The 130,673-nt window shown below is 36.0% G+C and overlaps 2 protein-coding genes and 1 long non-coding RNA gene across 6 annotated transcripts; 2 read left to right on the top strand and 1 right to left on the bottom strand.

Moving 5' to 3' along the window:
• Positions 1-22,866: 22,866 nt before the first annotated feature.
• Positions 22,867-54,506, bottom strand: LOC123540444 (phospholipase ABHD3-like). The gene is made up of 10 exons (XM_045325480.2): positions 54,348-54,506; positions 45,366-45,529; positions 39,825-39,946; positions 37,286-37,346; positions 36,052-36,094; positions 35,400-35,512; positions 33,939-34,115; positions 33,206-33,257; positions 28,789-28,954; positions 22,867-26,547 (listed from the first exon to the last, which is right to left on the bottom strand). Exons 1-10 carry the CDS (start codon positions 54,456-54,458, stop codon positions 26,363-26,365), a joined length of 1,194 nt encoding a protein of 397 aa, XP_045181415.2. The 5' UTR covers positions 54,459-54,506; the 3' UTR covers positions 22,867-26,362.
• A 10,453-nt stretch (positions 54,507-64,959) lies between these two features.
• On the top strand, positions 64,960-100,464 carry LOC128549706 (uncharacterized). 4 transcript variants are annotated; one of them, XM_053527059.1, is made up of 4 exons: positions 64,983-65,108; positions 83,988-84,157; positions 91,640-92,447; positions 97,995-100,464. In XM_053527059.1, exons 3-4 carry the CDS (start codon positions 91,668-91,670, stop codon positions 99,231-99,233), a joined length of 2,019 nt encoding a protein of 672 aa, XP_053383034.1. In that variant the 5' UTR covers positions 64,983-65,108; positions 83,988-84,157; positions 91,640-91,667; the 3' UTR covers positions 99,234-100,464. The 4 variants fall into 4 exon arrangements, with proteins under 4 accessions (XP_053383036.1, XP_053383034.1, XP_053383037.1 ...); XM_053527062.1 differs by lacking the exon at positions 64,983-65,108 and adding an exon at positions 72,398-72,525; XM_053527061.1 differs by lacking the exon at positions 83,988-84,157 and having other exon boundaries at positions 64,960-65,108.
• A 10,798-nt stretch (positions 100,465-111,262) lies between these two features.
• LOC123540710 (uncharacterized) lies at positions 111,263-115,849 on the top strand. The gene is made up of 2 exons (XR_008367524.1): positions 111,263-111,523; positions 115,371-115,849. It is a non-coding gene; the product is annotated as an uncharacterized LOC123540710 (long non-coding RNA).
• Positions 115,850-130,673: the final 14,824 nt, after the last annotated feature.

Raw genomic sequence — 130,673 nt, forward strand, 5'->3', positions numbered from 1 at the left:
AATGCATCCTGTAGTTGTAGAGGTTCAAAGTGATACAAATAATGACTCCATCCCTTATGGAGCAGGGGAGAGAGGTATTACAAATGATGGCTCCATCTCTATGGGACAGGGAGAGTGATGGTACAATAATGGCTCCATCCCCTATGGAGCAACGGATAGTTGTCTGTTTTGCGATGCAAACAATAACTCCATCCCCTGTGGGTCAAGGGAGAGCGGCCCATAAGATTATACAAATAATTGCTCCATTCCCTGTGGTGAGAGACTTTACCATGTGATGATACAAATGGTGGCTCCACCTCCTTTGGAAGAAGAGACAGTAGCCACTGCGGTAATAAAAATGATGTCTCTATCTGTGGAGCAAGGGAAAATTAACCATGTGGCGATAGGAATGATGGCTCCCTCTTCTTTGGAGCAAGGGAGAGTTGCCCATGTAATGATAAAAACGATTGCTTCATTCCGTATGGAGCAAGAGAGACTTGCTCATGTAGTGTATCAAGTCTTTTTTTTTAACTTGCAAATTGTTACTCTCAGTTTTGTTGCTTTATACATTCTCACGACATTTCAAATGAGAAAATGAACAGAGGAGTGCCAAAGGTCCACTGGTCCTTCTGATATTTTTTAGAAACAGAATAGAATGTTTCATACACTTAATCTATCTATAGAACTGTTAGTAGTTTAGGTATGTAGATCCTTTTGTTGTTTTATATATTAATTGTTTGCTATATCTTGTGCGTTTAAATGCTATTTATTTATAGGTATTTGTTCTTTCTTTCTTTCCAAACCTATTGCATATTGTTTTATAAACCTGTCGGTATTGTAGCTATCCAGTAGGCTAAAATATATCCCAAAGAGTTATTTGTCTTTGAATAAAATCATTGTTTGGGGTCTAGATGCGAAGGAATTATATAATGAGGGTGCAGTCTGAGTGATCTAATAATGCGTATCTAAACGACAAACAGAGATTTTATTCAAGAGCAGATCACTGTTTGAGATAAATTATTTCAATTCTAACACATTTTCAAGGATTATTATGTACATCCTTGACGACATCCATCAAATATTTGCCTGTTTTCTGTCGGTTTCTTTTCCTTTAATGCAGTTTGACGTCATGAGGTAATAATCGTGACCTAGAAAAATGAACAGTGGCATGATAACACATAGTTTTCAGCCTTCTTTGCATGAGTTCTTATCATGACATGAAACCTTGCATGATGTGACATTGCACAATTGGCATTCTTCTCGACTGTTTAGCTCTAATTACAGAGTTACGGGCCTTGAAATAGCCAAAATAGTGTTTGGGTTTTTTTGTGATACTCATAGCTCAAAAAGTATATGACATAGAATAATGAATCCTTTATATAAAATATTTGGTGAAGTCACTGTTGTCTTTGATAAGAATAGTGTCAGTGTGAAAAGTCTTGACTCCAGAATTTTCAAATTTGTCTATAAAAGACAGGAGTAAGTAAATATTAAGTAAGTAATAAAATATGAAAGTAAAGTTTAACGAATAAAGCTGACGCTAATCTTCCATGAGTTTCTTTTGTAGTACAAATACATACAAATAAAGACAAAACTGACAAAAATAACGCTGTAAGTAAGACTTTAGAACATAGAATACAAATGTACAACAAAAGTACATCATCGCACTTCCGCAATCAATATAACACAGTTATTTCAAGGCTTATATTTTCATAATCTCCTGTTGCTACGCACTGTAGAGGCCATAGGGCTCCCTTTAACCGTACCTTTTTTCTGGCGATAATTTTCCCATCAAGTTGTAAGCAATTTTGTAAAAGTATATTAATAACATGATGTCTGTCGTGATTCTCTATGACTTACTTTATTTTTCAACGAAAAAGGAATACAAGAAAAAATGTTAAGTTTTTGTAAGCTTTTAAGCAACATTTAAATGGATACACAGGGAAACGAAGCATTGTTATTATAGTAACAATGTTTTTTTCACATTTTGTTGACATACCTGCTAGAAAAAACGATAGACTAATATTTTGACGTCGTGATTCGCTAACCTGACCTACGTAAGCTTGATTGGGATATCACCCAATATGAAATTCTACATTTCCTTTTCACATTCATTTATCTTTACAATAAATAGACAATTACCTCGAGATTGATGGTCAAGCCCCGTGTTCACAAAACAACCAGTCTCAGCTGAGTTTGATAATGAAACATTATTTGTCATTTATATCAAAATTGCATGCCTATGATTAAATGTTAAATTAATTACTGTTTTCAAGTGACTATCCAGTCTTGATTTTAAGTTTCAATTGGAATTTAATCTTGAAGCTATAATAAAATTTGCTATCGAAATTTCAAACTCAAACTCAGAGTCCGAAATATGTTTTGTCAACACCGGGCCAGATTCTTGGACGATTTGTGACATGGTTTCGCACAATCAACTACAGCTATAAAGCGGTGATTTTAGCAAGATTTAATTCGATACAACACCCTCTGCTGCCTTTAATAGACCGAGTAACACATATTAATATATCTTGTAATTATTTCATACATATTTTATACACATTTAAGGGTCATCTTTGTACTCACAACATGAATGACTGCAGAAACATGCGATATATTATCATGTGCATCATAAATAATCTAGCAATGACATGATATGATTTGACCATATACACATTTTATAATAAACATTTCTACGATAAGGAACGCCCCTTTGGCTACTATTGGTTTATTTCACAAGCTTGTTCATCATCGACCGGTACATGATACATGGTGAACGTTGAAACACTTATTCAAGATTTATATACATGTATACAAAATTGTCTATGTAAAGCAATTCTATGACTATTCGAGCTCTGTATGATTCTACCGTTGTGACGACTAGTACTAAATTAACGTAATTAATCGACATTCATTTTTCCTCTGGAATTTTGATAAGCAGACATAGAAATGGAAAATAATACATTTTTAAACAACTCAGATATACAAGATTTGAATGATGATGGGATTTTAGATTGGATTAGATATACACTAATAGGCTTTATGGTTCTGGTGACAATCATTGGAATTCCAGGAAATATTATTGTAATTGCTGTACTTACAAAGTTTCGTATGAATACAAGCACGGATTACTTCATTCTTACGATGGCTTGCATTGACTTATTCTCGGCAGCTGTCAATACTTCATGTTTCATTGTTCGCTACGAACCAACTGCTTGGAAAATTTTAGCTTCTGTTATAATTTGCCGTCTACACATATTCTCAATTTTCATGACAAACATTTCTACAACCTTACTTTTGGCGGCAACTGCTTTCGACCGTTACAGAAAAACGAAAAGTTCTTCGACTGCAGACACACCATCTGTAATCATAAAAGCAAGAAGAATGTGTGTTGGCATAATGATTTCAGGTTTTATATACGGCATAACATATACTTTCACTGTCATACTTGATACAACCTCTCGAAAATGTGTTCTTATGGATGGCTATAGGATTGTGGCAGTTATGTTCAGCAGTATATTGGCGCTTGTCTTTGTATTTATGTTTGTGATTGTGATCGTTTGTTATACACGAGTCACAATCATTCTACGGCGTCATCATCGGCAACTGTTTCAACAGAATACAGATAAAATAAATACTCCAATGAGCATTAAAATATGTAACAAGAAATCAAGAATTCAGCCAATCAATCAAGATATTAATTTGCCTAGCACATCAAAAGTAAATTCATCGTACAATGAGTTTGACTCGAAAGAAACTGTATTACAGAATGAACCGAACCGCACATTGATGAAAAGCCGCGCCACTACATCGAAAAATCACGGAGGAGAAAGGAAAAGCAATGATGTGATCGGACACCTGATCGTGGTTAAATCAGAAGACAGTGATCATGATTTAGAACATTCTCAAGGCAAAGAATCCGTCAACTGTGAGGTGGGGTCTGATAGGAATATTTGCTTTAAAACGAAACCGCCAAGTTACAATGCCTGTAGCATTAATGTTATTCAAAGAGTCACTCGAGACACTCGTAGAAAAATGATTAACATCACAACTCTGATGATGTTCCTCATAACTCTGATATATGTCACTACGTGGAGTGTGAACTGGTCAGTACAGATTAAAAAGACAGCTACAAAAACGCCATCACTGAATGCGAATTTTCTTATTGAGAGACTGTATATGATTAATTGTATCACTAATCCAATTTTATTTATAATATTAAGTTCCAAGTTCAGACAAAAAGCAAAAGAACTGTTTTGTAAATCGTAGTTTTTGCTACTGAAAATGTGTTACTGAAATATTTTAACCAGACAAAAAGCAAAAGAACTGTTTTGTAAATCGTAGTTTTCGCTACTGAAAATGTGTTACGCTAAGTTAGAAACAGTGCAAAGTTTGTACGTCTAGAAGTTAATCTGGAGTTAATAATGAATATAAGAACGTATAGCTTCACATATCTTGACATCGTGAACACTCCTCCAGCAAATACATGTCAACATAGAAATAACATTGACCATCAAGTACATTCTATAATATTTAGGGGGAAACAGAAATAATATAGTACAGTTTAACTTCCGAAAACCGGACCTTCTGAAAACCGGAAACCTTTAAAAACCGCACGAAACTCAAGGTCCCGACTTTTTCTGTTCTATTTCTATATATTTTTAACTTCTGAAAACCGGAACTTCAGAATTCTGAAAACTGGACGATTTTTGAAGGACCGTTTATATTTCAACACTAAAATTGACTTCCGAAAACCGAACAGCAAAATTTTTGCTGGGTTAAAACTGTCACCTGTTAATCAAAAAACGCTGTCAACATACTAGTACTCGTTTGCTTATCTATCAGCGGCCCGCGTTTGTTTTGACACGCTAGATAATCACAATGATCATTTGATGCAAAAGTAAGGAATTAATCAGAGATTACTCTCATTTGTATTCAATTTATGTAAACGTGATAAATTAAATGTCTTAGTGTGAAAAATTGTTTAATGTTTGAACGAAAGAAAGATAGGTGTTTTAGTTCGTTAAATTAAATCGATTAAACTATGCAGTGTCAACATTAATGAAATGTTGACGAACTCCGGAAGCGGAAAATATTTGCGTAAGTGCTGTTATTTAAGATATGTTGTTTCTTTTTAGATCTGTTATTTATGAATTTATTATCCTTAATGTTTGTAATTGATTAAGTAATTGATAAAGTAATTGATTAATAACGTTTAATAAAATTGTAAAATTGAAAAGGCTAATAATCTCCTTGACCCTATGTGTAAGTAAACATAGCTCTTGCATGTCTTGTGCACCAAGTCCACATTGCCTACAAACTTTTAAACTTCTGAATTCTGGAAACTTCCAAACACCGAACTTGGCTGGTCCGGAGGTCGTTCGTTTTTTGGAAGTTACACTGTACTACAAATGATAGGCAGTGAAACTGAAAATACAAAATTCAAGAAGGCAGTACCTACTTTATAGGTATGTGTAGTTAACGGCATGAAAGTGCACAGTCTGATAAAAATAGTGAGAATAACATTTTCTGAAAAAGAGTTATTTGAGCTAAAACAAAATAATCTGGATATTTTTTTTTGTAAAAATGGAGACAATTCCGCTAATACTTTATTTTGGGCATAGGTGACTAGGTATCTATTATCCACTGCAAACCATGCACTTTTACCCCCTAAGCATACATATAATTACTCCAGTGGTCAGTGATTCGAAAAGGAAATTTTGTACAGATTAAGCCCGCAGGGGAAAGTATGACATTTCTTATGTACATAAATTTGTCAACGAACTGATGCTTTTAAAAAATTAAAACCTAGACATTCACTGGGCAAAAGAAAGCTACTACTGGAAAAAAGAACTATCTCTGCTTTTCCTTTTCGTTGATTTACAGGATTAGGATTGACAAACGGTGAACACTGGACTGTTTCACTCTATAAACAGATTGTTTCCCTTATGTAAAGTAGGTTTAGTGTAAGTCTCTACACATAGTCTAGGCAGTGGAACTAAAAATACAAACTTCAAGTAGGAACTATCTATTTTAGATATATGTGTAGTTTACTGCATCAAAGTACATAGACTGAAAAAATGTATTAAAATATAAAAGTTATTTGACTGAAAAAAAAACAATGGAGACAACTCCGCTAAGATTTTATGGTAGGCTTAGGTGGCTATTGACCTAGTACCTCATGCAGACTATGCACTTTTTACATCTAGGCAGGAAAAAAGCATGCATAATTGCCACACAAGGATAAACAATCTGAATAGAAAAATATGTACAGATCAAATTAGTTAATGCCCTGGGAAAAGTGTGACATTTTTATGGTAAATTTTGTCAACAAACAGACGATTTTTTTTTAGAAGTAAAACCCCACAGAATTTCACAAGGTAAAATATGTTGAAAAGCGAACAATCTCTACTACCCATATATATGCGTCAAAGTATGGGAAAAATATCTATAAATATAAGAAAATATAAGAAAATAAGAAAAGTCAATTTTAGAACTGTTAGATGCATGACTGTCTTATCCTGCATAGTATTTAACATAGATAGGTTACTTTTGCATTACATTGATATAACATTGACAGGATTAGGATAAACAAACGGTATTCATTCAACAACTTCACTATATAAACAGATTGTTTCCCTTGTGCAAAGAGGGCTTAGGGTAAATCTCTACATAATCCGGTGTTCGTAAATTGATTTTTTCTTGTGCCATATTTGTGCATGGGTAAATGATGAGATCTCTACTACAGTTTAGTTAAACCGTGACAGACAATGTTTCATTTAAGATTTAGGTAACGGTATAGCTCCAAAATGAAAATTGCACAAAATGAAATTTTAACAGTTTTGGTTTCAAAATAGCTAATTATATGCTCAGCATTAAAATGATTGATATCATATGCAATGAAAAGTAATGACTTTGACAAGATTCTAAAAATAATTATATATAACATTAATAGACCTATATTATTTAGTACAAAAGTACATATAGCCCTAAACCGGATTTTGCTCCAAGTAATCTAAATGTCTTGTATTATTAATTTTAATAGTGTGAAAATGGGTTAAATGCACTAATTTTTGTTCAGTTATTAACAGTTTATGCAATATCTTTGACTCCGCTGAAGGGAAATTGATATTGAATGGATAGGAAGAGCAGAAACCCCATTATTTATCTGCAATATACATAAAACCTTAACTTTTAACATATTTTTACATTTTATATTTGAAGAAGACAAGTGATGCGATCTGTAAGGCTGAACACAAAAGGTACAACGAGCTACAATGAGTACCATTATAAAGTTGTCTGCTTTTAGTGGTAGAATGAATCCCTTGTAATGATAGCTCTAGTTTTACAGTTCTAGTTCATTCCTTAAATTTACGCTCCAAGAATGTACAGTTTACTAGTACATTGTATAAGAAAAGGCAACAAAGATCAACGGGAATCCAGATGAAAAATTGATACGAAATGCATAGTTACTTAAGATGTGTTAGAGTACATAATATTTAGGTGTAAAATATTTCCAAAATGAAAAATAATAATGACATTCCCTCATATACATTTCTTTAATATATATTTATATTTTCATACCTATATTGTTATGATAGAAGGAATATTTTTTGTTTCAGTGTAAGACTGAAATATCTTTTTCGATGCAATATTCGCAGGAGTGAAAATGTAAGATGTGGTGTTCATAAGTGAAAGATACTTTGACTTTACATGTAAAACAAACAAATTATCTGTTTGTTTAATGTTTTGACGTAATTTACTGACCTTATAGTTCTTCCCAGTGAGAAAAGGTTGATATTTTTCACTGTGAAACACCTGGGCCCGGTTGTTTGAAACTTTAGCAACGGTTGATTAACCTTTAGGGCTATGTAGGACCACATTCGTAACAGATCGCATTAGTAACAGGTGTTACAAATGCGATCGCATATGTAATAGGTGTTACAAATGAGATCGCATATGTAACAGAAATCAAGCACATATGTAACAATTTTTGAGACAAATGTGATCGATGCCGATTTTTGATGTGACATCTGATCACATTTGTCACATGTCATTTTCAATCGGAAAAATGAACAAAAATGTGCATTTTTACATCTGAAACACATTTGTAACATGTTTTAGCTCACTTGTACGAAGTGACAAAGTAAGCTATTGTGATCAATCTTTGTACGTCGTCCGACCGTCCGTAAGTTCACATTTTTTGTGAAACGGTATAGAGACGACATTTATTATTTGATTTTGACAAAACTTGCACAGAACTTATATATATCTATGAGATCTCAGTTCCTTTCGAAAACCAGCCATATCACATTATTCGTCTTGGAGTTATGGTCACGGAGATGGCAATAATAACTGATTTTAGCCTTGTGAACGCGATAGCGACCACATCGTTTTGTTTATTTTGACTAAACTTGTACACAACTTATATATCTATAAGATCTCGGAACATTTCAAAAACAACCGTATTGCACAATTTGAGTTGGAGTTACGGCCCCTTAATTAGCAAAAAAATGCTGATTTTATCCCTGTCAACACGATGGAGACTACATTTATTATTTGATTTTTATTAAGCTTATATAGAATCTCACTTCCTTTTAAAATTGCCATATCGCGCTATTTGTCTCGGAGTTATGGCTGAAATGGCAAAATTTGCTTATTTAGTCTTGTGAACACAATAGAGAATATATCTATTATTTCATTTTGACCAAACTTGTATAGAAGTTATATATCTATAACAGCTCGGTTCCTTGCGAAAACCAACTTTATAGCACCATTTGTCCTAGACTTATGGCCCTTTTTTGCTGATTTTAGCATTGTGAACATGACACAGATCAAATTTATTATTTGATTTTGACCAAACTTGCATTGAAATTATATATCATTAAGTTTTTGCTTTTTTTCCTCGAAGAGTAGCCACATCACGCTATTTGTCTTAGAGGTATGGCCCCTGAAATGGCAAAAATCGCAGATTTAATAACATGTATAGTTTAGTATTATTCCTGTGAGCGAAAGTGGACCATGACGGGCCTCTTGTTGATTAAAGGGATATTTCCAGTCAGCTTAATATCTTGGTACTGGTTTGTTATCCGGCAATTAAACTTGGCAAGAATACCATTATCATGACTGGCATGGTACTACATGTACATGTCACTTATAAATTTCACATATCGGTTTTGGTTTGTAAGATTTCATTTTTACTAAATGCATGAATATGTAAATATGTATGATTAAAGGGGAAGATGCACACCACATGCCATCCCTGTTCAACTTTTATAATCGGCAAATCGCTGGTTGTATCTCTTTAGCAACAAATAAAATGCACTAAAATCAAGATCAAGGCAATCTCAACTAACATAGAAAGTCTTGTAAAAGCTTTGTTCTGTAGAACACCGGGTATATATGCATTTATGTATACTTTAAAATAGTGACTAGCTTGACTATTCGAAGACTGCTCATAGCTATTGTTTGTTCTGATCCTGAGGTCGTCGGCGTCCGCGGGTCCGCTGCAAGATAGCTTTTTCGTTTTGTTTATCTTTGTCATTTCGCATTGCTTTAAACATCAAAAAACTTATGCTGACGACAATGGTTACATCAAATGAAATTTGTCCCATTTAAAACCCTGACGTGAACTTTATTGGATTATATTTACTAAGAGAGTTTTCTTGCCAGGCCTGGTGTCTGCATTCGGATGGAAACACTCTTATTTTGTATGGCACGAGTAACTCCATCGGTGAGGGTGGTGCAGTGGATAGTTTTGCAGATTACGAAACCGGCGTAGCGGGCTGAATTCCCAGTCAGGGCCGGAATTTCCGGTGATATTGTGTCTCTCATCCATCCAGTTAAGACCTTTCGTGTATCGGTGCGTTTTACCAGACCCGTAAACGAACGTATGAGTGTAAACTCGTATATGAGCCAGGGTATAATTTCAGCTGAAATTAATGGGAAGAACTAACCATAGACTAGAATGGCGAGAGACAAACGTTCGAGACCGGGTGAAAACTACTCGTATCTTGCGATTTTCGCCACTCGGTGCTGTCTCAAGCTTGGAAGTTGTCTGTTACTAACATATAGATACTGTTGTTATTGACATTTTTATTCTTATTATCATAATCATCATCTTGGACTGGTCCGTTGTAGGATCAGTGGTAAGATTAACCGCCCTAAACTGTATTACCTAAATACTGTTGAAAACAGGCGATCTGAATCCAACAAACAAACATAATATTCATCAAAACCATTCTACAGGGTGCCAAAATTTGAGACGTTTGCAGTAATAGGTGTAATATGATCACTACAGATTGTCAATAAATGGTGGTTATTTGTACCAAAGTATTTGGAAATCTGACTAAAGCGAGTTATGATTATGATCCGGGGACAAACATATTTCACAACAAAATAACAAAATAAATCTAAGTTCAAAGCTGTGACCTTGATCTTGGATATAGCGACATTGATCGTGATCGCAACAAACCTTCTATCCATGCTAATCATTTGTACCAAATAATTTAGAATTCTGACTATGCATTGGCAAGTTATATCAAGGACAAGAACTAATATTTCACGGTGGGATTATAATAAAAGAAGGCCTATTACCTTAGAGGCGGGCTCAGTGGGGTGAGGGTAATCAAAAAAGGTGTTTTTTTTTTTTTAAATCTCATAGACATTAGTTCGCAGCACAAGGTCGGGCCCTCCTAGACTTAAGGCTAACGACTCCGTCCATGACAAGTTGTAAATAATTTGGCCCAGGACATGGCAACTTCCTGTTTGTCAACCAACTTGAAACAGCTGTGGATGACGAAAGATAGCTACATATGTATGTCGCCACTGGGTTCGAACCAGTGACCTGAGTATGTTGGTCTACATTTCAGCTAGTCGAGGTAACAGTAGAAGTAGCTGAAGTTGTAATCATATAATAGTGGTAGTGACAGTTGATGCAGAAATTATAATAAAAATTGAGCCACGTCACGGGAAAATTGGCATTCGGACATTTTCGTGAATTTCCGGAAAGTCTATATTTTTAGACCTGTGCATTTATGCATCTGAATTAGGCTCAGAAAATTTCATATTCAGGTAGAATAAGCCTTCTTTGAAATAACAGCGAACAGTGTGGGCCATGATCAGACTGCGCGGAAGCGCAGGCTGATCTTGGCCCACACTGGTTGCAAAGTCTCGAAGATTCCCGAAGGCCAATTTTCTCATGATGCGGCTAAAATAATTTAATGACGTCATTGACGTCGACGACGACGACGCTAACTTGTGATGGTGCTTATGGCAGTCATTTAATGATGTTGCGATGATAACTAAGTGATTGAACATTTGCAGTATAAAACTCAACATGATACATATGTGCTTCTCATGTCAACCCCCATGTTGGACAAACACATTCGTAACACATTTTATCTGTTACGAATGCGATCGCATACGTACGAAATCTGTTACAAATACGAACTGTTACGAATGTGGTCCTACAGGGCTATATGTCGACATTTCAGAAGATGCAGAAAAACAAATCTATGAGTTTAGAATTATGAACACTGGAAAATCTTTACAATAAAATCAAAATATCATACTAGTGCTTCCCACCAAGAATAGTATTTTGAATCAAATTTTCATCGGCGGCTTGTTTAACAGCCGGTTCCGAACAACTGGACTCAGATATATTTCACTCTCATCGTTAAAAAAGCATGTAATAAAAAGAGCTAATCTTGTGAATATTTAAAAAAGTAGTTGTCGTATCTGTATTGATCACCCAATACTAGTGTTCAATTTACAGATGTTGTATAAATCAAAAATGGTACATACAGCCAAATTGTTTGAACAATGTTTTCTTTTACTTACAGTACGAGTTTTCAAGCTGCCGAGAACGGCCAAGGGTTATTTTCGGACAAGTGGAAAAAATGTCGAGGTTTCTCCTTTTGGGGCACAATCTAAGTTCTTTTAGGTTTTTGAGTGAATACTATCTTAAGTTCAAATAATTTTTGGATGTCGGAATTATGTAATAATTTTTCTCTATCAATAAAAGCGGAAACATATTTTTTATCAATTTGCGATTATTTGCATTCAAAATAAACGGTGTCAGTATTTAGTTGTGATAAAGCAATGTCAACACGATTTGGTACTAAATTTTATGTACATAAAACGACGCGGTTCTCAATTACTGCAGAAGCGACCTGTGCTTACTCCACTCCAGTATTGCATCACTGTAACAATGGTAGTACCATGGGAATTGGTACCAAATCTTTATTAGTTATTTGTTTGCATTTGCACCTCTAGACTTTTATATATTTCTGTATTGGATACAATATACTGCGATGATACAATATGTATACAATATGTATACAAAAATATTATACTTTCTAGGACGACAAGCTTGATCAAAACACACCTTTATCTTTCAATACGAGTGAACACTGTACGTTATGTCTGGAATGAGAATGAGCATGTGATATTGCTTCGTGTGTTTCAAATCTCCATATGTTTAAAATAACTCTTAATATCAATACTTTCCGATTACTTCCGATAACTGCAAGGGTCAAAATTGAAACTGTTCTTTTTGTCATTATTTGGTATAATTTAGACACTCTTTATTTTGAAAAAAAAAAGTTCTTGGGACGAGGTCATACCCAGAATGAGAAAGATTATGTTGATTCAGCAACTGAAAAGGAAGCCAAAACATTAAGTTGTGTACAATGTCCCACCGGTATACCGGCATAATATCATCAGTTATTGGCAGAACTTCCACGTGAACAATGAAATACTTTCAAAATGGTTTCAAAGTAGTGCGGTGTGATTCGATCTATTGTGTGTGTCATGTGTATTGTAGATTATTGTTTGTATTGTGTTATTTGTATTAGATATACCAGGAATCTGTACGATATTCTTTCATAATTACTTGCATAAAAAATGTAATTGATCACTAATTTATATTACTAGATTATTAATTCTAGCATAAAACTGCTGTACTTGTCCCTTTTAGGGGGTGTTTTAACAGGAGAGAAAACGTGTGTTAGCAGTGATTTTTATATATGCGCGTTCCGTGGCAAAGTGTGAATACATTACGGCCCCAAAACGGATAATTCAAAACGAAATGACGTTAACGCGAAAAAACAACGCTGACACTCACGCGCGTTTCATGGAGATTTAGGGAGAGGGATAATTTATTCGTTTATTAGTTTTCTACGTGTTTAATGCTAGAATAGAGTTAATGTTAATTTCGTGTTATTACAGATTCAGAATCCCTCGGGAAACGTTGGCACTCTCGCCCTACCGGGCTCGGGCACCAACAAATTCCTCGGGATTCTACACAAAGCATCGTTTTGTCGTGCATAAGATATTCAGTTATTAAGGCAGTAAGTATCATCTATTTATAGGCAGTACAATCAATCTAGGTTAATTGCTCAATTGTTTAGTTAAAATGAAATATCTATTTACCGCTTGGCTCACCTCACTAAGAGCGTGAACTTGAGTAACCTTTTATTAACAAATATTTCAATGGTCCCTAATAGGGGTGTAACGATACATCGAACTATCGATGCATTGCGATACTAAGTGTCCCGATAGCATGCATCGATAGAAAAGTCACGATCCAATAACAATCGCCGATAGTTCCTTCAACAATCGATAGGTTCGATAGTTTTGAAATTTTGGTAAATACAGAAATAATTTATAATTTATAAACCAAGAAACAGAGCCAGCTTTCATTTGCGCCTCGGAAAATGTTTACGTCTCCATTACAATAATTACCCTCATGGAATTAAACTACCATAAAGGACTGAGAAGTCTGGAAGATAATTAATAAATTTAGTTTCTTAGAAACTTTGATTAAATATATTTAAATGACCTGTTAATTTTAGATGAGAAAATGTACTATGGACATGGAGAAAGAAGGCTACTTGTATTATACAGCAAACTGTTCGGTAGGGCCCTTAATTTAGTGCTGGTACACCTTAATCCGATCCGTTAATTTTCGTCTTTTTCAATGCTTTGGGTTATTAAACATGTTGACATTCACAACAAAATGGCCGATTCGTTTGAGTATACCTTGCATAGGTTTATTGTTTTACTTATTGTTCCAAAGCCAAGGAAGGCAAGAAATATTTAATGTTAGAATTATTTCTGTCCGTTTCAGTTATACAAACATCTCAATGTGTGTTAACAGCAATTATAGACAGTGTCGTCTCTTACACTGTGTAACAATGCCAGTTGGTAGCTTTACTGTATAAAATATGATGGCCGATAACTATTGCAATAGTATCGCAATAGTAACCTGCAATAGAATAGTATCGCAATAGTTTTTAAGCAATATCAATAGTATTGCAATAGTCAAAATTGGCCTCAATAGTCACCCCTAGTCCCTAATGTCAAACTACTTTTTAAAGTACGATGCTACCTTATTACTGGGTCATTATCATAATCCTAGGTGGCCCGATGGTCTAGTGGTAACACGCTTGACGGTCAATCGAGAGGTCCGGGGTTCGACTCCCGGTCCAGGTACTGGAAATTTCTGAGATCTTCTTGTCAATGAGTGTTTCCCACCTAAGAGACCAGTACTAGTTCTTCCAAAACATTGACAGCTTCGCGTGTATCGGTGCTATACAACAGGTGCGCTAAAGAACCAGACTGTCTATTCGAAAAGAGCTGCGATAATTTAGCGGACAGTATCTAAAAATAATTTCTCTCTGTGTTCTGGGTGCTCTGTCTCACCCTGTCCCTCTGGCAGATAGCTCTGTGTCTGTACTAGTAGAGGATGAATTCGGCGCCCTGAGCGGCTGCCTTTGCGCTATGTAAAGCGCCTTTGAACGTGGGCGCTATATAAATCTGGTATAATATATATCAGCCGCACCATGAGAAAACCAACATAGTGTATTTGCGGCCAGCATGGATCCAGACCAGCCTGCGCATCCGCGCAGTCTGGTCAGGATCCGTGCTGTTCGCTATTAGTTTCTCTAATTGCAATAGGCTTTGAAAGCGAACAGCATAGATCCTGACCAGACTGCGCAGATGTGCAGGCTGGTCTGGATCCATGTTGGTCGCAAACGCACTATGTTGGTTTTCTCATGGTGCGGCTGATTATTATATTAATATAGCGGTCTTTACACTACGTGGCATTTCTATGCTTCATTGTCTGAAAGAACAGACTGACTATATTAAAATATATATATATCACAGAACTCAATTAGTGTTAACATTTAATAGCTCTCGTTATCGAGGTTTCTAATTGTCTGTCTCTTTTGTTATAGGGAAATATCTTTACTAAAGGCGACATTGTCAACATTTTATAGCTTACTGTTATCTCGCAACACAATTGAATAAATATTTTTGTAGCGAGTACGTGAAGAATTATGACTTTCCACATATTGAATCCATTTGATAGTTTCAGTAAAACTGCATTTACAACAAAATTGTAACTACATACTCATTCGAAGACGGGGGAAGTAAGAGAATGAAATTAGTTAAAGCATAATGTTCAATGTGTTTTTATAATCATTGACATTGGTGAAAATGAATCGATTTTTGTTTTAATTAAACATTACAACAGTATTTCTAAAGGAATTAAGAGCCCGAGAGACTTTTGAAATGATGGACAAAATCAGTTGCTTACAATATGTGCGCAGGCTTTCACGTTATAACCCTTACCTTGCTAAATTTCTAAAATGGACTGGTCCATCATTCAATTTATCTATCTATCTATTTTCCGTTAATGTCAAACCCCTCACGGGGACGTAGACATTTGGCACGTCAAACTAGTCAAAGGCTGAACTGTTAAAATATAGTTAAAAGCAAGGAAAAATAGCTTGGTTAAAAGTAAAAGTTTAAAAGCAGCTATCAGTCAGTTTAAAAATTTGGGCAATACCATTTATTATTCGAAGGGATGTTCACTGAAAATTTACTAACTGAATAGGGAACAGTGCAGGCTGATCTTGGTCTGCACTGGTCGCAAAGGCAGAACCACTTGCCGCTAAAGGTTAATCTGTCAATTTAAGGTATATAGGACCTGTAATGACAATAGGCAATTTTCGAGCAATTACGCATTCTAGCATACTATTTCGGCACTGTTCCATCATAAAAGATACTTGTTAGTTCGTAACAACCGGAAAATACATAGTTCACATACAGAGAAGACGAAAACAAACGGAAAATGCCGATGTCATTTACGTGTCTACTGCCGTAAGATAATCTTAATACACGTCGCACAATCATAAGGGACTGAATAAAAAATTTAAAAAGTAAATCAAGAGGTTCGCTACGGTTTTTTACTGTAGAATTAGAACATACAAGCAATTAGTAAACGTGTATATCTTAGGGTTTTTTTTAATTGAAACATTTTTAAGATGTTGTTTCAAATATGGTAAATACACTACATGAACAAGCAACTGAACAGATTTGCAATCCAGCCCACTATATTGCTCTCTTTGATACAACAATTTATTTTACTGCCAGATGAATTACATTGGCATCGAATGAAGATCGTTTTTGTTTTGAAGGTCGTCACAACTTTCAAACGTCATGTCACAGAAAAAAATGCATCGACTGCGGCGTGACCAAACGTAAGTATATACAATTGTCAAACAATTTGTGGACTATGCTGAACAAAGTACAAACAAGCAATTGAAAATAACAACAACAAAAAGAATCACGATGACAGTGATCGTTTCCCTGTGTATATATTCTATTATCCTATTTCACAAGCAGAAGCAATGAAGAGCTATAGAATATTTTCATTTAAAATGCTTCATTTTTGACGTCTGTATAATTCATCTTGAATTTTTCTGTCAAAGCGTAATTATGTAGACTCTCAATTGTCAGAATCGTCCGTGAGAGTTGATTTTATAAGGCAAACCTCGCTTAGCAGTTTCTTAGATGGGAACTGCTTATCCGATGGCTTATTATATCATAGACCGATTTCCGGTAAAATTACAAATGTAGTTAACAAATTATTAATTTTGTATGACAGTTGTGTGCAGGCATCGGTCTACAGTACTAGTGCCTATGTGGAGCTTCGCCAGTAGATCTACATGTCTGAATTTATTGATAATATTATTGTATAGAGATGTTAGTATGGATTCGTACTGAAACTTTCAATGATGTCCACCTCTGATTCAATGGTGAAAGCTTTCTCCAACCATTGTAGAACAAGTCTGTAATAGTACGGACTCTATGAACACTTGATATAACAGAAATGCAGTTGGAACCATTGACGATCATAGCAATATAAATGGTCTGTAGTTACCTCCCTGTGTGACCTTGACCTAAGACAGAGCGACTGAGTTGTGTACTCTGCACATCGTCTTGAAGAGGTTGATAGTTGATGCTTGTTTTGTAAAAGTCTTCCAAGCGGTTTCAAAGATACGGAGCGGGCATGAAGTATAGCTATTTGACATTTTACGTCAAGGTGTGACCTTGACCTTGGACCTAGTGACATTGGCTGTTCACTCTCTGCGTTGTCTTGATGCGAATAACTCATGCAAGTTTTATGACATTCTTCCCAAGGGTTTAGAAGCTACAGAACAGACAGACCAGTAGATGGCCAAACAATCCAATATAACGACAATATACTTTATATTTGAGGGTATAACTAACAGAACAGAATGAAGTATCACTGAGTATATTGCAATAAGTGCATACATGTACATATACACAGATTGATTTAGTATGGCTGTAATTATCTGGATCTAATACCGTGCCTAACCCTTACCCTGCTAAATTTCTATAAGGAACTTTTCCATCTTTCAATTTGGACAGTATCATTAACTGTTAAAAGGGGTGCATACCAAAAAGATACTGACTGAATGGCGAACAGTGCAACTCATGATCAAACTGCACGGACGTACAGAATGATCATGATCTGCAAAGTTCGCAAGGGCAGAATCAATCGCGTCCAGCAATGATCAGGGCTAAGGATATCTATGAATATCATTACAACACGGCACACCATCTCAGGTGCAAAAATTAGGTGATTCAATTCTTAAAGTTTTATTTTTTTATTTTGTTCAATTAATAAGCATTTATAAACAATGATATAAAGTGCAATAATTCATAATAATTTACTACAAAAGTAACAAAAAAAATGAATTATAATAATCAGTTATAAAAGTAACAAAACAATAGAAATAAAAATGTTATTAAACAATTCTAAAATATTCAACAATTTAACAAAGATGGAAAAAATCTGAATAGAACAGGACCCAGGTTGTCAGCACAAAACCTTGCTCATGGTAAAAGTGTTGACTATTGATTAATTTCGATACAAATCATGACCGCCAGAAAGACAAGTTTATAGAAGACAATAGAACATTTGCACAAACGTGTTCAATACTTTTCCATTTTTATAGTAGCAGTGGAAGCAGAGCTAGCGTGTACTGCATACAACCATAAATAAAATAAAATAAATACTTTGCCAGTTACAAAAAAAGAATCATAATAGGAGAATTGATAAGCAGCCTGCTAAATTTTTAAAATGAACTGGTCCATCATTCAATTTGGGCAGTACCATTTATTATTACAAGGGATGTTCACTGAAAATTTACTGACTGAATAGCGACCAGTGCAGACCATGATCAACCTGCACGGATGTGCAGGCTGATCTTGGTCTGCACTGGTCGCAAAGCCAAACCCACTTGCTGGCAGCAGGCTAAAGGTTAAGGTAGTTCTGCATATTTGGCTCATTAATTTTTCTACGAAGGAGAATTTGATTAAAACTTCAGAATATACTAAGAAAATATGGCAAATAAACGAAATAGGGTCAAGTGCATTATTTTTTGCTACACTGATTTAAAACATCTGACCTTAAACAAGCTTTCATAATGGGCATCTAAAATCACAATTTTGATAACATTTTTGCAAGTAAAATTTTTGTCAAATGTTTTAATATCATATTTTACCTTTAGAAAGATAGTAATGTTGTCGTTTTAATAAATTAACTCATGGGTTGCCATTAATTCATAAAAGGAGTTTCATTTCCATCGAGTCCTAGCTTTATTCTATGTAATCCAATTTATGACATTATGCCATCAAACGTTCAGAACTTCTTTAACCAAGTTTAAACAAATATTTTGAATACATACAGACTTATATATTCTAATATATTTGTGGGCAATAGCCGTCAGGTAAAAAGGGCAGGTGAGAATATATTTACTGTGAACTTTTTGCTTGTTACAAATATCAACTAAATACAAATTTGAATGACAAAAGATATAGAACAGAATGGAATAGCAGTTTCTAATCAATAAAAAGGCAATGAAACTGGGGTTTATTTGAAGATTCTGGAATACATGAAAAACCACCTTTCAGTTAATATAAACATTACCAATACTATCCACTAAAGCAATATACTATGACAAAGATTTCTGCAAAACTTATCACTTTAACCAAATTTGGGGAAAACTTGCACTGACTTTACAACATTTGATTGAATACAGTGTTAAGTGCAATATTTTAAGACATTTATTTTCTTGATAACAGGATGGTTCTGGGTGCTGCACAAGGCAATACTGTGATTAGCACTTATGCCAAGTTTGAATAATGAAGTGGGAATATTGACAAGTTGTCAGAACAAACAGATGGAAAGACCGACAGTGATTACTCTAGGACTTCTGAAAATGTGGGGCCCTACAAAATCAAAGAGGGAACTTTAATAAAATTAACAAATTCTATTTAAGGATTCAACTTAATATATTTACAAAACCTAAAACATTTCAGTAATATTATGTCAAGTTAAGGTGAATTTAAGAAATGAAAAATGAAATCATAGCTAAACATATCATATTTGTATTAAGATAGATTTTACAACAATAATCAAGAATTCACAGTTAGTAAAGGTTTAAAAAAAATGTGTGCTTTTATTTAGACAAAGCTCATTTTTACAATACTTATAACGACATCTAGTGCATTCTTTCTTTAGCAAACACAGCTGGGAAGAGTAAAATGTGCACAGTGCTTTTGATGGGTTGATTTACAGTGAAATTCATATAAAGGGGAAGGAACTATCTGCCTTTGTTGGATGTGATCGCTGTTTCGAAGTTTATTCTTCTAATGGAGAAGTCAGTATCTGCCTTTGTAGAATGTGTTTGCTGTTTCGAGATTAATTCATCTTAAGGTGAAGAAAGAATCTGCCTTTGCTGTTTCAAGGTTAATTTATCTGAAGGAGAAGAAAGTATCTGCCTTTGTAGGATGTGTTTGCTGTTTCGAGATTAATTCATCTTAAGGAGAAGAAAGTATCTGCCTTTGCTGTTTCAAGGTTAATTTATCTGAAGGAGAAGAAAGTATCTGCCTTTGTAGGATGTGTTTGCTGTTTCGAGATTGATTCATCTTAAGGAGAAGATAGTATCTGCCTTTGCTCAACAGTTTCAAGGTTAATATCGATATTGTAATTTGTAAAATGTAATATGCACATATGTTTGAAATAACAATGTTTAAACTAAGGAAAGGTAAAGTGTGTTTACATGCACATATCAGCAAGGAAAGGTAAAGTGTGTTTACATGCACGTATCAGCAAGGAAAGGTTAAGTGTGTTTACATGCACGTATCACCAAAGAAAGGTAAAGTGTGTTTACTCATATCATCAAAGAAAGGTAAAGTGTGTTTACTCATATCATCAAAGAAAGGTAAAGTGTGTCTACTCATATCATCAAAGAAAGGTAAAGTGTGTTTACATGCAAATGTGGTAAAAAGTGTTTACTCAAATCTTCAAATAAAAATCCTGATAGAGAATAACCTTTTATATACTGACATTTAAAACATAAATTAAATACCCTGTTTAGTCTTTACAAAAAAAATAAATAAATGAAAATAGCCATAAAATATCATCACAGCAATATCGAAAACTGAACAAAACTAAACACATAAAAAAAGTTTTAAAAATGTTTTTGATTCATTCACCTCGGGTGACATTATGCCTTCGGGCTGACAATATCAGTGTCATACACGCTGCCATATGATATTTATAAAATGATTTATTAATATCAGATATATTGGAACAGCTGAGACCAGAATTAAAGCTGGCAAGAAGTGGCATGGCCATTGTCTGACATAATTTCCCATGCATATTAGAAACAAGAGGGCCAAGATGGCCCTAGGCTGCTCACCTGAGAAACACACCATAACAGTGTAAACATGTTGGACCTAGTGCTTTCATGGAAAAAAATATTCTGACCAATTATCATTAGAAATTGGAGCAAAAATCTTGAGTATAAACAAATATTTTCTTTGATTTGATCTAGTGACCTAGTTTTTGATCCCAGATTATCCATATTTGAACTTGACCTAGATTTTATCAAGGTTATCATTCTGACCAAAATGAAGATCAATTGGAAAATACAGCCTCTATGCATACACAAGGTTTTTCTATGATTTGACCTAGTGACCTAGTTTTTGACCCGCAATGACCCATTTTCGAACTCGGCCTAGATTTCATCAAGGCCATAATTCTGACTTAATTTCAGAAAGATCAACTGAAAAATATAGCCTCTATCGCATATACAAGGTTTTTCTTTGATTTGACCTAGTGACCTAGTTTTTGACCCCAGATGACCCGTTTTTAGCTCACATGTCACAAAGTGACAGTGTGAGCTTTTGTGATCGCGCAGCGTCCGTCGTCCGTCGTCCGTGCGTCCGTCCGTGCGTCCGTGCGTAAACTTTTGCTTGTGACCTCTCTAGAGGTCACATTTTTCATGGGATCTTTATGAAAGTTGGTCAGAATGTTTATCTTGATGATATCTAGGTCAAGTTCGAAACTGGGTCATGTGCGGTCAAAAACTAGGTCAGTAGGTCTAAAAATAGAAAAACCTTGTGACCTCTCTAGAGGCCATATTTTTCAAAAGATCTTCATGAAAATTGGTCAAAATGTTTACCTTGATGATATCTAGGTCAAGTTCGAAACTGGGTCACGTGCCTTCAAAAACTAGGTCAGTAGGTCAAATAATAGAAAAACCTTGTGACCTCTCTAGAGGCCATATTTTTCATGGGATCTGTATGAAAGTTGGTCTGAATGTTTATCTTGATGATATCTAGGTCAAGTTCGAAACTGGGTCAGCTGCGGTCAAAAACTAGGTCATTAGGTCTAAAAATAGAAAAACCTTGTGACCTCTCTAGAGGCCATACTTTTGAATGGATCTTCATGAAAATTGGTCAGAATGTTCACCTTGATGATATCTAGGTCCGTTTTGAAACTGGGTCACGTGCCATCAGTAACTAGGTCAGTAGGTCAAATAATAAAAAAACCTTGTGACCTCTCTAGAGGCCATATTTTTCATGGGATCTGTATGAAGATTGGTCTGAATGTTCATCTTGATGATATTTAGGCCAAGTTTGAAACTGGGTCAACTGTGGTTAAAAACTAGGTCAGTAGGTCTAAAAATAGAAAAACCTTGTGACCTCTCTAGAGGCCATATTTTTCACAAGATCTTCATGAAAATTGGTCAGAATGTTCACCTTGATGTTATCTAGGTCAAGTTTGAAACTGGGTCATGTACCTTCAAAAACTAGGTCAGTAGGTCAAATAATAGAAAAACCTTGTGACCTCTCTAGAGGCCATATTTTTCATGGGATCTGTATGAAAGTTGGTCTGAATGTTCATCTTGATGATATCTAGGGCAAGTTTGAAACTGGGTCAGCTGCGGTCAAAAACTAGGTCATTAGGTCTAAAAATAGAAAAACCTTGTGACCTCTCTAGAGGCCATACTTTTGAATGGATCTTCATGAAAATTGGTCAGAATGTTCACATTGATGATATCTAGGTCAAGTTCGAAACTGGGTCACGTGCCGTCAATAACTAGGTCAGTAGGTCAAATAATGAAAAAACCTTGTGACCTCTCTAGAGGCCATATTTTTCATGGGATCTGTATGAAAGTTGGTCTGAATGTTCATCTTTATGATAGCTAGGTCAGGTTCAAAACTGGGTCACATGAGCTCAAAAACTAGGTCACTATGTCAAATAATAGAAAAAAAACGACGTCATACTCAGTTCAAAACTGGGTCATGTTGGGACAGGTGAGCGATTCAGGACCATCATGGTCCTCTTGTTTATCATTCTGACCAAAATTCAAGAAGATCAACTGAAAAATACAGCCTCTATCGCATACACAAGGTTTTTCTTTGATTTGACCTAGTGACCTAGTTTTTGAACCCAGATGACCCATTTTCGAACTTGGCGTAGATTTGATCAAGTTTATCATTCTGACCAAAATTCATGAAGATCAATTGAAAAATACAGCCTCTATCGCATACACAAGGTTTTTCTTTGATTTGACCTAGTGACCTAGTTTTTGACCCCAGATGACCCATTTTCAAAGCCTGCCTAGATTTCATCAAGATAATCATTCTGACCAAAATTCATGAAGATCAATTGAAAAATACAGCCTTTATCGCATACACAAGGTTTTTCTTTGATTTGACCTAGTTTTTGACCCCAGATGACCCATTTTCGAACTTGGCCTAGATTTCATCAAGGTAATCATTCTGACAAAATTTCATGAAGATCATTTGAAAAATACAGCCTCTATTGCATACACAAGCTAAATGTTGACAGACGACAGACAGACGCCGGACATCGAGCGATCGCAAAAACTCACCTGAGCATTGAGCTAAAAAAGAACACTTCAAACACAGCTGCACAACTTTCTAGATGTCTTAAGAGTATTATGGAAAAATACTAAGAGCTTTTATTTTTCTATGTAGAAACACTCAGAAAGCTTGGACATTGACTGTATTGTCCGAGCTGAATAGAAGCACCCAGTACATTTCCTTAGATATTAACTCGAACAAAAACTTTCAAAGAAAGTTTTATGCCAACAGTTTTTGGCAAAGTACTCAGTTTATTTTAGGTTTATACAATGTGTCTGAAATGATAACTTGGTCATTTTCACGTATTTGTTAATGCATCATATAACTGCTTCACTGAAGGTATGTTAAAAATTTTAATTTCCTATCCTGGTTGCCCATATTTTAGCATATGCTTACATTAAAAAAAAAAAATTGCCTCAGGAATGATATCAATATATTATATTTATTAAGAATTATTGTATTATATTTGTCTAAGATTACATTGACAAATATATATATTTAGCCCAAATTCATTAGTATGTTTGTAAAAATCATTGTTATCTCCCTTTAACTACTTTGTTTGTGCAACAAGTATAGATTTGAAATAAATTTTCAATTCTAAAACTTGCTTTTTGGTTCTTATTGATGCTATCTCCCTTTATCTATCAAATGTAAATTCAAAACTAGAAATTACATTGCAATCAAAATGAAAATTCCTTTTTTTGAAGACTTAAACACTGAACGGGCGATAATACCACAACAAAATTTCATAGAAAGTAATAAAAGGTACATTTCTAATTGGGATCTAACTCTGAGTAACAGATCTTTTTGTTTATTAAATATTTCTTTAACAGAATACACTAACAATGAAAAATGTCATGAAATGTTCACCATCTTTAACCCTTACCCTGTTAAATTTCTATAGTGAACTTGTCCATCTTTTAATTTTGACAGTACCATAAACTGTTAAAAGGGGTGATTACCAACAATATACTGACTGAATGGTGAACAGTGCACATCCGTGCAGTCTGATCATGATCTACACTGGTCGCAAAGGCAGAATCAATCGTGTCCAGCATGATAAGGGTTAAACTCAACTGCTTAAACTTGTATGTAACTCTAATGTTGTGTTAATTTTACAGCAAAACTGAAAGTAGACACTCAGGATCGTCTTATCTTGCAAAACAACAGGACAGCTTACATAAAAAAAAAATTTGGTCCACTGAAAAATTCTGTTTCTGCAGCTTGATCCTTAAATTCACAATACAAATATAACAAACTAGTCATAAACAATTAAACATACAAGATATGATATTTATGTGTGTTAAGAAAGATCGCAAGTTTTTCAATGGAAACATTTCAAGACTATAGAAGCACAAAATTTCTTCAAATAAGAAATAGCTTCTGGACACAAATATAATAATCTTTTACAACATTAATACACAATCAACAATGTCACACAGCTTGCATGAAATTTGACAAGTCTGTGCAGACAAAATATTGATGTCTCAGGTCCCATGTAAACAGAGATTGATATTTCAAAGCAATAGTCAATCAACAGATTAAAATTGTTCAAGATTTATACTGCTATATGGTCCAGTAATTCTGAATAGGTTATAGCAATCATTTCATATACAAAGGTGAAAACCTCATATATTATAACAAATATGCCAACAAACTTCCAAAATAAAGTCACAAATATAATCTTATAAAAATCTGATTGAAGACATTAACTACACATAAAAGCAATATTCTCCACCTTTACCATAAAGCAATACTCTTCATGTATACCATAAAGAAGAATCATATCTCCAGAAGGGCGACCTCCTGGTAAAACTAAACCCCATTTTGGCAATGTTTTCCTTGAATAACTAGACATGCAACATACATGTATACATAACACATACAGTGAATCTTTGGCAAGACAACACTTAAAAAGTTTTCAGTCAGGAATGAATGGTACAATCTATTTAAAGTTCAAATATCAACATTAGAAAGATAAAAAAGCAATGTGCATATGACTGTACTAAAAAGGTGCAAAAAGATGGGCTTCAAGTTAAAAGCTATTTCTCATGAAAATTTTTTACATCTTTAGCCTAACTTTGAACATACAGAAGTGATTACATCAAAGTCTGAAATTTTAACCATTCAGAGGTCCTAACATCTGAACATCCTAACATCTGAACACATAAATATAGCACTCTTTCAAAATATGAGCATTTGCTACATATATTAAATAGGAACTGACTTTTGTATATAGTAAGGACTAAATTTTGTAGTTCAGCCAAAATTACATGAACTTGTGGATTTCAAGTTTTAAAGATAAAAAAATGGAAATTTTACTTGTTTGTCAATCAAGATTTAATTTCATGAAATGAGCTGACCAATAAATCCATGAAAATCAGTGCTCCACCAATAAAAAATTATAAATGCTTTAACAATGTGTCTTCCTATAAGATTGTAATATTGATACAAGAAAAGTACAATTTTTATTTGGCATTTTCCATTTCAATATTTGGGTGTAAGTAGCACAGGTTTACATTTATAAATTCCTTATGTTCATTATTTTCGTTGTGGACAAACTTATCTTAAAATCACAATTCTGATTTTGTCTAATGCCAAATTAACCAGCTGAACAAACCATATTTTTTTCACATAGATCTATCACAAAATTTAAATGGTTCATACCACCATGAAAATTGTAGAAAACACTGCAATCTACTGTAAACTGTAATATTAATCTTTTAGAAACTGTTCAAACCCTTTGACCAGTGACTAGAGCTAATGCACCACTTCTGTTGTGGTAATAATGTCTATTAACTCTCAGTATGTGAAGATTCATTCAGTCTTGGTGCAAGTGTGACTTTGGACCATGTCTGAATACACCATCAATATACTGAGAAAAAATGCGATACATATAGCCTGGTTTTCTTGGAAACATTCCTTCCAGAAATCCTATATGGCCTCCATGCGATGTCACAAGTAGTGCTATGTTGTCATTGATTTCTGCCTCATTTAAAGGAATTGCTGCAATAAAACATTGGTGTAGTTAATGAATGCAGAACATGAAATGTTAACACAAACAGAACAAGTGAATGAAAAATTGCCATGCAATACGAAGTCCCCTACTGGAAGATAATTATCTCTACTGCAGTATAACATTATGATCTGGTATCTGTCAATTATGTATATACGATATTGTTTTATATATACAATATGTTATAACACACAATGTTTGGATTAAACTTTGCATATATAAAAATCTACAGTTGTTAATTGCTGAAAGCATAAATAAAAATCAAGAGTACTATATTTCAATTTTAATAACAATTTATTATCAAACTGGTGGGAAAACATGAGAAAAATATGTAAGAAATCCTCATATTAAAGGGAAGTAATTCTGAAGAAAACTAGAGCTGCTGTTCAGAAAATCGCATGTCTCCCACAACTGCCTAATCATCTAGATTGGCATTTCTTCTCCATTATGTATCTGAGTCAACCATGCACCAATACCTGTATCACTGGCATCAGTATTTTCTGTAATTCAAGGGCCATAATTCCTAAGTGCCTAGGCTGATTTCACTAGTTATCAAAACTGGCCGGGGACTTATTGACAAACACATTTTGTTCAAGTTTGGTGAAGATTGGATGAGAAATGTTCGACTTAGAGCACAGACAAGATTTGTGACAGACTGACTGACAACCAGACACACACAATGATAGGAGTAAATTAATATGTCTCCCACCACACAGTTTTTAATTGGGTCTAAATGACACATGAGCTTATACAAAAACATTTTACTGACTTGACAGGAAAAGTTCCATGCTGACTTTTGAAGTGTGACTTTTGACCTTTGAGCTAGGGCTCTGGATTCTGCATGTGACGAGTTGTCTCATTATGGGGAACATTTTTGCTAAGTAGTATTAAAATCCTTTAATGGATTGTTGAGTTAAAGACCAAACTGGAAAAAGGCCATGATGACCTTTGATCTCAGTGTGACCTTAACCTCTGAGCCAGGGGTCTTGGTGTGGTTTCATCACAGGGAACTTAGTGCCAAGTAATATCAAAATTCCTTAATGTTTTCAAAAATTGCAGACGGATTGACAGACAGAATAACAGACAGATAGAAAAGAACAATGCTATAGTCCCCGAAAATAGATTTTAACCAGTAGTTGACTAATAAGGTGTAGATTGCCACCTGATGTTAATTAGATGATACTCCTTGATATTACCAGTTACTTATTATAATAAATAAAACATAATATTTCAATTAATGCTCCTTTTTTTGTGCTCAACTGATCCTTCAGTCTACATATATGTTAATCAAAGAAGCCAGTTAATTGATCACCATTATGTAGTTCTAATACCAATGATACATAGTATCCAAACCATAGAAAACAAACATAAACCAAGAGCTGTTTGTAAAACATGTATGACTCTCATAAAGGCCTGTTCCAATTTTTCAGTCCTGAAATCACACTGACCTTGAACTTTTGTCCTACTGATTTCCAAAACAATGCAGGTCATTTACTGGCCACGGGCATTTATCCTATGAAGTCTGAAGTCAGTCGATTAAAGGGTTCTTATGTTACTGAGTGGAAACAATTTCAAAATGATCTTTTCCTTTGACCTTAAAGATATGGATCATCTACTGACCACAGACAATCATCATATGGAGTTTGAGAACTGCAGAACAGTGTTCTTTACTTATTCAGCAGAAACCATTTTCAGTCATAAAGTCAATGTTATCTTTGATCTACTTACCTCCCAGAACAAAAGGAGTCATCTGCTGGGCGCAGGCAGTTTTCCTACGAAGTTTGAGAACTATTGGCCAAAGCGTTCTTTACTTATTGAGCAGAAACAATTTTCAGTCTCAATGTCACTGTGACCTTGACCTTACACTTACTGATCATGATAATAAAAGGAGCTATCTACTGACCATAGGCAATCTTTCTATGAAGTTTGATTATTGAAGACCGATGCATTCTTTAGTTATCGAGGGTAAACCATTTTTAATCTCGAGATCACTGAGACCTTGACCTTTGAACTACTGATCCTTTACAACAACAGGAGTCATGTACTGACCAAAGGAATCATCCAATGAAATTTGACCCTTTTTAGATCAAACATCCTGTAGTTATCAGTTCAGAAACCAAACGGTCTACTGACCGAGAGACCAAAAGACGGCCGGCTGGCAATGAGCAAAACAACACACCCCGTTTTTTCAAAGATACGACAGATAAAGACAGTGACTATCACATGCTTACCATGTTTAGGTGAGAAAGGATCGTCTGCAGCATTCAGGCAGAGTACAGGGACCTCAAGGTGATGTACCTTGTCATGTATACAAGCGTCACTGTAATAGTCCTGCCATGTTGAATATCCAAACATTGGGGCTGTAAATCTATCATCAAACTCTCTAATTGTTGTACTCTACAAAACACAATGATAAATGTTCCTTTCATTTTATCTCCATTTCATATCTGAAACTCAGAAATGCTAAGTTTTTAGTCATTGCATCACTTGCTCTACAGTCTTACATCCCTATGAACCCTGCACATATAACAGTTCCCATCTGTAATGCTAGGTCTCCAAGAGTTTTGCAACTGATTTAACATCTAACATCAGCAGAAATTCTTTCATCTGGCACTTCTGTTTACCTCTATTTGGTAGGTTTGCATTTACAAAGTAATTCATAATTTTCAAAATTCATTATTTGTAAAATAGTTTTTTTCTCTTACCCAACAATAAAGGTTGGTATTTCATACTTGTACAGGTAATTTATGCAAACCTATAGATTGTTTTTCATATATATTTCCATAATTACCTGCAGAGTTAAAATGCTGGACAATGTCACTCTAACTTAATTAAACAAGAGGGCCATGATAGCCCTATATCGCTCACCTGTTATCATTGCACTTGAGGACAAGAAGGTCCTCAGTAAAATATCAAAGTCCAAAGGACAGGAACAACAAAAGGAAGAAATTTAACAAAAAAGAAAAAAAAAATTCTTACAAAGTATAGATATGTCAAAATACACTTAAAAATTGGAGGTACCATCCATGTTGTACTACAGAAAAGTGGTCTCGGTTTTTCCCTACGGCCAATAATAAAAAAGTTACTAAAAATAAGTTATTTATATAGTAGTCGCATCTTGACCGCGATGGTTGACCTTCGGCTGATTATTCATATCGATTATTTCATTGTAGAAATAAAGGGTGATGAGGGTAGCCATGTATATTTATATGGAATATGTTTGTATCCAGTGCAGTATCAAGGTCTGTATACTTACATTTGATCAGTTAAAACTTTCCAATACACTAATATATAATTGCACAAATTTATATTTCCACTTTCTCATGCAGCTCGTGTTTTACGTACACTCCTTTTCAATAATAGTTGTGCCTCATTATGTATTATAATACAAAGGTCAACCATCGGGGTCAAGTTGCATCCACTATAGTAACGTAAAAGGGAAGTAATTAAAACAAGAGCTGTCTCCATAGGATGACACATGCCCCTGATGGCACTTTGAATGAATAGTTATGGCCGATGTTAGAGTTTAGGACCTTTGACCTATGGAGCTGGATCTTGCGCGCGACACGTCGTCTTACTGTGTCACACATTCATGCGTAGTTATTTTAAAATCCATGCATGAATGACAAAGATATGGACCGGATACGCCCATCAATGCACTATCATGAAAAATGACCTTTAACGTCTAAGTGTGACCTTGACCTTTGAGCTACTGACCTGGGTCTTGCGCACGACACGTCGTCTTACTGTGGTACACATTCATGCCAAGTTATTTGAAAATCCATCCATCGATGACAAAGATATGGACCGGACACGCCCATCAATGCACTATCCTTTAACGTCTAAGTGTGATCTTGACCTTTGAGCTACGGACCTGGGTCTTGCGCGCAACACGTCGTCTTACTGTGGTACACATTCATGCCAAGTTATTTGAAAATCCATCCATCGATGACAAAGATATGGACCGGACACGCCCATCAATGCACTATCCTTTAACGTCTAAGTGTGACCTTGACCTTTGAGCTACGGACCTGGGTCTTGCGCGTGACACGTCGTCTTACTGTGGTACACATTCATGCCAAGTTATTTGAAAATCCATCCATGGATGACAAAGATATGGACCGGACACGCCCATCAATGCACTATCCTTTAAAGTCTAAGTGTGACCTTGACCTTTGAGCTACGGACCTGGGTCTTGCGCGTAACACGTCGTCTTACTGTCGTACACATTCATGCCAAGTTATTGAAAATCCATCCATCGATGACAAAGATATGGACCGGACACGCCCATCAATGCACTATCCTTTAATGTCTAAGTGTGACCTTGACCTTTGAGCTACGGACCTGGGTCTTGCGCGCGACACGTCGTCTTACTGCGGTACACATTCATGCCAAGTTATTTGAAAATCTATCCATCGATGACAAAGATATGGACCGGACACGAAAATTGCGGACAGACTGACAGACCGACAGACGGACAGACGATTCAAAAACTATATGCCTCCCTTCTGGGGCATAAAAATAAATATTGTAAGTGAACAAAAGAAGGATCTGCCAAATAAATCTGTTGACATAAATGAAATTTCAGATCAGTATCTTCATTAGTTATGGAGATATACCCATTTTAATTTGAAATAAAGGGAGGTAATTTGACATAAAACCAGTCCATAGTTATCTACCCTGATTGTCTCTGTCCAACTAATAACAATAATGAAATTTCAAATAAGTCCTATAAGTACTTACTGATATAAATCCATTTTGATTACAATCAGGGGAGGTAATCAGATATAAAATAACTCTGGAACCTACGATTGGATCTGATTTGTCATGGAATCCAAGATTTATTGTTGTTGAAGATATTTTGGAAGTTTGTATCAAATAAAACCATAAATGAAGTCTCTATATGGCTGCAAAAGCCAAAATAGCCAATTTTGGACCTTTAAGGGGCCATAACTCTCATGATTGAATCTGGCCAGTTGAAGAAAGGAAGCAAGATCTCGTGTTGATACAAGTTGTGTGCAAGTTTGGTTAAATTCAAATCATAAATGAAGCTGCTATTGTGCAGACAAGGTCAAAATAGCTAATTTTTGCCCTTTCAGGTGCCATAACTCTGGAACCCATTGTGGGATCTGGCCAGATCAAGAAAGGAACCGGGATCTTATGGTGACACAAGTTTTGTGCAAGTTTGATTAAATTCAAATCATAAATGAAGCTGCTATTGTGCAGACAAGGTCAAAATAGCTAATTTTGGCCCTTTCAGGGGCCATCACTCTGGAATCCATAATGGAATCTCGCCAGTTCAAGAAAGGAACCGGGATCTTATGGTGATACAAGTTGTGTGCAAGTTTGGTTAAATTCAAATCATAAATGAAGCTGCTATTGTGCAGACAAGGTCAAAATAGCTAATTCTGGCCCTGTAAGGGGCCATAACTCTGGAACCCATAATTGAATCTGGCCAGTTTAAGAAAGGAGCCAAGATCTTATGGTGATACAAGTTGTGTGCAAGTTTGGTAAAAATCAAATCATAAATAAAGCTGCTATTGTGCAGACAAGGTCAAAATAGCTAAATTTGGCCCTTTCAGGGGCCATAACTCTGGAACCCATAATGGGATCTGGCCGGTTCAAGAAAGGAACCGAGATCTTATGGTGATACATGTTGTGTGCAAGTTTGGTTAAAATAAAATCATAAATGAAACCACTATCGTGCAGACAAGAAATTGTTGACGCACGCACGCACAGACGACGGACGAAGGGCGATCACAAAAGCTCACCTTGTCACTATGTGACAGGTGAGCTAAAAATGATTTAATGAAGATAAAAAAAGGTTCCTAATTTTGCCATTCAAAACCATGAAGATTTATGTACAGAAAAGGAACTTGATTGATATATTGGATCATTTTTGCATTAAAAATTTTGCTTTTTTAAAATGTCTTTGGATTTACAACACATATACACATAAAAGGGTTATTATAACAGAACTTGTACCTTAGTCTACAATGGTAAGAAAATTCCAAGAGGGTCAAATGCATCATAGCAGATCAATGTACTGTTAAATAACCCTTTTATTATATACCACACCTATTTTTAGTGGTACTAAAGTGAAATGTTTGACACAGAAGTAGAGATGCCATCATTACATCCTTTCTGACTTCTTATTTGATGTTATGACCGGAGCAAGTAGCCAAACTTTGGACTATTTTATCGATATCCTATGGGAGTTGAATAAGATTTTGTATTTGTTTGTAAAATGCTAGCTTATTCCAAACAGAAAATTCACAGGCATAAAATAATAACTGTGAGTGATACTTTTGGGTTTACTGATCTATTTGTATATTGTGCATTAATTTTTTTTAAATAAATTGAGGTGGAGATTGTCCACCTGTGAAAATATTAAAATTGTCTCACTTCTTGTTGTCAGAGATACATTTTACTGTTTTCACTAACAAAGAAATATCTTCTATACATTTTATGTCGTATTTCTTTTGTGTGGTTTTAGAGTTTAACATATTAATAAATAAGTTATGCATACAACTCTGACAATAAAGCATTTAATTAGTTTTAATTACTAGTAAATACAAGTATACTCTAAATTTCAAAACATTTTAACATAAATCTAGAGGCATGCTCCTTTAAATTTTAACTACTTACTTTCAACACATGGTCACAATCTTCTATATGTTGCTCAAACAGATGCATGTATCTGTAAACATAATCAATTACAGCAATTTATTTCAAACATTTTGGCAGTATTTCTCAGAGTCTAATTGTTGTATTAAATTATTAAATAAAGGTTTAGTCAATTCATTTAATTAAATTCTAACAAACAAATTCCCAACAAGAGGGCCATCATGGTCCTAGAATGTTCACGGTGCATTTAAAGCTGGGTTAAATGATTCTGAAACAAGGAACAATGCTGCGATTTCATTTTGAAATCGGACATGTGGTTTCTGAGGAGATTTTTAAAGGTTTTCTCTTGGTTGCTATGACAACCAGAATTATGCATGGATGACCTAACTCTGAAGGATTCATGCTCAGTTGAGCTAAAAACCTGAGAAATAAATGAATTTAAGTCAGTCTGCTTGAAAAATGTTCCGGCCAAAACCACTGAGTTTTTATACTAATAAAATATAACGCTTTGACAGTATAAACTACATTGTTAATATGCTTGTACATTTTAGAAGCATTTATCCCGTCTTAAAAAATTCGGATTACAGAGATGTAAATTTCATACAAAAATGTGGCAAAATAATTTATAGAAAATGAGATTTACAGCTAAAAAAACAAGAAAAAAAAAACACAAAACAAAACAAGAAAAAAAACACTGAATCTGTTGTAACTTGATAAAGTCTACAGCAGGTCAGTCCCAATCAAAGTTACATACTGCTGGAAATTGTCCACCAGTCCTTTAGCAAGTACTCTATTAAGGACATGTTTATTAAGTCCTGGTTTCTCCAATGAAGTAACAGATTCAAACACGTTCCAAGCCATAGATACACACATTCCAGCTAGCATATTACAGTCTTTGCCAGTCTTTGCCAGATAGTTAAACAGTATCATTCTAAAAGAAACAGAATATTTCATTAGATAATAACTCACAATGTACACAATGTAAATCTGAAAATTTCATGAAAGATTCATTTTTTCGATAATTAAGCTGTTTTTATTTATTCCAAAATGATTTTATGCAAACACTAATGTTAAAGGGAAACTTTACAGCTTAAGACAAATCAAACCCTTGAGTAACAGACTGTTTCTATAGATGTCACAACATTTTAATATAAAGGTAAAAATATCCAGTATTACAGTCTGAGTCAGTTTAAAGGCAGTTTAGCAAAAGCCATTGGACCTACAATCTATGGGATAAGCAGTTTAGCAAAAGCCATTGGACCTACACAATCTAGAGACAGGCATTTTAGGAAAAGCCATTGGACTTACAGTCTTAAGTATAGGCAATTTAGCAAAAGCCATTAGACCAAGGGACAGGAAGTTTAGCAAAAGCCACTGGACCTACAATCTAAGGGAGAGCCTTGCATTTTATTATTTTATTCAACTTGTTTAATAAATTCAAGTAAGTAAAGTCACTCATCTCGTATCCTCTATTTTACATGTAACATTAGCAATCAATAGATTCATGTACACATGAAGTAGCATTTTTTGGCAAAATCATAAAATTTAGTGCTGCTAATGTTTAGTTATTTCACAGTATTCATTTCAGATAAAACATTTGTGAAAATAAAGATATTTATTCACTTTTTTTCACCCAAATTTTAAATGTATGTATGGTTTTGACATGTGTTGGAAAATATCTATCGAGTTCATTAAATGTGACAGTAGAAACAGACTATCTCACTCCTAAGACAAATATTCATGGAATCCAGGGCACAAATCTTAAAACCCTAGCATCTAATTGGCTGATTATGAATCCAGTCTTGAAACTGACCAATTACATGGCTGCAAGTTAATTAGTCTGTATTTATTAAGTTTGGTTTCCACTCTCAATGCCATAACCTAAATGTCAAATAAAACCGTAGAGAAATGGTTTGTAGAAATGTAAGAAAGATTTGAATAATACAGGTAATCCATATTAAAGTTTCTCCTACAATTAAGATAGATTAGGGTAGGTGGTGGTCTAGTGGTTAAGGTGTCGGCCTCTCAACCAGGTGGTAATGGGTTCGAACCCCACTTAGGTCCTGACCACGCCTTCTCGTATGACACAATGGCTTTTCCAGGAAGTGATCTCGAAAGTGGTTCAAATAAGTTCTATTAGCTTTAATCACGGTCAAGATAACATAAATTAGTATAAACTAAGATGGATTAGCAGAGGTGAAAAATCTGTACTGACCCACCAAGAGATACGCCTGTCCCAACCAGTGGAGCATCAGGGAAACGTTTTTTCACATGGGAAACAACATGGCCCAGATCCTCACTGTTTGATGCGCAATATGTTCGGGCAGTCTGAAATTAATTGTCATAGATTTTTTCAAGAAGCAGAAGTTAGTATTGAAATTTTATGAGTTTTATACAAGGTGATAATATATTCCTTCTGTCTTACATCATTTTACAAACAAAAAATTTTTTTTAATAGACATGCTTGCAATGGAATGCTAACAGAATGCATTCCATTAAATAAATTGCATTTTTAAAGTGTCAGTTATTAACTTACTAAAAATCAACCAAAAGGCTAAATTTGACCTCTTTCACGAATAAATACATGGTTTTAATTCCTTGAATTAATCATGCATTAGTCATCTTTTCATTGCCATGGTTATTTTATGTAATCTCCATTTGGGAGAGAGAACCACACCCTTAGAAAACATAGTGTGATTATATAATGTCTGGCTTAACAACTACACGTGTTTTAAACAAGCCGCTGTTACTAGATATGACATTACAATTTTGTGACATACATGTAGCTCAGTATCAAGATTTATTTTATATTCAGAATTAAATACATCAGATGAGCGTTTTAAATGTCAATATTCTGTACAACTTACAAGGAGCTCTGATCCATTTCCTCTGTTGTTAAAAACCACAACCCTGAAAAAAAATTATTAAATCTTGTCAATCTAACTATTTCTATCTCCACAATATAAAGGTTAATAGAGGAATAAGTCATGTCGAACACCGGGGTATGTTTGGACTATTATTTATTAATCTACCAGTTTTGGTCCACTAGGACCTTCATCAGGGTAGATATTTCTATCTCCGTTTGAACAATTTAAAATCATAGTCATTAATTTCCAATTTTCTATAAAATAAAAAACTAGGTTTCGCTCTTATATTTTTTGGCATACAGCAACTTTCCAGCTATTGATGGTGTTTTGTTTGTTTCATTGGATTTTAAGTTATACTGACAGAATTATAGGTCATAATGGCGACTTTCCAGCTTTGGTGGTTGAGGGAGACTCCAGGTGCCCCTCTGTGCATCATTTCATCACGGGCGAGTACCTAGTAAGAACCATGACAACCTTCCCTAAGCCAGCTGGATGGCTTCCTCACATAAAGAATTCCATGCCCTGAGTGGGGCCAGCTTTTGATGGTGACAGTAGACGCTTGGTGTTCCTCTGAGCATTATTTCAGGCATCAGCGAGGACTTGGGTAGAACCACCAGCCAGATGGTTTCCTCAAACGAAATGAATTCTACAAGCAAGGTTTGAAACCCACTGCAGTTACGGGCAAGTAATTTGTAGTCAGCAACCTTAACCATATGGACACTGTGAGAGGCCCCAAGGTGACTGAGGCTGGACAATAAACATCATTGACTTGCCTGCCCATTTTTCAAGTTTCCAATCTTGCCAGCTACTGTGAAAGCACCAACCAGCAAGATTATAGGTTATCTTACAGTGAATGTCACAGCTCATTGAATTTACTTCAAAGTGTTACAGTATTTATGTTTGATTAATCTTAACTGATCACTATATATTGCCATTTGCTTCAAAAAATGTAATATTGTTTTGTTTTATTTGGTTTAACTTCGCACCAACACAATTATAACACATACATGGCAACTTTCCAGCTTTGATGGTGGAGGAAGTGCCCCTATGTATATTACTTCATCACAAGCCAGTACCTGGGTAGAACCATCGGCCTTCCATAAGTCAGATAGGCGGCTTCCTTATGGAGAATTCAATGATGCCAAGTGAGGCTCAAACCCACAGTGGTGCGAGGCAAGTGATTTGAAGTCAGTGACCTTAACCACTCGAGCCCCAAGAAATGAAATAACCTTACCTGTAACCCAATTTAGTAGCCTCAGTGACTAAATTTAGTGCATACGTCTCATTGCTTGTACCTTTACAATAAAGATTTAATACTTCATTAACAGTCAGTTCTAAATGCCCAAAACAACAAAATTTTGCAGTCTGAATGTGTTTTACAATATATTTTTGAACTGCTAGTGTAACTAGGAGGTTTGGTAGGTAAAATGGTAGAGGGCAAAGTTAGCTACTGGTTCATTTCGCAATCACGCTGCAGTATTTCTCAACTTTTGACAGCATAACATCACTGATATAGTTGTTGACCTGTGAACGGGGTATGACTGCAGTTTTATAAAATCTACTTATGATTGTAAAGAAATTAAAGTAAAAACAAGTGATATTCCTGGGCCTATTTTCATCAATGTTTAAGTCTGACACTGATATTTTAAAAAGTTAAATGAGCAGCACCATGAAACAAGAGCTGTCTGATGACAGCGCGCTCGACTATTCGAAGAATTGATTGAAGAATGGTGTCAAAATATTTCCACGGATATTCAGACAAAAGAAATAAATAGATTAGACAAACAATGTTCCTGTATTACTTTGATTTCGATAAGTCTTGCACTAAATGGCAATATATGAGCCAATTTCAAAGTCCAAAAAGGGCCATAATTCAGTCAAAATAGTTATGTACTCTTGCCTACAGATGGAAATCATAATGATAAACAAGTGTTCAAAGTTTAAAAGCCATATGTCAAATAGTTTTGACAAAACATGGACTTGTATGGAAACAGAACCAATTTCAAAGTCCAAAATGGGCCATAATTCAGCCAAAATAGATGACAGAGTTATGTTCTCTTTCCTACAGATAGAGACTATTATACTAAACAAGTGATAAAAGTTTCAAAGCCATATGTCAAACACTTTACAAAAAATATGAACTGGTACGAAAAACTTAACCAAGATTTCTCAGTCAAAAAGGGCCATAATTCAGCCAAAATCCTTGATGGAGTTATGTACTCTTGCCTATAGCTGGACATGGTGATGGTAAATAGATGTTGAAAGTTTCAAAGCTTTATCTCAAAAGACTTTGTCAAAATATGAACTGGTACGAAATATTAACCCAGATTTCTAAGTCAAAAAGGGCCATAATTCAGCCAAAATCTTTGATGGAGTTATGTACTCTTGCCTATAATTGGACATGGTGATGGTAACCAAGTGTTGAAAGTTTCAAAGCTTTATCTCAAAAGACTTTGTCAAAATATGAACTGGTACGAAAAACTTAACCATGATTTCTAAGTCAAAAGGGGCCATAATTCAGTCAAAATCCTTGATGGAGTAATGTGCTCTTGCCTATAACTGGACATGGTGATGGTAAACAAGTGTTGAAAGTTTCAAAGCTTTATTTCAAAAGACTTTGTCAAGATGTGGACTGGTACGAAATATTAACCCAGATTTCTAAGTTAAAAAGGGCCATAATTCAGCCAAAATCCTTGATGGAGTTATGTGCTCTTGCCTATAACTGGACATGGTGATGGTAAACAAGTGTTGAAAGTTTCAAAGCTTTATCTCAAAAGACTTTGTCAAAATATGAACTGGTACGAAAAACTTAACCATGATTTCTAAGTCAAAAGGGGCCATAATTCAGCCAAAATCCTTGATGGAGTTATGTGCTCTTGCCTATAACTGGCCATGATGATGGTAAACAAGTGTTGAAAGTTTCAAAGCTTAATCTCAAAAGACTTTGTCAAAATGTGGACTGGTACGAAAAACTTAACCCAAGGTGTGACGCTGACGCCGACACCGACGCCGACACCGATGCCGACGCCGTGGTGAGTAGGATAGCTCTACTTATTCTTCGAATAGTCGAGCTAAAAAGCAACATCATAAAGTGGCTTTGCGACCAGCATGGATCCAGACCAGCCTGCGCATCCGCACAGTCTGGTCAGGATCCATGCTGTTCGCTAACATTTTCCCTATTTGCAATAAAATAAGGCTTTGAAAGCGAACAGCATGGATCCTGTGACCAGACTGCACGGATGTGTATTCTGGATCTCTAGACAGCTCAGCAAAATTTCATGATGATTAGTATAGTATATTGCTCTCAACAAAGTTACAAACTGAAAATCTGCTGCGTTCAAGTCTAACATTCAAACTATTGATGAATAAGAGTCCAGGAGATATTAAATATTCATATAAGCACTTGTTCATTCTTTAATGTATGTAAGATGTTTTAACTGCGTTAGACATGCAATGAAAAGATGTGTACATTGATTTCTATCATTTTTGCAGGTGCAAAATTCTAATGTTTTGCAGTACATCTGAAGGCATACATTTAAGACAAAGTAAATTTTAATTTTGTGACAAACCCTCAATATCAATCAATTTGGGCAATACCATTTATTATTCGAAGGGGTGTTTACTGTAAATTTACTGACTGAATAGAGAACAGTGCAGACCATGCATCAGACTGCACAGATATGCAGGCTGATCTTGGTATGCACTGGTGGCAAAGGCAGAATCACTTGCCACCAGGCAGCAAGCTTAAGGTTAAGATACTAAAGTGTGAGTACCTGTAAGACCAGGGAGAAGTACCACTGTGGGTCGAGACAGTGGGTCTGGATGTATCGTGCTCTCGTCATTGTACGCCCAGTCTAATCGTACTTGACCTCCATCTGGCATGCCGAGTATCTCACTACAATTGACATCATTTATATCATTATTATACTGTCGTAGCAGATCATATGAGAATACATAACTGTAAGAAAATTGCTGATTTCTATTTCAAATCCATCACTTAAACATCGTGACCTGAATGTGACATGTACTGACATACAATATAATTTTATATACCGGTATAAAAACTGTCATGTCGGGAGCATGTTAAAGAAATTATTCTGGCAAACTCCGTGTCACAAATATCCAAAGGATACAGAAAAATTATATAAAAAATTGCGAAATTTCTCATGAAAACATGTATCAGAGATATCAATGATTTGAAATGGGTCAGTGAGAGTTATATTGGAGGAGGGGGAATGTTGTATTTGAAAGGGTACATGTATGTCAATAGATGAGTGGATCTTTGTACAAAGATTTAAGGTAAGCGTGCCAAGCTGTAAATAATTCTAACAAGCTTATATACATTTTATTAAGATGAAACCGATAATTGGATAATTGAGAATTTAAGGCCCATAACTTTTCAAAGATGATTTTCCGCTTACTGTAAGCAGTTACTTAGAGCATTCTTCTTCAAACAGAAGCTGATAGCTTGTAATTTTAAGCTGAGTAATGGGTTAAGATAGATACAACTTGATTCTAGCTTAGGCCTTTTTTCTGGATAATCAGGAGGTAGTTTGGTCTTAGGTTTGGTTAAGCTTAAAGCTGAATTTGATAAAACTGTTATAATTGTTTTTTCAGAAAAAACAGATATTTCCAATAAAAACATTACATTTTACTAGAAACAGTCTCAGTCGATCGCAGCGTAAATAACATTTGAGCAACAATTTATGACAATATTTCAATTTTCAATATATTCTGTTAGAGATTAATTTATGAAACAAAAGAACCCATATCAGTTAGATTCCTATTAGAAATGCATGTCTTAATTTTTTTATGAAATTTTGCAATTACTTCCCTTTAATACGAAGGAAATTAAAAAAGTGGACTACTGCTATTGATTTCAATATAATTTCTAATTTTACATCTGCATTTGATAGATATCTGGATATTCCAACAATCTGAACCAAAAGGCAGGTTTTAAAACATTGCATAACTTTGGAAAGCTATCCTGCTTGCACTACCAAAATGGGGAAAAAGGTATAATAATTAAAAATTCCTACAAACTTCCACTTCTAATGAATTCTGGCTAATTATATATTTGTCTATGAAAATATTTGACAAATATAACACAACAGCTCTTAGACTTATATTTATATGAATTCTTAACATGCTTAAGGCAAGGTATGTTTATTAAATGTATACATAATTATGCTAAAATAACTTAATCTTGGCTGGGCAACCAGAACAGGAAAATCAAATTTCAAAAAAACCTTCAGTGAAAATCTAACATGTATTAAGCAGTCACTGAACACAATTAAGTGTAAATGAACATTTGCTCCACTTTCCACCAAACCCATTACTTGAACAAAATCTGATTGACCACCTATAACTGAGCTTATAACCCCTTGCAGTTAAAACTGAAATAATGTAAAAAAAAAAAAAGATGTTTTTCTTTAAAAAGACATTAATTTTTAGTACTGTGTCAACTTCAAATATGGAAGACTGATCATGTCATACATAATGCCTGAAAAGGTTTTGCAATGGCTGCTAATAAGACAGTTGTACAAGCAGTGGGACACTAAATACAGCAAATGAAACTATTGATATAATCCCTTACAGGAGTCCATTAGATATTGGCTATTCAGCCAATTCTATAAATAATCTATTAGTCTCCCAGATATTTTGGCTATAATAAAGATCTAATTCCGTGATGTGTGCAAATGAAAAACTATCTGAGCCGTGCCATGAGAAAACCAACATAGTGGCTTTGCGACCAGCATGGATCCAGACCAGCCTGCGCATCCGCGCAGTCTGGTCAGGCTCCATGCTGTTCGCTTTTAAAGCCTATTGGGATTGGAGAAACTGTTAGCGAACAGCATGGATCCTGACCAGACTGCGCGGATGCGCAGGCTGGTCTGGATCCATGCTGGTCGCAAAGCCACTATGTTGGTTTTCCCATGGCACGGCTCATCTCATACTGATAGACTTCTTATTCTTCTAATATGATGCATGTACTTTTTTAGCCAACTTCACTTTCATAGTTGGAATGAATATTGACAAATAATTTAAAGCTGAAGTGGGAAAGCATATTGATCTCTCATATGCCACTACATTTTCTGAGTTCAAAAGCCAGGTTTAAGCTTACTGTATATGATAATTTCTGAGTTATCGTGACTTCTGACAATGCAAAACCCAGTAATTAGTTAATGGAAATATTTTTCATGCCTTAATCGATATTCACCATGAATGTCAAGGCCTTTTGAACATCATGGAATGAAGAACTTTAATTAAATCTTTAATCTTTTAATCTTTAATGTTTTTATGCATGCAAGGATGTTCAAATAACTTGACACAAATATTTAACCATATTATAACAAGATGTGTCACCTTATATTGGTCGATGTCACTCTTAGAGGGAAAATATTACCGGTATAGATATTTTTTTAAGTTCGCTCATGCATATTCAAATAACTTGGCACAAACATTCACCATACCAAGATGATTATGTCCCATTTACCCTTGCCTTAAAGGGAAAGGCAACGTTGTTCTTATGTTAATTTTGTCAGCTGGGATTTCTTAAATCATTTAAAGAAGTGAAAGATTTTTCAAAATCAGAGTAAAAATGAGAAAGTTGTGAGCATATTTGGTCATATTAATGGCCACTTTGTTTCCATGGCAACAAAAAACAAAATGGCAGATTTATTAAATTTTTAGATACACATTTTGACTGCATTTACTTATTACTGTAAAATAACTTCTCTACTTTTTTCCAGCTATAATGAAAGAAATTATCAAGTTTTACACCTTACACTCAAGAAACATATGACAATTAGTCTTTTAAATGGTTATTTGCTAAATAAAGTACTCAGTAGTGTGTAAATGACTTTATAAACACACTAAAATGGCTGCCTCCATTATCAGCCATTTTCTTGAATTTCAACCTGCCATATCTTTTTCAATAAATGTCCGATTTTGAAAATTCTTTCAGCGTTATGAAAGACTTGGTGATGGCTTTAATATAAAAAAATAACCATTAGGCTTTCCTTACCCTTTAACAGATCAAGGGTGCACTTAGGAGTCAAAGATTTAAGGCCATTTTTCTTGTCCACCCTGTAACTTTTTATGCATGCAGGGATATTCAAATATCTTGGCATATAATAATATTCACAGGTACAAACATTTTCATTATTTTATGGTGTCAGGTCTATATTTGCTTTTGTATGAATGGGAGAAAAAACAAGTATGGACATTCATTTATTAGGCATTAGTCATGTTTTGATAAAGCATGTTTTATTATTTATTATTAAACAAAATATTTATTTGTGCACACATGTTTATGAACAAATAAACATAACAGTCTCAAAATCAGCACAAAGAGATTAAAGTCTAGTATCATTGTTATTTAACATTCTGTCATTATAGTTACTGTTAGTCAACATGTTTACATTATAATATGCATAATTAGGACATATATTAAATAGCGCAAACAAATGAATGGTGTTATGTTAGTGCCATCATACTTTTGCTCTGTGGACTGGTAAGGGCAACACTGTGACAATATGATGCAAAATCATCATGTTATGGCATAATAACATGATGCAAAATTTTGACAACACAATGCCAAGATGCAATATCAACCCCTAGCCTGCTAAATTTCTAAAATGGACTGGTCCATCATTCAATTTGGGTAATACCATTTATTATTTGAAGGGGTGTTCACTGAAAATTTACTGACTGAATAGCAAACAGTGCAGACCATGATCAGCCTGCACCTCTGTGCTGATCTTGGTCCTCACTGGTTGCAAAGGCAGAATCACTTGCTGCCAGCTAAAAGGTTAATACTGCACTTTCATATAATAGTTTAACATAGTATTATCTCACTCTCTTCCCTTCTACATAACGGTGTTATTACGGATGTATGACAGTCCAATCTTATTATGCATTATTACATTGTAATTTCATCCCTAGGCCGTGAGCGGGGGAATACTGCAACAATGTAATAAAAAACATGGTATTAAAGTGTGATATAAAGTTTCTTTGCATCTTTTCTATGCAAACTAATAAAAAGGGGAGTAAGTTAACCACATTAACATTACATGTGAATCTGGAGGCTGCCAGGGGTAGGCAGCTAAAACAGCTGTATGTAGCAACTTTTATGCTTTGAAATAATATTAAGGTCTCCAGACGTCCCCTTGAAATGTTGATAAACTATCTCTGTCACGCTTGGTCATGGAACAATCCCTCTGGAGTCTGCAGATGATAATGTTAGCACACAACAAGAGCTGTAACTAATGGTGACAAATGCCCCCGCAGCGCCTTGACCTTTGACCTGGTGACCTTGACCTTTGACCTGGTGACCCCAAAGTCAATAGGGGTCGTGTACTCCACTGGCCCCTGTGACCTTGATCTTTAACCTGGTGACCCCGGTCAGTAGAGGTCGTGTACTCAATAAGTACTATCAGCATGTGAAATTTGAAGGTCCTGGGTGCAGTCGTTCGCGAGTAAAGTGCCTTCATGCAAAAAGTTAACACTGGCCCCTGTGACCTTGACCTTTGACCTAGTGACCCCAAAGTCAGTAGGGGTTGTGTACTCAATAAGTACTATCAGCATGTGAAGTTTAAAGGTCCTGGGTGCAGTGGTTCACAGGTAAAGTGCCTTCATGCAAAAAGTTAACATTGGCCCCTGTGACCTTGACCTTTGACCTGGTGACCCCAAAATCAGTAGGGGTGGTGTACTCAATAAGTACTATCAGCATGTGGAGTTTGAAGGTCCTAGGTGCAGTGGTTCGCAAGTAAAGTGCCTTCATGCAAAAAGTTAACATTGGCCCCTGTGACCTTGGCCTTTGACCTGGTGACCCCAAAGTCAGTAGGGGTTGTGTACTCAATAAGTACTATCAGCATGTGAAGTTGAAGGTGCAGTTGTTCGTGAGTAAAGTGCCTTCATGCAAAAAGTCAACACTGGCCCCTGTGACCGTGACCTTTGACCTGGTGATCCCAAAGTCAGTAGTGGTTGTGTACTCAATATGTACTATCAGCATGTGAAGTTTAAAGGTCCTGGGTGCAGTCGTTCGCGAGTAAAGTGCCTTCATGCTGAGGTTAACATTGGCATTCATGCTGAAGTTAACGTTGTGACGAACGAACGGACGGACAGTTGAAAACTAATATGCCTCCCTTCGGGAGCATAAAAAACATGTATTTTCTATAATACAAATCAATATCCAGCTCTTACATCATTTCCATCAAACCAACCTATTCCTAGTGACTACAGTCTTGTCATGTACACAGTCATGAATCTGCTAAGTGCTTTAAAAATAGGAACAAGACAGTACAACTTACGTGTCATAATGTACTTTCGGTGCTCTTTCAATAAACGATCTAATTATTGTCATTGCCCGACTTTCAAAACACCATATTGTTGGCCAGAACTTCTCATGGACAATTGGCACTTTGTCAGTTAAAAACTTATGGAACTTCTTATCTGAGCATGCCAGCTGAGGTTTCTGAAAATTGAAAATGCATGTATAAAACCATAGCTTGTGACAAGTTTATTTATGTCAGGAAATTTAAACATTGAAAAATTCTAAAACGTACAACATAGTAGGCCAATAGTGAGAATCAGTTCTTCCCCTTATTAACAATACCACATCAAATCCTGATGAGTACATTTACATGTACATGCTCCATCAAATGGCTTTTTCCCTTTTATCTACTGTTCTTTCTAAGAAAAATCAGTTGTTTGTGGTCAAAAATTTGGAGGGACCATTATGCAGCTGCCCCCCATCACACCGCTCCTACATCTTAGTGCACTACCTGCCCTGACTGCTCACTTGTAACTGCCATGGTTACAAACTGCCCAGTGTACTGTATAATAAGCTTTCACACTTTCCGATCAGTCTGCTAAGTAACTGACCAACTTGGATATCACTTGACCGGTTTCTGCACTACATGTCTACTCTGGGGCCCATTTCACGAAGCCTACTAATAGAGATTTTCAACTTACTTCCACGCGGACTGCGGACAGCGGACTGCGTAGTTACAGTAGGGGTTTTCTCAAAATATTTAAAGGTTCGCAAGAAAAAAGATACCTAAGGTATACATGTTTCTTTTACCTATATGTGTAGTAACTTTTGCCTTCATTGTAGAAATTAATGTTTTGTGATATAATAATCTGCTAATACAATACATACGTTTGAAAATATATGGATAGTGAACAGGCTACATTTAACACATGTAATCGCAATTTTCATATGTCATACTCTATTACTTTTAGTTTATGACACATATTAACGATTCGGCTCCATAAATGTCAACATGTAGGATGCCTCTAGATTCAGCTAAATACTCTGTCGCATTTTACTTGCCTTTGGCATGTTCTTCAAATATAACCGTATGCTTTAACATTTTGTTTTGATATTTAGACATTTCTTCCGCGCGTCTCGAACAACTTGGATCTTCACCTTAATATGTTCATGCATTAAAAAAGTGCAACTTGAAACATGGATTTGAAGAAAACGGCGATTCCTATAAAAACAGTTTAGTTTTAATTTGTGTCAGTCCATATGATTCCTAGACTAGCAACAACATAAGAAAAAAAAGCAGTACAAAATATTATTGTGAAAAAAAAATTGATACATTCTGAATAAAACAAACGTCCATTTATTTTTTGTTGCAGAGTATAAATACCGTGTTCTCGTAGACTTCTGTATGGAAAAAGTAATTGTTTTTCATTAATTTTTGATAACTGTAGAATGTTACATAAAATCATGAGAAGTTTTAATGAACTATCTTAAATGATTTAGTTCAACACTTTGTCAAAACATACGGGAAGTTCTCATACATGCATCTTTCATCCTCGTCGAAACAAGATCCGATATATTACCATAATTTAGCGGCAACATCCTGTATTAGTTACATATCAGCATGTTTGAAAATTAAAAAAAAAAGAATATCATCTTCATATAAACATAATCTGATATCAGATTTTGAAAAATGATCAAGACAGGCTCGATCTTAATGACTGATATCACGCCAAGACTGAATTCCTGGGCTTCTGTTTTCAAAACATTTTGAGTCCCAGACAAGTTCGATAATGTAACATTGTCATTGATATCAATATTGCATGTTAAAATTTAATATTTAAATTCATGACTATTTTCAAGTGACTATTCAGTATGGATTGTCAGTCTCAACTGGAATTTAATCTTTTTAAGTACCATTAAAACTAGCTGTCAACATTTCAATCTAAAACCCAGCTAAAACCTGTTTTGTAAAGAAAGGGCCTGGGAAGCGTCCAAGGTCAAAATTCCGATCATATTCCAAAAATGTTTTATCGCCAGTAAATGCACAGAATTGTCAACAAAATTATATTTTTGACTTAATCAACTCCTATGATGCCATTTGAGCAATTCTGTGTGCTCATTTGAAACAACAAGCATAAAAGTCGAGACTAGCCTTTTATCATTATAACAAAGCCTTTTTAGTCAAACACATGCAAAGACGGTACATGCAGATACTTGTCTTCAGGGAACTTGAACAAAGATTTAAACTCATGAAAACTCAAGGTCTATATTGGTTTAAAAATTCATAATGTAGCCATCACGTATATCATGATAGGGTGACCGGGAATACTGAATTAATTCAGTATCGTATAAAACTGAATTTGTAGGGTTTGAAATGGTTAAAAATATATAATACCACGCGCGACATTTTTTTACCGCGATGTATTACAATGTCACGCATCGTACCGTGAATATTCCAAATTGTGCGTCGTACAATAGCATTTCAGCGTCGCTCGTACTATAATACGAAACCCAATGCTCAATATACACTATATACATTTTAGATACCAAAAATGTTGTTGTGATCCCCTACGCATAGGGGTCGGGTGAACATCTTGGGGCGCAGGGGAAGAGTGTCTGTCTCCTTACCAGAAGGTCATTGGTTCAAATTCTGGTTTATAGGGTATGTTGATCGTTGAATCAACAGCCGTTTTCACTGCTAGAGAATACTTGCTAGAACCTCAAGAAATTGACAGCAATCATATAAATAAGTTGAGCACTTCAAATAAAAAAGAAGTTTGCGATACAGATCCCCTAGCTTCTTGTTCATTAATACGGTAGTCGAAAGACATTAATCAAAAAGCGATATAAAAAGTAAAAGAGTGAAACATTTTAAAATTGCGCCCACACTGTTAAAAAAGTTTGTAAGACAAAATATATTGGTAATTCATATACAACAAGCAAATTCGATGAATTGGTTATCCCCCGCCGAAAGGGTCTGTGGTGAGGAATGGCAAAAAAATATATCCGGCAAAAAGTTAAGGATGTTAATAAGAAGCAAATAATTTCAATAGTCAAAATCAATTTAACAGAAAACAAATGTTTAATTAAAAAGTACATAATAAATGTATGATACTTTGATCCTGACTAAAGAATTTATTTTGAATGGGATATGCTTACTGTAATAAGCTTAGCTTTTAAAATTAAACGCAGTTAACTGAAATGTGAGGTGGGGGAATGGTACAACTTGCATGTTGATAAGTATTCAAGGAAGGTTTGAGAAAAATCTAAAATAAGGCATGAAAAAAAATATATTTTTTTTGGGGGGGGGGGGGGGGGGGGGGGGGGGGGGAAGGGGAGGGGGTGTGACCAAGGCAAGCTGGTGACCAAGTGTGGTTGAACAACTTCACATGTTAATAATAAATGTTCAGGGAAAAGAAATGAAAGAAATTTAATGAAATTCTGCCAAACAGTAAGTTTGTTATGTACAAATATGTGGATTTTTAGACAATTAAAGGGCAATAACTCTGAAGTTACAAAAGAAATCCCTACTGAACTGTGTGTGCACAACCACATTGTAGTGCTCTAAATTGAAATTCTGTTTAAGTTTCATAGTTCTAGGTCAAATATATCAAAAGTTATGATGCAGAAATTGCTATATTTATAGTACCCTATATTATAAGTTAACACTAGAAACTTCTAAGGGCCATAACTCTGGTGTTACTTGGGCAATTTGACTGAAACTTGATGGGCCCCATAACCTCATAGTGGTGAACATGTATATGACATTTGTTTGAAAAAAATCTAAAATAAGGAATAATTTATATATATATATATAAAATTTTTTTTTGAGGGGGGGGGGGGGGTCGGGAGGGGGAGGGGGTGTGATCAAGGTAAGGGGGTGAACAGGTGTGGGTACACAACTTCACATGTTTACAATAAATGTTCATGGAAAAGAATGAAAGAAATTTAATGAAATTCTACCAAATGGTAAGTTTATGTACAAATATGTGGATTTTTATACAATTAAAGGGCAATAACTCTTAATTTACGAAATAAATCTGACTGAAATTGTGTGTACACAACCATATTATGGTGATCTAAAGTCTGTTTAAGTTTCATAGTTCTAGGTCAAATATATCAAAAGTTATGATGCAGAAATTGCCATATTTATAGTACCCTATATAGTTAACACTAGAAACTTCTAAGGGCCATAACCAAGGGTGTTACTAGGGCAATCTGACTGAAACTTGGCGGGCCGCAAAAACTCAGTGGTGAACATGTGTATGAAGTAATATATAAATATTCCCAACCATTTCCTAGATATGGCTCCGGACAGACGGAAGGACAGACAACGCCAAAACTACGACGAAAGTCGGAGGGATAATAAAACGGATATTGATAAATCTTATAACTATCTTTCCTCAGATATTTTGAATGAAAACAGTATTACGGCATTAGAACCGGATGCTAAATATGCAACTGTTCAGTTATGCATAACTTCCTCATATACAGTTTGAGAAAACCCCTATAGTAAGTCCGTAGTCCATGGTCCGCATCGAAGTAAGCTGAAAATCTCTAATAGGACAAAGTGTTAACTTAGGAGTAAGGTGTTTCATGAAATTCATTTTAAGTAAGTTCATTTAAACTATCTTTATATTCTTAGAATATAAACTGATAGATTTGTGCTACAGTTGAATTAAAGACACAAGTTTTCTTGGCAGCGCCAAGTTATATCCTAAGAAATAAATGTGTTTTAAAAGTTCATACTTAAGAGAGAACTTATTAATACTACCCAGTAAGATGAAACTTATGAAGTTTTGTGAAATGAACCCATGGTCAGTTACTGTGCTCACCATCAGATGTCCATCTAACAACCAGACTGCTCGCTTCCATTCACTGCCCTCACACCTCCTGCCTGCTCCATATCAATAAATCTTACATGCTATCTGGCATATCTATCCAACTGGATTATAACTGTTTACCTACAGTCCCACTTGCTGCAAATCTGATCTCTTGTTGCCAGGCCGGCTCATAAACTGATTCACATGTTTACTACCAGTTTTTATCCTACCTTCATGCAAAATAAAGGCAAAAATCAAGGGGTATGATAAATTTTTCTTTATCAGGTCAGTGACTTGATAAAACTTTTGGGATTTTTTTTTAAACGACCCCATCTTGTTTTGAGAATAACTGCTAAAAGACATATTTATGCAATTACATATAATATTCTCTATATCACAGTCATGTCACTTTTATCTGACAATCTTGCTCTATCAGTTGACTAACTTGCTCATCAACAAATGTGCATGCTCACCATGCCATGCTTTCTATCACCTGATTTTAACCTGTTCACTATCTACACATCCTGCTCACCCACCTATCAGCCGGCTCACTATCTACACATCCTGCTCACCCACCTATCAGCCGGCTCACTATCTACACATCCTGCTCACCCACCTATCAGCCGGCTCACTATCTGCACATCCTGCTCACCCACCTATCAGCTGGCCCACTATATATGTATCCTACTCACAACCTGTCAGCCGGCTCACTATCTACACATCCTGCTCACCCACCTATCAGCTGGCCCACTATATATATATCCTGCTCACTCACCTATCAGCTGGCTCACTATCTACACATCCTCCTCACCCAACTATCAGCCGGCTCACTATCTACACATCCTGCTCACCCATCTATCAGCTGGCTCACTATCTATATATCCTGCTCACTCACCTATCAGCTGGCTCACTATCTATATATCCTGCTCACTCACCGATCAGCTGGCTCACTATCTATATATCCTGCTCACCCACCTACCAGCCAGCTCACTATCTATATATCCTACTCACCAACCTATCATCTGGCTCACTATCTACTACCTATATATCCTGCTCACGCACCTATCAGCTGGCTAACTATCTATATATCCTGCTCACTAACCTATCAGCTGGCTCACTATCTATATAACCTGCTTACCCACCTATCAGCTGGCTCACTACCTATACATCCTGCTCACCCACCTATCAGCTGGTTCACTATCTATATATCCTGCTCACCCACCTATCAGCTGGCTAACTATCTATATATCCTGATCACTCACCGTCACCAATCAGCTGGCTCACTCACCTACCAGCTAGCTCACTATCTACACATCCTGCTCACCCACCTAGGACTAGGAGAGGAGAGAAAGTAAAAGAATGTCAGGTTTCCTAAGCTACTCAATGCACCTAGTCATTCCTAACAGTTGAGATAAAAAAACGTGCAAAAAAACAACACCTTAAACCTTATCTTTGAATTATATATTATATACACACAAACTGTTGTGCAGAAAGGAAGATGTATAAGTAGCGTTAAAAACAGGATAAAAGAAAACAAGATTTATTACATCACTTACTGTTTACGTTTAATTCACCGTCATGCAACGGTACCAGATAAGATCTCTCGAGTTACTGCAGAGCACACTGTCTCCAGCTAATTCAAAGTCTATTGGGCCCATTATTAGTTGTATTTTTTACAAGGATTTAACTTACTTATTTCACTAAAAATAGCGATTAGAGAAGAAACAATGAAAAATGAAAGGCAAAATGTAAAATCATGAATATGAAATAATAACATTATGACTCAACAAAAAACAAAATTACAAAAAAAAATTTTTTAAGAAACGATTATTTTTGATGGAAATTGAGATTTTAGATTATAGATTTAAGATTATTTTAAGATTATACTAACCCAAAATAGCGGATCGATAACACATGCAGATAACACCAAATAATACGGCAGGCATAAAAAATCACTATTTTAAGTGAAATCATCATTTATGCATGTCCTAACATATATTTGATGCCTCTTAAATACTTCCATAATCCTAGCCTATCCTCTTAGGGTAATATAGGATTACAGAACTTCCGTAATCTTAGAATCCGAGGCTAGGATTACGGTACCGCAACCCTAGCCACTGCAATGACTGAAACTACTAACCCCTCTCCCCCTCTACAACCCCCCAAAACCCTTAACACAGTTTTTTTTTAAGAGTATAAAATTTTTGCTAGCCCATATTATACATAATATTAGATATATGTAATTGATTTTGTTTATAGTTATGTTTTGATGATGTTTAATATAGATTTTAGAATACATTTAATGTGCATACTGGGTGCCAACCAGTCACCAGATAAGAATATACACTGGACAAACGTAATTACAGCTTTATTTCGATTATATCGGAGTTATCGGCTTATCGGAAACATTTGGCATTTTGTTTTGACTGTCCATATTTCAGCAATGACCAAGTACGTATTAATGCGGAATATGGTACCTAAGATCACCTGTGTTCACAAAACTGCTGTCCTCTGCCCTTTGGGTGTTGGAATGGCAGTGCACATGCACAATATTCATTATTTTTAGGTGCACCAAGTGGGTCTCAAACAATTATACAAATCCCTAGAACTGCAGACAACAGTTTTCTTTTTTTTTCATTCTTCACAGGCATGACAGGCAAAAGAAAAGTGATACACATGTATTGGTAAAAAAACTGTTTTTAAAAATACTGTTTTTACAAAATGAATCAACGTCTGCATCATTAATTTTGCTTGGCCATGTACTGAATACTGAAATGGGGATGAATAGCGGCCAGAAAATGCACTCGATTTATATATACTGACCCCCACTTCGAGCCTCATTTGTATTAAAACATATTTATTGATTTTCCAAAAACCGCACAAACTGAATCAGACTTGATTTTGTTGGCTCAGTAAGGTGGAATAAGCTCCAAGATATATTCTGCAGATAGCATTTCTTTAAAAATCGTAACACAGGTAAAACACGGCTGTTAATTAGTTCAATCGTTAGTCATGTTACATGATGTTAGTATAGTTTAACCATTTGAATATGTATGAAAACATGTTTTTAGAAGGCGCAGATGACAGACGGACAAAATCAACCTTTTTTCGGTAAAAATGTCATCGTGAAATAGTATTCTCAGTCTTCTAAATATGTGTCCGGTGACTATTCCGCCATGTTGATTAATGAAATTTAATGTGATTCATTACCATTTTTGAGTCTCAAAATATCCACAACTAGAATACTGTAACAACATATGGCATCCATGGCAGAAAAACTTAACATACGAGATAGAAAAGGTACAAAGAGCCGCAGCCAGATATGTTATGAATGACGACTCATACCAAAGCAGCGTAACATCAATGCTTGAAACTTTTAAATGGCAGACATTAGAACAAAGAAGAATACATGCATCTTTAATTATGTTGTATAATATATCACACAACCTCATCTCTGTAGATCATAACCACCTGACAACCTCTAGAAATTTAAACTTTATCATTCCATCTTCAAGAACACAATATCATATGAACTCCATCTTTCCCCGCACAATCAGATACTGGAACGCCTTACCTTATAACATCAAGGACAGTGTGAACCTGTGAACAGTGCTTCACATCTGACCTAGATTCGTATATGTACTAATATCATCATCCTGCTTTTATTTTTAACAAGCTGTATATATTACTGCTCTTACTCTTTTAACAACATGAATATCATGTTACTTTCATGTATCATGCAACATAGCAACATGCTTTTAACAACTGCCCCGCCCAGTTATGATCAGAGATTGATTGTTGGGAGTATCTCAGTAGATGTAGATCCAATGTTTTACGTCCGATTGAGTATTTTAAATGACAAATGAGCTGAAAATATAAAGGGACAAATTTCATGTTTTAGTGACCGTTTTTCATAAAATGGCAAAGGAAAAACCGCAATTTAATTCTATCCGGTGACTGGTCAGCACCCAGTTAAGGTTTGGTGGATTGTTGATGGGGAGGGGGGTAGTAGTTTCAGTCATGCCCACGCACCGTGCACCTGTTCACCAGAGAGTACAATACTAGAGTAGATCGAGAGAATATCTCAATACAGGCATAATTTTGGTCGCCGAGGCCCGAGTCCGAGTCTGTGACCTGTCACCTGGTGTAATGTCAGATTATCATTATCACAGTGGAAGTGTGTGAAGTTGCAATACCTTGACGACGAAAGTGAAGTAGTATAGAAGATATCCAATTACAAACAATGAAACGATGAACGCAGATGGATATGAATAGAAAAAATCCACTATTTTGTTAATCGCTTCCATGTTCTATCCTCCTGACCGGTTAATCGTTACAGTTCGTGACCTAGCCTGGTACCCGACTGTATATCGAGAATCATTCTCTCCAAATGGATTGTAGAGAGTAAACACGGGCACCAGTCTATTCGTGACCTCACTTTTTCGAAGTTCGCAGGGGACCAGTCTACGGTAGAGATAGAGTGCGAAATGGATTCCATTTCGCGAAATGGACATTACGTCTGCATATCATCGTACACTCATAGAGTGACTTATATAATTAAGAAAGCCCGAAACAGTCTGGAACTTTAAATTCCATCAAAGACAGGATCAGGGAGATGTTGACAATCCGCCCTCTGTCCTTACCACGATTACTGTTCCCCCATTACACAAAAGACCATACAAAAATTTTAACGAAAAAGGAAACAATAAAATCACACTAAATTCTACACAAAAAAGGTAAGAATGAATGATCAAGTAAGCAAAAGGAGTGAAGATGCAGAAGAGCCTGAAGGAGGTAAAGAAATACTACCCCAAATGAATCATGAACAACAGCAGTCATTTTGGGACATGACAGAGCATTCAAGGGCGTAGGAGCTGGGGCGGCAGGGGCGGCACCCGCCGCCCCAATATTTCGAGAAGCGGCGGTCGAAATGCCGAACTCGTAAATTTTTGAAAAGGCTAGAAAATATAATTGAAAATAAATACAGCGGTCTTCCATTTATCATGAAGTGCATCGGCGACTGAGATGTACACAGAATCTTGTCATATCGCTGACACCTTGCTAGATCACCTTGGTGACAGGGTATTGTACAAATCGATAATCCGCAATGACCAAGGTCGCTGTATTTTCACGCACCGCAGACTCAGATTATAGGCAATACATTAATTTAATTAATGAAAGTTAATCGTATTTAATTGCTTACTTCCAAAATTGCAATTAATGTTGTGTCTCAAATTCTGCCGACAAAGGAGAGTATCTTGAGTAAAACACAAACGCAAATCGGGATCTTTAGATGTCTTTACATAAAATATATTAAATATTTTTGACACTTAAACATATTGTTTGAAAATCAAAGGCACCAATCATAATGATTAAAATCAACGCATAAAATGTAGAAAAATCCGCATAGATTTTACAGATCTAGTTAAATTAACAAATATTACAGATTCTACATAAAAATATAAAGGGCCAATCAGCCTCGCAATTTTGCATTTCCAAATCGATCATTTGATAAAAAGAACCCTGAACTCCGTTCATTCAACCTTAAACAGTGAACCGCATTTTATCTTTATAATGCCATTTAATGACTAAAATGCCACAAGGATTTGATTACCCCTTTAAGTCACGGTCTTGTGCTAGATCCCCTTCTTAGGACATTACTGGTTTTACCCTGGCAAGACATTGTCCTATCAGAGGCGTCGCGAGTGGGGCGGCAGGGGCGGCGACGGCCGCCCCAATATTTCGGCCTGGAGCGGCAATACGGCGATTCAATAATTTTGAAAATATTCAGATTTTTTTTCAGTATCTTCCAACGCTCGAAGTTAGAGATGCGAAACGGTGGGAATCAACAAGAAGCCGCCAATGAAATAACTTTTTTTTTAAATTGAATATAAAAGGTTACTGAGTGTGAAAGTCTACATAGGGGCGGCGACACGTCAGTTAAGAAATAGAAAGTTTTCTTTTCAAATAGCTGGTTATACTTGAACGTAAAGAGTGAAGTTTTGCTCAATACAAGTTAAGCGCCGACAAAAGCTGTAAAAGCTGTTTCCAAATCCGATGCTAATAAGTAATTACTATAAGTTTTAAAAATGAATTTAATATATCAACAGATCATCTGTCATGAATCAGAAATAGTTAATTCTAATCAGGGAATAATTTTCAAAGCGTTCAAAAGTCTCCTAAACGGTATTGACACAAGAACAGTTCAACTCAAAATAACAGGATTAGAACATCTGATTTCGGCAGACACTCAAAATTCCATTGAACTAATTTTAGAATTAATTTCAGTAAACACTTTATTTCGAAGTAAACGCCTCCATGATAAAAATGCTTACATGGTCTCTAAAAACAAGGAAATCGGATTATTTCTGATGCAAATTTCGTAACTTTTCTCACTGCCTGGGAGGGGACACCCCTCACATACCCACCCCATTAATGTCTCCCGTCGCCCCAATGTCATACACCTCGCGACGCGCCTGGCATTCACACGAATGGACCGGAAGAAAGGATTAAGAGATGTAACATTTCCATAGCCACTCTGAATGTCATGAATATCAAAAAGAATCCTACGTTTGCTCAGCAAATCTAAAATAAAAATGATATAGTCTGCCTACGAGAGCACTGGCTTTTTAATTTTCAATAAAAATTTTAGACTCTGTTTCCTCACATAACGCATCACATAGTAAGTCGGTTGATGAAAATGACCCTATTCCTCCGACAAAAGTCCCTAGGGGATATGGTGGAACAGCTATTTCACACAAAACTGATTCGACGGTAAAAACAACTAAGCTCGCCATCTAGAGGAAAGAACACGGAAGAAGAATTTCAGTCAACCTTAGATGAACTTGTGAAAATATCTCGGAAATTTACAGGCAAGCACGCTCTCATCATTTGTGGAGACATGAATGCATCGATTAATAGGCAACCTGAAAATCAACATGATAAACTTTTCAAGCAATTCATTAGTGAGAATAAATAAAACTGGTCACCAGGCGAAATGGTACCCCAACCTTACATGCCAATGGCCAAGATAAATACGAAATACACTACTTTCTATTCAATGATATCGCACTTCTGTGTGTAACCCATGAACATAGATGTTAATTTAAATGACCCTAAAACACGTCTGATCATCGTTGTGTCGTATCCAAACTAAGTATCACTTTTGAAACTAAAGACGAGGAAGTAAAGGATATACAGTGCAAACCCAATGGAAAAAATGTGATGTACCAACATACAAGAAAATCGTAAAAGAAGAACAGATACAAAGCCAGGAAGAAAATATTGAACACACCTGTACTGTAAGTAAGATTCAACATTTAACAAATGCCCTGAAAGATGCTGAAAACGGAAGTTTACCGAAAAAGAAGTATCGCTTTAAGCGCTCTAACTTTAAGATATGTGGTAGCCCATTAAAAGAAGCTTATAAAGACAGCAAATCACTATTATTATGTCTTCCCCCCCACCCCGCCCCTGTTTTTGCCCTGTCCGTCCGTCCGTCCGCCCGTCCGTACGTTGCACTTCATTTCCGAGCAATAACTGGAGAACCATTTGACCTAGAACCTTCGAACTTCATAGGGTTGTAGGGCTGCTGGAGTAGACGACCCCTATTGTTTTTGGTGTCACTCCGTCAAAAGGTCAAGGTCACAGGGGCCAGAAAATTGAAAACCATTTCCGATCAATAACTAGAGAACCACTTGACCCAGAATGTTGAAACTTCATAGGGTGATTGGTCATGAAGAGTAGATGACCCCTATTGATTTTGTGGTAACTCCGTCAACGGTCAAGGTCACAGGGGCCTGAACATTGAAAACCATTTCCGATCACTAACTAGAGAACCACTTGACCCAGAATGTTGAAATTTCATAGGTGATTAGTCATGAAGAGTAGATGACCCCTATTGATTTTGGGGTCACTCCATCAAAGGTCAAGGTCACAGGGGCCTGAACATTGAAAACCATTTCCGTTCCAATAACTAGAGAACCACTTAACCCAGAATGTTGAAACTTCATAGGATGATTGATCATGAAGAGTAGATGACCCCTATTGATTTTGGGGTCATTCCATCAAAGGTCAAGGTCAAAGGGGCCTGAACATTGAAAACCATTTCCGATCAGTAACTAGAGAACCTCTTGACCCAGAATGTTGAAACTTCATAGGATGATTGGTCATGAAGAGTAGATGGCCCCTATTGATTTTGGGGTCACTCCGTCAAAGGTCAAGGTCAAGAGGCCCTGAAACTCATTGAACATTTCGATGCAGAATAGACTCTGACCCGAGATGTTGAAACTTCATAGGATATTGGTCCAGCCCTGTTGAAACTTCATAGGATGATTGATCATGAAGAATAGATGACCCGTATTGATTTTGGGGTCACTCCATCAAAGGTCAAGGTCACAGTGGCCAGAACACTGAAAACCATTTCCGATCAATAGCTAGAGAACCACTTGACCCAGAATGTTGAAACTTCATAGGATGATTAGTCATGCAGAGTAGATGACCCCTAATGATGTTGGGGTCACTCTGTTAAAGGTCAAGGTCACAGGGGCCTGAACATGGAAAACCATTTCCAATCAATAACTTGAGAACCTCTCGACCAGAATGTTGAAACTTCATAGGATGATTGTTCAGTAAATGACCCCTATTGTTTTTGGGGTCACTCCTTTAAAGTTCAAGGTCACAGAGGCCAGAACATTGATAATCAGTTCCGATCAATAACTTGAGAACCATTTGACCCAGAATGTTGAAACTTCATAGGATGATTGAACATGCAGAGTAGATGACCCCTATTGATTTTGGGGTCAGTCTATTAAAGGTCAAGGTCACAATGGCCTGTTCATCTAAAATAATTTTTTGGAAATAACTTGAGAACCACTTGACCTACAATGTTGAAACTTAATAGGATGATTGGACATGCAGAGTAGATGACCCCTATTTATTTTGAGGTCACTTGATCAAAGGTCAGGGTTACAGGAGCCTGAACAGTGACTTGAGAACCACTAGGCCAAGAGTATTTAAATTTAGCGGGATGACTGGACATGCCAAGTAGATGATCCCTATTCCAGCCAACCATCAGTGTCTCTTTGACTTTCGCTCCTGACCCCTATTGACTTCTTGCCTATAGGACTTTGCATTGGGGGAGACATGCGCTTTTTTATAAAAGCATTTTCTAGTTATTATTATTATTATTATTATTATTATACCAGATTTATATAGCGCCCTTTTCATGATAAACACGTTCAAAGGCGCTTTACATATAGCAGACGCAGCCACACAGGGCGCGAAATTTATCCTCGACTAGTACAGACACATAGCGATCTGACCAGAGGGACAGAGTGAGATAAAGCCCCCAGAACAGACAGAGAGAACGTTTTAGATACAGACGTGTCCGGCTAACTTAGCCTAGCTCATTTTGAATAGACAGTCTGTTTTTTTTAACGTGCCCAGTGTAGAGCCAGTACAGGCCTCTAGTTAGGTGTGAGACACTCAAGAGCATCTCAGAAATTTCCAGTGCCTGGACCGGGATTCGAACCCCGGACCTCTGGATTGACAGTCAAGCGTGTTTCCACTAGAACATCGGCCCACTATGATGGGAATGGTAAAAGAACGGATCTCCAACAGATACTAGAAACCCTAAACTACAGGTTATGATCACCACCAAGAGAATTTTAAGGAAAGCTCAAAGACAAATGTTAAAAAAACTGAAACAAAAAAAAAAGCTAGAGAAAATCATGACATCCAGGGTAGATGATAATTTTTTATAAACTTGTAAGAGAGAAGAGGGCGACGTCTACTACCGGTACTCAGAGAGATTCCTTAACCATAGATGGAAAAATCATAGACACTCCTGAAGGTATAACAGAAGCTTGGGCAACATACTTCGAAAAACTGACATCACCTCTCCAGGATGAAAACTTCAATGATGAATATTTGAATAAAATCATCAGTGACCTCAAACTCATTGAACAATTATGTGAAAATAATAATGAAAAGCCACAATTTGCCACCTTGAAAGAAATAAAAGCGGCATTAATAACAAATCCCCTGACGTGTTTGGACTCACAGCCGAACACCTCTAAAATGGAGAAATGACTGTAATGAACACACTTCAAAATATTGTTAACACAGTAATTGTAACAAAGAAAATACTTAGTATGCTTAAAGTTGGGATACTAACACCAGTGTACAAGAAAGGGAATGCGGACAACCCGGGAAACTATCAAGGTATATCTGTTACACCGATCATCTTAAACGTATTTGAACGGATTTTAGCACAACGGCATGAGCAGATCCTCAGATCAACACAATCGAAGTTATGTACAATATGGTTTTACAAGAGGCAGACCAGCATCGTATCGGCCCATCTTATTACCAAGTGCCAACTAGAGTCCAAATTCAATAAGGAACAAATGATATTAACCACAAAGGATACCCAAAAAGCATTTGACGTAGTCTCACATGACATCCTTCTTCATAAACTCTATTTCGACGGTATACGAAACAATGATTGGCTCCTAATCAAAGATCTATACCAACAATACATGACTTCTCGTGTAAAATTGAAAGGAATTTTCTCCAATGAATTTCCTCTTCTTCAAGAAGTAAGACAGGGTGGAATACTCTCATCGGGGCACTACAAGCGGTATAACAATCCTCTGCTTGTACAACTGGAAAACAACTTTGACAGTATTTCCATTGGTACAACTAAAATTCAGCATGTGACATCTGCAGACGATCTCGCTCTTGTTACGAAATCAGATAAAGAAATGCAGAAGATGGTCAAACAAGTAGAAGAATACAGTAATGACAATAGATACAAAATAAACCCAACAAAAAGTTCAATCATACAGTATAATTCAAAGAAAATAATAGAAAACCCAACTCTGCACGGGAAGTAAGTTGAATTAGTAGAAAAAAAAACGCACATCTTGGAGTAACTAAAAGACCAGATGGAAAGGCGGACTAAGAAAAACTTAACCTTTGTAGAAGAACTGTATACTCCCTTATGGGTGCCGGCTGCCATGGAAAATACCGGTGTATCTCAGAAAAATGAAGCACATTATTGGCCAATATATGTTGTACCAAGACTTACATATGGATAAGAGACATTATGATGAACGTTACATCGAAAAATTTAAAATCAAAACTTTGAAACAAATCCAAAATCTTCCAGAAAGGACAGCATCAGTTACAGTAACTGTCTTACTAGGAATATAACCGGTAACAGCAGTCATACATAAAAACCTTCTGAATTTAATGTATGCTATACTCTCAACACCTGACACAAAAGAATATGATATAGCGGTGCGTCAGTTTAATAGCTATTAAACAAATCAACGACAAAAGTATGTTTTCAAGAACAATACAGTTACTTCTACAGTATGACCTCCCTTCTGCATATGATATCCTCAACAACACTCCTACTAAAGAAAAATGGAAATAACTACTTCTGGAAGCAGTTAACACGGAAATAGAAAAGAAATGGAAAGAAAATATAGTAGAATTGAATTATATAAAGTACATCAATCCTCTGTCTGTACATGTGGGAAAACCCCACAATGTCTACTCTAACAACATTCTTGATATACAAAGAGCTGAGTTGAAAGTAAAAATACTCACTGGTACATACACACTCCAAGCAAACCGATCAAGATTCAACCAATTTCAAATGGACCCCACTTTCAGGCTATGTAAAGAAGATCCAGAAAACGGTGAACATTTAATTGCTGTCTGTAAATCTTTATCTTCCCCAAGAGAAAAAACTTATAACGAAAGCTGCAAGCATTTTAAATCTGACAATTTTTGAAATACAAAATATGAAACCGGGTCATTTTACACAACTTGTTCTAGACGGTACGCACCCAGATATCCATGTGACTTTGAGTATTAAGATAGAGTCTCATACTACAGAGCAACTCGAACTGTATTCCAGAAAGTTTCTTTACGATCTGCATATGTGTAGGCTGAACATGCTTCAGACATATAGGTAACTGTAAAATACAACATACAGTTGAAATATATACAGTCCATGTGTATAGAACTAGTGCATGTAAAAATGAATAACTCTTGTAATGAGATGGGGAAACATATGTGTAAATACTCATCACAAATAAACTATAAATTATTAACCCTTAGCCTGCTGGCGGCAAGTGATTCTGCCTTTGCGACCAGTGCAGACCAAGATCAGCCTGCACATCCGTGCAGTCTGATCATGGTCTGCACTGTTCGCTATTCAGTCAGTATATTTTAGGTAAGCACCCCTTTTAACAGTTAATGATACTGTCCAAATTGAAACATGAACAAGTTCATTATAGAAATTTAGCAGGGTAAGGGTTAAAGCAGCAAAACTTAGGATGAATTAACAAACAAATACTGTGTAAATAGTTGATATTCAAATAAAAAATAAGTATGTGTTAAAACCCAATGCATAAGGGATAGGAATTTTTGATATACATGTATAGAATGAATAGTGTTGTATTATAGTTTGATAACAAATGAGAAAATTAATAAGGAAGTATTAAGGCAATTCTAATTAAAAAAAGGAAAAGAAATCAGAGACTTAATACAATACTTTGTCTCGTATATAAGGAAGGAATGTGATAGTGTTGAAAGTGAAATCTTGCTCTTAACTGAATTATCGGTGTCCTGTGTAAATATTCCTGGAAAGTGGGGTTATATGTGTTATTCAAATATTGGATTTTTTCGTCGTCAATATTATCAACCAAGACTACCTTGGGTGCTCGGAAAGGTAGAATAGAATTTAGGTAGAATATAATATTGACTAAATTTACTTACATGCTAATTTATTTAAGTAGCTTAACACAGCATAATATAAGATATATTTCAAATATTTGTCATGATACTAGAGTTAATGGAAAGTGAGTAATTAAATTAATACAAGAAGCTAATAATCAATGTAAAATGTCTGTTGACATAAACTGGCAATTTACAGGCTGAAATAATTTCTTTACAAAATAAGGCAATTAAAATTTCTGGTCCTTTGGGACCACGTAGTCCACCCCATGTTCACGGGTAAAAGAGGTCCTAAGTCTGCTATTATTTGCTTGATTGCATTCTATGCTTCCAAATGATCTTCTTACAGATTTTATTATTAAAATTGTTTTGTTATACAGGCTGTTCAAACTTAATCAATTTCGATTTCCGTAGTAGCGTGGCTTTAAATCTTTACACCTGCTGTTTGAAAACAGTATTGATTTATTGCATTTTTTTTAACTGTCCACTAAAATGATAGTGTCACCAGCATAGATACGTAGAAAAAGTCTAAAGAATACCTAAATATCATCACTACTTAAACAGTTACTAAGATCAATAGACAAACTCTGTAAATCCGTGATTGGCATGTAAAACACAAAATTGCATATGTATAATTATATTAAAAGTAAACATAAAGAACCAAAAAATGCATGTACTCAATGCCTTTGCAGAAAGCAATAAGATAAGCATCCTTAAGGGCCCGGCGAAACAGACCAGAAGACATAAATCAAAACAGTTCAGTCCTGTTGAGAGCGGTGTGTCCAAAACAGTTAGGTCGTAATCTCTTTTACTAAAATGCTACCGCTGATACCACAAACTCAGTGTAACGGACAGCAAATTTTTGTTGAACAAAATTAAATAAATTACATTAAACTTCATTGCTGACAGCAACCTAAGCATTAGCCGTAATCTTTTGACCATCAAGCCCGCAAGTATAGTTTATATCACTACCTCAATTTGATTAAATTTCATGGGCAAGTGGGTATAGTCTTTTTTTTTTCTAACACTGCTAATGCCACAAACTTCTTTATGGTAAAGGTAAGAAATTCTTGGGATGAATAACGTTTGATTGCTTTGCCAGTAACAGTCTCAGCATTTCCCGTAATCTTTTGACCTTCACGCTTAAAGGAAAAGTTCTATTACTGTTGAAATGTGAATTCAACGCGCAAGTGGGGCGTGGTCTTATTTCTAACACTGCTGCTGCAAAACGTTTCTAAATATCATAATAACCAAACCTTGAAAAAAAACAAAGAAGAATGAATTACGTTTAGTTGCTTTGTCAGCAACAATCGCAACAATACCTGTAGTCTTTTGACTACCAAGTGTGTAGGAATAGTTCTATCACTGCTGAAATTTGAATTTCATGGGCAAGCGGACATATTTTTTTTACTAACATTCTAACACTTGATATTTGAATTACATTTGACCATCAAACCAGCAGGATCATTGCTGAAATTTGAATTTTAAGGGCAAGTTGGCAGTCTTATTTCTAATACAATGGACCTTACAACCATATTTAGGCTAAAGTAAAAAATTTCGTCAAAAAGCAAATATGAATGATGTTTAATTGTTTGGCCAGTAGCAACGTCAGCATTAGCGGTGTTCTCTTAAAACCATCAGCCCGCTGGAATAGTTCTGCCTTTGCTGAATTTTGAATTTCACAAAATATATAAATTTAGTACATGAAATGCGTAAAATACATTATATATATTCGATATGATATTAATGATTAATATGTAGGAGTTACAAATAACATGTTAACATCATCAAGTAAAGATGCGAGAAAATCAAAAGGAACATAAACATTGACACATTATTTTTCACGACATGTTGTAAATTGTTTTTCTGCAAAGTTTTAGATTTTTCCTGTTATGAAATTATAGTCCGCCACAAGTTATCAAATATGCCAGCTCGACTAAATCAAATGTAAGTATTGGATGTGTTAACAGTTTCGTTCATTAGATATAAGTTATTTATCTTGGCTAGGAACGTCATACACCTTATCAATGTTTGCGAAATATACGATGAGTTGTTACACACAACTGATTAGATAAAATCAAAGTCAGCTTAAATATTAGAAGAAAGTAGGTTTGATATATTCAAAGAAATATGATTGTTTTGTGTTTTAGAGAAGCAGTAATTTTTACTTTCTAAATCGATGTGGATTTACCAACAGGAGTAAGGTCAGTAATTCGGTAGAAATATGCTTCCGTTGACTAGCTGAAACTTGCCCATACTTGGTTCGATTGCACCGTGTCCAATCGTTACTTTGAAAAACCAGATCAGTAACGTAAGATCTCGGATCAAAATGAGTGGGTTTGGTAAGAAAATTGTCTTTTCCAGTTATTTAGAAATTATTATTAGAGACGGTATATAGTGCAAGATGTGCTCTGACCATAATGGAATACTCGTTGTTATTTGTTTTTCAGCAAATCTAAGCACTTTTCTCAATTACTTCGGAAAACCATGCCAAAAATAGCAGGTAAACAATGCCATGACTCAGAAAACGTCCTATTTCTAGTACGTTCTCTGATAAACATACATTATAACCAACTCCTTGTTGTCACTGATACATTCATGTAACACGCTAGTGCTACAAAAGATTAATTAAATTACTTGGAAGGCCGATATAAGGCGATTCATGACTGAACTGATCAGTAACGCAGGAGCCAAAGGATCAGCGGCTGCAAAATGGAGTAACGCAGGATCTTCTGAGTTTTCTTTTGTGTTCGTTTTCATCAGAAGATCCAATACTACTGCATTTTGAATTCGCTGACCCTATGTCTCCGGCTTTACTGACCAGCACGGTCAATGAATTGCATTATATTGGTCTTCCAAGATATATAATTCATTTGGATAAAATATGTTACAGGAATGTGTCGATGATATCGTGGAAATGGTAATTTAGTGTTTTTGCCGAATAACGTACTGAAATAATACTTTTTCTGAGTCGTGTCATTGTTTACCTGCTATTTTCGCATGGTTTTCCAAAATAATTGAGAAAAATGCTAATATTTGCTGGGAAATGAATAACAACGAGTATTTATTATTATTATTATTATTATTATTATTATACCAGATTTATATAGCGCCCTTTTCATGATAAACACCTTCAAAGGCGCTTAACATATAGCAAACGCAGCCACACAGGGCGCGAAATTCATCCTCTACTAGTAAAAACACAGAGCGATCTGACCAGAGGGACAGAGTGAGATAAAGCCCCCCAGAACAGATAGAGAGAAATCCATTTTAGATACAGACTTACACGCGAAGCCGTCTTTCCTAGGAAGAACCAGTATAGGCCTCTAAGTTAGGTGGGAGACACTCAAGAGCATCTCAGAAATTTCTAGTGCCTGAACCGGGATTCGAACCCTGGACCTCTGGATTGACAGTCAAGCGTGCTACCACTAGACCACCGGCCCACCTATTTCAAAATATTTAGAGCACATCTTGCGCTATCTGCCGTCATTGACAACAAATTCTAAATAACAGAAACATTTTCATACCTAAAATCACCAAAACCGTTCCTTTTGATCCGAGAACTTAAGTTACTGACCCGGTTTTTCAAAGTGACGATTGGACACGGTGTAATGTTTCCATTTCTACGTGTTGTCGTGTAAAACGGGTGCTTTAATCACATTTTTTTTACTGCTAGAATGTTTTCTGCATGAAATGATACAATATTGCAGATGGAAACAGAAAGTAAGGGTTTAATGGCATTATTTACGCCAACCTGGGTATTACCTGGTGCCAACAGGTAATCAATGATTCAGAAGGTTCCTAGAAGTCCACTTTCTCATTAAAGTCACATGCAAACGCTTTACATTTAGCTTGGTCTGTACAACATCGTAAAATGTTGAACCTTACCGATACGTTTGCTGTCCAAAACCTCATAGCAATAGGTCAGTCTACACAAATTAATTTGCCAGAGGTCTATTGTTGTCATTTACCAATCATAAGTAAACTCTGTATCAAAAGTGATCTTAGACCAAAGCATTCACCATATATCTGGCAAGAAACAGTTGTACGTGATCTTGACCTTTGACCCACTGACATCAAAATCGATAGGGGTCATCTGCAGGTCATGATCAACATCTCTATTAAGTCTCGTGATCCTAGGCCCAAGCATTCTCATTTCCGGAAACTGTGTAATTGTTCCGGGTCAAAGACTGACGTCCTTGACCTTTGACCAACTGACCTCAAAATTAATAGGGGTCATCAGCTGGCCATGACCATCCTCCCTATCAACTTTCATTATCCTAGGTCCAAGCGTTCTTCAGTTATCATCTTGAAACCGTTTAACTGTTCCAGGTCACTGTGACCTTGACCTATCACCTAGTGACCTCAAAATCAAAAGGGGTCATCTGCTGGTCATGGCCAACTTCCCTATCAATTTTCATGATCTTTGGTCCAAGCGTTCTTCAGTTCTTCAGTTATCATCCGGAAACCGTTTCACTGTTCCGGATCACTGTGACTTTGACATTTGACCTACTGACCTCAAATTAGTAGTGGTCATCAAATGGTCATGACCAACCTTTGTATTTACTTTCATGATCCTAGTCCTGAGCTATCGTCCAGAAACCGTTTAACCGTTCCTGGTTTCTCTGACCTTGACCTTTGAGCAACTGACTTCAAAACCAATAAGGGTCATCTGCTTGTCATAACCAACCTTCCTATTAATTTCCATAATCCTAGGCCTAAGCGTTCTTGAGTTATCGTCGGGAAACCGTTTAAATGTTCCGGGTCACTGTGACCTTGACCTTTGAGGAACTGACCTCAAAATCAATAGGGGGGTCAACTGCTGGTCATGAAACCGCCTCGGTAGCCTAGTAGTAGAGCGTCCGCTTTGAGTGCGGGAGGTCGTGGGTTCGATCCCCGGCCGCGTCATACCAAAGACGTAAAATTGGTACTAGTAGCTTCCTCACTTGGCGCTCAGCATTAAAAGGGTAGTGCTAGGACTGGTCAGCCCGGTGTCAGTATAATGTGACTAGTAGGGGTATCATGTCACGTGTCTACGGCATGATATTCCAGTGAGGCCGCACTATAAAGCTGGGCATTGTGCTCACTGCTATAAGTAGACACCGTCGTTTAAATGACTGAAAAATTGTTGAAAAAGACGTTAAACCCAAACACACACACACTGCTGTTCATGACCAACCTTCCTACCAACTTACTTAGGCCCAAGCGTTCTTGAGGTGTCATCCGGAAACCAATTGGTCCACGGACCGACCAACATACCGACCGACCGACACCTGCAAAACAATATACCCAGACTTCTTCAAGGGGTTGGGAGCCAAAATAATGTTTACAGATTGATAACGCCAAATGATGGAAAATAAAGAACATTGTTTTAGCTCGGCTATAGTAGTGTTTGTGGAGCGTATGTTGTCACCTTTTCGCCTGCGTCGGCGTCACGAAAGGTTTGCCTGTTCAAGCAGGTTTCTCAGATACTACTACATCGAATGGATGTCTTCAGCATCATGAGGTGACATCACAGGATAACTGACGTTACTGTACTTTTAATTCTTTAATCAGGCTCAGTGATGTTAGAGATCAACTAAGTAAACTAATGCTCTAAAGGCATAACGCCCGTATTTGTAATCATTTTTGACACAAAACTATTTTCCGAAAAGACTCACTTAATAAAAAAATATAAAAAAAGAAAAAAATGAAATACCGATCTACCTTCCCTAGCTTTTTTAGCATGTTAACGGAAACAAACAATTTTAAGGCCTTAAGTATAATAATCCGTAGTTAAAATAATTGTTTCAATAAATATTTGAGGATTTCTCTGAAATTCGCAGAACTTACGCGTTTGCTTCTCTACCGGTATTTCGGGTAATGTATAAATCGCTGACGAATAGCTTCAATCCACTTCATAATAACTTCATTGTCGATTGCAGTCGGAACCATCTCGGAACTGAATTCTGTCATAATCGATTGTTATTCTACCTGTTAGAACGTTTTGAATTCCCAATCGAGCACGCCCATCAAGTACATTGCGGATATCCAAGGTCACAGGCACTTGGTTGCACTGATAGTATTTTTCTTATATTGGCCTGTACCTACTGTTTGTTGGTTTTAATACGTGCACCAGTGCTCCCTGTATTCAAAAACATTATTTACTGTAAGTGAATCCCTTTTATTAAAAAAGTTAAAATTTTAGGTTTTGGTATATTATTACATATAAGGTATATATCTGACGAGGCAACGGAAGTGTATGACCGGTGTATGACGGGTAATGAAAAGGTTTTGAACCACTAAATTATTTCCGGCTTTTGAGAGTTGATCAAGACTGTTGTCTTTTTTTTTAAACTATGTAATAAAAATGTTACACAAGGTCAAAAACAAGCTCACAACATTAAATTATAGAAAAAGAACTTATTCACAATGCACATGTCAGATATTTAATTTATAAAAATTGAAAATGTATTTCTGTATGAAAGGTAGGTATGTACTTCATAAGTGGCTGCAGGCAGGTAATCTCTCTCTCTCTCTCTCTCCCTCCCCACCCTCTCTCTCTCTCTCTCTCTCTCTCTCTCATAATGTCAAGTCATCTCTCGACTGATAGAGACATGGGATACACGTCGACTTGCTAGTTATGTTGAAAAAGTGTTCTAAAAGACTGATGGGTCCGACATCAGCTAAAATGAAAAGGCTAAAGGAATGTTAGCATGGTAAGTGTGATTAAAACAGAACAAGCATTAAAAGATAAAAAAGAACCCGCCCGCTTAGCTCAGTAGGTAGAGCGTCGGTCTACGGATCGCGGGGTCGCGAGTTCGATCCTCGGGCGGGGCGTGTGTTCTTCGTGACTATATCATAAACGACATTGTGTCTTAAATCATTAGTCCTCCACCTCTGATTCATGTTGGGAAGTTGGCAGTTACTTGCGGAGAACAGGTTTGTACTGGTACAGAATCCAGGAACACTGGTTAGGTTAACTGCCCGCCACTACATAACTGAAATACTGTTGAAAAACGGCGTTAAACCCAAAACAAACAAACAAACAAAAGATAAAAAAACCCATAGCACTCTGGTATAGTACATGTACTTTATAGTTGCTACAACCACTTTGAAAGCTTCAAGGTCAGAGTGGTCAAGATTATTCCACAGTACATCTGAAACTTTGTGGTCAGGTTATTCTACAAGGTCAAGGTTATTCCATAGTATTACTTGGGTGCAAGATGGTATATGCATATTCTAGCTGTGGACGGACAAGTATTTTTATGCTTATGTTTTGGCGTTTTCGTTTGTTGTTGCGATGATTATGAAATTAAGCGTTTATTAGCATTTAAAGATATTTAAGTGATATTTTACATCTGTCACACAAATTTAGCACTGACAATTAACAAAAATATAGCCATGGATAAAAATTGGTTTTGATGACAGCTTTATTTTTGTGACATGTATTTGCCTAATTTAGAAGGTTTAAACTCCATGCCCCAAATTTAATTTTCCCATTGTTCTAGCTTGTTCAATTTTCCTGGAGGATTTTGTTTCCATCCACAGAATTGATATCATAATAAGGTATATGTATACTACATTATCGTCGGCAAAGTGTGGGTTTTGAGACTGATTGAAAATGGGAGATCGGTAATAAAAAAATAGAAAAAACGAGGTCTAAGGATGGAACCTTGGGAAACCCAGATGCCATTGGAAACTTCTTTGGAATTTCGCCCTCAAAACTACAAATTGACTTTCTATCAATAGAAAAGCATAATACCACTTGATGACTTGTGGACAGACACCATGATCTTAACAAAAGTTTTACTGAAGTCGAGTACAATTAATTCAGTTTGTTTACGAAACTGGAAATGCTGTTAATCAGCTCACCAACTAACTCAATTAGTTGAGTTTTACAATATCTCCTTAGAAACGCCAAGTTGGAGGCATAAAGAATGTTACTTTTAGAAAGGTGGACAGAGACATGGGAGGCATAGATGTGTTCTAGTGTTTTACACAGTGAATGATAAACAAAATAATTTGGCAAGACAGGGCGGGCCCCCTCTTGAATAGAGGGCAAACAAAATTTTAAATCCCCCATTTTGTGGGAACAGTGCCTGAGGAAAAAAGACTATGGAAGATTACCAGTAAAACCCATCAACAATTTCATCATTAAGTTCCTGGAGGACAACGGACAAAAATGGTCTGGTCCTGCAGCTTTGTCTGGTTTTAAAGGTTAGCTAGCAATTTGAGAATATCCATTTATCGATGAAATTTCAATATTATGGGGGCAATGTTCAGAAGGCAATAGAATTTTAAGTTTTTAAAAGTCAGTTTGTCTAAGATAAAGTGGTAAATTTGTTTAAAATACGGATTGATAATTTTAAGTTTGAAAATGAAATAGATTATTATGAGTTTTGTGGTCTTTAAACCAGTGAAATGTCAAAAAGTTATATCCCTAACCCTACATAGTGCTTTGGGAAGTAAATATTACACAGACTATCATCATAACTGAGGAGTTACATTTACATGCTCTTCACCAGTGTGGATTTTAAGTCCCGCTTTGGTGTAGAAATCTTTCGCTTTAAGAATTTAAACCTGGTACATGGGAAAGGTTGGTGGTTTTTACCCAGGTGTCTAATGAAGTTATACCTGCAAAGGGACACCTTATGTAAATTCCTCCAACAACATCAGATGTTTGAAAAATACCATTCAAGAGACAAAAAAAAAAGTACAGCAATAGACCAAATCAGTTATAAACCCTTCATAATTTTATCATGTCCAAAACATTGCGTAATGATACTTATTCCACTTTGGTGATTATTACATTTCACTCGACTTTACCGTAGACCCCTTTGTAAAATCTCAAACTTTAAACTAAAATATAGGTATTAAATCCATAAATGTTTGAACAAAACTTCAAAGTTTTGTTGTTTGTAGCATCATCCCGAAGCATGTGCAGTGAAAAATCTTAATTTGATATCTAAAATAGTGTGATATTTATTTTTAGTCCAATATATTATCATTGTAACTATACTTTGTTATACCCAAGTGGAAACTGGCAGGTACTCGAAAATGCAGCTCTCTGATTTGGGCATTAGAACCCCTAACGTACGTGATGTCATTTAAAATTAAAATTCTGGAGGCCATCATGAATTCTGTGAAAAATTGTAATGTCAATTCTTGTACAATCTTTTTCGACGTGTCTTCTGTTATTGTTCTGGCTCTGTAGGCAAAAAGCGACATGTACTCCGTTCGTTTTTACAAATCTGTTCCATTGATCTTTTAGTAATACAGAGTTAATAATAATATTAACGCATGAAATAAGTTAGGTAGTTCTAGTTACCACGCCACGATAAATTAGTGGCTTACTCCGTTTGCAAAACCAGTCGACCGTAAATTCCGTTGCCGATAATGGCCGATAAGGCGGGGTGCAATACCTTCACTTTATATCTAACCGAGACCAATTTTTTAAGATTCTTTAAAAAGCGAATTTTCGACATACCATCAGTGCAACCAAGTGCCTGTGTCCAAGGTCACGTTATTGTGTCTAAGCAAAGAAATATTTATAGCTGTTTGGTCTAAGTTATATTTCGAATGGGCGATACATACCTTGTGAAAATAATCTACCTTTATTGCATTTTTCACATTTCCAAGGTAAGAAACTTTTAATGCGACGCATAGCTACGATTTTAGTTACTTATTATGCCCCCCTTCGAAGAAGGAGGGTACTATATTGTTTTGCAGATGTCGGTCGGGCGGAAGTAGACCAATCCGTTTCCGGATAATAACTCAAAACGCTTGGGCCTAGGATCAGAAAGTTGATAAGGAGGGTTTGGGCATCACCATTGATTTTTAGGGAATTAAAGTCAAAGGTCAAGGTCACAGTGACCCGAATAGTAAAACGGTTTTCCGGGGTAAAATCAAGAACACTTGGGCCTAGGATCATGAAAGTTAATAGGGAGGTTGGTAATGACCAGCAGATGACCCCTATTGATTTTGAGATCAGTATGTTAAAAGTCAAGGTCACAGTGACCCTGAACAGTAAACAATTTCCAGATGATAACTAAAGAACGCTTATGCCTAGGGTCACGAAAGTTGATAGGAAGGTTGGCCATGACCAGCAGATGACCCCTATTGATTTTGAGGTCATTAGGTCAAAGGTCAAGGTCACATTGGCCAGGAACAGTAAAATGGTTTCTGATCTTCTTGTCCAAAACCATAGGACCTAGGACTTTGATATTTGGTATGTAGCAAAATCTAGTGGTCCTCTACTAAATTTGTTCATATTATTTCCCTGGGGTCAAATATGGCCCCACCCCAGGGGTCACATGGTTTATATAGACTTACATAGGAAAAAACTTTGAAAAACCTCTTGTCTAAAACCACAGGGCCTAGGGCTTTGATATTTTGTATATGACATCATCTAGTGGTCCTCTACTAAGATTGTTCAAATTATTCCCCAAGGGTCAAATATGGCTCCGCCCTGGGGTCACATGGTTTACATAGACTTATATAGGGAAAAACTTTGAAAATCTTCTTGTCCAAACCACAAAGACTATGGCTTTGATATTTTGTAATGTAGCATCATTTAGTGGTTCTCTACCAAATTTGTTCAAATTATCCCTCTAGGGTCAAATATGGCCCCACCCCAGGGGTCATATGGTTCATATAGACTTATATAGGGAAAAACTTAGAACCTTAATGTCCATAACTTACATCATTCAAATTTGGACCACATGTATAGTTTTGAATGGCAAGATGAACCTTGACATGAGTTGACCTTGATCTTGACCTAGTGACCTACTTTCGCATTTCTGTTAAGCTTTAATGAAATTCAAAAATTACCTCTCGTAAAACGTCAACAAACTTTGAGATGGTTCAGTTGCTACTTTCATTGACTGGAATTTACCCGCAAACCATAAAGATATCAAAACGTCATGCCGGTAATTTTCCATTCCGAGAGCACGTGCGACCTATCGTAATATCTAATTTACATCGCCGTTACTTTGTTTATCGACACGAACACAAAAAACGCGCGTAGTGCATTCATTTTTTTAACATTATCGCTTCAATTTTTCAACACCGCTTGAGAAGTAATACAATTTGAATTCTATTAAGATTTCAATAAAATATCGACGAAAATGTAAGCAAATTTGTATAAAAACGGTCGAATTTTCATATAATCATTTGTTAAATTTCAAACAGCGCGATCTTAATTACTTATTTCTTTCTAAGAGAAAATAAGTAATACATACTATGGGCATAAAATTCAGACTTTTGACAAGAAATAACAAAAAAACATAATAAAAAAATCTTAAATAATGAAAAAGCGGCAGTACTTTAAATACATGAGTAAAACGATTTTTTTGGTAAAAAGGTTTCTGTTAGTGCGGCAGAATAGGTTACGTGACCTCGTGGACGTAAATAGAAATTTGATTTGAAAATAAAACAAAATGATGTTGCGGTTTTTAATAAGTTTTAAATGAACCTTTGTACTTGTACTTTTTGATAAAATATTCATCTCAAACGATAATGTAAATTCCTTGAGGGCAAATAGGTCACAGAGGTAGGATTTCCACTATTATCGTTTTAGACATTTACTTGTCAGTTTATACGCGATATTGCACATTCGCTTTTAATAACAAATTAAGGAAGAAACTTTTTTATTGATTTCTCATCAATTTAAAGAATCGAGGCGGTTCGATCAGACAGTGATGTGTCACATGGCGCGAAAACTGTAACTGTGACGTAATGCCATGACAATCTCGTGCAACAATACCGCTTTGATCTCCACTTCAGATGTCATGATACCGACACACTTCTTTTAGCTCTTTGAGAGGATGTTAATTGATGATGAAAAGAATGACAATTATTTAGTTTATCAACAGAATAATTACCGATGATTGTCAACTTGTTTTTTCGCTTTCAAGATGGGTAGGCGGATGATGACTATTGTGTCCATATTTTTTTAGGACACTTTTCAAAATAATTATTTTTCGGGAAATAAGTCTTGAGAAAATGAAAATAACTGATATTTAATACTTTCCTGAGACTTTGGGAAACTACAGTAGGGGTTAGAATTTGATTATCATTACTATCAATGCAGTTATTATTGAGAGCAACTTGATGGTGGAGATGACAAATTAGTGAAAGAAAAAGAAAAATGTCTGGTGTGAAAAGGAAATTTAAGAGTAACAAAAATGAAATCAAAAAGGAAACATAGTGTACGAGCTATGTGTTATATTTGAAATTTGCTTGTTGTACATAATACTCCTTCCATAAAACGTGACAGTATTAAAAATGTCAATTATTAGGGCGAGTGACTGTTCACTAAGGGCGAGTAGATTTTACTAGCTACTAGTCCTGCAGGGCGAGTGGTGTGAAAAAGAATTTTACACCCCTGCTGTAGCTACAGCCTTCAAATTTGGACCACATGCATAGGTTTGTGTACCGAAAAAAACTTTGACCTTGTTATTGACCTAGAGACCTACTTTCACATTTTTGAAGGTACAGGCTTCAAATTTGGACCACATGCATAGTTTTTTGTTAAAAAAAAATTGACCTTGATTTTGTCCTAGTGACCTACTTTCACATTTCTCAAGCTGCAGCCTTCAAATTTGAACCACAAGCATAGTTTTGTGTACTGAAATGAACTTTGATCTTGAGATTGACCTAGTGACCTACTTTCACATTTCTGAAGGTACAGGTTTCAAATTTTGACCACTTGCATAGTTTTGTGTTCCGAAATAAAATTTTACCTTGATTTTGACCTAGTGACCTACTTTCACATTTCTCAAGCTACAGCCTTCAGATTTGAACCACATGCATAGTTTTGTGTACCGAAATGAACTTTGATCTTGAGATTGACCTAGTGACCTACTTTCACATTTCTGAAGCTACAGGCTTCAAATTTGGACCGCATGCATATTTTTGTGTTCTGAATTGAAATTTGACATTGATTTTTACCTATTACCTACTTTCACATTTCTTAAGCTACAGCCTCCAAATTTGAATCGCATACATAGTTCTGTCTACCGAAATGAACTTTGACCTTGAAATTGATCTAGTGACCTGCTTTCACATTTCTCAAGCCACAGCTTTTGGGCCACATACACATTGTTTTGTACCAAAATGAAATTTGACCTTGATTTTGACCTTGAGCTAGTCTTGAAATTTGGAACATTTAAAAATGGCTCAGTGGATGGCGCCAAGATCACTCTGTAATCTCATGTTAGGTTAATAGGTTAAAGGTCAAGGTCAGATTAAACCAGAATGGTTTGTTTACAGTGAGCATGTAATTTCTGTTCCTTGTGCAATTACTGAATGCATCAAGGGGGGCATTTCGTGTTCGACGAGCTCTTGATACTGTCGGTAGATCTAGTTGTTAGATCTACATGTATCTACACGTTTTGACATAGGTGCACAAGTTGGCATATAGGAGAGATCGTGTTTGTATACAAATCCGTTGTATATTCTATTTTTAGAACTGATAAGACAAAGATCGGGTGGTCACACGCCGAGCGTCCATGTTTTTCTGTTAACAGTGATGTTTTTCTAACGGCTTAAACTTTCTTAAAACACAAATGATATCAATAATTTTTTGATCAATAGAAAGAATATAAAACAAGCAATTTATTGATAACTATTAAATATTATTTTGGTATAAAATGGATTAATTATGAACGCTTAACTTACAGTGTTTTTTCTAAAAGTTTGGAGCATCGCTACGCCGCTATTAAAATCAAATGTCATTTAAAACGGTTATTCATTTTCAAAAAATATTTGAATAAGAAAATATGAAAATCGTAAGCATTTCAAAACTTTTTAAATTTTAAAAATCCATATATGAACGAAAAAGTTATTTAAAATTGAAAATTCTGATCCATACACAATGTAAAAACATTTTGTTTTGCCCACCGCCAGATAAACAGGTGTTGCATGATGCGTGACGTCAGGGCGATCTCTCCTTTTCTAGAATGTACATGTAACATTCTTTATCTCATTGTACATGTGTTAATTTAAGAAATAATAAGTTCCCAAACGTGGTTTATCGTAGAATAACCCGTGTTTTGAGTTCTTATGCGTAAGAATATATCACGAAGGCCGTAGGTTGTTTGATCTATTTCGATTCTAACACGACATACTAGTACATGTATCAACAGTGTTAGAAAAAATGGTAACTACTTTTAACGACCGTGCTACGCACCTGGATCGGATGACGTCATTGCACGCGAGTGGTTTATTGCAGAATAACCCGAGATAGATTTTGCTCTACATGTATGAAGGTTATTCGCTGGTCGTGTTTGAATAAGGTATTTATCAATAATACAGTACATAATTGAGAGCGCTCTTATAGGCCTACCGCATTTGTTTTAAGTATGGGTCAAATCACAGGCACAGGTGGCAGTGGTAGACCTAGTAGAGTACCTAGGATACAGTATGGGTCCGTGAGCCATATACACTTAGATATAAAACAATTATTATGTTTTCAAAGGGAAAAAATGCCCAAAAGTCATTTTGAAATTTTTTTGCCCCTGTAACAATGAGCCATGATAATGAGAAAGGTAGATATGAGCATTTTGACATGTACATTGCTTCCAGGTCCGTATTTTTATCAAAAAATATTTCTTTATAATTGTTGGCCGTCTTTTGGGCAAGGGAATACTCTTTCAGAAAAATTTTACTTCAAAGCTCAGTTGCAAACCGTTTACGCACAGCGAGCGAGCAACGGCGTAAAAACGGTAGTGTTTTCTCTATCCGAATAAATCCCACACATTTTAGCACCAAAGCCTTCCCCCTAAAACACATCAAGTATCAGTTAAAAGCCGTGTCAGTTAAAAGTAGCGTTACAAGCGGTCAGAGGCTAAATAAATTCTCCAGAAAATTACACAAGATATTTATCACAATTTCACATTGGTATTTAGTAACAAAATGAGGCCGACCTAAAGTCGTGGCTAACATTTCTCTACATATTTTCAATCCCCCGCCACGAGTGGTTGGGGTTATAGGAATGGCCTCCGTACGTCCGACCTTCCGTCCGTCCGTCCGAAACACTTTCGTGAGATTCGCGTCCGCTCCATATCTCCTAAACCCCTTGAAGGATTTTCAAGAAACTTGAGGGTCAAATAATCACCTTTTCAAGACGATGTGCAGAACTCATGAGTCAGCCGTGTCAACTCAAGGTCAAGGTCACAGCTCAAGGTCAAAGGTTTTAGCGTTTCATTTCGTGTCCGCTCTGTATCTCCTTAACCCCTTGAAGGAATTTTATAAAACTTGGGTCAAATAATCAACTCATCAAGACGATGTGCAGAACTTATAAGTCAGCCATGTTGGCTCAAGGTCAAGGTCACAACTCTTACTCAGGGTCAAAAGTTTGAACCTTCCATTTTGTGTCCACTCTGTATGTCCTAATCCCCTTGAAGGATTCATATGAAACCTGGGTCAAATGATCACCTCATCAAGACGATGTGCAGAACTCATGCGTCAACCATGCTGGCTCAAGGTCAAAGTCACAAACGTTTGAGCCTTCCATTTTGTGTCCGCTCTTATCTCCTAAATCCCTTGAAGGATTTTCATGAAACTGGTCAAATGATCATCTCATTAAGAACTCATGGTTCAGCTATGTAAAACTCAAGGTCAAGGTCACAACTCAAGGTCAAAGGTTTGAGCACTGTATCTCCTAAACCCCTTAAAGAATTTTTATGAAACTTGGGTCTAATGATCACCTTATCAAGAAGATTTGCAGAATTCACGAGTCAGTCATGTCAGTTCAAGGTCAAGGTCACAGCTCAAGGTCGAAGGTTTACCCTTTCATTCTCCATAACAGTGGCGGGGATTTAGCTGTCTTTCAGACTGCCTTGTTCATTTTGGACTAATTTAGGATGAAAACAAGGGGTTTTATCAGTCTGGTCATTTTTTTTTGTCCCACGTCCGATACTCGTGCCTGTGGGTCAAATGATTAGCCTGGGATTACATTTTACCCACATGTCTCTTGAAGCATCAGTGGTAGGTCTGCAGAATGTTTTCAAGCTATATTGTTTATTAGACCGTGCTTCTTATATAAAGATATTAAGCAATTAACCTTTAGACCTTTACAAATTTCAGCCGGACCTGTACGAAAATAGGACATGTTTTACAGCTGTAAAACGTCTGTAAAATACCTATGAATTACAGCTGTAAAAGACCTGTAAGCGGAGAATGACCAGAAATACAGTTGAAAGTTACAGGTGTAAAATAATTGCAGGTCTCAAAAATACAGCTGTAAAACTTTTAGTTTAAAGTTACAGCTGTAAAATGGTCATGTTTCAAAATTACAGCTGTAACGTTTTTGGAGGGAAACATGAGTACTCTCAGCTATCTTTAATGCATTTTGGCGGGATATAGCTAAAATTCACAGAGACACCACATCATCTAAAATATTGGAATTTTAGCCACTATGGAGTAATGCAAATGTTTAATTATCTAATCCAATTGTAATGTGTAAGCACATGCATTAACAATGTACTCTTTATTTAAAACTAATAAGTTTAAAGGAAATAATTCTCAGATTGTCATATGTCTTCATGACATAGAAAGTTTTATAAACAAGATATGATGCATAGTTTCTACTTTGTATCCTACACTTTAATTTTGCACTTGCTATACTAGAAATATATTTGATATTGTTCTTTACTTACTATATCATTTTTTGCCATTTGTTTAGTAATTGGTACCCTTTCTAGAGAATTACAATTCATCATAAAACTTTTTGTACTTCTGCTTCCGTCCCTTAAACAATGCTCTCTTTTTTAATACCTGTTATATTTCTACAGCTGTAACTTTTAGGCATATTTACAGCTGTAAGTTTTTTACAGCTGTTGTGGTACAGAATCCAGGAACACTGGTTAGGTTAACTGCCCGCCATTACATGACTGAAATACTGTTGGAAAACGTAGGCATAGGAAAAAGAGATCAATGTAATTGCACCTTTACTAATCCTACCAGGTGTTCTGTATTACAAATGTGCTTCTATTGTGACATTTTGATACAAGCAAAACTGTATTATCTACACTATAAAATACTTACTGGTATTTCATTTTATTATCGACTTGTTAAAAGTTATTTTTTACCATAAGTAAGTTGACAAAATCATAGGAACCAGTGGTTCAGGGTTAAATCAAACACATATTAATAAATCCTAAACGATTTTGTTGTGCGAAAATGTATATTATTGTGTTTTAAACCGTTTTCGTTTTCTATTCTATTGTGTAATTGCAAGGGAAATAAACTAATAAATATCTCTGCTTTAAAGTACTAGCCCAAGGCAAGAGTTGACATTCTTTGTGGATCACAACTTTGAATTAAATATTAAAATTTCTGTTATTGATATTAGCAAAACTATCATACATTGCACATTTGTGAAATCATTTTTGTTAATTTCAAGGACTTGGAAATCAATTTCTAGACTTTATTTAATGTATTTCTATCAATGAAAATGTTAGGGTCTATCTCTAGAAAACGGCGTTAAACCCAAAACAAACAAAGTATTTGAAAAATTGAAATCTACAGCTGTAAAATCAATGTTGTTATATACAATCTACAGGTGTAAAATTGAACTAATCATGACTATAATTTTGAACAAAATTACAGGTCTTTTAGAGCTGTAAAATTTCGTACAAGGACATACATTTTTTGATGTAATATACCAATACTTCAATTTATTGCATGAAACATTTTACAGAGTTATAGCGCAAGTACAAACACAGATGTAAAATCATATGCAAAAACGTAAGCACCTAGCAGATGAAAAACATATCCAGAAGGGAAAAACATTCGTATTTTTTCTGTTTCTAAGTGCAGTTTAGAATCACTGTTTTTAAAGGAATTATTAAACTGGACTTTTCATTTGCAAAGACTTCATAAATTTTGAATTCATTAAAGCTGGCCATCGGCAAAAATAATCGCCGAGCTGCCATTTGGTAGCAGAAAGTGCTAATGGTACAATCCACAGTCAGAATGAATTGAGTCGTCAGACACACTGCCACCTAAACCCACGTATAACGTTTTGGATCTTTAGTGATTGCCTGACATTTAACATACAGTTTGACACTGCTTTACTTTTTCGTATGGTGGCTGATTTCTGCCATTCTGCCATCCGAGGCGAATATACGAAGTAACGAAACATTGAAGGCGGAATAACGAAATTTCAGAGGCGAACACACGCATTTTAGTATTTTATCACTTTTCGTACCGGCGGGTATTAAAACTTCGTTATTTCGCCTTCAATGTTTCTTTACTTCGTGTATTCGCCTCGGAAGGCGAAAGGCGAACACACAACATTGAGCTGTTTTCGAACTTTCGTTACTTCGACCCGCCGACACGAACACACGACAAATGTTTCGTTTAGGGTCTGCCTTAATACACTAGCTATTATAATGGCGCAAAATGGTGCGTAATGTAAATATGAATTTTATACCAAAACTGAAATACTTGGAGTGACTTGTTTTATTGTATATGAAACATTTTCTATCATAAATTGAGAATTTTTCTTTGTATTTAAATGGTAAAACACATTATCTATATAGCATTCAAAGTTCAGGTCGGCGTAATGATATGCCCCGTAATACGGACAGAAGCTTAATGTATGTACACATTTAATACTAGTGATAAAATATCTACACAATGACATATTTTATGAAATATAAATTATTATCTTTCGTTATGGACAAATATTATTTTATAAATGGTAAAACACATTATTTCTATAGCATATTCATTTCAGCAGCATATGTGTAATGGTTATGCGCATGCCTACCGGAAGGCGAATACACGAAAGGCCGAAATTGCTCATTTGTCGTGTGTTCGTGTCGGCGGGTCGAAGTAACGAAAGGTCGAAAACTACTTATTTATCGTGTGTTCGCCTTTCAGCTTACGAGGCGAATACATGAAGACACGACAAAAGAAGGGCAACCGCATGAAGTTTTAATACCCGCCGACACGAAAAGTGATTGATAAAAAAGTTTGTGTGTTTCGTCTTTAAAAATTTTCTTGTCCAAAACCACAGGTCATAGGGCTTTTATATTTGGTATGTAGCATCATCTAGACTCCTCTACCAAGATTGACCTTAGGGTCAAATACGGCCCATCCCGTGGGTCACATGGTTTACATAGACCTATATAGCGAAAATTTTGAAAATCTTCTTGAGCAAATCCACAAGGCGTAGAGCCTCAATATTTGGCCTGTGACATAATTTAATGGTCCTCTATAAAGTTTGTTGAAATTATGCCCCTAGGGTGAAAAGAGGCCCCGCCCAGGGGGTCCCAAATTTTACATGGACTTATAAAGGAAATAACTTTTAAAAATCTTCTTGTCTGAAACCACAAGACCTAAGCCTTTGATATTTGGTATGTAGCATTGCCTTGTAGTCCTCTATCAAAATTGTTCAAATTATGCCCCTTGGGTGAAAAGAGGACTCGCCCCGCAGGTCCCATGTTTTACATAGACTTATATAGGATATATATATTCTTGTCTGAAACTACGAGACCTAGGCCTTTGATATTTCGTATGAAGTATTGCCTTGTGGTCCTCTACCAAGATTCTTCAAGTTATTACACTTGGGTGAAAAGAGGCTCCTCCCCGGGGTCCCAAGCTTTACTTAGTCTTATTTGGGAAAATATTTAAAAATCTTCTTGTCTGAAACTGCAAGGCCTAGGCTTTTGATATTTGGTATGTTGCATTGCCTAGTGGTCTTCAACCAAAATAAATTTGTTCAAATTATGCATCTGGGGTAAAAAGAGGCCCTGCCCTTGGGGATCCAAGTTTTATATAGACTTATATATGCAAAAAAATTTAAAAATCTTCATTGAAAGTTCAAGGCCTAGGCTTTTGATATTTAGTATATAGCATTGCCTAGTAGCTCTGTAACAAGATTAATCTAATTATGCCCCTGGGGTGAAAAGAGGCCTAGCCTCGAGGGTCACTTTGTTTTTATTATGCCCCCCCGGCATCTACTGATGCGGGATGCATATAGTGATTGTGCTGTCCGTTCGTCCGTCCGTCCGTACGAGGTTAACCAAATGGAACCGTTTCGTCTAGCATCAATATCCCTTACTAGAATGACTTGATACTAATGCAGATGTAACCTGTGACCATTCCTCATCTTCAGACATCACCCGACCTCAGTTTGACCTTGATCTTGGCCTCATTTTGGACTTAGGTTGCTTTATATGGGCCATCTCTTTGTTAACCAAATGGGACCGTTTCGTCTAGCATCAATACCGCTTACAAGAATGAATTGATACTAATACAGATGTAACCTGTGACCATTCCTCATCTTCAAACATCACCTGACCTCAGTTTGACCTTGACCTCATTTGGACTTAGGTTGCTTTGTATCGACAAGGATGCCACCGGGGGCATCAAGCGTTTATTGAACGCAGCTCCTTGTATGAGTTATATAGGAAAAAAATCTTAAAGAAATATCTGACCATATTTCCTAGACTGTTTAATTATAGTTACCTGATGACCCCAAATAATTAGGGGTCACTTGACTGTGACCTGGACTTACTGATCTATTTTCCTTTTTTTAAGATACAGCCTTGAAATTTTAATGTCATATACAGTTTTGCACACCGACCTTAAAACTGACTTTCAGTGACCATGAATGCGACCTGCTGACCTACTTTCTTAATATTTTAACATCAGTTTGACATTTGAAACATGTAGCTCATATTACTCAGGTGAGCGATCCAGGGTCATCATGACCCTCTTGTTCACATATATATGTCCTAAAAGACGTAAAGCAAAAAAAAACTCATTAGTATGCATAATCCAGTCGTGTTTTTCAATACCAAACTGTCCGGAAATAACCAACGTGCCGATGCGCGTAATTGCACGTATACATATTCCAAATTGATCTTATCATCTCGATATTACAAATGAAAAGTACATGCATGTGTTTGTCATATATACGACATTATTTCCGAACAATGAAAATAATCGCTCAGGTGTTCGATAATAGGCGATACAAAATTGTTGGGTGATCTTACATGTACTGCATGTGTTCCATAACACTATTTTGCATTTTCACAAAATAATGCATCCTTTGGAACTTAGCAAAGTTTTTCTATTTGTCACAGGGTGAAAGTAATGTGTAGTCCAGGACTCGAACCCGGGAGCACTCGCTTGCAGGGATTGTGATGTACCGACTGAGCTAACCGGCTGCTTGACACATATTTCTCCTCAACGTGACTAATCCATACCGTGACATACACTCCCAAACTTGGAAATTTGTCCTCAAATTCCGGAGGTACATAATATTGCAAACTTTGTAAGACTGTACAAGAAAGCATGAAACTTTCCCATGTCAGGCACCAAATGTCACTGATGAGAACAATGTTAACTCAGTCCAGGGCTCAAACCCCTTACAGGGCGAGTTTTCTACTGACACATATTCTCCCCTTACGTGATCAAGTCTGTACAGTGACATACACCCACACAAACTGGAAATTCGTCCTTGAATTCCAAAGGTACATAATCACCGTGTCCAACGTATACGTCGCATTTACGGCGAGTACGCTACATACGTGGTATATTGTACGTTCCATTACCGGCATTTCCTGTTGATTTTGTCATCATCCTATATAGTGAGGTAAGAAAAACTACTTATTTTCATTAAAGTTCAACGTGTTCAAAGAAGCGATATATTCAGTACGAGCTGCAGATCTTTCAAGCTCCCCATGCTAATGTGATTTTTGTCAGTAATTCTGTAGTTTCTTCAAATATTCGAGTAAACTGACGTGTGAAGTCGGTTTCGAACACGGACGTTCACTTTCAGGTTCATTTTCTGTCTCTTAAAATCATTCTGTGGATTTTTCATCTGTTTAACGCGAGAATAGTATAACAAGTTACAAATAAAAATATATATCATGGCGTCAATTCATCTTTTAGGGGAGCTTTGTGCCAAAATTAGCGATGTACGCCACATAAAACGGCGCGTCTACAGAAGTACACCACATAAAAATGCCGTTATATTTATAGCAACTGATTACGTATGTCTTCACTCGCATCTTTTCTTTCATTTTATTTACACTTTTTAACAATTATAAACGGTTTTGGAATTACATAATGTAATAACAGTTATATCACTTATTCGAAAGATAAAATAAACATGCTTGCTTTGTATAAACAGTCCAGTATAGAATTGCCCGTTAAAGTTTTTACTTGGGAATCATGAATATTCCATATATTTTCGTAAATTAATCTTCGGTGTCGGAACCTTAAACGAATTAAAAACGGAAAATGTATTTCTCAAGTAACATAATCTCGTATTTTCATGTAGAGCGCGGACAAAACAAATACTGCTAGTGTGAACATGGCCTGTAACTTCACAACCTGCCCCGCGTCTGGCGTAGGCTGTGACAGTATGCGGGGTACACCCTTACCTTACAGTATGGTATAGCATTATAAAAGTACCTGGCATTTAACCTTTTCGTATTTCTGAGTTCACATAGCTCAAAATGCTGAATTTCATAATATATCATAATCTTATGTAGATATACATGTATCTACATGATAACGAACTGTCAGAACACAAATGTGTAATACGTCAAAATTACTTATAGCGGTCAAAATCGGTATTTCAAACACAGTTTCGTTGTCCTTTTGTTTACAATGCTTGTGCTTTCCAAGAAGAGTATATGAAAAAACAAGAGGGTCATGATGACCCTGAATCGCTCACATGAGTAATATGAGCCACATGTTTCAAATGATAAACTGATGCTAAAATGTTAGAAAGTATGTCAGCAGGTCACATTCATAGTCAATGAAATACAGTTTTAAGATTGGTGGGCTAAACAGAACATGTCATCCATTTCAAGACTGTATCTTAAAGAACAAGAAAGTAGGTCAGTAGGTCAAGGTCACAGTCAAGTGATCCCTAATCGCTTGGGTCATCAGGTAATTATAATTAAACAGTCTAGGAAAAATGACCTGATAATAATTTTTGAAGTATTTTTTTTATATAACTCATAATTATAACAAATGACCACCAGGTCGGGGCCTCTTTTCACCCCAGTGGCATAATTTGGAAAAACAAGAGCTGTCTCCATAGGATGACATATGCCCCCGATGGCACTTTGAATGAGTAGTTATGGCCGATGTTAGAGTTTAGGACCTTTGACCTACGGAGCTGGGTCTTGCGCGCGACACGTCGTCTTACTGTGTCACACATTCATACGTAGTTATTTTAAAATCCATGCATGAATGACAAAGATATGGACCGGACACGCCCATCAATGCACTATCATGAAAAATGACCTTTAACGTCTAAGTGTGACCTTGACCTTTGAGCTACGGACCTGGGTCTTGCGCGCGACACGTCGTCTTACTGTGGTACACATTCATGCCAAGTTATTTGAAAATTTATCCATCGATGACAAAGATATGGACCGGACACGCCCATCAATGCACTATCCTTTAATGTCTAAGTGTGACCTTGACCTTTGAGCTACAGACCTGGGTCTTGCGCGCGACACGTCGTCTTACTGTGGTACACATTCATGCCAAGTTATTTGAAAATCCATCCATCGATGACAAAGATATGGACCGGACACGCCCATCAATGCACTATCCTTTAATGTCTAAGTGTGACCTTGACCTTTGAGCTACGGACCTGGGTCTTGCGCGCGACACGTCGTCTTACTGTGGTACACATTCATGCCAAGTTATTTGAAAATCCATCCATCGATGACAAAGATATGGACCGGACACGCCCATCAATGCACTATCCTTTAATGTCTAAGTGTGACCTTGACCTTTGAGCTACGGACCTGGGTCTTGCGCGCGACACGTCGTCTTACTGTGGTTCACATTCATGCCAAGTTATTTGAAAATCCATCCATCGATGACAAAGATATGGACCGGACACGAAAATTGCGGACAGACTGACAGACCGACAGACTGACAGACGGACAGACGGTTCAAAAACTATATGCCTCCCTTCGGGGGCATAAAAAACTTGTAAGATCCACCAGGCAATGTTACACACTAAATATCAAATGCCTAGGCCTTGAACTTTCAGACAAGAAGATCTTTAATTATTTTACCTATATAAGTCTATGTTAAACTTGGTACCCCCATGGCAGGGCCTCTTTTCACCCTAGGGACATAATTTGAATAATTTTGGTAGATAAACACTAGGAAAGGCAACATATTTAATTTCAAAAGCCTAGGCCTTGCAGTTTCAGGAAAGAAGATTTTTAAAGTTTTTTTCCCTATATAAGTCTATGTAAAACATGAGACCCCCCGGGGCAGGGCCTCCTTTCGCCCCAGGGGCACAATTTGAACAATTTTGGAAGATGACCACAAGGCAATGCTACATACAAAATATCAAAGGCCTAGGTCATATGGTTTTAGACAAGAAGATTTTAAAAGTTTTTTACTATATAAGTCTATGTAAAACTTGTGACCCCGGGGCGGGGCCTCTTTTCACCCCAGGGGAACAATTTGAACAATCTTGATAGAGGACCATAAGATGATGTCACATGCTAAATAGCAAGGCTCTACGCCTTGCGGTTTTGGACAAGAAGATTTTTAAAGTTTTTCCTTTCGGTTGCCATGGCAACCAGAGTTCTTCATGGAATTAAATTCTTTGAAAAATTTTAAAAGGGGACCACCCAAGGATCATTCCTATAAAGTTTGGTGTAATTCTGCCCAGAGGTTTTCAAGAAGAAGATTTTTTTAGAAATTGTTGACGGACGCACGACTGACGACGGACGACGCACGACTGACGACGGACTACGGACGACGGACATTGAGCAGTCACAAAAGCTCACCATGAGCCTTTGGCTCAGGTGAGCTAACAATGGCGCGTTTAAAATATTTGCAAATGACGTCTAAGCTCTTCAATAAATATTATAAGTCACGTGTGGCACAACCAACCCCTGGCACATTCAATAGCGTTCTCCCCTACTTATCTGATCAAACTAATAATCATCATTTCTTGTTCATTTCCTGATTGAAAAACACTTGTGTCCAAGATAACCGTAGAAGAAATTGCCGATTTTTCTTTTAAAGTATCTAAGAAGAAAGAAAGACAGATTTCCTGTCGTAAGTGATTCCAGAAAGTAAAAATGAGCCACGCTATGAGAAAACCAACATAGTGGCTTTCAGCATGGATCCAGCTTGCATATCCGCGCAGTCTGGTCAGTATCCATGCTGTTCGCTTTCAAAGCCTATTGCAATTAGAGAAACCATAAGCGAAAAGCATAGATCCTGACTAGAATGCGCGCATGCGCAGGCTGTCTGTATCCATGCTTGTCGCTAAGCCACTATGTTGGTGTTGCGGCTCAAATCTACAATTGAAAACAATTAAAATTCGTAAAATATGTTACACGCACGTGAAATAATATAAGAATAAAATCAATGCCAATAACATTGTGTAATACTGAATTAAAATAAAATGTCTACGGTAATTAGCAACCCGTGGTATCGAGCGTAGATACCACTACGCAATCGTGTAATATGTTTTCTACATATGTAACTATTTTCAGGGTACGATTCTTTCGTAAGCTAACGTAAACGCCCGAAAATATTGGCGAAGATTAATGAGTGCCAGGTAAATAAACTGACTGAAAATTATTATACACGATATCTACTTGTGAACGTAGCTCTACAAACACAGTAATTTCATATATTGAGTCAAGTTTATTTGATAACATTCGACATTAAAATTAATATTTTAAAGAGACTATTTGCTAGGAATTTATCACAGTACGCAGTGGTGGGGTTTAGGTATTCTCCCCGGAAATTCCTTACAATAATGACAGTAACTGTTGCATTTTAGATAAAGATAACGGCCTTTTTATGTGGCGAACTTCTGTAGACGCGCCGTTTTATAGGGCGTACATCGCTAATTTTGGCATAAAGCTCCCTTTAAACATGAATTTACGCCATGATATATATTTCAAATTGTAGCTTGTGATACTATTCTCGCGTTAAACTGATGAAAAGTCAACAAAATGATTTTAAGAGACAGAAAATGAACCTGAAAGTGAAGTCCGAGTTCAAAACTGACTTCACACGTCCGTTTACTCGAATGTTTGAAGAAACTAGAGAATTACTGACAAAAATCACTTTACCATGGGGAGCTTGAATGATCTGCAGCTCGTACTGAATATATCGCTTCTTTCAACACGTTGAACTTTAATGAAAATAAGTAGTTTTTCTTACCTTACTATACGGGATGTTGACAAAATCAACAGGAAATGCCGGTAATGGAGCGTACAATATACCATGTATGCAGCGTACCCACCGTAAATGCGACGTATACGTTGGACACGGTGATAATACTGCAAGCGCTTCGATGGTATATAAATTTAGCATTTTTTAGCATTCATCTATTGTAAAATGCGAATCTTAGGCATTCATAATGGAATAGCTCTGGCTAAATTTATTAATAAAGTCCCTAACAAAATTGAAGTCTCTAGAATTTTGCTTACTTATTCATTTTCTTTCTTTCATTTTTAGCTCACCTGTCACAAAGTGACAAGGTGAGCTTTTGTGATCGCGCAGCGTCCGTCGTCCGTGCGTGCGTCCGTGCGTAAACTTTTGCTTGTGACCACTCTAGAGGTCACATTTTCGTGGGATCTTTATGAAAATTTGTCAGAATGTTCACCTTGATGATATCTAAGTCAAGTTCGAAACTGGGTCATGTGCGGTCAAAAACTAGGTCAGTATGTCTAAAAATAGAAAAACCTTGTGACCTCTCTAGAGGCCATATATTTCACAAGATCTTCATAAAAATTAGATCTAGGTCAAGTTCGAAACTGGGTCACGTGCCTCAAAAACTAGGTCAGTAGGTCAAATAATAGAAAAACATTGTGACCTCTCTAAAGGCCATATTTTTTGTGGGATCTGTATGAAAATTGGTCAGAATGTTTATCTTGATGATATCTAGGTCAAGTTCAAAACTGGGTCACGTGCGGTCAAAAACTAGGTCAGTAGGTCTAAAGATAGAAAAACCTTGTGACCTCTCTGGAGGCCATACTTGTGAATGGATCTTCATAAAAATTGGTCAGAATGTTCACCTTGATGACATCTAGCTTAAATTTGAAAGTGGGTCACGTGCCGTCAAAAAGTAGGTCAGTAGGTCAAATAATGAAAAAACCTTGTGACCTCTCTAGAGGCCATATTATTCATGGGATCTGTATGAAAGTTGGTCTGAATGTTTATCTTGATGATATATAGGTTAAGTTTGAAACTGGATCAACTGCGATCAAAAACTAGGTCAGTAGGTCTTAAAATAGAAAAACGTTGTGACCTCTCTAGAGGCCATACCCTTGAATGGATCTTCATGAAAATTGGTCAGAATGTTCACCTTGATGATATCTAGGTCAAATTTGAAACTGGGTCATGTGCCATTAAAAACTAGGTCAGTAGGTCAAATAATAAATAAACCTTGTGACCTCTCTAGAGGCCATACTTTTCATGGGATATGTATGAAAGTTGGTCTGAATGTTCATCTTGATGATATCTAGGTCAAGTTTGAAACTGGGTCAACTGCGGTCAAAAACTAGGTCAGTAGGTCTAAAATTAGAAAAATCTTTTGACCTCTCTAGAGGCCATATTGTTCAATGGATCTTCATGAAAATTGGTCTGAATGTTTACTTTGATGATATCTAGGTCAGTTTCGAAACTGGGTCACGTGCGGTAAAAAACTAGGCCAGTAGGTATAAAAATAGGAAAACCTTGTGACCTCTCTAAAGGCCATATTTTTCATGAGATCTTCATGAAAATTAGTGAGAATGTTCATCTTGATGATATCTAGGTCAAGTTCAAAACAGGGTCAGGCACCTTTGCAAACTAGGTCAAAAGGTCAAATAATAGAAAAACCTTGTGACCTCTCTAGAGACCATCTTTTTCAGTGGATCTTCATGAAAATTTGTCAATTTTTATCTTGATGATATCTAGGTCAAGTTCAAAACTGGGTCGCATGAGCTCAAAAACTAGGTCACTATGTCAAATAATAGAAAAAACGACGTCACTACCTCATACTCAAAACTGGGTCATGTGGGAACAGGTGAGCGATTCAGGACCATCATGGTCCTCTTGTTTGTTGAAGGGGCCTCTGCGGCTGAGTGGATAAAGTCGCTGCCTTTGAACGGCTTGGTCTTTATCGGTGTGGGTTCGAAATCTCACTTTGGGTGGTGTAGAATTTTGTCGTGTAAGGAAGCTATCCAGCTACTTTGAGGAGGTGGTTTTTCCCAGGGACCCGTCCGTGATAAAATAATACCCGGAAAGTTGCCATATGATCTGTAATTGTGTCAGTGTGACGTTAAACTCAACAAGAGCTAAAACTAGTGACAAAATTTTGCTAGTCCATTGCACTTGTGACTTTGGGTTCACTCTCTTTATTGTTTACGCACAGAAATTTTTTTCTTTGATAAAAACGACGAACATTAGGAAAGGAAATAGCTTTAATTCGTATAATATTGACCTAGTTTGCTTGGAAATATGTGTGTTTTTCCTAAATGCTTCTAATCACATCGACACAATTTCAGCCATAAGGCGACTTTTCAGCTGTGTTTTAAATGAAGCCGGACATATCTTCATGGATGTTTTGGGAAAAGGAACATGCGTATAATTCATTCCTGTCTCAGTGGAAATTTTTCGGAATTTCGAAACAATCCGGCTCTGTACCTTTTATCACAATTTTAATATTTCATCTAACTTTATATCTTATATTACTTTTAAGAGAATGACTAGTCATAATGCTCTTTTATGATTTCAGGGTAACAGACAAACCCCACCAGAGTAAAATGGCTTATTGTCTTGACAAAGCAAATGCTGGTCAGCCAGAATGCAGATCAGAAGACTATGAAGATAACGTCAAAGTCGAGAAATTTTTTCTCCCAAGAGTAATCCATTCTAAACGTAAACGTAGACAGAAATTGCATGCAAGATCTGAAAACACAAAGGAAATGGTTACAAAAGGCTCAAAATCAGATTCTATAAAACCGGAAGTCGTAAAATCAGCTTCTGTGGAACCAAAAGTTGTAAATTCAGCATCTATGAAACCAGAAGTTGTAAATCCAGTTTCCACGAAACCAGAAGTTTTAAATCCATGTCCTAAAAAACGAGCGATCGTAAAAACAGATACGTTGAAGTCGTTGGCAATTAACCAGTTATCTAGAAAAGTAGAAGTCGTCAAACCAATTCGTAAAAACGTAATGAATAAACCTAAGAAAGCAAAACCAAATCAATGTTCAAAAACCCATGGGGTAAAGATGGTAGATTACAATCCCGAAATATCGAGAGGACCTTTCGAATTTAACAGGAGCTTATCGAAGAAACTGATTCCATCTTCTGCTGATGTAGCCAAAGGCAAAAGATCGAAACAAACAGTCAATTTACAGGAAAGTTTTGATCCTGAGGGCGGTATGATTATAGAGAGTAATGGTAAACCGGAAGTCATTAGGTCAGACTGTACCAAATCGGGACTGGAAATTTCAAGAAGTCCTTTTGAGAAAAGAAATCTTATTTCTAGAAAAGGGACTCAGTTCAAACGACCATCAAATCTACAGAAGAAAAAGAAAGAGGTAGGCATTTTCTAAGTAAAAGCAAGTGAAAGAAGTGAAAATATTTGCATCCTTTCTTTTTAAAATCGTAGGGTTTAAATTCCTTCCTATTTATTTCTTTATCGCTATATTTAATTTTGACTAAGTTGCACCTGGATACGTACGGTACCTTTACCAAGTGCAAACGTGTACTGAGGCTTCAAAAATTAATGTTACTTCCTTGTAATTTTAGGAGTATGACACGAAGAAAAGCTCAGTTGAGGTATTTAAACCTTTATTTTGGGATATTTCGTCATAAAATGTTTGTTTTTTATCCACCTCATTATTTCTACGTTCTAAAATCCATGGCATCGATCGATCCACGTGTCAATTTGCAGAAATTAGTGGAAAAACAGAAGTGAAGTATACTAGTACTATTGTCTGTTTCCCGCAATTTGAGTAAATTGTAAATTGACTATATTTTTTTTTGTTGTTTTTTTTTCTACTACAACCTTCTTTTTCTACATACGAGTTTAATAATACTATACAGTGTATACTTATTGAATGGCCAACAAGTCATTCTGTATATCTGTATTTTATTTCATGACATCAGAAATAAATTGCCGTTTTTTTCTTCAGATTTTGACTATAGCCCAGCAAATTTTGGACTGAGCTATACACCGGTCAATAGCACAAACTATGGACTGGCGATTTGTAAAATCGCGGATGACTGTTTCACATGTAGTTACATTAATTCTCACACGTATTTTGTCCATATAATGATACCCACACTTAAGTAGAGGATTTAAAATTAATTGGCGCCATCAACAGTTAATTCTGGATTAAAACCCACTTGAAAAAAATGCTACTACGAGAGTATCACGACGTAGTTATAAGAATCTTCTTATGACTTTTTTGCCGTAACAAATCAAAGAGCATAGCATTTTATGACGAAAAGTCCCTACTGCCTGTGGCGGGATTAGCTGTGCAGTGCTCTAACCGTTGAGCCAAAGTGTCGACTCTCTGACGCAGTTGTCAGAGATTGGCTGTAAACTTGCAGGCTATGCGTAAATGACCGTAACAGTCTTGACAAGTCAAGTTCTACTTTGGTTCAACCCGGATAATTTTTCAGAGTAGTATCGTTTTACCTTTCGCTGTTCTTATGTGATTACACGTGCGTCTGTCCTTCTGCCTTCCCGTCCGGCATGTTTCGTGTCCGGAGCATATGATTACTTAAAACATTCAGTGTATTGACTTTTTAACTTGGCATATAGATAGGTGGTAATGAGACGATGTGTTGATTAAAACCACAATTTGAGGGCAATGGTTAATTCTGACCATCAGCGCACCATTTCTTTTTCATTTTCAGTTTCTTGTCCCGTAGTATCGCTGCCGCATCCCTACCCAGTCCCTTCCCGACCCAACGCCCACTCGCCGTCAAATGAGCTATGTCACCATCTACACACACTGGCTGTTAATTAAAGTTTACTTCATTCCCCTGTTATGTAAAACGTCGTGCGTATAATTATTGCACCGCAAAACTGTTGATAGTTATGAGAGTTATGCTCCAGAATAGGTCCTGTGATATTTCTTAATAAAAAGGGAGATACTCAAAAATTACCATTTTCGTATGTTTTCATACATGTGCATGTTTAAGTACTTTTTGGTTTGCATGTTTATTATGACGTTCTACATGTGCGTTTTCAGCTCACCTGAGCAATGCTCAGGTGAGTTTTTTTGATCGCTCGATGTCCGGCGTCTGTCGTCTGTTTGTCGTCGGTCTGTCTGTCCGTCAGCATTTAGCTTGTGTATGCGATAGAGGCTGTATTTTTCAACTGATCTTCATGAAATTTAGTCAGAATGATTACCTTGATGAAATCTAGAAGGAGTTTGAAAATGGGTTATGTGGGGTCAAAAATTAGGTCACTAGGTCAAATTAAAGAAAAACATTGTGTATGGGATAGAGGCTGTATTTTTCAATTGATCTTCATGAATTTTAGTCATAATGATAACCTTGATAAAATCTAGGCCAAGTTCAAATATGGGTTATCTTGGGTCAAAAACTAGCTCACTAGGTCAAATCAAAGAAAAATCTTGTGTATGCGATAGAGGCTGTATTTTTCAACTGACCTTCATGAAATTTTGTTAGAATGATTGCCTTGATAAAATCTAAGCCAATTTCATAAATGGATTATCTGGGGTCAAAAACTAGGTCACTAGGTCAAATCAAAGAAAAACCTTGTGTATGCGATAGAGGCTGTATTTTTCAATTGATCTTTATGAATTTTGGTCAGAATGATTGCCTTGATGAAATCTAGGTCAAGTTTGAATATTGGTCATCTTGAATCAAAAACTAGGTCACTAGGTCATATCAAAGAGAAACATTGTGTATGCAATAGGGACTTCATTTTACAACGAATCTTCATGAAATTTTATCAGAGTGTTTGTCTGGATGAAGTCTAGGTCAGGTTTGAAGGTGGGTCATCTGGGGTCAAAAACTAGGTCACCCGGTCAAATTAAAGGAAAACATTGTGTAGGCAATAGGGGCTGCATTTTACATTGGATATTCATAAAATTCAGTCAGAATGATTGCCTTGATAAAATCTAGAAGGACTTTGAATATGGGTCTTCTGGGATCAAAAACTAGGTCACTAGGTCAAATCAAAGAAAAACTTTGTATGCGATAGAGACTGTATTTTTCAATTGATCTTCATGAAATTTGGTCGTAATAATTGCCTTTATAAAATCTAGATCGATTTCGAATATGGGTAATCTGGGGTCAAAAACTAGGTCACTAGGTCAAATCACAGAAAAACCTTGTGTATGCGATAGAAGCTGTATTTTTCAATTGATCTTCATACAATTTGGTCAGAATGATTGCCTTGATGAAATCTAGGTTGAGTTTGAATATGGGTCATCTGGATTTAAAAAGTAGGTCACTAGCACAAATCAAAGAAAAAACTTGTGTATGCAATAGAGGCTGTATTTTTCAATTGATCTTCATGAAATTTGGTCAGAATGATTGCCTTGAGTTCGAATACGGGTCATCTGGGGTCAAAAACAAGGTCACTAGGTCATATCAAAGAAAATACTTGTTTAAACTCAAGAGACCACATTTTTGGTCCAGTCCTAATGAAAATCGGCCAGAGTATTTGTTTGCATGAAATCACTAGGTCAAACATGTTTACACTGTTATGGTGTGTTTCTCAGGTGAGCGACCTAGGGCCATCTTGGCCCTCTTGTTGTAAGTTTGTACCTACATTAGAGCTTTCTTACCAGCAAGGATCCAGATCAATGCACATCCATGCTGTTCGTTTATCCCCTCATTAATCAATTTCAACACTTGTATGCTACTGATAGGTGGACAGTATGTACCGATCTGGGTCAATCTGTGATGTGATCTGGCTGATCTGGATCAATACTGGTATCAACGCCTTAACGATGGTTTTCGCAATTCAGGTCCTCCCTGAATTAATGTGTTTTCACAACTTCATCTGCAAACTTATTCAGTCATTTTCTTTTCAGTATAGTTTTATAAACATAGAATAATAACTATCTACACTCTAGAAACAAATTGTGGTCTCAACTCATCTTATACATCAAGTACTGTGCATACTACTACATTAATTTAATAATATATTTAGACATTAAACACATTGTCTTGGCCTTGTATAATTATGTCACTGTCAATTTGTAACTAGATACTTGTTATTTCTCATTTAGGAGGACCTAAATTGTCCATCTGTCTTCTTATAGACCAGCAGTAATATACCAGTATTATCAGAATGATTTGCACGAAGTGCATGTGGGAGGTAAAAAGTAGGTGACAAGGTCGTGGGGGTCTTTAAAAAAGGTTTATTGTTGTGTCATTCCATGACAGGTCACGAGGTTTTCGTGTTTCGACCTAGGCCAAGTAAATTTGTGTTTTTGCTTCTCTGCCTCGCTCTATCGATTCGACAATACATGTATTTAGATATAATTTGAAAATTATTTTCGCGGATCACTTAAGACAAAATTCTAACAATAAATGAGCAACAGCCACCTTTAATCTCCTGTATCAGTTGTAAATTTGTTAATTCAAAACTTTAAAAAAGAAGAAATACAAAAGCTGGCATGTGAACCAAACAATATTTTACATATCCCCACGTTTCGACTTATCGGCACAAACATAACATATAATTTTTACTGGCTTTCCCGAGCGTTTTTTCTATAGACGATATGGCAAGTTTTCATTGGTCCAGGGAGACATGCTTAATTTGCATATTCAGTGTAAACAAACGGCGGCGCCGAAAAACAAACTATTTTTACATTCCTCACTCAAACCTCACTGTATATCATATGTTTGCGTAGATACCCTCAAAACCCCGCTGTCGTAAACCTCTCTCATTAAACATCCACAAATGCAACGTACAGTCCATGAAATAAACAAACGTGTTTGTAAACATAGACAGATCTAAACGGAAGGGGAAGAAGCATTTTATAGAGATATTTCGATGGCAAAATACAATACCTATCTGTAGTTTTGTCCAACCTATAAACTGGACACGTCTATTTTATAAGTACAACAACATTGTTGACCCAGTTAAACGAGATGTAATTATAATACCTGTAAATAAACAGTTAATATATTTGTCTGCACTGGTACTCACACTAAATGCAGGATAACACCAATTGCTGTAAGGACAACGTACATGTGTACCAAAAGAGGATATTGAATGGAATAGATAGATTGTGCAGATTTTGTATTGTTCGCCTTATCTCGATTTAGTCGCGAAAATGTCTGTCGGTGTACGTGTGAGACAAAGGATTTTAAGGATTTTTGGGACAGTATCTTTGACATGAATGGAACAGTCTACTTTCTTATTCGGCAGACATGTTTGCCTTAATGAGAAAGTGTATTAGGGGAAAACCTAGGTCCCTATCTCAAAGGTTAAGGTCACATATAACATCTTGTCCCGGAATAACTATTTTTTACATGCATAGAATATTTTTATTTGGCAGAAATAATCCCTTCAATAAACCAGAATAAACCAGAATATTGCCATACGACACAGGTCCCTATCTGAAAGGCAGAGGTCAAAGGTCATGTCCGATCTTATCGGTGCTCTAACTTTGACTTGTATGGAGCATTTATTTTTGGCTGAATTAGGTGGTGTGTCAACAAATAAAGGGGTCTACATTGCCTTGTAGGTATCAACATTGTAGTTTTTACATTCGCGTGTGCGTGCCAAGGGACTGGAGTGTAATGCTGAGAAATATTATGGCAAAACACAAGTAAATACGGGATGTGTAAAACAAATAAAACTAAAAGGAACACTAGGGGATAGATGAGGTAGAAATGTCGGGGTAGGGCATGAGGGTATTAAAACAAATGACATGTGATATGAGATATAAGTTAGTGTGAAAAATGAAAGAAAACAATAAGAATATTCTTTTGTCATTACAAGTTCTTCTGAACAGTTGGTCTCTTGAATATCTCAAAAATGTTAGATTTCAAATACTAGTAGACGATTGTAGACCTCTTCATTTTGTAAAGTTGAAATATTGAATTTGTCGTCATACTGTTTATGCTTTTTTTATCTTTTTCAGAATTCACGAAGACATGCCTACAAAATTCGGCGTAGAATCATTGTATGTAAAATGAGGCCTACAAATATAAGATTCACAAACACGCGGTTTACAACTAAATTCGCCGGAATCAACAAAACGGTCCACGATACGTTACATGAGTTACAAACTGGTTTAATATCGGTCGAAGATATTCCAAAGCTTACTGTGTTCCGTTCAAGGGGTAAAAACTACACGTTTAACAATAGACGGTTATTTGTTTTCGAACAACTGGCCAGTTATTACAGGAAACACTTTAATATAGATCTAATTATTCCGGTTTTATTTCGCGAGACTTTAAATAGAGTGAAGGTTTCAAGAACATTTGGATGTGCTCCTGGAAATATTTCCCAGATAAATATCAAAGAAAAGAGCAAGAACGTCGGAAGTATAAAGAAAAAGTTTTACGTTCGTTCCACAAAAGGGCGCAAACAAATGTGTGTTCCGAGTGGTCATTCCAGAATGAAAAAAGCCGAAATTCAAAGATGCAGAAATGGTGACGATGATTTTGTATTATCTTCAGTGGCTAAAAGTGAATTGAAAGATTTGAGTGATGATTCTGAAGATGATAATCATCCTATTAGATCAAGAAGGGGCCGAAGTGCAAAACGCTTCCCAAAGCTCGGTGAATGCATTAAGAACTTTGATGACCTGGATCAGTACGGTAGGCAGAACAATTTAATATTTTATAATGTCCCCGTCACTCTTAGTACAGGAAACATGGAGAACCCAAACCAACCAGCTTCTGATAAAAACAGTCCTGATAAATTCAGGTCTGATAAGCATATCCAAACAGACGACATTGTCCTTGAAATTTGCAAAAATATGGAGATCACTCCAACAGTAACTTTAGACAATATTGAGAGATCGTATATAATCGGTAAGATTAAAGAAAATAAATGTCAAATCAAAGTTAAATTCAGTTCCTACCGAACCAAGGCTCTTGTATACAGTAGTAAAGAGAAACTCAAACACTGTAAAACGGAGGATTTCAACGTTGTTATACATGAAGATTTAACTAGAAAACGTCAGCGTATTGTGCAAGAACTTTGCAAGCTTCGCAAAGACAAGAAAATACATTCTTTTCGGACACAAGATGGAAAAATTTACTACAAAGAGTCTAAGCAAGGAAAACCGAAGTCTCTTACAGTGTTCGAGGAAATTGAAAACTTTATTTCTGGCACGGATCCAAATGCCCTGTTCGCAGAACCCCAGGTTTAATGTCATGGGGGAATTAAACAAGTAGCAAACTGGCAAGTGTAAGTATATCTTGCCACACGACACATATAACATAGTGTTACTACAACTCTGTGTGTGTGTGTAGGCAATGCACATGTTTAGCAAAGATTGACTGACACTGTGAAGTTATGTATGTATCAGAAAAGTGTAGTAGATGTTATTGTTAAGATTTTTGCAATGGATAGCAATTATAATAGTACAAAATCAATAAAGCATGCAAAAGTAATTAATATGTAAATCTTACCTTTTGATTGAAAATATTTTCAAATTGCATTTCCTTGGTAAAATACCCAATGAATTTACTATTCTGTATTATATTATATAAGTAAAAAAAAACTATAAATCAATTTATCTTTCAATCCACTAATTGATACTATTGAATAATTTCATAAATAAACTTTCCTAGCATAATCTACTGTTTTGGAATGCCATCGTGATGAAGTTTAATTACTTTTATTTGTGCATGTACATATTATAAGTGCATTCTCTTTTCCTTCCATGTTCTAGTATATAGTTGTTTCATTTATATTTTTGTATCTAAAATAAAACAAATCACTGTACTATAATATCCAAATACACTATGAAATAACTGTTAACAAATTACTGGCTAAAATATATTCATCAATGATATGTGTGTAGTATTGTATAAACCAATGTGATGAAAGAAGTAAATTTCGTCACTATGGAATTCCATTTCATAAAACTGCACTAATCATGCAGATCGTGAATGGTTGATATATGTGGCCAGTTTCTATAACTTGTTTCTGTGTCATAATCATATTATATACTGCTATGAGTATTTCATTTTCCCTGAGGCAACTTTTGTTACTTAACCTAAATTTGAGACATCCTAAATATTCTATATATTGCTATGAAATGTTCTGCCACAATACTGATAAACGGGGTGTGACTATTGTTTTTTAAGTCTGGATTGTTCTTGTTTATGCACTTTACTTTAAACAACATCTCCTCCTAAACCATCAGGCCAATTTTGATGAAACTTCACAAGGATGTTTCTTGGATGGTCTTCTTTAAAAATTATTCAAAAAATTCGATTCAATTTAGAACTCTGGTTGCCATGGCAACCGAAAGGAAATTTTTTTAAATTTTCTTGTCCAAAACCACAGGCCATAGAGCTTTTATATTTGGTATGTAGCATCATCTAGTGGTCCTTTACCAAGGTTGTTCAAATTATATCCCTAGGGTCAAATATGGCCCCGCCCAGGGGGGGTCACATAGTTTACATAGACATATAGGGACAACTTTGAAAATCTTTTCCGAAACCACAAGCCATACCTCAATATTTGGCATGTGACATCATCTTGTGGTCCTCTAAAAAGACTGTTCTAATTATGCCCCTGGGGTAAAGAGGCCCCGTCCCGGGGGTCCCAAGTTTTACATAGACTTATATAGGAAAACATTAAAAAATCTTCTTGTCTAAAACCAAAAGACCTAAGCCTTTGATATTTGGTTTGTAGCATTGCCTTTTGGTTCCCTACCATAATTGTTCAAATTTTGTCCCTGGGATGAAAAGAGGCCACGCCCCGGGCGTCTCAAATTTAACATAGATTTAGATAGGGAAAAAAATAGAAATCTTCTTGTTTAAAACCACAAGACCTAGGCCTTTGATGTTTGGTATGTAGCATTGCCTTGTGGTTCTCTACCAAGATTGTTCAAATAATATCCCTGGGGTGAAAAGAGGCCCCGCCCCGGGGGTCCCAAGTTTACATAGACTTGTATAGGGAAAAAAATAAAACATCGTCTTGTCTGAAACTGTAAGGCCTATCCTTTTGATTTTTGGTATGTTGTATTGCCTAGTGGTCCTTTACCAAAATTGTTCAAATTATGCCTCTGGGTTAAAAAGAGGCTCTGCCCTTGGGGTCCCAAGTTTTACATAGACTTACATAGGAAAAAACTTTTAAAAATTTTCTTGACTGAAAGTTCAAGGCCTAGGCTTTAGATATTCAGTATGTAGCATTGCCTAGCGGCTCTCTAACAATTCAAATTATGCCCCTGGGATGAAAAGAGGCCCAGCCCCGAGGGTCACATAGTTTTTATATGAGTTATATAGGAAAAATACTTCAAATATTATCTGATCTTATTTCCTAGACTGCTTTATTATAATTACCTTATGACCTCAAGTAATTAGGGGTCACTTGACCTTAACCTTGACCTACTGACCTACTTTCTTGTTTTTCAAGATACAGCCATGAAATTTGGATGACATGTACAGTTTTGCACACCGATCTTAAAACTGACTTTCAGTGACCATGAATGTGACCTACTGACCTACTTTCTTGTTTTTTAATATACAGCCTTGAAATTTGGATGATATGTACAGTTTTGCACACGGATCTTAAAACTGATTTTCAGTAACCTTGAATGTGACTTCCATTTTTTCTATTTCTGATTTACTTTCTTGTTTCTTAAGATAGAGCTTTGAAATTTGGATGACATGTATATTTTTGCATACCGATCTTTAAACAGATTTTCAGTGATCATCAGTGTGACCTACTGGCCTACTTTCTTGTTTTCTAAGCAACAGCAAAGGGATTTGGACCACCTGTAATATTTTTTTACAGATTTCAAAAGAAATCTTGCATAATCTTTACCTTGACCCACTCTCCTAATTTTCTTGTTTTTAAAGCTTTAGCTAAGAAATTTGTTCAAGCAAACAACTCTACTCAGGTGAGCGATATAGGGCCATCATGGCCCTCTTGTTTTGTGTATTTAACTGCTATACATCTGTGTGAAATACTGTTGGGGAGAACCGATTACTGATATTGCTATAATAGGGCCGTCGCCGGCTTCGAAAAAGTGGTCCGGCCATGGGACGCCGAAGGCAGGCGTCCTGCGAGAGCCGAAGGCAGGAAATTAGGGAGAGCATGAGGTGGGCGATTTCCCCCTCTATTGTGGGTGGTTGGGGATCTCCCCCGATAAAATTTTAAGATTTAGGATGCCAGAAAGTGCGTTTTTCTTGCATCTTGAAAGCATTTTCGGTTAAGATTTTCAGTCAATTTCATAATATTTGTCAAGGATAACTATCCAACATTTGCCCATTTTTAGCAGATTGCTATAAATGTTGATGCATTTCAGAATCTGGGTGTCAGCCGAGACATAGAAAACAAATATTTTGACTCCTCTGTGAGTCTCATCAGGCGGTGACATAAAAGCCATAAGTTAAGCAATAAGTTAAGCATACGGTTTTAGAATTTAGAGTAGATAAAAACAAAGTTTCCAATATCTTTATAGCCGAAATGTATGTCGGCATTTTGCTTGATTTAAAGCAATAATTTAAGATTAGTCCTAACAATCAAAAGAAATTAAGTTATGTTTCATTACGCCGCGAAAAAAAAAACATAATTGCTTCCATTTTTTATACATACGGCATGTCTTTTTTATTGTTATAATTATTAAAAATTATTGTAGATTATAAAAGAAATCGTCCTTTAAATCATACCGGATTAAAGATCCATCAGACAATCGTTTAACTAAGATTAATCCAGTCAAGCAGGGTCAATACGTTTGACACGAAGTGCGCCGAAGCTGTTTTCACACCCGCTGGCAATCATGAAAGATACCGCTCGTTGTGGATAACTACATTAAGAAGGCAATAATTCGGCACTTTTAATCAAAGCAAAAGATGAAATTTAATGCGAAAAAATTGGTACCGCCGATTACGGCTTGACCGTCTTGTATAACTCGTGATTCAACCTTTTATGCTACTTTTAAAATCATTAAATGTATATGCATAAATATTATTAATACTATACGTGTTATAAAAACGAGCAATAGAATATGTTTAAATCAATCAGAAATTTACAAGAGATAATTAAGCGGAGTTACGTGACTTACGTCGCAAGTATAAAATATAGGTCTTCTGTTCAAGGCAGTGCGGACAAAAGCCTGGTCTGCTTGGTCTGTGATAAGTCTTTCAAAAATCCATGGGTTTTGGAAAAAATAACATGCCTTGAGTTTTGACTTGTCATTAAAAGATTTGAGTACGGAAAATAAGGACAGTTGATAAGATGGAAATGGTCTTGATTAAAGATTATGATGTTTATGTAAATTACCCTACACCGGTTTTCAGGACAATTTGAAAGAACGACTGGTTTTCTGGTTTTCATGCCTCCTTTTATGTCTCGAAGGCCGATGTGGCGTTAAGTGTTTGAACTTTTATTTTATCATTCTGTTCGTCTGTCAAACTTTCATTAACTCTTCCCAGTTTCCATCCAGTTCAAATTAAATTTTGTATATATCATTAACATGGGTTGGTTATGCCCATATTGGCAGAACTTTCTTTCTTAAGTTATGCCTCTTTTTACGACATAATGACTTTACATGTATATTTGATATGAACCTTGTATTATTCAACTCCAACTAAAGGTTCCGTCCAATTCGAATGACATTTGGTTTGTATCATTAACATGAATCGGAAATGTGTATAATTATTGTCAGGACCTTCACGTCTGATTATATTATTTCGAGTTATGACAGACCTTTGGACTTAACTATAATATAGCTATATCTGTACCTTGAATTCTCCACCCCAACAACAGTTTCCATCAAATTCAAATGAAAGTTAGTATACATCATCATCGTGAAGTAGACATACGCATATTGTAGCAACTTTTGTGTCCATTAATTTTTATTGAGTTATGCCCCTTTTTTGACCGTGTATTCAACTTCCACACAGTTTAAATACATTTCAAATGTAACTTGGTATATATACATGAAGTGGACATACTCACGGTATCACTACTTTCCTGTCCATTATTTTGTCTTCAGTTTTGCCCCTCTTTGAATTTTACACACAGCTTACATCCAGTTCAAACGAAACTTGGTGAGTCCACCCACTTAGCTCAATAGGAAGAGCGCAGATCTACGGGTCGCGAGTTCCGAGCCCTGAGCGATTTGATAAAAGACATTGTGTCTCAAATCATTCGTACTCCACCACTGATTCATTTGGAGAAGTTACTTGCGGAGAACAGGTTTGTACTGGTAGAGAATCAAGAAACACTGATTAGGTTAACTGCCCGCCGTTACATAACTTCAATACTGTGTATTTAACAGGATTATTATGTTCAAATATGTTTTCTTGAGTTGTGCCTCTTATTTGTATTTCATTACATTGCAGCTACATTTGAGTTTGTATGTATACTCAATTCCTCCTACAGCTTGTTTGCATTATCTTCATCTTGTTACGTGGTTCCAACATTGTTTGAGCAGTGAACCACTTTATGTGATCACGTTTCTGACCATATAATATTGACAACATTCTTATTGAAGATTATTTATAACTTTATCTCATACATAAACAAAGAAACATACAAACGTCTAGAATAAAAACGTTTTTTTTTATAATCAAAATGCATTGTAAATATGACAATATGATAACCTACAATTATACACCCCATTATGTATCACTAAAAACTACAGAAGCTGCTATATACCTAGGTGTTACATTAATTAAAAATCTGAGCTGGTCAAAACACATTGATAACATCACATCGATAGCAAATAATTCACTTAGATTCATCAAAAGAAATGTCAAAACAAACAACAGAAAAGTAAAAGAAAGAGCTTACAGCACCTATATGTCCGCCCACAGCTTGAATACTTTTCCACTATATGGCACTCTTGGCAAAAATCCCTCACATACAAAAGTGAACGAGTATAACGATCTACAGCTCGATACGTATGTAACAACTATGGCCAAACAAGCAGTGTCACCCAAATGCTTAATGATCTCAACTTGGAATCCATTGAACAACGCCGCATTAGAAATTCCCTCATTATATTTTTTTTAATAAGGTACAGTCTTATTGCAGTTGACCATAACCACCTCACACCTACAAGGAACCTTAACTACTTGATCCCACAATCTCACACGCAATACCACTCAAACTCCTTTTTTTCCAAGAACAATTCTTTCCTGGAATGGCCTGCCCCTACATATACAGTCCAGCCCCAGTTTGATTCTATTCACTGAGAGGCTGGCAGCTGTAACTTTCTAACCAATATCTATGTTTTTATCTTAGTAATTGTAGTTCTTTTTAACTTTGCACCTAATTTTGCTCACCTTTTAACAGTCTGCCCCAGACAAAGCGCCTCCCAGTTACAATCAGAATTGATTGTTGGGCAGTACACAGTAGATGTAGATGTAGAGCTTGTGTTAACTTGTTGTATTGTATTCGACGCAAAATAAAGCTTTTTGTAACTTTTATCTTTAACTATCTAGTTAAAGATAAAAGTTACAAAAAGCTTTATTTTGCACACGGCAACATGTCGAGCCCGCCAGCTGTCAAAAGGACTAGGAGTTGCACATGACACCCTGTCTCATTGAGGCAAACATTTATGCCAAATAAAAAATGATTGCAAAAAGTTACAATATAAGTTATTTATAGTAACAGCAAAGGGAAGTAAATCTTTAAAAAAATCTAAGTCCACACAAAAATCCTTACCAGTAGAGATACCTCAAAATTGGATGTAACATGCATATTGTACTACAGAAACGTGGTCTTGATTTTTTCCTGTAATAAAAAAGTTACAATATAAGCTATTTATAGTAACAACAAAGGGAAGTAATTCTAGGTTCGTGCACATGACACTCCGTCTCATGATGGTGAACAGTTGTGCCAAGTTATATCAAAATCCCTCCATGCATGAAAAAGAAATGCTCCGATAAAAGTCATTCTTGTATCTGACATTTGACCTCTAAGTGTGACATTGACCTTAACATAGGGTCCTGGTTCTTGTGCATGACACTCCGTCACATGGTTGTGAACATTTGTGCCGAGTTGCATCAAAATCCCTCCATGCATGAAGAAGAAATGCTCCGGACAAAGTCATTATTGAATTTAACCTTTGACGTCCAAGTGTGACCTTGACCTTTAAGATAGGAACCTGCGGTTTGCGCATGACACTCCGTCTTACTGAGGTTAACATTCATGCCAAATATAAACGAGATTGCTCCATGCATGTCAAAGTTATGGTCCTGACAAATAAATCCGGACGGACGCACGCACGCACGGACGCACGCACGCACGCACATATACCGAACTGATAGCTTTTTTTTCATTCCTGGTGAGACGCTTTTTCTCATTTTGAGTCCAATCTTTTTTATGTTCAGATAGTCTAGTACCTAATTTCCGACCGGTCTCTCCTACATACACTTTGTCGCACCCTTTGCATGTGTCACAGTGAGTGAAATGAATTGGTATTGTAATACCTAATCCACTGATGCGAGAGAGTATGTTAAACAAGTTTTGATTGGCTGCACACTAAAATCTCACAAAATCACCTTTTTGGCGGTAATTGAAATTATACACTGCTCTTGACAGCTTTTCTTGAAGGGGGAAACATGTAGTTTTCACAACTACATCATTTCTTCTGATTCATAAAGACTTACAGCTATTTTACAGCTCAGGTAAATCCCAGGTTGTCCTTTGTCCTGTCCCTTGTTCATGAATTGCTTGGTTAAAATTCCCTTTTGTCCAGTTTTCATGAATAATGACATTTCAGCTGTTTTCTAAACTGTCAGTTGTTTTTACAAGAAAACATTATTTTCATATAAGTAAAATCTCTATAGAATGATGCAATTTAGCTTTATTTGCTAATAGCTAACTGCTTTGATTTTGCTTTTATTTTACTTTATGTTATAGCTTACGCTTTTGTTTGTTTGTTTGCAGGACACCCTGCAATTCTACTATCAATCAGTATCTGCATAATCTTCCAACAATGGAATAAATATCGACAAACCCTTATAAATCTTATTTTGTGACAACCCCTAGAAATAATTGTGTTCTATCAAGTACACCTCTGTCACACATGGCATTTCATACATCACTTCACACTTATCTTTGGGCTCTTGTTTGTCTTTTGAGTGGACTAACATATTTCTCAGAGTCTGGTGGGGCCACATCGCAGTGGCCACATTATGTTTTCTAAACATTCAAAGAAAATATTTTTTTGTGTTTTTGTATAGTAGGAGTCTTTGGTAGAAATATGCATCCGTTGACTAGCTGAAACGTGCCCTGGTCTTATTGTTTCTATTTCTACGTGTTTCTGTGTAGAACGAGTGCTTTAATTACACTTTTTCACTGCTTGAATGCTTTCTGCAAGAAATAATACAATTTGCAAAAGGAAACAGAAAGTAGGGGTTTAAAGCCGATCAGGGTACTAACGGGCCCCAACAGGTATTCAATGATCCAGTCATAAAATGTTGGTTCCAATACGTTTGATGTCAAAACGCTCGGAGCAATAGGTCAGTCTACACAAATGAATTTGCCAGAAATCTATTGTAATTCTTTTTCTGTTACTTGAGGTAAAATGTTAAAAGTATACAACTCTGTTTTAGCAATTTATGCTTTTATTAAGAAATAATATATAGAAAACCCATGTTTTAACGTTATTAATACACGGAAAGAGGTTATACGTCCATGGAATAATTTCACGAGGGCGTAACCCGGATGAATTATTCTGGCGACGTATAACCGATATTGAATTATCAATTTAGAAGAAAACACGATTTTGCTATACATTATTTCGATTTTAATATGCCCTTAAGCGCGTTAACGTGACCTCATTTTAGCGTAAGCGTGTTTTAACAGAAACAGTCATATTAGAATTATGTGTACAGATTATCTTTTGCCATTGATTACTCCAAATAGTGGAACGTTTCTGATAGCCTGATCACATTATATAAGGTAATAGAATTAAGTCATCCCAATTTATTGGTGAGCGGGAAGGCCCATCAATTTAACATTTAACCAGGGTACATCGATTTCTTGGAATGTTTACAAAATCGACAGGTAACTATTCAAGGTGTCATTTGCAAGTCTATCCATTATTTACTCATCCATTCCAGGTATTTTGTCCTTACAAAAACATTTTACATCAAAGAAAGTGGAAATATTACCCATTTAGCTGTACATAAAATGTAAAAACACTCTGGGCTTGGTATTTGACAGAATCAACCAGAAATGAGCATAAGTGTAATTTGACATAAACATAATTTAGTACACTCTTACCCTTATGACAGTTGTTACTGTGTTATTCCCCTTCTATAGCCGAAACCGTTTAAAAAGATGTCCCTGTAATTCTGGGGGTAAGTAGCGTTAACCTATATATTTAATGTTTGCTGTATTTAAAGCTTACATATGAGGACAAATGGAATTAAAATTAGAAAAATGGCGAAACCATGCGTTTATCTGGTATTCGTTGATCAAATAAAAAGCAACTATTATATCATTTCTACATGTGACTATGCTGTACACGTAGAAGTGGCATTGACAACTTTGAGATAAAGAACATTGTTTTAGCTCGACTATAGTAGAGTGTTTGTAGAGCGTTTGTTGTCAGCCTTTCGTCACGAAAGGTTTGCCTGTTCAAGAAGGTTTCTCAGATACTACTGCATCTAATGGATGTCTTCCGCATCGTGAGATTACTTCACAGGATAATAGACGCAACTGTATATTTTATTCTTTAAACATGGTCAATGATGTTAGAAATCAACCAAATAATACTCTAAAAGCATAACCCCTTATTTGTATTCATTTTTTGACACAAAACTAATTTCAGAAAAGAGTCACTCAATTTATGTTGTCTTTTTTAAAACGACCTGCCTATCCTAATGTTTTAGCATGTTACCGGAAACAAACAATCTTTTTAGGCCTTAAGTATGATAATCCGACGTTAAAGTAATTGTTTCAATAAATAATTGAGGATTTTTCTGAAATTTGCAGAACTTACGCGTCTGCTTTACTATTTCCGCCATTTTGGGTAATGTGTAAACCGCTGACGAATAACTCCAATCAGCTTACACCAATTTATTCGACGCCGCCCTGAAGGCGGTGTCGAGTATATGGGATACACTTTTATTTCGGAGTGATAAACTGAATACAGTGAATAGTTTGTAAAAGGATCAACGATATTGCACAATACATTTTAGTGAATAAACAAAAAATGGCAAAAAGAAAACATAAAAATGTATGTAATGCAACTTATTATGTGATTTAAAACAATTCTATCTGTCTTTCATCTCCTTATTTGTAGAGCAGAACATATTTTTTTATTTTACAATTTCGTCAAAAATGTTGATCCGATTTATTGATAAGGGAGGTTACTCTGTAAGTCAAGTTTTCTATTTCTATTCTTAGCATGACCTACTTACCGATCTCATATTCTATAAATAGAACACACCGCAGATATACCACAACGCGTGAATCGCCTGGACAAGGGAGCGTTCGTGTATTTTATAATAATCTTGCAGTAAACTTCGAAGAGAACATTAAAAAAAAAATTATAGAAAATTACAATTTGCCTGCATAAAAATTCCTTGGAAAGAAAAACGTATTTACAAAGTAAATAAAGGAATCAATAAGCATAGATATGTTGAAATGGACGAAGGAAATGCCTCTGTTAACTTATTTTTAACCTTTTTGTCTTATTTTCTTCGTTGATAGGTACAGTGATGTAATTTCAGAATGCGCACACTTTTGCAAATTCCTATTTTTATTTTTTTTTATTTTTTTTTTTTTTTTGCTTATGTGTCATATAGATCTACTCATAGTTTACAGATATACACTGTCAACTAAGGTGCGCAATAGGCTAAAGAGCATTTGGCTGAATTTGTCAGTGTCAAGTTAATACTTCTTTAAATGTGGTTAGATCGAAATATCAAAAGCCATGGGACCATAACTTATCAAAGCATCAGTGACTTTGATCTTATATGACTAGTCAGTTGCTGTGGTTTTATTATGTCTTGTTACTTGCTTCTTTTTTTTTTCTTTTTTTTTTTTCTAATTTAATAGATAGTTTTTGTATTTGTCCATTCCTGACAAAAAAAATCATTGAAATATTTTCTACACTTTGGCAGTGGGTTATTATGCTTGCTAAATTTCTTGTAATATTAAATTTGAATCTAGACACTGACATACGCCTAGTAACCTTACAGTTCAACGAGGACTTCAAGTTTATCGTTCGTCCGAATAAAAAAAGAATTCTATGATATTCAAAGTATATAAGAAAGATTCATGCTTTGTTAATAGGGGCAATATAGAGATTATTTATGTTATATCGTTCTTTTCTTGGACAAAATTTTGGTTGTTTTTGGCAACGGAAACAGTAAATTGCTGTGTATAATCTGCATTCTGAAATCTATAATGTAGGTGACTAAGGTCCATAAAACTTCATCAGTAAATAGAAAACACTCATTACATTACATGACAATAAAAATAATGGTTTCTGTGAACCACAACTTTTCACAGGAGGTGACCTTAGTTAGTGAAATAATTACTTTAATTTTGTATGTATAGGGACCACCTACTCGCAATGTTATATTCTTCATGTTTATAACATATATTGTTTTATGTGCTAGTCAGACTAATAAAGTAATGATTAGGTGATTTCTCATATTACAATAAATGTACTTCAGACACAACACTTGGCGGCGTCTTTGATGCTTGCATCAATGAATTTCCTTGTAATATACTGAACTGCAAAAGAAACAGTTCAGATGTATAACTGGGGTATTTTTTAATAAAACACTTAAATTTATAAATTTGACTTGTTTTCATTATACCAAATTACACATGAAGAACTTAATGTATCAAATTAAAAACAAATCGACCAACCGTGAAGTCAGTAGTCCCACAATAGCCGTTTTGCCATTCTGGCTATGTCTTCTGGGCGTCTGTTGCATTGTAACATCCCAATTGCGCGCTCGCTCTGAATTTGATTCAGTCGTGCCATGCAACCAAGAACTTTATGCTGTTTTTCGAGTGAGTCAATCATCAATGTTTCCAACGCCAATAAAATTTCACAAAGAAAATCGTTAATTTCAAAGGCACGTGTATTTCGTGCAAACGCCTATTGTGGTACTACTGACTTCACGATTAATCAATTTTTAAAACTTAACACATGAAGTTCTTCAAGTGTAATGTGGTATGATGAAAACAAGTCAAATTTATAAGTGTTTTATTAAAAAAACAGCCCAGTTATACATTTGGATAGTTTCTTTTGCTGTTCAGTATACCTTCATTCTCGATTGCACAGTCGGAACTGTCTCGGAACTGAATTCTGACACACTCGATTGTTGTTTACCTGTTAGAACGTTTTGAATTCTCAATCGAGCTAGCCTATCAATTACATTCCAGAATAGTATCCAAGGTCACGTTGTTATTGTGTCTAAGTTATGTTTCTATGTTTCGAATTGGCGATACATACCTTGTGAAAATAATACCTTTATTGCATTTTTTCACACTTTCGAGGTAAGAAACTTTTAATGTGACGCATAGTTACGATTTTAGTAGCTTATTCAGTAATTGTTGTTGATACTGTCGGTAGTTGTTAGATCTGTCTACACGTTTTGAGACAGGTGCACGTCATGTTGTCATGTTCTGGAATGTACATATAACATCCTTCATCTCATTGTACATATGTTTATTAAGGTTTTTATTAATAATACAGTATATAATTGTGAGCGCTCGGGTATCGGACCTGGGACAAAAAAATATGACCAGACTGATGAAAACCCTTGTTTTCATCCTAAATGTGTCCAAAATGAAAACTATGTACAGCAATAAGAGCCCCCTTCAAAAGATACATATGTCTACCGAAGGCTAGAATCTCGAGACTCGAGTCTACGATCGGGAAATGGGTTCACTTTCCGGGCCATTTTGAAATACATTCTCCAGAAAATTACACAAACTAGAGCTATCTTTCACTATTTCACGTTTGTATATCGTTACAAAATAAGACCGACTCCAAGTCTCTAGCCCTTCCCGTTCATGAAATATCTATCAGAAAACGAGTGTCTTTCTGCTGCAAGTCCCAGGTAGATAGAAATGTTGCACAACGGAACAGTACGAAAACATTGACTAAAATATGGTTGTCAGCCGAGCACAGGTCAAATTCGCTGACAATTATTTGGGACATCTGATATTTTGACAGATGATTGACGGGCAGTTTTGTTAGATATAATTAACTGCTGTAGGTTCAAAGGGGCTGTGCTGAAATGGCTAATGTGCCGAGATTCGGACAGAAGGGCGCTGCTAGAAAGGGACAGGGCACTGTGCCCTGTTATTCCGCTCTAAACAAAAATCTCTAAATTAACCCCTCGATCTATGACTGAATGTAGTCTATACTTATAAACATTAATTTATGCAAATTTCTGTCACCGTGAAGGTGAAGGTGAAACACTCTTTGCATTCTGTTACGACCTGTTATCAAATGTAAAACTCGGCTTTTCGTCTGTCAAACAGGAGATTTTGATAATGTCTTTGACATCATTAAACAATGCCAAAGAAGATGCCCCATAATTGCAACAAAATACAACACAAAATATTTCCTGAATAATTTGTCTCAAAATTCTCGAGTCTCAGCAACTTCTTTTACTTTTTTAACAATTTCCTGGGTAGCCTTATGCCGCTTCCTTATGCTATTATAGCCTGCCTCAAGAGGCGAACTTCAAAACTTCAAAAGTTCAAAAGTTAAAAATCAGATAGAAACGAAGTATAAAAACACAGTCATTTTTATCTTGACTATTCAAAGAATAGTAGAGCTCTTGGACTCACCCATGCGTCTGCGTCGGCGTCCCGATTTAGTTAAGGTTTTGTATGTAAGCTGGTATCTCAGTAACCACTTGTGGGAATGGATTGAAACTTCACACACTTATTCACTATGATAAACTGACCTACACTGCACAGGTTCCATAACTCTATTTTGCTTTTTTTTACAAAATTATGCCCCTTTTTCGACTTAGAAATTCTTGGTTAAGGTTTTGTATGTAAGCTGGTATCTCAGTAACCACTTGTGGGAATGGATTGAAACTTCACACACTTATTCATTATGATAAACTGACCTACATTGCATAGGTTCCATAACTCTATTTTGCATTTTTACAAAATTATGTCCCCTTTTCGACTTAGAAATTCTTGGTTAAGGTTGTGTATGTAAGCTGGTATCTCAGTAACCACTTGTGGGAATGGATTGAAACTTCGCACACTTATTCACTGTGATAAACTGACCTACATAGCACAGGTTCCATAACTCTATTTTGCTTTTTTACAAAATTATGTCCCCTTTTCGACTTAGAAATTCTTGGTTAAGGTTTTGTTGTAAGCTGGTATCTCAGTACCCACTAATGGGAATGGATTGAAACTTAACACACTTGTTCACTGTCATGATCTGACATGCCCTGTGTAGGTCCCGTAACTCTGCTTTGCAATTTTTTCAAAATTATGCCCCTTTTTCGACTTAGAAATTCTTGGTTAAGGTTTTGTATGTAAGCTTGTATCTCAGTACCCACTAATGGGAATGGATTGAAACTTCACACACTTGGTCACTGTCATGATCTGACATGCACTGTGTAGGTCACATCACTCTACTTTGCAATTTTTTCAAAATTATGCCCCTTTTTCGACTTAGCAGTTTTTGGTTAAGTTTTTGTATGTAAGCTGGTATTTCAGTATAAACTTATGGGAAAGGATTGAAACTTCACGCACTTGTTCACTTTATGCGTTGATAAGCACTGTGAAGGTTCCATAACCCTTTTTCCCATTTTTACAGAATTATGCCCCTTTATCGACTTTTGTATTCATTCAATTGACAAGGCTGTCGAATAGTCGAGCGTTGCTGTCCTCCGACAGCTCTTGTTAATGTTTTAATGTTACATATTGTAATTTCATGAGCATGATACGAAGGAAAACTCAATTTAGGTTGTTAAACAATAGAGTTAATAATATTATATTGTTATTAAATGACAGGTAAGCCATTCAATATGTGTTTTATTACATGACATCAGAAATCAATTGCCATATTTTCCTGTTTTGAATTTGACTATAACCCAACAAAATTTGGCGCTGATATAGTACAAGATATGAACTGGCGATTTATGTTAGAAGTCATGTAAAAATGCGCGAATGACATGCTCATGTTACTGCCACCTCCCCTAACCATTTTTGAACTCTTTTTTTTCTTTCTTTTTTCACTTTTAGTGTCTTGTATCGTAGTATCGCCCCCACTCCCTACAGACTTAGATTTCATTTAATCTAACATGCAAGTCCTCGAGCGTATATAGCCCCGCGAAGCTCCTGGTCGTTTTGGAGTTATTCTCAAGGAGATAATTATAGATTTAAACATGATACAGTTTTCATTTTCGTATGTTTTCATACATATGCATGTTAAGATACTTTCTGGGTTGTAATGACGATTCTACATTTGCGTTTACCAGCAGTTGCGACCAGCAAGAATCTCCAGCAATGATCCGAATTAGTATACTTTAATCCACACATTTATGATGTTCATTTATCAATTTCAACATTTGTATGCTAATGACAAGCGAACAGTATGGATCCAGAGCAAACTGCAAGGATGTGCTCACTGATGTTGATCCATACGAGTCGCCCTGGCGATAGTTTTCGCACTTCATTCAATCGATCAGCTTCAAACTACTTTTGCGAGAACATATTAAAACCATTATAATAAAGATTATAAAATCAACATTCATTAATTAAGAGCACAAAATTTCAATGACAATGTTTGACAGATTAAATCCATATTCATCAAGATGTAAACAGCTTTTCATAAAATTAAAAGGTATATCTTCATTACACTTCAGGTAAAGGTTGGATAGGATAGTTTATGGATAGGTGTCCCAAAGTGTCCCAATTTATGACAAACTTCTCATGTTTTTGTATCTTCTTAACGGCAGTACTATAATTATCAAACCTCACATTTAAGCGGACATGTTTTGGTAATTGGGTCTTGTGTGTACCTGCTCGCGCGCGCGTGTGTTTGCATATACGCATGTATGGTGGGATTCGAGTGTAATGCTTAGAAATATCATAGGGATGTATAAGTTCAGGAAAATATCTAAAAATAAAAAGAATGTTCGGGGGTGGGGAGAAATAGAAATATTTGTGTGGGTTTTTAAGGAATATTAAAACAAACAATATGGATTAGTAGACACAAAGTTAGTGAGAAATTAAAAAAAAAGACATAAAAAGTAACATAAAATTTATATACCTGTAGTCGATGTAAACCTCTTTTCATCTTTTAAAGATAAACAACTGAATTTGTTTACATAATATTTATTCTTTTCTTTACCTTTTGCAGAATTCACGAAGACGTGCCTTCAAAGTTCGGCGTAGGATCATTCTATGTAAATTGAGACCTGCAAATATCAAATTTACAAATACGCAGTTCACAACTAAATCCGCAAGAATCAACAAAACGGTCCACGATACGTTACATGAGTTGCAGACTTGTTTAATATCGGTTGAAGATATTCCAAAGCTTACTGTATTCCGATCAAGGGGTAAAAAACTACACGTTTAACAACAAACGGTTATTTGTTTTCAAACAGCTGGCCAGTTATTACAGGAAACACTTTAATGTAGATCTAATTGTTCCGGTTTTATTTCACGTGACATTAAATAGAGTGAAGGTTTCAAGAACATTTGGACGTACTCCTGAAAATATATCCCAGATAAATAAAAAGAAAAGAGTAAGAACTTCAGAAGAACCAAGACGTTTTACGTTCGTTCCACAAAAGAGCACAAACAAAAATGTGTTCCGACTGAACAGTCCAGAATCACGGCTACGAAACGCTAGCGCCACCACCAAATTGTGGTGATAAGGAAAAGAGCTATCAACATGTCCGTGGTGCAGCTATCGCCCGTTTCTACTTGTAAACAAGTGAGTAAAATTTATATTTTATCTTATATTTTCATTGATAGAACTTTTTTCGAAAATCGGAGAATGTAGTTCCGTGTAACAACACTTTTACAACAGGTTGGCCGTAATTTCATTAAAATATTATGCAAATTGTGGTGCCAGGAGCTTTTCTCCCGAATTTGACAGTGGCATATTTTCATATCGGCCAGTATTCGAACACCATTCCGATGATTAGACACACTGTAAGAACATACCTGCGCATGCAAATTGTGTAGAAATGAATTACACGTATTCCCATACACCAAAGAATTACGAAAAACACAGTAAAAAGTTAAAACACGATTATTTTTGAAAGTGGTGGCGCTATCATTCAAGTGGTGGCGCCATACAGTAGTGGTGGCGCTGTTGTATATGATTAGTGGCTGATATATTCAATTTTAATATATGAAAATGTCTGTCTGCAAGCCACGGAAATTTTTACAATAATTGATATTACCAACCTATCCCACACTACAACAAAATTACGTTACTCAACAAAATACATGTAGTAACCTCTACATGATCGCAAAATAATCTACATGTATATGGATTCAGATTGTAGATCTAAGCTCTATTGATTAATCATATTCAATCGACTGGAACTGAAAATGCACTGTACTCACTTTCAAGAAAGAATTGTGACAGTAAGGTCTTTTGTTTACAATGACATGCAAACGACATATAAAAACAAAGGGAAGTAACGTTCAGAATCTTAATATAACAAATAAATTCTACACTATCTTCAAATTATTTCCTGGGCACAAATCTTTGTTTGAAATAAAAGTATTGCTACTATTTTTCTTGACCTGAATTTAAAGTACACTTACGTTTGTATTTAAGTAGAATATTTAAAGGTTAGAAATAATTCTACACTAACGTTTTAAACAAAGGAAAATATTTACTTTGACTACAAGAGTCCCAAGGGTCTGTGAGTATTTTGTTCTTTTGTTTCTTAGATAGAGAAAGTTTCATCAAGGTAAATAAACTATGATCGTGTTTTTCTTTCTTTAAAAACATAATCCCTTGCAGGAAAATTATCAGTTAAAGAATGTTGGTGTTTGTTTTGTTCCGGATGCGTCAGCAGTTCGTATTATTGAATGCCGTAACAGCGCCACCACTACTGTATAGCGCCATCACTAGAGTTATAGCGCCACCACTTTTAAAAATCCTGCTATATTTGTTCTAACCTGAGATTCTATTATTCATGGTGTGTGCGTATATAGTTATTTATCATTTCTACACCATTTGCATGCGCAGGTATGTTCTTACAGTGTGTCTATTCATCAGAATGGTGTTCGAATACTGGCCGATATGAAAATGTGCCACTGTCAGATTCGGGAGAAAAGCTCCTGACACCACAACTTGCATATTATTTTAATGAAATCACAGCCAACCTGTAGTAAAACTGTTGTTACACGGAACTACATTCTCCGATTTTCGAAAAAAATCTATCAATAAAAATATAAGATAAAATATAAATTTTACTCACGTGTTTACAAGTAGAAACAGGCGATAGCTGCACCACGGAAATGTCGATAGCTCTTTTCCTTATCACCACAATTTGGTGGTGGCGCTAGCGTTTAGTAGCCGTGAGAATGAAAAAAGCCGAAATTCGAAGATGCAGAAATGGTGACGATGATTTTGTATTATTTTCAGTGGCTAAAAGTGAATTCAAAGTTTTGAGCGATGATTCTGTAGATTATAAACATCCTATTAGATCAAGAAGGGGCCGAAGTGCAAAACGGTTCCCGAAACTCGGTGAATGCATTGAGAACTCTGATGACCTGGATCAGTACGGTAGGCGGAACAATTTAATGTTTCATAATGTTCCCGTCACTCTTAGTAAAGGCAACATTGAGAAACCAAACCAACCAGTTTCTGATAAAAACAGTCCTGATAAATTCACGTCTGATAAGCACATCCCAACAGACGACATTGTCCTTGAGATATGCAAAAAGATGGAAATCACACCACCAGTAACTTTAGACAACATTGAGAGATCGCATATAATCGGTAAGATTAAAATTAATAAATGTAAAATCAAAGTTAAATTTAGTTCCTACCGAACCAAGGCTCTTGTATACAGTAATAGGATGAAACTCAGACACTGTAAAACGGCCGATTTCAACGTTATTATATATGAAGATTGAACTAGAAAACGTCAGCGTATTGTGCAAGAACTTTCCAAGCTTCGCAAAGACAAGAAAATTTTTTCATATTGGACGCAAGATGGAAAAATTTACTACAAAGAGTCTAAGCAAGGAAACCCGAAGCCTGTTACAGTCTTCGAGGAAATTGAAAACTTTATTCCTGGCACGGATCATAATGCCCCGTTCGAGCCTATGATGCAGAACCCCGGGTTTAATGTCAAGGGGGAATCAAAGAAGTAGCAAACTGGCAAGTGTAAGTATATCTTGTCACACGACACATATAACATAGTGTTACTATAACTGTGTTTCTATAATGCTGAACAATCAAAACTGTATATATATCAGTATAGGAAGTGCACATGTTAAGTATAGATTGACTTGACAATTTGTAAGAAAAGTGTAGTAGATGTTAGGGTTCAGATTTTTGCAATGGATAGCAATTATAACAGTACAATGCAAAAATAATTAATATGTAAATTTTACCTTTTGGTTGAGAATATTTTACATTTCCTTGGTAGTATATCCAATGAATTCACTATTCTGTATTATATTATATAAGTCAAAAACTCCTATAAATCCATTTATCTTTCAATCATTTAATCGGTACTTTTGAATAATTTCATAAATAAACTTTCCTAGCGTAATCTGCTGCTTGAGAATGTCATCGTAATCTTTTATTTGTACAATTAAATGCATTCTCGTTTCCTTCCTTGTTCTAGTATACATTTGTTTCATTTCTATTTTTGTATCTAAAATTTAAAAAAAACTCGCAGTACTATAATATCCCAATACACTATAAAATAAATGTTACAACACATTACTAGCTAAAACATTCATCAATGATATGTGTGTAGTATTGAATAAACCAATGTGATGAAAGTAGTAAATTTTGTCATTATGGAATTCCATTCATAAAACTGCACTACACGGCTACTAAACGCTAGCGCCACCACCAAATTGTGGTGATAAGGAAAAGAGCTATCGACATTTCCGTGGTGCAGCTATCGCCTGTTTCTACTTGTAAACACGTGAGTAAAATTTATATTTTATCTTATATTTTTATTGATAGATTTTTTTCGAAAATCGGAGAATGTAGTTCCGTGTAACAACAGTTTTACTACAGGTTGGCTGTGATTTCATTAAAATAATATGCAAGTTGTGGTGTCAGGAGCTTTTCTCCCGAATCTGACAGTGGCACATTTTCATATCGGCCAGTATTCGAACACCATTCTGATGAATAGACACACTGTAAGAACATACCTGCGCATGCAAATGGTGTAGAAATGATAAATAACTATTATACGCACACACCATGAATAATAGAATCTCAGGTTAGAACAAATATAGCAGGATTTTTAAAAGTGGTGGCGCTATAACTCTAGTGATGGCGCTATACAGTAGTGGTGGCGCTGTTACGGCATTCAATAATACGAACTGCTGACGCATCCGGAACAAAACAAACACCAACATTCTTTAACTGATAATTTTCCTGCAAGGGATTATGTTTTTAAAGAAAGAAAAACACGATCATAGTTTATTTACCTTGATGAAACTTTCTCTATCTAAGAAACAAAAGAACAAAATACTCACAGACCCTTGGGACTCTTGTAGTCAAAGTAAATATTTTCCTTTGTTTAAAACGTTAGTGTAGAATTATTTCTAACCTTTAAATATTCTACTTAAATACAAACGTAAGTGTACTTTAAATTCAGGTCAAGAAAAATAGTAGCAATACTTTTATTTCAAACAAAGATTTGTGCCCAGGAAATAATTTGAAGATAGTGTAGAATTTATTTGTTATATTAAGATTCTGAACGTTACTTCCCTTTGTTTTTATATGTCGTTTGCATGTCATTGTAAACAAAAGACCTTACTGTCACAATTCTTTCTTGAAAGTGAGTACAGTGCATTTTCAGTTCCAGTCGATTGAATATGATTAATCAATAGAGCTTAGATCTACAATCTGAATCCATATACATGTAGATTATTTTGCGATCATGTAGAGGTTACTACATGTATTTTGTTGAGTAACGTAATTTTGTTGTAGTGTGGGATAGGTTGGTAATATCAATTATTGTAAAAATTTCCGTGGCTTGCAGACAGACATTTTCATATATTAAAATTGAATATATCAGCCACTAATCATATACAACAGCGCCACCACTACTGTATGGCGCCACCACTTGAATGATAGCGCCACCACTTTCAAAAATAATCGTGTTTTAACTTTTTACTGTGTTTTTCGTAATTCTTTGGTGTATGGGAATACGTGTAATTCATTTCTACACAATTTGCATGCGCAGGTATGTTCTTACAGTGTGTCTAATCATCGGAATGGTGTTCGAATACTGGCCGATATGAAAATATGCCACTGTCAAATTCGGGAGAAAAGCTCCTGGCACCACAATTTGCATAATATTTTAATGAAATTACGGCCAACCTGTTGTAAAAGTGTTGTTACACGGAACTACATTCTCCGATTTTCGAAAAAAGTTCTATCAATGAAAATATAAGATAAAATATAAATTTTACTCACTTGTTTACAAGTAGAAACGGGCGATAGCTGCACCACGGACATGTTGATAGCTCTTTTCCTTATCACCACAATTTGGTGGTGGCGCTAGCGTTTCGTAGCCGTGCACTAGCAAATCGTGAGTGGTTTATATATGTTATCTATTTCTATAGCTTGTTTCTGTGCCATGACCATATTATTAGCTCGACTTTTCGAAGAAAAAGTAGAGCTATTGCACTCGCCTCGGTGTCTGATTTGAATTTGGGCAGAATTATGCCCCTTTTTAACTTTGAATTTTTGGTTAAAGTTTTTGATAAAGTCAAATATCTTTGTTACTATCAAAGCTATTGACTTGAAACTTAAAATAGTTATTAACTATCAAATTCTACACCAGGAGAAACAATCCCCATAACTCTGATTTGAATTTTGACAGAATTATGCCCCTTTTTAACTTAGAATTTTTGGTTAAAGTTTTTGATAAAGACAAATATCTCTATTACTATCAAAGCTATTGACTTGAAACTTAAAATACTTATTTGTCACCAAAGTCTAAACCAGGAGAAACAATCCCCATAACTCTGGTTTGAATTTTGACAGAATTATGCCCTTTTTTATTTAGAATTTTTTGTTAAAATTTTTGATAAAGTCAAATATCTCTGTTACTATCAAAGCTTTTGACTTGAAACTTAAAATACTTATTTACCATCAAAGTCTACACCAGGAGAAACAATCCCCATAACTCTGGTTTGAAAATTGACAGAATTATGCCCCTTTTTAACTTAGAATTTTTTGTTAAAATTTTTGATAAAGTCAAATATCTCTATTTCTATCAAAGCTATTGACTTGAAACTTAAAATACTTATTTATCACCAAAGTCTAAACCAGGAGAAACAATCCCCATAACTCTGGTTTGAATTTTGACAGAATTATGCCCTTTTTTATCTTAGAATTTTTTGTTAAAATTTTTGATAAAGTCAAATTTCTCTGTTACTATTAAAGCTTTTGACTTGAAACTCAAAATAGTCATTTACTATCAAAGTCTACACCAGGAGACACAATTTCCAATAACTCTGATTTGAATTTTGACAGAATTATGCCCCTTTTTAACTTAGAATTTTTGGTTACTAGTTTTTGATAAAGACAAATATCTCTATTACTATCAAAGCTATTGACTTGAAACTTAAAATACTTATTTGTCACCAAAGTCTAAACCAGGAGAAACAATCCCCATAACTCTGGTTTGAATTTTGACAGAATTATGCCCTTTTTTATCTTAGAATTTTTTGTTAAAATTTTTGATAAAGTCAAATATCTCTGTTACTATTAAAGCTTTTGACTTGAAACTCAAAATAGTTATTTAATACCAAAGTCTACACCAGGAGATACAATTCCCAATAACTCTTATTTGAATTTTGACAGAATTATGCCCCTTTTTAACTTAGATTTTTATGTTAAAATTTTTGATAAAGACAAATATCTCTGTTACTATCAAAGCTTTTGACTTAAACTTAAAATACTTATTTACCATCAAAGTCTACACCAGGAGAAACTATCCCCATAACTCTGATTTGAAAATTGACAGAATTATGCCCCTTTTTAACTTAGAATTTTTTGTTAAAATTTTTGATAAAGTCAAATATCTCTATTACTATCAAAGCTTTTGACTTGAAACTTAAAATACTTATTTATCACCGAAGTCTAAACCAGGAGAAACAATCCCCATAACTCTGGTTTGAATTTTGACAGAATTATGCCCTTTTTTATCTTAGAATTTTTTGTTAAAATTTTTGATAAAGTCAAATATCTCTGTTACTATTAAAGCTTTTGACTTGAAACTCAAAATTGTTATTTACTATCAAAGTCTACACCAGGAGACACAATTCCCAATAACTCTTATTTGAATTTTGACAGTATAATGCCCCTTTTTAACTTAGATTTTTTTGTTAAAATATTTGATAAAGTCAAATATCTCTGTTACTATCAAAGCTTTTGACTTGAAACTTAAAATACTTATTTACCATCAAAGTCTACACCAGGAGAAACAATCCCCATAACTCTGGTTTGAAATTTGACAGAATTATGCCCCTTTTTAACTTAGATATTTTTGTTAAAATTTTTGATAAAGTCAAATATCTCTGTTACTATTAAAGCTTTGGACTTGAACCTCAAAATAGTTGTTTACTATCAAAGTCTACACCAGGAGACACAATTCCCATCTGATTGAATTTTGACAGAGTTATGTCCCTTTTTAACTTGGATTTTTTTACTGGCAAAGCTCTAATACAGAGTCAAGCACTGAGAAAAGTCGAGCGGGCTGCCTTACGGACAGCTCTTGTATACTGTTATGAGTATTTCATTTTCCCTGAAGCAACTTTTGTTAACTAACCTAGTTTTAAGACATCCTAAACATTTTATATATTGCTATGGTATTACGGAATATTCTACCACAATACTGATAAACAGGTTGTAACTATTGTTTTTTTAAGTCTGGATTGTTCTTGTTTATCCAGAGTTGAAGATACTTGAAATTCCCTGATACTTTATATAAGGAGCTGTATGTTGTCAGAGTAGAACTTAAAGTTATAGATCTTATTGGAAACTCTCCTGTATTTCTTAATAAAAGTTTTGATATTTAACAAATGAAGGATTACATTAAATTGTGGAGTTAAAACGTTATCTTTGAAGTGAGGATTTATACATTCTTTGGATGTACTAAAGTCAAGTTTGAACTGTTGTGAAATATTGTGGAATTTATACTAATTGGGTTTAAATGTGACCTGGACAGGATTTGGACTACTTTTACGTATTAGATTGGATTTTACGGCTATTGGACATTTATGAATGTATTTCAATTGTTACTTTCATTAATAAAATTGAGTTACTGTTAATAGTTGCTGGTTTGTTTTTCTGTTACTTTCATTTACTGTAACAAGAAATTGTTACATTTTAACGTTACATTATCTTCTTGTTTTAGTATGTAACCATCCAACTGCTATACATCTGTCTGAAATACTGTTGGGGAGAACCGATTACTGATATTGCTAGAACTCGTGGTTCAACTCTTTTGCTACTTTTGATATCATAAAATGTATATGCATATATACTATTATACAAGTTATAAAAAGAGCAATTAAATATGTTTAAATCAATCAGAAATTTACAAGAGATAATTAAGCGGAGTTCCGTCACAAGTACGAAATATAAGTCTTTTGTCCAAGGCATTGCGGAAAAAAACCTGGTGTGCTTAGTCTGTGATAAGTATTTCTACTTTTCGCACAAATGCTTGGGTCACGAAAAAAGATAACCTGTTGAGTTTTTACTTGCCATCAAAAGGTTTGAGTACGGAGAATAAGGACGTTTGTTGATCTTGATTAAAAGATGATAATGTTTATTATTATTATTATTATTATTATTATTATTATTATTATACCAGATTTATATAGCGCCCTTTTCATGATCAATTTCACGTTCAAAGGCGCTTTTTACATAGTTCAAATGCAGCCACACAGGGCGCATAATTCATCCTCTACTAGTACAGACACAGAGCGATCTGACCTGAGGGACAGAGTGAGACAAAGCCCCCACGACAGAGAGATCAGAGATCAGATACAGGCTTGTCCGGCTAACTTAGCCTAGCCTAGCAGAAGACATGCAAAGGTTCTGCTTCAAGCAGAGAAGTTCAGGTCTTTTCAAGACCATCCCATGAAAGCCAAGCTAGATGGCTACACGAAGAATCGGCTCAAACGTAGCAGCTTCGTACATGAGGCAAAGAAACTCAACCGAGAGTTCAAAACTGAGCTGAACATACCAACGACGCCCCTAGGTAGTGAAGACATCATAAACCCACTAGCGAATGATCTGTCCTCAGTGACTGTGAGACTTGCTGTTCCTCGTCTTGACCGCGGGAAGCAAGAGGATGAAGGCATTTGGAAGAGCCTCACACTTGCTATGATCAATGAAGACTATCCTCCGGAATTATTGACTCATGTCTATACAGACGGATCAGCCACATGCGCGATCAAAGATGGAGGAACAGGAGTTTTCATTCAATACCCATCTGGCAAAAGAGAAACACTACATGCAGCCACAGGAAAACACTGCAGCAATTACAAGGCAGAGACTGAAGCACTCATGAAGGCCGTCTCAATGGTTGAAGACTCGGCAGAAGATAGCTCCTCAGTCGTCTTTCTTACAGATGCACTGTCTGTCATGGAAGCTCTGATCAACAATAAAGCTCCGCAGCTAGCCAGGAGAATGCAGAGCCTGAGTATAACCTGCAAAGTAGCAATTCAGTGGATTCCATCCCATTGTGGACTTGCAGGCAATGAAGAGGCAGACAAACTGGCTAAGCTAGGAGCTCAGTCAGAACAACCAACAGAACCTGTGAGTTACAAGGAGAAAGTCACCATCATCAAGGCACTAACGTGACCAAGGATGGAGGAGATGCTTTTATTCTCCTTGATCGGTCTGAACAAGTGATGATGGTCAGGCTCCGCTCAGGGCACAACAAGCTCAATGCTCACATGTACAAGAAATACAGACTGACATCATCGCCAACTTGTCCATGTGGTGAAGAAGATCAGACTGCGGAGCATATACTTCAGAGATGTAAAAGGCATGACCAGGAGCGAGCTGCGACTTGGCCGATAGATACCTCAATCCACCAGAAACTGTATGGAGGCATTGAGAATCTTCGGCAAACCACAAGTTTCATCGAGGCTACTGATCTGACAGTGTAGACGCGAACGACAAGAAGAAGAAAGAAGCCTAGCTCGTTGCGAATAGACAGCCTGGTTCTTTAACGTGTATAGCACTGATACACGCAAGGATTGCCTGGGTTCCTGACCAGTACACCTCTAGTTGGGTGGGAAACACTGGAAAGCGTTTCTGAAAATTCCCGAGTAGCTGCCGGGGATTGAACCCCCGACCTCAGGATTGGAAGGCCAGTGTGCAAACCACTGAGGTATCCGTCCACCATGACGGTGAATTACCGGACAAAGGTTTTCAGAAAAGTTGAAAGAACAACCGGTTTTAATGTCTCCTTTTATGTCTTGAATGCCCATAGGGCATTTAGTGTTTGAACTTTGAAGTTTCCTTCTATAATTCTGTTCGACTGTCAAACTTTCTTCAACTCTTCCCAGTTTTCATCCAATTCAAATGAAATTTTGTATATCTCATTAACATGGGTTGGTTATGCACATATTGTCAGGACTTTCTTGAGTTATGCCCCTTTTTGGACATGTATATTTAATATGAACCTTGTATTATTCAACTCCTCCTAAAGGTTCCGTCCAATTCGAATTACATTTGGTTTGTATAATTAACATGAATCAGAAATGTGTATATAATTATTGTCAGAACCTTCACGTCTGATTATATTTTCTCGATTTATGACTGTTCTTTTGGACTTAACAATAAGATAACTATATATGTACCTTGTGTACTCAACCCTTCCAACAGTTTCCATCAAATTCAGATGAAAGTTAGTTTACATCATCATCGTGAAGTAGACATACGCATAATTTCACAATTTTTGTGTCTATTAATTTTTCTTGAGATTGCCCCTTTTTTAATTGTGTATTCAACATTCATACTGTTTCCATTCAATTCAAAAGAAACATGGTATACACTCATGAAGTGAACATACGGTTTCACTACTTTCTTGTCCATTATTTTGTCTTCAGTTTTGCCCCTCTTTGAATTTTAAATACATCTTACATCCAGTTCAAACGAAACAAACCTGGTATACATCTTTAACAGGATTATTATTTTCAAGTATGTTCCCTTGAGTTTTGCCTCCTTTTGGATTTCATTACATTGCAGCTATATTTGAGTTTGTTTACTCAACTCCTTCTACAGTTTTCATTATCTTCATCTAGTGACGTGGTTCCAACGTTGTCTGAGCAATGATCACGCTTTGACCATACAATATTAACAACATTCTTACTGAAGATTATTCATAACATTATCTAATAGGTAAACAAAGAAATATACAAACATATAGAATAACAACGTAATTTTTTATGCCCCGAAGGTGGACATATTAAAATCGCACTGTCTTTCCGTCTGTCTGTCTGTGCGTGCGTGGGTGCGTCTGTGTAAATTCTCTTCCGGGCTGTAACTCTACCATCCATAAGGGGATTTTGAAATAACGTGTTATGCGCAAGACCCAGACCCCTAGCTTTAAGATCAAGGTCGCACTAAGAGGTCAAAGGTTAACAGGGTCTTTTTGTGTCCGGTCCACAACTAGTGATGGGCAAATAAGTTAGATTTGCCAATCGATTAATCGGCATAATCGGACAAGCCAACCGATTCGATTAATCGGATATAATCGGATAATCGGTTACTCTAGTTGCATATCTATAAGGTCATCTCACAGTGTATGTTTTATGTCATTACTTAGGAAATGAACCACACAGTAGTGATGGGCAAATCTGTTAGATTTGCCAATCGATTAATCGGCATAATCGGACGAGCCAACCGATTCGATTTATCGGATATAATCGGATAATCGGTTACTCTAGTTGCATATCTATAAGGTCATCTCACAGTGTATGTTTTGTGTCATTACTTAGGAAATGAACCACACAGACATCAAATATCCTATTTCTATTGTATTCCTTCATAAACATGAGTAAGTTAACAGCATAAAAGTAATAGTAAACTTCAAGTCAGGTACTTGTCTTAATTTCACAAGGGACTTATCCAGTGATATTGTGTTATCAAATTAAATTTGTTTGGAACAAAAAACGTATTAATGATTTATTAATTCTTAGTTTACGACTGGAATGATTTCAATCCCACAAAATCAAAAAATGAAAATTCCTTTGCTAATATGCTTGCGTAAGTCTTATGGCATGCTATGCATACTGCCATACTAATGTCAAGAGTTAAGGTTGATGGTTTTCCCAGCTTAATGTTGTAAAAGCCATATATCTTCAAAAAATCTGGGTGAACACAGATGACCGCAATTTCTTTCGAGACTTTGGAGGATGCCATTTTTAGGTAGAGTATTTTCCCTTGGCGTAATTGCTCCAAAGAACCATAAATACCAGAAAGAAAGAGGTCAGAAACAACTGAATTATCCGTTTAGGGTGCCAAATAATTAATCGGACAGGGAAAAGTGAAGTCGGCGATCGCGTTCATGAATGCAACGCCGACGATTATTCGATTGTCGCCGATTGTCGGCCCATCACTACCACACAGACACCAAATATCCTATTTCTATTGTATTCCTTAATAAACATGAGTAAGTTAACAGCATAAAAGTAAAATATTTGTGAAGATAATCTTCAAGTCAGGTACTTGTCTTAATTTCACAAGGGACTTATCCAGTGATATTGTGTTACCAAATTAAATTTGTTTGGAGCAAAAAAACGTATTAATGATTTATTAATTCTTAGTTTACGACTGGAATGATTTCAATCCCACAAAATCAAAAAATGAAAATTCCTTTGCTAATATGCTTGCGTAAGTCTTACGACATGCTATGCATACTGCCATACTAATGTCAAGAGTTTAGGTTGATGGTTTTCCCAGCTTAAGGTTGTAAAAGCCATATATCTTCGAAAATCTGGGTGATCACAGATGACCGCAATTTCTTTCGAGACTTTGGAGGATGTCATTTTTAGGTAGAGTATTTTCCCTTGGCGTAATTGCTCCAAAGAACCATAAATACCAGAACGAAAGAGGTCAGAAACAACTGAATTATCCGTTTAGGGTGCCAAATAATTAATCGGTCAGGGAAAAGTGAAGTCGGCGATCGCGCTCATGAATGCAACGCCGACGATTATTCGATTGTCGCCGATTGTCGGCCTCACAACTCTGCCATCCATAAAGGGATTTTTTTTAAATAACTTAGCATAAATGTTTACCATAATGAGACGTTGTGTTATGTGCAAGACCCAGACCCCTAGCTCTAAGGTCAAGGTCATACTTAGAGGTTAAAGGTTAACAAGGTCTGTTTCTTTTCCGGTCCATAACTCTGCCATTCATCAAGGAATTTTGAAATAACTTGGCATAAATGTTTCCAATAATGTGACGACGTGTCATGCACAGACCCAGACCCCTAGCTCTAAGATCAAAGTCACACTTAGAAGTCAAAGGTTAACACGGGCTGTTTATTGTCCGGTCCATAACTCTGCCATCGATGAAGGGATTTTAAAACAGTTTTAGAAGATGTGTCGCACTTATGACCCGGGTCTTTCAGGTCAACGTCACAAAATGATTCATACCTAAACTATTCTGGCATATTTTGAGCAGACAACTGTAACATCGGGGTCAGCTTCTTTTTCGGTCCATAACTCTGCCATTCATCAAGAGATTTTGAAATAACTTGGCATAGATGTTCTCCATAATGAGATGACGTGTCATGCCCAAGACCAAGACCCATAGCTTCAAGGTCAAGGTCAAACTTAGAAGTCAAAGGTTAACATTGTCTGTTTCTTGTCTGGTCCATACTATGGAAACATACACACATTACATACAAAAAGTAAAACATATAGAAAACGAAGACGGAACATTGGAACAAAGTGAGACCACCTTGCAATGATCAGGGGCAAAAACAACAACCGGTTAATGGTGCACCAAATTCCATTCCAGTCCCTGCCTTTTTCCAAAGTTACAGAATAGTATTATCACTAGGAGAACCTCTTACACGCGTAAAGGTAACAGAAAACACGCAAATGCTTGTTTAAATTTACCTAAAAGCGAGACAAAAGATAGAACCACATATACGCATGTATTCAATGCCTTTGCAGAAAACAGAGCAGAAGAAAAACGCCAAAACAGAGGCCTGAAGACAGACATCAAAGCTGGTTATCATTTGTACTGAAAATGTTTACGGACGGCGTACGGACAGACGACGGGCGGCAACTGACCACAGAAGCTAGCTTGAGCGCGTGGTGGTAAGGTTGGCCTTAAGTCAAGAAATAAGTATTCAGTAATTATGTATGATTTATCTAATAAATTGTGTAAAACGAGACGAGAAAATTTTCAAAGTTTCCATAAGGTTATATGAGTGATTCTTTCTTTTAACAGTATCCAAAATTGATTTTTAAACTATTATTGCATATAATTTAATTATCCAAATGTTATACCTTAATATTTTCTGGTCCTTCGGGATCATGATTTCAACTCATTTAGATTTGAAGATTGAATACTGCTTAAGCCGGTGCTAGGGGGCGTAGGCAGTGTTGCATTTTCCATTACTGCTCATGAACAGACTCAATCAAACCGAGTCTGCAATTTTCACTGTTTGCCTTGTTCTCGGTGCTTCCGAGGGATCTACTTTCCAGATTTTATATATATCGAGTATAAATGTGTTTTAACAACACTTATTATCTCCCCTTTTTGAATGGTATAGTATCTGTCTCTGCTTGCTTAAAAGTCTTGTGCGTGTACACAGGGTATTCTTGAGATGAATTATATATTATTTTCTTGAAGTTTGCCGCAACGTCTTTTTAAGACGTTTCCTTATTTTTGTTATGACGTTACGTCATTGTATTATTTAAAAATGTAACTGCCTGAAGATATGTACAATTGAAAGCGCTTGCAGTGAAAAATTAAAATTATTGAAAAAACTCTGAAGTCTACTGCTGTTTTTCCTTGGAAATTGAATTTTATTTTTGTATATTTTATACCTGCACAAGGATTTTGCTGACTTTTTTCATTACATATTTTTAGTATTTTCTAGATTCTACAAGATATACACTGTATGTGAAAAAAATCGATAATAGGAATAGGCCGACGCACATATTTTGTGTGGACGCATTGGTCGAGAGGGCTAAGACACTTGAAAATCCTCCTATGGAGGTGAAGGTCCCTGGTTCTAATCCTGGCTCCTCCCATTGTATTGTATTGTATCGTAGTGTGTATTGTGTATTGTGGTGTATTGTATTGTATTGTATTGTATTGTATTGTATTGTATTGTATTGTATTGTATGTGTTCCTGTGTTTTTATATATGTCATAATTGTGCACTAGTCACCAATAATATCTGTGATATCCAAGCTGTGTTAATATATTATGTGCTGTATAAATT

This window comes from Mercenaria mercenaria, chromosome 16, assembly GCF_021730395.1.
Source record: "Mercenaria mercenaria strain notata chromosome 16, MADL_Memer_1, whole genome shotgun sequence".
Taxonomy (NCBI): Eukaryota; Metazoa; Mollusca; class Bivalvia; order Venerida; family Veneridae; genus Mercenaria; species Mercenaria mercenaria.

Excerpts from the sequence above, each read along its gene's own strand:
- LOC123540444 (XM_045325480.2), bottom strand. The coding sequence starts at position 54,458 with ATGGAAGCGATTAACAAAATAGTGGATTTTTTCTATTCATATCCATCT. Across the intron at positions 36,095-37,285 it reads GCTACTAAATTGGGTTACAG|GGTTGTGGTTTTTAACAACA; the intron begins GTAAGGTTATTT and ends ATTTTTTTTCAG. Across the intron at positions 33,258-33,938 it reads CTGGTGGACAATTTCCAGCA|ATACATGCATCTGTTTGAGC; the intron begins GTATGTAACTTT and ends TTATGTTTACAG.
- LOC128549706 (XM_053527061.1), top strand. The coding sequence starts at position 91,668 with ATGGCTTATTGTCTTGACAAAGCAAATGCTGGTCAGCCAGAATGCAGA. Across the intron at positions 92,448-97,994 it reads TACAGAAGAAAAAGAAAGAG|AATTCACGAAGACATGCCTA; the intron begins GTAGGCATTTTC and ends TATCTTTTTCAG.